The sequence below is a fragment of the Aulonocara stuartgranti genome, assembly GCF_965226115.1.
Source record: "Aulonocara stuartgranti genome assembly, chromosome: 3".
NCBI lineage: Eukaryota > Metazoa > Chordata > Actinopteri > Cichliformes > Cichlidae > Aulonocara > Aulonocara stuartgranti.
In genome coordinates, this window is record NC_138941.1 from 43,589,919 (window position 1) to 43,711,024 (window position 121,106).

The following is a 121,106-nucleotide window of genomic DNA, read 5'->3' on the forward strand; positions in this document are numbered from 1 at the left end:
AAAATATTTTTTTGAGATGTTATGTTCTAAGTTGAAGGCAGTGTATACGTTTTTGTTGTTCAAATTTAGATGATGAGGATGTAAACCTGAGGGGGTAGGGCTAAATAAGTATATACTTCTGCGTACTCCTTTTCAAACAACTGTATGGAATGATTTTATGAAACGTTGGTGAATGTATATGTTTGAAATAAAAAAGAACTGAACTGAACTGAACTGAAGTTTATACAGTTTAAGCAGGAATTTAGTTCTTTCTATGTTTCCGAGTTTTCTTGATTTCCAGTTTATGGTTTATTGTCTGTGAGGTTCCACTTGTGTGTTTGTCTCATCCCTGTGTCGCTTGTGAGAGTCTGTCGTGTCATCCATGTTTATGCTCACTCGCCCTCCGTGTGTCTTAGTTGTGTCAGTGTGTTTTGTCATCTCTTTTGTCTCTCTGTTTGTTTATCCCCGTTTCTGCATCAAGCTCATGTGTTCATGTACTTCCTGTTTTATTTTGACAGTATTTCATCCCGTGTTCAGTGTGTTTGGTTTGGCTTCCCTGTCTCGTTATATTTAATTCATCAGAGCTGTTTTCCAATGTGTTTCCACTTCACTGATCACCCTCTTGTGTATATATTGTGTCTGTTGTCAGTGCATCTGCTAATCCTTATGTCTCCATGTTCTCTCAATCCTTCAAAGGTGCTTCAAGGTATTCCCAGTGTTCCAGGTTTCCTGTTACTTTAAGTTTCAGCTTTCCCAGTTTGTTTGTTTTTTCTCAGTCAGTTCTTTGTTTATTTTTGGTTAACCTGATTTGGTTCATGTTTGTTTCCAGCCATGAAAATTGATTTTGCCTCTCGTTGTCTGCATTTGGATCCTTACAAAGAGCCACAGAGTCTGCAGCCACAGATTGTGACAAAATCCAAATTCAGCCACAGCTCTAAAATCTTAACAGCAGCTCTTTAGCTGTTTTTTCTCTTTAAAGTCTCTTAAATACTTGAAGTCACTTTGAGTGACAAGGAGAAGGTTTTGAATTCAAACCAATGATCCTGATGCCTGAGTTTATATTTCCCCACTCCACTCAGTGTGTTTCACTTGTTTCTCTCCCATTAGATAGTAATTTTAATGGACTTTAATGTACTGCAGATCTGTTTTTCTTTTTAATTGTTTCTTGTATTTGTAATATATTATAAATGTCTTTCTGTGAAGCACTTTGTAACTTTGTTAATAAAAGTGTGACATAAATAAACTGTGTTGTTGTGTGTCAGACTGAGAGTACATGTTACAGCTGTTCAGTGTTGTGCATGAATCCACTGAAAGAGAGCTTTTATTTAAAGGCACTCATTGTAATGTAAAACAGGGTACAACCCTCCAAAATGAACTAAAGCTATCAACATAATGGGAAGTAACAACTGCTGTGACGTTATGCTCAGCAGCCTTTTTACTGTAAAGCAGTTTTTCCAGTTTTCTCAGGGAGGTCTGGCCTGTACTTTCATGTAATACCAATTTATTTTGACAGTGTCAGTCTCATGTTCACCAAAGCCATGAAAACTCTGTGTATGACATATAAATCTTGATTTTCTATTTCTATTTTATGTATGTTATTACACTGTAGATTCTTTATTATCTGTTCAATAAAGTGAGCTGGTAAAAATCAAATCGCTACTACTTAAAATATAGTTTCTAACTTTGTCTCCTCCTTCATGATTTTTTTATGCACTGAAATTAAAGGAGCTCCTTGTCACGATCCTGGGTCTTATGATCCAGTGTTTTGAGTTTTAGTTCATTTTGATGTTTATAGTACGTTTAAGCTCATTGGGTCTCCTATGTCCATTTGCTTATTAGTTCCCCCTTGTGTTTCCAACCCATGTTAAGTCTCCCCTGCTCTTCATGTGTTTCATGTCTGTGTCTTACGTTGTCAAGTTCTGGTTGTCATGTTTCCTATTTTATTTTGAAGAGATCTTGTGTTTTTATATTATGGTTTATGTTTTGAGTCCTTTGTTGTACTGTTTCTTGTTTCCCTAGGTCTCAGTTATGGTTATCATAGGTTTAGTTCTTTGGCTTTGTAATATGGCTTCCCTGTGTTCCATGTTGTGTCTACTGTGACGTTTTTGTACCATGTGTCAGGTTCCTATGTTCTGTCTCCCCAGTTGCTGTTAAGTTTACATGAAGTTCAGTCAGTGTGTTTCCTGTTTTACTTTGAAGGTCTGTGTCTCATGTCAGTGTTTCTAGTTTTGCTTCCCGTGTCTCTAGTTTTGCTTCCCGTGTCTCGTCCAGCCTGATTACTCCCAGCTGTGCTCTCCTTCTGTGTCTTGTTCCCTCGTTATCCCTCTGTGTATTTGAGCCCTGTGTTTCTCTTTGTCAGTGTCGTAGTCTCCGTCATGGCTGTGTTTCCCTGTGTGTTAGTCATCCATGTCCCAGTTTAGTCTTCCATGCCATTTTGCAATAAAGCAGCTTTTGAGTTTAATTTCGTTGTCGTGAGTTTTGCGTTTGGGTCCTTCTCCTGCCTGTACACAGCCGAAACATGACACTCCTGATTTCTGACTGAGCCACATAGAGAAGAGGAAACACAGCCTGTGGTTTGAGCCACAAGTCTTCCTTTCAGCAGATTTATGATTGATTCATGTTCTCATCAAACTTCACACAGCAGAGAGGAAACAAGGAGTTCAGACAAAGAGCACAGCGGGAATTTCATGAGCAGCTGTTTTCGTGATTGTTGATTTATGATCTGCTCATTTAGTGCTTCTGTGTTCACTTTATTGCTACATGTGTTACTAGAACATTTTATGTTATTTATTATGAAAGAACCATCAAATTTATTGTTTAATTTAAGTTCTCATATTTTACTTTTTAGAGGCAAATTCATTTTCATATTAATGATATCATTTTCTGTGTGTGTGCTCCATATGTGCTGTACTGTTCTTGAATCACAGGTGGAGGTGATTCTGTGTGGAGTTTGCATCTGTGTGGGTTTCCTCCATGAACTCCAGCTTCCTAACAGCTGTTCTTATCATTATTTATGATATGTTCATTTAGTTATTCTGTTTCCACTTCACTGCTACCCGAAATCTTGCGAACAGAACATTTGAAGTCATCTATTCTCCACATCAGAGAGACATCAGTACTCAAGGTCGGTCCTGTGACAGGCTTTAAGTGTCAGTGTGGATATAAAGTTATAGCTCCTTGTCCCATATTTCCCATGTCAAACTCTGAACACAGCTTCCAAGTCCAATCACTGGACTGTGCTTACAGCTGGTGGCCAATAGAGGGAGACATTAATCCATTTATAATTTATTGTAAGGAATGAGAAGATGTTGATATGACTGAAGAACAGACAGAACAGAGGAATGATATTGACTTTGGACCCTATCATGAAAATAATCAGGCCTTGGATGGATGTCATAGTGATCAAAGCATTTACATTAACAAAGTTTAAAAATACAGTTTCATTAATAAAGTTTTATTGGACTCCAATAAATAGTAATCATGGGCACATCGATCCAAATATTGATCATTTTGATACCAACATTTGTATCGATGTTGATCAATACGAGTGTAATGAGCTTGATGCTTCAGTTTCTGTTCTCCTGTGTGCACCGCTGCAGTTTCATCAAAGAGGCAACCTGGCTGTCTGTGTAAATGCTGCTGCTTTCAGGTGTCACAGAGCAGCCTCAGTTTGCTTCTCCTCTCTTGTGTTTTATGTTTTACTGTCACTGACTCAGCAGTGCCAGTAAAACAAGTAAGCAAAGGTGCTCAGCTAACCAGGACCGTCCAGCAACCCAGTAAGTAAAGAATATCTATGTAGATAACTGTGGTAATAGTGATAATTCAGTTATATTACTTTAATTTATAGTGGAAATGGCTCATTCTTACTTTAGCCAACTCCTAAAGTCGCAATTATGCTAAACCCTTGATATATACATTTATCTAACTGAAACATTTAAATGAAAACAATTACAGGAATTGAAACAAATATACCAAACATAGTATGGCTCAGATTTGATTCAATATAATTACCCTGTTGTGCTAAATGTGAAAAAGATACTGTCTGATTACTGTAGTTAAAATACTATTAGATGTGCTAGATTATTGTCTTTATTTCTGTCCCAGGTTTGAACTAATTAATAATCCAAAGGAAAAAAGAAAACACTTAAAGGTCATGAAAATTCAGTCAGAATTAGCAATCTGATGATGGAGCTTAATTATTAAAAAGTATTGGTACTGGTATCAGTCTTGTATTTTACTTGAAATCAGATTAATATCAAATCTTGCATTATTACACACGTCTAGAAATAGTGAAATATTAAATTTATTTACCTTAAAATTTCAGCACCATGGACAGCGCACAAGGTTCTCACTGCTGTGCTTTCTAACATGTGACTGTTTGTCGTGGTGGACCTGCACAAATTTAGCTGCATGCATATATAGATCTCTCTTTTACATTTATGGGCATAAGTTAATAATTTCTGTTAAAAAGAAAAATGAAATAATTTACTGTTGTACTGTTTCTAGGGTCCCTGTCCCTGGTTATATGTGTATTCTCTGAGTGTATTCTCTTTGCAGCATTTCACTGCAAAAGTGTATGTATATTTGAATTAAGAAATCTCAAGAGAATCTGTCACTCTCTCTACCCACAAAACCAGATCTGAATATATTTTTCTTTGTGTAACTTCAGACAGTCAGATCCTTGTCATTCTCCACCTTTCTCATACAAAAACACCTCTCCAATATAAACACTGGGTTGTGTTTAGAGCTGGTATTCAACAGAGGGCGCAATTCAGTTATTTTTTATTGCAATGCATTAGTCTGCTTGTCTGAGTGTTAAATATTTCCCAGAGTTGTGATGATAAAGGAAAAAGACTTTGACTTCAGAGTCTATTATTTACATCACAACATGTTGCAGAAGAAAAATAAATCTCTGTGTGTTGTAAATGTAGGTGTAACTGTGTCCAAAGAACCAAGATCAGCATCTGAAGAGGCATATGCCTGCTGAATGGCCTCCACAACCCTGTGGAACAATTGTGACTTAGACAGGGGTCTGCCCAGAATTCCACAGTGGAAGCTCACAAAAATCTCGTCTGTCTTCCTGAACGACCAGATTTGCAAGACATGCTGTGACAAAGCACAGAGATGGCACAGGGCAACCAGGCCTGCAACCTTGTCCAGGTCCCCAGTGGGAGATGTTCGTAACTGTTGGGCCGGAGGATCACCACTTTCCCGTCCAGCAACCAGCAGCAGCATTGCCTGTGTACCGACAGAGCTCATTAATCCACCTGGCAGATTTTATATGATGGACCACAGGTTCTCAATGGGGTTCAGATCAGGTGAACAAGGAGGCCATGTCATTAGTTTTTCTTCTTTTATACCCTTTCTTGCCAGCCACGCTGTGGAGTACTTGGACGCGTGTGATGGAGCATTGTCCTGCATGAAAATCATGTTTTTCTTGAAGGATGCAGACTTCTTCCTGTACCACTGCTTGAAGAAGGTGTCTTCCAGAAACTGGCAGTAGGACTGGGAGTTGAGCTTGACTCCATCCTCAACCCGAAAAGGCCCCACAAGCTCATCTTTGATGATACCAGCCCAAACCAGTACTCCACCTCCACCTTGCTGGCGTCTGAGTCGGACTGGAGCTCTCTGCCCTTTACCAATCCAGCCACGGGCCCATCCATCTGGCCCATCAAGACTCACTCTCATTTCATCAGTCCATAAAACCTTAGAAAAACCAGTCTGAGATATTTCTTGGCCCAGTCTTGACGTTTCAGCTTGTGTGTCTTGTTCAGTGGTGGTCGTCTTTCAGCCTTTCTTACCTCGGCCATGTCTCTGAGTATTGCACACCTTGTGCTTTTGGGCACTCCAGTGATGTTGCAGCTCTGAAATATGGCCAAACTGGTGGCAAGTGGCATCTTGGCAGCTGCACGCTTGACTTTTCTCAGTTTATGGGCAGTTATTTTGCGCCTTGGTTTTTCCACACGCTTCTTGCGACCCTGTTGACTATTTTAAATGTTCGATGATCACGCTTCAGAAGCTTTGCAATTTTGAGACTGCTGCATCCCTCTGCAAGATATCTCACTATTTTTGACTTTTCTGAGCCTGTCAAGTCCTTCTTTTGACCCATTTTGCCAAAGGAAAGGACATTGCCTAATAATTATGCACACCTGATATAGGGTGTTGATGTCATTAGACCACACCCCTTCTCATTACAGCGATGCACATCACCTAATATGCTTAATTGGTAGTAGGCTTTTGTTCCTATACAGCTTGGAGTAAGACAACATGCATGAAGAGGATGATGTGGACAAAATACTCATTTGCCTAATAATTCTGCACTCCCTGTATTCTTCCTCAGTCGAACAGCAGCACTCATGCGATTGTTTTGCCCCCTTAGCTCCAGGTGTTGTGCCAAAAAGTGGTCATCTTCCAGAAAGTGATTGCCGTCCACAGGAGCACGCGCAGTTACTTAAAGCCGTAGCACCCAGATGACTTACGTAGATAGCTACTTCTGTGCAACTGATATAGGATGTGGTAAGCTGAACACAGCTTCAACCGTCTGTTGACAAAAAGTAACGCAACCCCACCACATGCCGTTGCGTAACGGTTTGTAACGATGTTGTAACGATAGAAATAGCAATTAGTTAGATTACTCATTAATCTGAAAAAAGTAACCTTGTTAGTAACACCGTTACTTGTAACACCGTTATTCCCATCACTGCAGGTAGGCGGGGCACCAATTCACTGAGCCTCTGGCACACTCGTCAGACGCTTTCATCAGAAGCGTTCTTAAGGAGCTGCACAACGGTTGTCTAGTGTCGGAGTATTGTCCTTTTCAGGGGTGTCTGTGTAACTGCTCACCCACCTACCGGAGCTTGTGGAGATCATCTTCTCCGAGTCTATACAGAGATTCAATTCACGTCCCAGCACCTCACCTCTCAGTCTCCCTCTGTGCCTTTTAAGTCTGGCCTCTAATAACTTCCCCAGTGTCTATATGTCAGACTGTATCAAGTAAGCTCTCCAGTTCTCGTTTATTTTCCCGTTTGTGTTCTTTTCGGTTTATGGTAAAACACCACTAACACTATTATCCCTCCCCCTGAGATCAAGTGCGCCACCAGTGTATGTTCACCCTGCACGTCCTGGCTCCGTGTTTCCATACATGTCCTGTCTTGTAAATACGTTCCTTCCCTGTGTCTGTTATGACAATGACATGGTGCCCTGGAATCTGTACGTCAGACTGTATCAAGTAAGCTGGCCAGTTGTCATTTATTTTCCCATTTATGTTCTTTTTGGTTTCCGGCAAAACACCCCTAGCGCTACTGGGTCCTACTGGGAAAAGATGGAACGGTGACCCCCTTCACCTGGGACAGGAGGACCTTCAGAAAAGGGAGTCCTGGACAGGTGTAGTGGGACAGCTGGAAACCAGGCCATGTGGGGCCAAAGTGGGGCCACCAGGATCAACCCCACCTCCTCGGTCTGGACCTTGCAAAGGAATGACTGGAGGAGGAAATATAGAGGGAAGGGAAAAGCATTTGCCAGGTTGTCACATGCAAGGGGAGGGACATCGTTCTGCAGGGAGATGAACAGATAGAAAAATGTTGACTCTCTATATAAAAAGAAAAAGGTTGTCTTCTGCCCTGTCTGTTCTGACGATGACATGGTGCCCCTGCAGACACAACAGAACTTGCTTGAGTGCCAGGATAACAACTTGAAGCTCCAGCATTTATGTCTGAGACACCCAATGACTGATCTAACAGCTGTTGAGCCGAGAGCCTTCATGGACTGTACACCAACCTGTTGGGGAGTCATCTGTGAGGACTAACTGGCAGTCACGGGACCCATCCCTTGGCCCTCCTCCAGGATGGAGTACCCTCCACAGATGGAGAGCTCGATGAAGCCCCTGTGAGACCACCACTGTTGGGACTGTGTTAAAATATGCTTTAGTTTCTCACATTTGCTGAAAGCTGAAAGTCTGAGTTTCATTTAAAATGAATTCAGGGGTTTGGGTTGGGGTGGAACTAAGGAAGTTTCAGAGTACTATTAATTGGCAGATGACTCAACCTGTAGATGATAGTACATATGAGTCTAGTGGTTCAGGTCACCCCCTCCTCGTTTGTTCTTTGTTTCTCTGAGCAGACTGTGATGACTGCATGTGTGGAAAAGACTGTTGTTGGTTTGTTTTTATCTGCTGAAAATCAGACACCACAAAATTTCTGTCTGGGCCTCCAAGAAAAGAGGAAATGCAGCCTGTGGTTTCAGCCTGAAGTCTAATGTTTGTCTTCTTTAAAGTCAACACAGCACAGTGGAAATGTGCAGGTATGACAATGTGTGAAAAGAGGTTAAAAGTAGCTTTATTGTGGTGATGACACATGCTGGACTAAAGAATAAATAAAGCATGTGGGCATCAAGAGAAACGGTGAAAAGCTTGTTTCTCACGCTCATGTCTTTAAGAGTCTCTGCATGGACGTGCTGTAAATGTTCATTTATCTCTGAAATAAATAAAATCATCCATCACTCTCTCTGTCCACAACATCATATACAGACATGTTTTTCTTCTTACTGCAACTTCCAAACAGGCCAGTTCCTCACAGTATAACACAAAACTCCAAAGTATAATCACTGCTTTGTAACCAGCAGAGGAGACAGTAATTCATCTAAACCTACTGATACTAATGTGTCTGTTTGGCTGCTGTTACAGAAATGGTTCCTACACCTGTGATGATGACGTCAGTGTTTGACTCCAAACTGTCTGCTGGACTCTGCAGTATCACAGAGACTTGCTGTCTTCAAGCCTCATAACATATTGATATGTACTGAAACTTTTGCACTTATGTTAATATATAAACTGCAAATAACATAAAAACATGAAGTAACATCTTAATGTATTTTACCTTTCCCACAGAAAAGTGGAGGGAAGGAGAAACACACCTGCTGTTAAACAATCTAAAACACTTCGATATCAACATGTTTGTGAGCGTGTGTAGATGATACTGCAACAAACCTTAATCAAAGGTTATCTTTGTAAGAAAGTGTTTGACAGAATAAGGATAGATGCTGTGTTTGCAGGCTTTAACTATTACTAATATTATAGACTGTATATTGAGAATGAGAAGTGAGAAACTGAGGTACACCTTATGCTCATATGGAGGGGATTAGCCAATCACAAAGTTACCACACCTTAAAGCATTTACTGCTCTGCTGTCCTTTTGGACTCTAATGTGGGCGGAGCCTATAGTAGCTTTCATAGTGTGACAGATGAGGTCCAACTAGACAGGTTATGGAGAGACAGACAACCATTCATGTTCACATTCACACCTGCAGGCAATCACCTGAATCACCAGTTAACATAATAATATATGACTTTGGAGAGAACCCAGACAGGTGGAGGGAGAACATGCAAACTTCACACAAAAAGTCCAGCTGGTGGATTCTAACAGGAAACTTTCTTGCTGTGAGGCAACAGTATGAACTACTGTATCTATGTGCCACCTTTCTATTTCTGGTTTAATGTCTTTGTAGGTTCTCAGTCATCCAGCTCATGGTGGTCTAAGAAGTTTGGAAGGAAAGTGACTAAACTTCTTTACATTTCTGGAAGACGTGTCACCTCTCATCTAAGAGGCTCTTTGACTTCTAAAAATAAAACAGTAAAGAGTCTCAGGTATTTTAACCTTAGTGAGGGTTTTACTTTAAGTGGGTCAAAGACCCACAATTAATCACGACATCACATGAGCCAAGCTGTGAAAAAAGGTGTGGGTCATTATAGACCTATAAGTTTTTGGAGTTAAAAAACACATTCATGAATCAAAGCTAATCAGTGCTCTGTGTTTGGCTTATTTAGAGATTCAAAAATACAAAAGAGTGGCAGCACAAATAAAAGTTTACAGTTTGACTGTTGTTTTAGGTTCAGTGCTGCCATCTTGGATTGCTAACTCACAGTCTGTGTGTCTGCTCAGACTTTCCAAGCAGTAAATGTGAGTTTAGTTCCACAAAAAAACTTTTCGACTGGTAACTCAGAATTTCCAACTTCTGTCTTATTCAAAAATTATCACCAGAGATTTGGGGTAAGAACACTGTGAGACCTTTCCTCCCCCCATCATATAACCTACTGAGGTCACCTGAGGAAAGTACCATGGAGGGGTTGTGGCACAAGGAAGGGATCTCAAAACTACATTGTAGGTGACTGACAGCTGATGCCATAAGGCTCCACCTCTGGTCATTCACAGTGGACATAGACGTACTTTTTCACTCCTCTTTCAAACCGTCAGTATTTTCTGTTCAAAATGTGAACACTGTCACCTTCGTATGAGTGATATTTGATATGATATTGGAAGCAGATGAAACCAAATAAATATTTGGAGATCATTGTCTGTGCATAATCCTGGAGAGTGAGTGAGTGTGGTGGCCAGAAACTGAAAACAACACATTTTGGGAAGACAGCATTCATGTATCGCACAATAAATGTCTGTGGATGTTCAGAAACATTTGCTGATAAGATGACTCAAGATAAAATATTCCAACATTATGATGATCCACAGCACACTGCACAAATCACATAAAAGTCTCTGAGAATAAAACATAATTATGAGCTGGTAAAATATGTCACCTGACCTGAAACAACAGAAGGTAAGAACAAAACACAAGAAGCAAGCCTGCATGTTTGCAGTGGACAGGAAATGTGAACACGTCACACAACTGCTGTGGTCAAAGCTACAGGAGCTGTTTGAGGTTTGTATAAAAGGAAAGGAAGCACAGAGAGGCCACAGTCAGAAGAAACACTCTGCTCTTATCTGTATTAAATGCAGCTTCTCTTTTTATTATTGATGTAAAGTCAAAGTGTTTGAGATCAGCTGAGGATCAGAGTGCAGCAGGGCTGGATGTGAGGATGGGGCACTCTTTGCTCTGCATGACGGGGTTATTGTGTAAGTACATTTGTGACATTGTTTGAATGGCACTGATTAATGAAAGTGTTTCTCATGTGTGAGAATTAGAGTGTATCACTGGTTTGAAGTGTTTATGTGAGAGTTTGAACAAAGCATATTTGTGATGTTTATGAAAGTTACAGACAAATGTTGGCTGGTTCCTTGGTTCAGTTTAGTCTGAGTATCGTGTTGGATACATCGCTGCTTGTTGCACTTGACTCATTGCTGTGTACAAGTTCATATATTAATAGTGTTTTATGCACGGAAATATTTTGATGAGCAGTAACTGTGTCATGTGAAAACTTATCTTTAAAAAACACTTTTGTCCATTTTGAGTTTGATTTTCTGTCAGTTTGATCCTGATGATGTTTAATCTTTACTTTAGTGCTCGGTTCTCTCTTCTACGTTAATGCTGAAGGTGAGAAATGGTTCTTTGTTTTCTTCACATTCATATAATATGTATAATTTTAATCTGATATTTTGTATTTCATGCACCATTTTAAATCACACCCTGTTTCTCTGTTTGTGCATCGTTTTATTTAAGATACTAAATGGGTTTATAAACAGTGAGTGAGTTAAATCCTGCAGGTCTGTGCAGTCACTCTGTGGTTTTACTCAGAATATTAATTAACTGCTTTAATTTGTTTCATGAAAACACATCTTATTATTTTCAAGTCCAAATGTCACCAGGATGCAGTAAATCTTTTGACTCTTAACAGCAGCAATAAAAATCAGTTCAGCTTCAAAATGACTTTATGCTTCCATCAATCTCTAACTTGATGTGTTTATGTGAACAGTTCCCAATAAGCCCACCGTGATCCTCCAACCATCCTGGCCTCAGATACACAGCAGTGAGACAGTCACTGTCAGATGTGAAGGAAGTCAGACGCTGTTTGTATGGAGAGAAGACAAGTTAATCAGACCTCGAACATCTGAATACAGAATCAGCAGAGCTACTGAGTCTGACAGTGGAGGATACAGCTGCTGCACCATGAGTCTTTCAGTCTGCAGTGACATCTTCACACTGACTGTATCATGTAAGTTGGACACATTTCATTGAGTCATATTGTTCTTTGTTTTAGTTTAGTAACAAAATCAGAGAAAATCGTAACAAACATTAAACACAGATGTGATGATCTCAGTTTCTTCAGTACCTGCACATGTGTAGTTTCCACCACTGCAGCTCAGAATTATGACACAATTATTTTGTTTTTATAATTTATTTGAAGTTGTGGAACAAACATGATCAATAAATACAGAATGAGCAGAGCTGCTGTCTGACGATGGAAAATACAGATGCTGAAAAAAGAAAAGGCTGATCATCAACAGAGAAGAGTTCTGTTATCACATCACAGCCCTGGTTGGGGTCGGGGATAGCATACAGTATGAAAAACATCTGTGTGAATTATGACTGATAAATGCTGCTGACTGTGCACTGGTTATGCATCTTTATGCATATATATTTATGTGATCATGATCCTTAAAACAAACATTTAAATAAAAAACAGATTAACAAAAAATCTGATAATAAGAGCGACCACAATCAACTGGCCTCAGATCAGCTAACAGTGTATAGTTCACCTGTCTCTGCATTTAGGAGTACAGTTTGGTGACAGAGCATAAAAACAGTCTCACCTGATTCTTGATTCACTCTGATAAAGTTTTCATCATGTTATATACATCCAGCGTTAGCTCCTGGCTCTCTGGCTGGCTAACAGTTAGCTGAGATACCTGTGCTGTCCTCATGTGTGCTGCTGCCAGTTGTTGATTCTCATCAAATTTGCTTTGAAGTCACTTTTTTTTCTTGTGCTGTTTGTGCCTGTTTGCATCAAGTGTGATGATCACACTGAGATCAGGGACCGACCTACCTGAGAAACCTGAGATCTATTATTGAACTCCATCCATCTTCTTAACCCATCATCCAGGGTCGTGACCTATTAAGCACTTACTGAATTAAAAAAATACATAAATTGTAAATTAATAAAAATAAATTGGATTTTTTTAAAATTACTATTGAGTTTTTATGTTGAAATCTTTATTTGTTATATAACAAAGTTTTTCCTGAAGCAACTGACAGTCTGATGTTTGTCTTTCCTGTAACATCAACAGCAAGTAAACCCAGAGTCACACTGACAGCACAAAGTTCAGTCATACCAGCAGGGGGCAGTGTGACACTGAGCTGCTCTGTGGAGGGCTCTGCTGGCTGGAAGTTTGACTGGTTCAGACGTGATTCACAGTTTTCTGGAGGTCAGAAAATAGGAGCTGGAACATCAGAGCACACGATCAGTATTTCAGAAGGAGGCATCTATTACTGCAGAGGAGGGAGAGGACATCCAGTTTTCTCCACAGAGGACAGTGCTGCAGTTACAATTCAGAAACAAGGTGAGGGTGAAATTTTGTTGTGAAATAAAACGAAACATCATGATTAAACTGAAGTAACAATTGATTTATGATTTTTTGCAGTTTAATATTTGTATTTATTTGTTTGTTAGGGAAAGTTTGGGCTGCTGTGAAACTGCAGCACAGCTGGTCTCAGATATTCACTGGTGAGACAATCACTCTCAGATGTGAGATTCAGGGAGGTGAAGGAAAGGTGTGGAAATATGAATGGACAGCACCCAACACAAACAGCCCTCCAACATCCAGTGAATACAGGATCAGCAGAGTTTCAGTGTCCCACAGTGGAGACTACAGATGTCGGGGTAGCAGTGACTATCTCTTAACAGGATGGAGTGATGCCTTCAGACTGACAGTTTCATGTGAGTTGGACCATGATTCATGCTGACATTTCATGTTTTCATGTTTACATCTGTCTTAACAGGAAAACTCCAACAATGATCCAGCTGTCTGCAGGCAGCTCAGGACAACAGTTTTTCTCACTGTGCAAACAGAAAGGAGAGACACCATGGAGGCTCTTAAAATATCAGCAGTTTAAAGAGGAATGTACAGAGATGACAGTTTGATAAGAGAATGATAAATCAGTGAAATCTTTAGTTTGTTAGACAGTCTAATGTGTCACATGCAGGGAAACTAATTTTTTTTAATTACTCTGTGAATGTTTAAAGTGTAATTAGTGCTGTAAGAAATGTATTCTTTATGATGATTTAATTTTTTTAATGGTTTTGTTTCTTCAACAGCAAGTAAACCCAGAGCCACACTGACAGCACAAAGTTCAGTCATACCAGCAGGGGGCAGTGTGACACTGAGCTGCTCTGTGGAGGGCTCTGCTGGCTGGAAGTTTGACTGGTTCAGACATGATTCAGTCTCTTCTAAAGCTCAACTCATGAGAGGAAGTGAAGCAAACAGAGTTATTAGTGTCTCACAAGGAGGTCTGTACCACTGCAGAGGAGGGAGAGGAGATCCAGTTTACTACACAGAGGACAGCAGTGACGTCACAGTTGTGGAGATTTGTGAGTTTTAAACTTTCTGTTATTTAAGTTTCTCATGTGTTTCATACAAATGTAAAAATAAACATTGTGGCATCAACTCCAAAAAAAAACTGCACATTTATCGCTCATTAGCTGCTGTTAGTCTTTAAATTGTATTGTATTAAATATTTTTGGCCTCTCTCTTTAAATGCTTCTTCACCTTAAACTGACTTTAAGTGGACATGAAAGACTACATGTATTAAGCCACAGAGCCATTAAACAAACAAACAAACAAACAAAAATAAAGGTTAATCCTGAACATGTTGTCATCCGAGGTCATCAACAGCTCAGCTAACATCAGATCAGATCAGGGTCGGTAACCCGCGGCTCTTCCGCCCCTCAGCTGTGGCTCCCGCAAGCTTTGGGTGAAAAAATGAAAAATAAAAGTCCCACACAACATCCCCAACATCTGCAGGAGGAAGTTTACAGAGTGAGAAAAAGAAAAGTGTGTTTATAGCAGCAGCTACTGCAGCCAGAGAGAGTCTGACAGGCCCAGCTGTGAGCCACATGTTAGTATCCAGCTGTTCACTGTGTTCACCGCCTCCAGAGGAAGAAAGTGTGCTGCTGTAACCTTCCCTCGCCTCTCTCCATCTCTGCACTTTGCCATAAGTTGACCCAGAGCAGAAAGCTAGTTAGCAGCTACGAGCCAAACTCAGAACACGGAGCATCAGCCAGAGGTCTCCGTGGGTCAGAGCCGTGGATCTGGAGATAAACCTGCCGTTCTGACACTCATGTCAACACGACAAAGTCTGCTTTCCATAAGGAGACAAATTTGTGTTGAAAGTATTACAAACACACACGACATGATCAACAAGCAATGATTTGTGACTTGAAAGCAGCTCACATTTGTGGATCTGTGTGAAGCTGGCAGTTAAATTAGACTCAAAACCCCATGTGGGCACGAGACGTGATCTGTGCGTGTCAGGTGATTCGTCCACATGTATTTAAGCTGTTGTGAGCTGTGTATTATCACCAGATATGCTGTTATTGTGCAATAAATATCTTTATGTTTTCGACCCTGAGCTGATGTATTTTATACTCAGGGCTGCCCGTGGCTGCATGAAAACAACAGAAGATGATCGCTCATTGAAATGGACTGAAGACATAATTATATACAAAGAGTTTTCATGATTATTCTTCTTATTTTACAATTATTGGACCACAGCTACATTTTATTTACTTATTCTGAACTCAAACAGACCTGCAGAATGATGCTTTATTTAAAGTAGGCCTGCACAGGCCTGTGCTGTTTTTCTCCTCTTTAAAGTTTTTGTTAAAAAGTTCTTAAAAGGTAAAAAAGCTCTTCTTCTTATTAAGACATCTTGTGTTGTATTAAGTATATTTATTATCATCCTGAATTATGGACGATGAATTTTAAAGAAAGAAATCTGAAAAACAATCCGGACGTTAAAATTTGTGCCTCAATGATCAGCAGTTACTCAGGTTTGTGTCGACACATTTGTACAATAGTTTGTGTGAACTGGAGACCTGAAAAGTTGCACACAAATCACTGCACACAACTGTAAATCTTACTTTCTGCTTGTGAATCATATTATACACAGTTGTACCACTTTCAAGGTAAATTTGTTGCCATAAAAACAAGGATATACTGTCCACCTTCACTCCCTGTCTCTGTAGCTGTAAGTGGTTCTTCAAAGGGAAAATGCAGCTGTTAGCTGTAATGTTAGGATTTGTAGATCACTTTATAAATGTGGAGTGTGTGGAGAACAGGCTGTGTGAGTCAGATACACCAGTGGGCCACCACACACGTGTACCACACGGTAAATAAATGTAAACACTGATTTTTAAATCCAGCTTCATTTACAGTCAAAGTGTCACCAGGATGCAGTAAATCTTTCTCCTCTGAACAACAGAAAAAAGAAAATCAGGCTTCAAAATGACTTCATGTTTCTATTTGTCTCTAACTGGATATTTTTCTGTGAACAGTTCCCAGTAAGCCCACTGTGACCCTGCAGCCATCCTGGACTCAGATATACAGCGGTGAGACAGTCACTGTCAGATGTGAGATTCAGGGAGGTGAAGGAGCTCAGTGGACGTATGAATGGAGAGCAGCCAAGTTAAACACACCTCCAACATCCAATGAATACAGAATCATCAGAGCTACTGAGTCTGACAGTGGAGGATACAGCTGCCGGGGCAGAAGGGACTATTTCTTCTCAGAGTGGAGTGATATCATCACACTGACTGTATCATGTAAGATCTTTCATCCAGATTATTTCAAATTACTTATTGTGTTAATCTAACCTTTAACTGGGAAAATGAGTCATCTGCCTATTAAATAAAATCACAAATCAGATGTTAATTTATTTATTTTTTATTCCAGTAACTTTCAAACATGATAACAGACAGTTTGTGTTTATATTACAAAACTGATCATTTAACCATTTGTGGACAGGCTGCAGTCTTCAGTGTCCATGAACAGCATCAACATGCTGGTTCAGACGTTTCTTCTCAGGGTAGAAATTATTTCTTTTCTTCTTGTATAAAAATATTTTAATGTTAGTTTTAATTCAAAATTAACATGTAACACATATAAACATCAAAGAAAAAGCAAGTGAATGTTTCAGTTCAACAAGCGCTCCAGTCAGACATTAAACTTCAGTAACACTGTGCAGTTATGAAACTTTAATCTGAGTCAAACTGATTTAATCAGCATTAAATAAATCAATGAAATAAACATCACCCCACAGATACAACCCCAGTGAATTATGTCCAGTGTTCACTCAGTGTGGGTGTTAAACTGTGTGACTGGAGTCGTGCTTTGTGGCATCGAGAGCTAACAGCTAACAGTTAGCCAAGCTAACATTGAAGCACTTTTGCAAATAGGATCGAACAAAATGAGTATGGATTAAAAAAGTACACTTGGTGTAGCATCCCCGGTTGAAAAGATGGTCTCTCAAACTGATGGTTCGCAATCCTTTTATTAAACAGCCGTGTATGTGAACACACCGTAAGAGCTACAACATACAGAATAAAAGACTATTAGTAAATCAAACAGTGTGTTACCTTTAACCTTTTGACTTATTCATTAATCACAAATTAATTCTCCTTACCTTACATAACAAATAACACTAAAACTTGTAAATTATTGCATATAACAGGGAAATCGTTGCATCGCTGCCTAAACATGACGAGGTACGTTTGCGCCCTCTAGTGGGTGAAAACTTAGCCTTCATGCTTAGTAGCGGTCAGCAGCTATATGCTCCGTAAAACAACAAAATACATATCTACAGGACAAACTTTGGTACAAACCTTGTTCCCTCATCAACCAGGTGCTAAGAAACTGCTTTCCACTCAGTGTTGCACCTTAATAGCCGTTCTTTTTCCCATTCCCGTCCATTAACCATAGAGCACACCTTCTCTCTGTGCATTAAAACTCGCGCTTCTGCCATATGGTTTACGCTACTTGATTTACGGCACCTTGTCGCTCTGTGACTTTCAAAATAAAAGCATTCACTCCAACAATATAATAGCCACTCATAAGTTTACAAAACACTTTACCAAATATTAATGAGGTCATTTACACTTGGTGACAGACAAACAGGGTATTTTAAAACTTTACTTATACTCTATACCACTATAATTACTGCTTGTGAATTGAAATGCATTCTGGGATACCTGGCTGCCCCACGTCCACAGTACCACCAGTTCATCGCATTCGATTGTCTAGTATTGATCTGTGCTGACTTACTCTACATGGTAACCAATCAGATGTTAGACGAGCTGCAGTGGCAGCGTTAAACAAGACCCTCCACAGGTTTTTCACATTTTGCCAAGTTTGGTCTCATGAGGAACACAAACTCCATCTTTAGCTGAATTAAACTCAAAGGACTCCTGTGTGGTTTTATTTTATTGGAGACTTCATTGGAGTCTGTCAGCCTCTCTGATTGTTCAGTTTTCCTCTGTAAATAAGGTGTTTACATTATTCAAAATTACATTTAAGATCATAGAAAACTACATGAACTTGATGTTGGAACCATGTCAGCGATGGTCACGGTGCTCAAACAATAACAGACACCATTCAGTGTAGTGTGATTTTAGACTATTATTAAAGGGAAAAGTAGAGAGGACACAAACAAACTGACCATGGATTAAACATGGATAAAGTACTTTGTATTTGTGACATTTGTCTTTGAATAGATGAAGAATAAGTCAGAGGGAATCTGTAGTGTAGTTGTGCATGAAGACCGTCTAATGTGTCACATGCAGGTAAATGTTTTCTGTTTGGTGCTAGAAGCTAAATGACTGAGTGAATGTGTGAAGTTTGATCATTACTATTAAGCACTTACTGAAAAAAACAACAAATTGCATATTTCTAAAATGATTCTTGAATGTTTTACTTTCTCTTTAAAATCTTTATTTATTGTAACAAAGATTTTCCTAAAGCAACTGACAGTCTGATGTTTGTCTTTCCTGTAACATCAACAGCAAGTAAACCCAGAGCCACACTGACAGCACACAGTTCAGTCATACCAGCAGGGGGCAGTGTGACACTGAGCTGCTCTGTGGAGGGCTCTGCTGGCTGGAAGTTTGACTGGTTCAGACGTGATTCACAGTTTTCTGGAGGTCAGAAAATAGGAGCTGGAACATCAGAGCACACGATCAGTATTTCAGAAGGAGGCATCTATTACTGCAGAGGAGGGAGAGGAGATCCAGTTTTCTCCACAGAGGACAGTGCTGCAGTTACAATTCAGAAACAAGGTGAGGGTGAAATCTTGTTGTGAAATAAAACGAAACATCATGATTAAACTGAAGTAACAATTAATTTATGATTTTTTCAGTTTAATATTTGTGTTTATTTGTTTGTTAGGAAAAGTTTGGGCTGCTGTGAATCTGCAGCACAGCTGGTCTCAGATATTCACTGGTGAGACAATCACTCTCAGATGTGAGATTCAGGGAGGTGAAGGAAAGGTGTGGAAATATGAATGGACAGCACCCAACACAAACAGCCCTCCAACATCCAGTGAATACAGGATCAGCAGAGTTTCAGTGTCCCACAGTGGAGACTACAGATGTCGGGGTAGCAGTGACTATCTCTTAACAGGATGGAGTGATGCCTTCAGACTGACAGTTTCATGTGAGTTGGACCATGATTCATGCTGACATTTCATGTTTTCATGTTTACATCTGTCTTAACAGGAAAACTCCAACAATGATCCAGCTGTCTGCAGGCAGCTCAGGACAACAGTTTTTCTCACTGTGCAAACAGAAAGGAGAGACACCATGGAGGCTCTTAAAATATCAGCAGTTTAAAGAGGAATGTACAGAGATGACAGTTTGATAAGAGGATGATAAATCAGTGAAATCTTTAGTTTGTTAGACAGTCTAATGTGTCACATGCAGGTAGGGATGGGAATTGATAAGAATTTATTGATTCTCATTGGCTCCACTTTGAGAGTCGCCACCATCTCTAAGCAGAATATCAAAGACATTCATGCAGATTAGAGGCTGTGAGGTCAAATGTTTGTGCATGTTGGAGGTATTTCCCCTCTTTGTTGGGATCATTACTAGAAAAAAGTAAAGCAAAAAAATTCTTACACAAAATCAGCACAAAGAGACCTTACATCGGTTGTCATGGTGATTCTACAGTAGAAACATGAACAGCTAGAAATGGAGCTGCAGCCTGACTGCTCATCAGTTTGTTAGGATGAAGTTCATCACTCTTGGTTATTGGCTAGCTTAGCATTAGCATGCTATCCTTGCAGGTGCTTTAAAGAGCTCCAACAAAAACTACTTTGTTTCTGTTTGTAGATAAATTAATCAGTGAATGTTTAAAGTTTGATCAGTGCTGTAACAAGTTTATTCTTGAGGGTGATTTAATGTTTTACTTATTTTGTTTCTTCAACAGCAAGTAAACCCAGAGCCACACTGACAGCACACAGTTCAGTCATACCAGCAGGGGGCAGTGTGACACTGAGCTGCTCTGTGGAGGGCTCTGCTGGCTGGAAGTTTGACTGGTTCAGACGTGATTCAGTCTCTTCTAAAGATCAGCTCATGAGAGGAAATGAAGCAAACAGAGTTATTAGTGTCTCACAAGGAGGTCTGTACCACTGCAGAGGAGGGAGAGGAGATCCAGTTTTCTACACAGAGGACAGCAGTGACGTCACAGTTACAGAAACTCGTGGGTTCAATTATTTTATTTCTACCAGACTAAGAGGTCATTATGTAATGTGTGCTAACAACTTTATCTAATAGCTGTGAGTTTATTAACCCTCAGATAAGTTTTCTGTTCATTAAGATTACTTGGAAATGTGGGAAAATAGAAACATTTATTCAACTTTGTTTTTGATTTAAGTCCAAAATTGTGAGATTAAGGACTCACCCTCACAGAAAATGTGCTCTCCAAAAAACATCAACAAAACGATTCAGACCTTTAAAAAATGTGTTTTAGCTACAAAACCTCAAATTGAGGAGAAAAGTGAGATCTTGCAGTGAAAAGTTTCAGATTTTGTTTTAATAACAAACAACAAAACAAATGTTTCTGTGTTACAGTGTTGATGTAAACACCAGCCGTACCTGCAGGTGTAAACATGAGACTGTGCTGTAACAATGTAAACACTGTATATGAGAGTTGTGTTGGATCTGATTGTTCAGTGTTCAGCATGGTGATGGCTGAGGGATCAAAGCTGTTCCTTAGTTTGTTAGTTTTTGTCTTTATGGCTCTGAAATGTCTGCCTGAAGGTAGACGTTCAAACAGTGCATGACCTGGGTGAGATGGATCCTGAAGGATTTTCTTCGTGTTCCTGAGACTGCGGGAGCTGTGCAGGTCTTCAAGTGAGGGCAAAGGATGGCCGACTATCCTCTGGGTGACCTGTATAACCCTGTGGAGCTAATTCCTCTGTGCTACTGTGCAGCTGTGCTATACAGTTCTTCATGTAGCACAGTATGCTATCAAAAACCAGCTACAGGTCAGGGTGTTTGAAAATATCTCAGTGCATCCTGATGAAACAGTCCTGCCTCTGGCCTGGTTTTGACTGTCTTTGTGCTGATTGTAGCAATTTTACAAAGTGGGATGTGGCCGTGATGAAAACAGTTACCTGTGGTCAGACTGGCCCGAGGTGTGGTTTAACCCTGTAGCCTGTTTGAGGTTGATTTTTTTTCCACTCATGTTACTCTCATGTTTTAAACATCTGAATTTTTATGTTTCTATTTGTCTCTAACTGGATATTTTTCTGTGAACAGTTCCCAGTAAGCCCACTGTGACCCTGCAGCCATCCTGGACTCAGATATACAGCGGTGAGACAGTCACTGTCAGATGTGAGATTCAGGGAGGTGAAGGAGCTCAGTGGACGTATGAATGGAGAGCAGCCAAGTTAAACACACCTCCAACATCCAATGAATACAGAATCATCAGAGCTACTGAGTCTGACAGTGGAGGATACAGCTGCCGGGGCAGAAGGGACTATTTCTTCTCAGAGTGGAGTGATATCATCACACTGACTGTATCATGTAAGATCTTTCATCCAGAGTATCTAAATAAGAAAAAGCACTTCTTCTTTCTTACAGCTTTATAACTGTCTTTCATGTTGGTCAGTAAAATGTTTAGTTTTTATTCCAACAACAAAAACCTGAACAGCAGCTTTTTATTCACAGTGAAGAGAACAAAACATATGAGAGTAACTTCTCTGCTGTGCAGCTCTAATACATGAAAGATGAAATGCAGAACAAATGCTGGATCTGTCTCAGCTGCTCCACCACATCCACTAAGAAACATTAAATCCACTGATTGTTCCTCATGTGTGTTTTTAACTTAGAAATGCAGCAAATTAAATATGAAAGATTGGTGTTGTGTTTGTGTGATAGTTGTACAGTTTGTTGCAGCTTCACCATTAAAGTTATGTGATATTTATTATTTCCATATTTCCACCAAGTTATTTCAACTGGTTTGATTCAGTCATTGACTTTTGTTCTTTTTCTAAACTGAACTGCAGATAAACCAAAGGCCAAACTGAGAGCTGATAACACAGCTGTTCCAGTAGGGGGCAGTGTGACCCTGACCTGCTCTGTGAGCCCATCATCATCATCTGGATGGAAATACTACTGGTACAGAGATGAAAAATCCTCTGAAGCCCTGACCACACAAGATGCAGTTTTCCACTCAAATGGACAAATCAGTGTCTCACAGGAAGGACTCTACAGGTGCAGAGGAGGAAGAGGAAACCCAGCTTACTACACAGAGGACAGCCAGTCAGTCAGGATTGGGAAAACTGGTCAGTTTAACATGAGGTCAGATAAATTCCTGATTAAGGAGGAAGATGAAGAAAAAAAAAAACTTCAACATTTTTGACATTCACGTGTTTTTATTGTACTTTCTTGAACAGTAACAGCCTCAAACAGGCCTGTTGTGACTCTGTATCCAAACTGGTCTGAGATATACAGAGGAGAGACGATCACTGTCCGATGTGAGATCCACGGAGGAGACACTGAGTGGGATTATGAGTGGGAAACAAACAGCATGATAAAAGCTCCAAATCAAAATGAATACAGGATTAGATCTGCTTCATCATCCAACAGTGGAAACTATCGCTGTAAGGGCAGAATGAAAAGTTCACAGCATGAAACAACAGAGTGGAGTGATTCAGTCACACTGACAGTTTCTGACAGTAAGTAGAGTCATAGTTCATTTAACCTGGAAATAGAAACAGTTTGTAAAAATATGTTTTTATTAGTACATGTTGAGATGTTTGACATGTTTAGATAGTCTCACTCTTAAAGTTCATCGTAAATATTTGTGAGTCAACATTTTAGTGACATTGAATCCAGAGTTAAGAGACGAAAGATTGAGAGAAAATCTTTGTTGAACAGATGAACCCCGTCCTGTCCTCACTGTGTCTCCATCATGGCTGAGTCCTGGAGCCTCAGTAACTCTGAACTGTGAGGTTGAACATCCGTCTGCAGGATGGAGCTTCTACTGGTATAAAGCTGTTCCTGATCTATCAGAGAAATCCTCCAGTTATGAGCTGCTACCTGATGGCAGTGGGACTGCACAGGACTCCTACATCATTCATGGACAGACACACACAGCAGGATATGTGTGCAGAGCTGGAAGAGGAGACCCAGAGTATCACACTGATCACAGTCGACCAAAGTTTGTTTGGTCTGCAGGTCAGTTTGAGGATTTTTAATCTTGATGTTGATGATTTGAAAGTCTGTAAATCTGGCTGCATAACTATCAGGACTCTTGTGAACCAAACAAAAGTCAAACGTATATTTCCACTGTGATATGTTGATCCTAACATCTGTGAGCTTTGTGTCTTCACTGCATGTTGTTTCCAGATGTTCATTCAGCAGCGTCTCTCACAGTGAGTCCTGACAGAGTGCAACACTTCACCTCTGACTCTGTCTCACTGACCTGTGAGGGAAACTTCACTGAGTGGAGAGTGAGGAAGTTCTCTGAGGACGGCCGACTCTCTGACTGTAGGAGAATGACTGGATCCACATGTGACATCAACACATCAAAGTCAGATACTGCAGTGTACTGGTGTGAGTCTGGATCAGGAGAGTTCAGCAGTGCAGTCAACATCACTGTACAGAGTATGTTATTATACATTTACTACTTGGATTTGGATGATTTAAACATCACATGAACTTTTGTCCCAGCTTTGCTGTATGTGAAGTCATTTTATCTGGAGAAAAATAGCAGTTTTTAAATACACAAGATCAGATCTTCATGATGAAAAACATTTGTACAATCTGTTCTTATTATTGTCTGTCAGCTCTTTCTAAAAGTGTGCAGCAGCTGATGTGACTGAACCAATTGTGTGTGATTGTGTCACAGATGATGGTAATGGTCCTATCCTGGTGAGTCCTGTTCATCCTGTGACTGAGGGAGCTTCTGTTAGTCTGAGCTGCAGTTTGAGAACACATAAAATACTTTCCAATGTGTTTTTCTATCACAATGACAAACTTATTCAAAATGATCCCCGAGGGGAGCTGAAGATCTCTGCAGTGTCAAAGTCTGATGAAGGTTTCTACAAGTGTCAGTACTCAGGAAGAGAGTCAGCACAGAGCTGGATGTCAGTTAAAGGTGAGCAGGATCAAAACATCTGATGGATTTTTATAAACCAATGACTGAGAAGGAACGTTATATTGTCTGATTTAAGTCTCAAAGTCACTCGGCTCCATTTTATAAAAGTATTTTTTTTTTATAAAATTCTAATTAATTAATAATTAATTGCTATTTGTTGTTACAGTAACTGTGTCAGGAGCTGACAGCTCTTCGTCTCCTGTGTGGTTGATTGTTGGACTGGTTTGTGGAGTCTCTCTCATTATTATTCTCCTGCTCTTGTTGTATCGCTGCAGACAGTCCAAGTGTAAGAGCCTCTTTTCTGTTATTATTATTGTTATTATTAGTATTAGTATTGATATTGACATTTCATTGAGTATCTGTCACGGTTAGTAAACTAAAACACAACTTTATCACAGAACTTAGAAAATTATCCAAATAAAAAAAACTAGGAAAACAAATTTCTACAAATCTTATTAAAACAAACTTTGATGAAGGATGTGACAGTAAAGGAAGATTGAGACAGTCTATAAAACACAATATAATGAGATGATGGGAAACAGGTGGGAACACAGTGATAACTAATGCCCCTTTTCCATTAGTACATTGGTGGACAACTCCAGGCTTCGAGGACCGGTGTCCCTGCAGGTTTTAGATGTGTCCTTGAACCAACACAGCTGATTTAAAAATTAGGTCCTCAACATGTCCTGAAGTTCTCCAGAGGTAACAAACTAATAATGTGATTCAGGTGTGTTGACCCAAGGTGAGATCTAAAACCTGCAGGACACCGGCCCTCGGGGCCTGGAATTGCCACCCCTGCATTAGTACCTACTTGGATCAACTCACAACTATTCGAATCGTATTGACTGGTTTTCTATTACAGTCAAGTACCACCTAATGTGTGTGGTCGTCCTAATAGCAACGTGGCTGAGCATCCTGTGACGTAATTAGGATGCGTCAAACACACTACAATGAAGGTGGACGTTGAGGCGATGATATACCTGCTGCTCAGTCTGTGAATTTTCGTCACACTCTGGGACCACGGTGTTGCTTTTGTAGCTGTTTTCCTCATTGCTGGGTTTCAAAAATGGCTGTTTTGATTTTCATCAATGTAATACTCTCATAAGTCATTGAGTGACGCCACTGAGCAGTCAATCAGTGGGATGCAGGCTGTTGACGTCACATTTTGGGACCGCCTCGGGTCGCCTGGAACTCCGGCTGAGTAAATACTGAAAAAGTACCTGGTAACAGGAACTATGACCTGATGGAAAACCCTGAAAACCATGGTGACCTGACCTGAGTAGTTACTAATGGAAAAGAGGTTAACAGAATGACTATGGAGGATGTAAAACTAGACCCACGATACAGACGAGAACAGAGTCCAAAATAAAACAGGAAATGAGTGACACTGAGACCTGGAGTAAGACACACGAGCTTGACGCAGACAGTAAACAAAACATGGAGACCAGAGAGAAAGAACAGAGTGAGAACACAAGGGGATAAACAACCTCTCATTAACCAAATAGACAGATAACTGTAATGTAAACATAACATCATACGAGAAAACGAGAATGTCAACAATACAAAATACAGAACTATGAAACTAAGAATGATCAAAAATAGAAAACCAGAGAAACCAAAACATCAAACCCCGGGTCAACCATTCAGGGACCTTGAAGGAAGCACAGGCAGGAAGTTACCTGCTACACATTGTTACCTGTTGCACCTCCAGTGTTGGGAAGGTTACTTTTAAAATGTATTCCATTACAGAATACAGAATACATGCCCCAAAATGTATTCTGTAACGTATTCCGTTACGTTACTGTCATGGTCCTGCGACCATGACTCAGTGACTTTATGTTTATGTACTTATTGTTATTACTTTCATTATTATTCATGGCTGTTTTGGGATGGTTTGTGTTTGGGATTTTAGACACTGGGTTCTGGGTTTGTGCTCCCTCTGTTGGTCCCTGGTGTTAGTGTTCCCCTGTCTCGTCAGGTTAATCAGGTCCAGCTGTTTCCCCCATCTGTGTGTGATTTCCCAGTGTCTCTTTGTATATTTATAGCGTGTGATTTCCTCTGCTCCTGGTCGCGTCGTCTGTGTTCCTACCTGTGTTCATCCTCTGTGTTACCCTGCGTACTCTGCATCTACCCTGTGAAATCCTCTGCGTGCTCTCCCTGCTGTTCTCCCTTCGTGTTCAGGTTTGCCACTCCTTTGTGTAGTTTCACCCAGTTTAGTTCATCCGTAGTTCTGTTTTGCCATCTCCTCTTTATGTTTGTTATTATCAATAAATCACCCTCACACCTGAATGAGTGCTGCGCTTTGAGTCCTCCTTCCACTCTCCACACGGCCGCTGCCCCGGACCGTGACAGTTACTCAATGACAGTAACGTATTCTGAATACTTTGGATTACTTAATATATTATCATGCTTTTTACAACAACGTGAATGTACTATTGCTGTGTGATTTATTACTATTACTGAAGGTGCGTGACTCCGAACTGTAGTAAAGGGACCTCTGACTAATACGGCGGGGTCCCTGTCGGCTCGTAGCCAAAAAATAGCTTTACTTTGTTGTCTGGGTCAACTTTTCTTGCGAGAGACAGAAAGAGGCGTTGAAAGGCTGCTCCAACGGAACTTATTGTTTTCGGAGGAAAACACGAACACGGTGTACAGTCGAGTCTTAATAGCTTACTTACAACTGGGCTCGTCAGGCACTCTTCTTGGCTGAAGTGGTTATTATTATATTTACATGCTTCCAGCTCCCGTTTTTCCTCGATGACAACTCGTACCTTTCCACTCCCCTTTTTCTCCCTCCTCGCGCTCACAGACACATAACGTGTATGGCAGTCCATTCTCCCTGCAACACGGACTACACTGCCCATGATGCTACATTCTTTAGAGCTATGCTTGTAGCATTCTGCCTGTTAGCTTAGCACAACAACAACAACAACGAAAAGGCGCTCTCTCTCTCTTTTTTTTTTTTTTCTTTTCTTTTTTTGTCCCGTTTGGATCTATAGCCATCAGAATTGTTGTCTTGAGGCCAAGAAAGATGCCAAGCGGATTTATTTTACCAAGTGGATCATCATGGCCTTGCCATATTGGTCCATTTGATTGACCTTTATTATAATTATGAATTTATTTTATTTTTAGTTGCAAACGGGACAGACATGACTGGGGGATAGGACAGGGGGAAAGAATGAAAGAAAGAGGGGGAGAGAAAGAAAGAAAACCAAAGGGGAGAAGAGACGGTGAGAAGGGGGGGAAGAGAGAAAAAAACAAACAAACAAAAAAAAAACAAAACAAAAAAAAAAACTCCTGGGTCACCTGTATGGAGAAAAAAAACAGAGGAGACAGCAAACAACAAAGAGCAACATAATAATAGAAAAAAAAACAGCACCATCACAATAAACTAGCCAGCCATTGATATCAATAGTTACTAAATAATAAACGATATTGTGCAACACGCAAGATAGACAGCACACAGTGTGCTTTGAGGCAGCAGCCAAGAAAGCTGTAGTCCGCGTCTGTGAATACCCATGTGTACACCTGTGTGCATACCTGTGTGGATCAGCATGCTTGCATTCCAAAGGTTTCTCCATGTAATGATCTGCTAGGGAGTGTGGGGAGCCACAGCCCTGTCCTTTATGGTATCAAGCAGGTATCAAGGAGATCAAAACTCCAGACATCCAGAGGCCCCCAGAACACAAGAGACCAAGGAAGACCCACAGAGGGGCAGCTGCGCCACTGTCCCAGTAAGAGCTAAGGAGAGTCCCAGATGAGGGCTCATTCAGCAGCCGCGGAGCAGAAGCCAGGGGGAGTTGCAGTGACGCGCCCATGAGCTCCGCCGGCAGCCAGCTGTGCCTGAGTGACCGAGCCCCAGGCCGAGAGGCCGGGGGCACCCCACCTCCGAAATGGCCCGAGCGAGCCCCAATAAGCGGCCGCCAAGGAGTGAGCCGGTGTGTACCCGGACGCCCACCCCCAGATACAAAGAACAACCAACGCACGACACCTGAGGGAGTCCGCCACCGGTAGGGGAAGTGGTGGTGGGTGGAGATAGGCCTCCAAACCTTGGAGGGCCCGAGATGTCCCCAGAGAGGTGGCGTCTGATACCCAACCTGACATATAGACACAAACATACAGGCACACACATCCATTCCCACCCTCATGCTCTCATATGCACTTCACACTCAACCGACGTGGAGACAGACATAAAGAGACGCTGTATACACGATCACACTCCCCAAGCGTACTCTACAAACCGGGTCTAGGTACCCTTGCCCCTGGAGGGGGGAACCGCACCCAGACCCAGGTGGTGTTACCCTTTTCCCTGCGGTGGGGAGAGGCAGACCGCCCCGACTCCGCAGCAGCAGGGAGGCCCCACACCCCAGACCGCAGCCGGACGGCCAACTCCTCCTAGCCCCCCCGCTCCAGCAGGCCGCAGAGAATGGGGGTGAGAGAAGACTCCAAACCTCCCTCCACCCGCTCATAGTAGTGTTGATGCATGTGTGTTCTAAGGTGCAATTAAAACCCAGGAGGGCATGGAGCTACCTGCCAAGGAGCAGCAGGTAAGCGCATAGTTCCTCCTGCTAGCCCTCAATGTCTACGTGCATAGCTGGACTGGCCATCGGGCATACCGGGCATTTGCCCGGTGGGCCGCTGGTGATTTTTTGTTTTTATGGGCCGATCGATTTTTTTTTTTTTGGAAGGGTATAAATAATGAAAGGTGTTGGATTGGCCAATTGGTCATGATCGACTCTGGGCTGGACCAATTACAGCTGAGGAGGTCGGATGCACCCGCCCCCTTGTTTAGCAATCTTATAGACGAACTAAAGAAAATGGAGAACAAAAAAGGAAAGGAGGTGCGGAAAAAATTAGGGGCAAAAAGAAACAAGCCCTTCAGGCAGACGCTGCCAAATGTGTAAAAATAACTGAATTGTTTGGCGGTGGCTATGACAGAGCTTCCACAGATTTAGCAACATCAGCAAGTGGCGGAGGCCAGCAGGTGGATAAGGGAAAGGGGAGGCAGGAGGAAGAGAGACCGAGGTGGCCGCCGGTCATAGTGGCAAGTGAACTGAACTTTAGGTAAGAGGTTATGACCTGCTGTCTATCTGTGTCAGATATAAACCAAGTTTAGTTGGAGTTTGTTTTCGTTGTGCTGACTTTTTACAGTCGCTTAGAATAACTGGTACTGCGTACTAGCTAGCATGACGGCGTTTATATACTGCTGGGCGGGTGCTATGAAGTTACTGATAGTAAATTGTATTTTATGCTTAAGGTTAGTTTCTCAAACTCCTCACAATCTTAACAAATTGTGCCAATCCTTACATGTTGCATCAGGCTGATTTATCATCAAAAGTGGAGAAGTCCGTGACAGGAGACAGAAGAGCAGCAGAGAGAGATGGAGAGATGACTTTATGTCATCCATGAGGGATGCATTTGACATATGTTTCACATATTATAGCCCAACAAGTTACTCATAGCAATTTAAATACGAGCAATCAATTTTTGGCAAATACCGGAAATCACTTTTTGGCACAACACCGGCTATTTCAGTTAATAATACAACAGCTTCTTGCCATTTTTTGTGTTTCTTTTTATAGCTGTGTAACTGAGTTCAATTGAAAGCCTGCATGCGCTAGTACCTGTTTGCCACAAGTTCCCAGAATCCTTTGCGGTTTCTGAATGACGTCACATTTTTGGTGGGCCGGTCTCTAGTCAAAATGCCCGGGCCGATTTTTTGTCCCAGTCCAGCCCTGTCTACGTGTATTTAAAATTGAGAGGTGGGCAATGATTCTTGGGGTGAGGTGTACACCCTGATGGTAACTTGGACTCCGTGTATTGTGCCCACCCCCAAGATCCTATATGTATGTGTAATGAGGGTGTGAGTAATGTGAATGTCTAAGTTGTGGGATCGCCCAGGAAACACACAGTCGCAGAGAGAGAGAGAGAGAGCGTCGCCCTGTAACCATGGCAACCGTAACGCTGCCGCCTGGAACAACAGAACGTAGCTGTCAAACAAAACCCAATCAGTCCTGACCCGCGACAAAATGAAACAGGAAAGTACCGCAGTGTAATCCATTTATTTCAACAAAGTAACTGTATTCTAAATACCACCTTTTTAAACGGTAACTGTAACGGAATACAGTTACTCATATTTTGTATTTTAAATACGTAACGGCGGTACATGTATTCCATTACTCCCCAACACTGTGTACCTCCAACAGTTACATCATGGTAGCTGAAGGGTCATCAGCTGGGAGCCACCCTTCATTGATGTTTTGCTCCATTAATCATGGAACATCTTGTGGTGGTGGAGCAATGGGTGGAGGTCTCCCTACTGTCCCTGCAGCTGACCCTAGGACGCTTGTCTTCCCCACAGCTGGTCTTTCCAGATCTCCATTAACTTTCACATGTCTTAGATTCAGTTTGTGCTCAGTTTTTATTAAAATCTAGTTGCACAAACATCTAAATAACTGACTGACTACATGCACAAAAGATCAGAAACAAACAGGATTTTACAACCTGATTGTATCTTTAACTCGACTGAAAGAATCCACAAATGTTATTGTTTCATATCAGAACAACACAAACAGTAACACCATGATGGGTTCATGCTCTGAAAATATCTGATAGTCCTGTTGTTGATTTAAACACAACTAATGAAACTCTGTAAAAGGTTTTTCTGTTTTTTCATTTATCTTTGAAAAATGTGTCATGTTGGTTTTCATGTGTGAGGCACTGAAACACTGGTGCAGTACATCATGTGAAAAGCACAGAGCAGCTAGAGATGAAACAGTCTTTTAATTTAAGGAAACTGGCACCATGTCATTGGTTTACAATTGTGTAACTAAAATATGAACATTTCAGGTGCAGATAAACCCCCAGATGTCATTTACTCTAATATTGAACTGGAAAACTTTGGAAATAAGTGTGAGTATACAAAACATATAGAATGTAGAAGAAAAGCCTGGAAAGTTTTTGAAAAGTTTAAAAATATATTAAATGTTTTTCTTTTGTGGATTCGATCATCTTCACAGGGAAGCATCATAAACCAGAGCAGAGTGCTGTTTACTCTGAGGTGAAGACGGGAGCTGCAGGTACAGTCACAACAGTCTCATTCAGTGTTTGTACTTGAACATGTCATCACATCATTATATTGCAGGTAATTATCGGTCAACATGGAGTTTAGTTATTCACTTACTAATCAGTGTTTCAGCTTTACTGAATCACAGCATCCACAGATTCTGACCCAGACCTCAATCACAAAACACACACATGCAAAGCTGAAGTGTCACAGGCAACAAATGATTTTTACTTAGATTTCTTTCACTGTAGTTGTAAAAAGTTTAAAGTCCATATGTATTCAACATGTTTGTATCATATCTGTGCTGAACAAATGTGTCCTGAGCTCTGACGTCTCTTTTAGAGGACAGTCTGATGTATGCTGAGGTCAAACAGCCCAAAAAAGAAAAAGCCAAGAAAAACAAAGGTGAGCAAAGTCTGCCATCATCTCCACTGAATATTGTTCATCATGTTTATCTGCTCTTACAATGTAAATCTGTTTATTTTAATATTTATATTTATGTATTCACACTTTGTCAGCTATTTAAAATCTTCTCTTTTATCTTTGCATCAGTGGAGACGTCAAGTTTCCTCCTGGTTAATGATATTATTGTTTTCAATGATCTTCTCGTCATTCACAGGAAAATCAAGTCCTGCAGCTGATGCAGCAGTTTATTCTGAAGTCACATCAGGAAGCTCTCTCAGTAATTCTGCTGCCATGCAGGCTGATTTATTCTTCACATTATTAAATGTCTTCAGCTCATAATATCTTTACATGTTGGAAATCACTTTGTCTTTTTGTGCTTGTCTTACAGGTCAGTGAGGAGAGCTGTAGCAGCAAAGCCAAGAAGAAGCTTTTTATGAAGCCACTCTTGCTCCTCTGCTGCCCAAATATCAGACATGCTCAGCTTTATGTGCAGTTACAATATTACATCATAATATCATATAGAGTTAGTACTCTCTTATAGCATAAAGCATACTGTGTTCTATATAGTCAGCTGTTTTTATATTCTTAAAGCTTTCTGTATATAAAACTTAACTGAATGTTTCCTGTTTCAACATCAGTGAGAACAAAGTGTGAAATATGTGATCTTTAGTAGCTGATAGCACGACTTTAAGTCAGCAGTGTTACATTAAAAAGTACTGTTATGGGCAGCAACACATACTTTTACTGTATTTGTTTAAAAATCTACATTATTTAAATAAATGATCTGATCAGTACTGTGTGAATTTGAATGTAATGAATGTATTTCTTGATTTCTTTTCTTTTTTGTTTTGGGGGTTTTTGCTTTATCTTAAACATTTTTATTCATTTTCATGCATTTATAGTTAGATTGAATCTGAATTGCTCAACTTGAATAAAAGCTTCTAAAACTGAACTATATTTTTAACATTTAAAACAGATTTGAAGGATGGGTCGGGTGTATCCTTCGTGGCCCAACCTATCCCAAAATTCATAGCGCGGCCCAGCCAATTCCAGTTTCCAAGAATGGCGGCAGCTACTTAGTTTTAATATTACTCTTATTACTCTTTCTGGGTTACAAAATAAACTTTTAAGATATTTTCAGCTGAGAATGTAGCTGTGTGCACTTCAAATATCTGCTCTGTTTATCAAGACATCACATATTGGCAAAAGTGCTCCTTTTTGTTACCCACCAGCTCGATAGCTAGCCGGGGTTTCAAGGCTCACAAGAGCCGGCGAGAACACTGAACTCCCCGGCACATCATTTTCAGATCCCTGCGGTCTTTGGCTACTCAGGTTAAACATGATCTAAGTCACTTAGATGACTTAAAAAAATATATTTTTTTGGCTTTTCTCAGTGTTTTATTTGTTCCTGAGTAAATCGGTTTGGCTGAGATTAAAGTTATAGTTTTTACACAGCTGAATAAACATCACACAAAACTGATTAAAAAGAGTGAGATGGTAGAATTTACTCCAGTGTCCTGTTATATTTTAGATAGCAAGGAGCAGACGGCTGAGTTTATTATTAAACTTTACTGAGACAATCTGCAAATTTCATTAAAGTTTAATAAACTATCATCTAGTCTTTATTTTTAGTTAGCACATATCTTAAACACGTAATGCTGTAAGCTAATGATAGTTATATAAGAGCAGATGCTGCTGGTGCAATAAGCTGCACGTTTTACGATCCAATGGATGCATGATCTGATTAGTCAACTATCAAAATAAGCATTTGTGGCAGCCTTAGTCTGAAGTCATAAAACAAGAATTGTGTATATTTTTTGATGGGTGTATTTTAAAACTGGAAACATGACGATAGAGAACAACCTCTTTGTTCTTCTGAGTGGTCTGTCGTCCTTACACGTGTGTAACAAACTGTTTATTCTGCTGTTTGTCTTTTTATCAGAGGAAACTGAAACATCTCATGATTTCTGGCTGTGCCTGTGGGTTGAGCCACAAATCTTCTGTTCAGCAGATTTGATGTTTTCAGCAAACTTCACACAGCAGAGGAAACAAGGAATTCAAAGAGCACCGTGGGAATTTCATAAGCAGCTGTTTTCCTGATTGTTGATTTGTGATTTGCTCATTTAGTGCTTCTGTGTTCAGTTTGTTTGCTACCTGATGTGTTACTACAATATTTTAAGTTATTTATTGCAAGTATTCATTATCAAAAATACATTAAGTCATCGTTTAAGGACGTTTTGTGTAGTACTTTAGTACAAAATATAATCACTGGGTTGTGTTTGGAGTTGGTTGCCAACAGAGGGAGTCATTTTATTATGACTTCATCTGCTTGGCTGGATGTTAAATATTAGAAGATAAAAGTTGAAGACTTTGACTTCAGAGTCTATTATTTGCCATGTCATGTTGCAATAAATAAATACAATACACACAGTTTTCTGTGTCTATAAAAAACAAAGTGTGATGAGCCTTAAAAGTGAAAGAGGATGAATTATTTCTTCTGAGCAGCCTTCAGTGCTTTTGTCACTTGGTGGAAATGATTTTAGTATCACACTCTGTGTTAGTTAGTACACTTTTGCAACATATGTATTTTGTTTGTATGCTTTTATTTTGAAAAGTAGTTTTGTTACTTCCTAACCTCATCCTCTGAACGCAATGAGGTAAACTTAAACTTAGAGCAAAGAGGACATAAAGGAAGTCGCGGCAGGAGGCCGTGGAGCTGTTTCTTTGGAACCAGTGTCAGACCTGGAGGAGGAGCCAGACCCAGTAACAACTGATAGACGACAGAGTATATCTTTACCATATTATTCTGATTTATTTTACGGCTGTTGTCACTTCATGCATAGTATTCTCTTTCATTGCTAGTTTGCTCTGTGTGATTTTATTTTTCATTGCATGGCTTGTTTTTATTGTTTTATTTAGGAAGAGTTCATCTTTTAGTTGGCTTTAAAATACAGGAATTAACTGTAAATAAATAGAATTTTATTAACTACTGCTCTGTATGCCTTTACTGCTACCCCTTTAAGCTGCTCTAGTCTTCTGTATCTCTTTTTACACCTACATGTGTGTAAATGACTGTTGGTGGTTACTTTCTATCCTCTCAGAGGCTTTTTTTTATCCACTGAAAGGCCTCGTGGTTTGTGACCACCTAGAAAAGAGGAAATGCAGCCTGTGGTTTCAGCCTGAAGTCTTCTGTGTTACAGATATGCTGTTTTATGTTATCAGCTCATAGCAGAGAATTAACAGGGAATTCACACAAAGGTCACAGTGGGAATTTCACTTTGTTCTCTGTGTGCATGACACATGTTTATATTTGCTCCCTGTACCCGAATAACAGTAATAATTTTCTCTGGTACATTTAAGTATGGATGACAGTGTGTGACAGCAGATTAAAAATGGTGTCACTGCAGTGATGACACATACTAAACTAAAGGGAAAAAATGACGTGCTGTGAAACCATGAAAATAAATTTCTCACACTGCCTTCATACAGCTGCCTTCAACTGTCACCACAAAACAGGCGTTTCAAAACTTTTGCTCCAGGTTTTTGGTATTTTTAGGTTCATCTCAAAGTATCACGTCTACCCTGTGAATGTTAATAACTGTTAATAAGTTCACTACATCACCACCATCACTCCTATTAATGGAGCCCACTCATCCCCAGACTCTGAATCCTCTATGGAAGGCTTTTCAATCAGATCTTTGAAGTATTCCTTCTACTGCTTACAATATCCTTGGTTGACATCAGTGCTCCAGGTGTACTATAAACTTTTTACTCTCCTACCACAACTGAGTTTTAGTTTCAGCTGCAGCCAGGGTTGCAGTATGCTTGGCCTGCCTGTACCTGTTAGCCTCCTCCAAGGTGCCACAAGCTAATAAAGCCTGAGAGTTTGACGTCTTCAACTTGATGGCTGTCTTTACCTCTCAAGTCTACCATCTGGAATACCACCACGACAGGCACCAACAACCTTGCAGCAGCAGCTCTGTGCAGCTGCCTCAGTAATAGAGCAGAAGAACACGATGCAGTCAGATCCCCAGCCTCCTTCAGAATCCTGATCCAACTCACCACCAGGTGGCGATCATCTCAGCTTCTTGCTTCATCTGAGAGTCCAGAACATAGGGCTGCAGATCTGATCATATGATTACAAAAGTGATCATCCTTCGATCTAGGGTGTCCTGGTGACATGTGCTCCTCAGGATCAAAGTTGGTGTTCATTATGGTCAAACTGTGATTAGCACATTAGTCTAATAACAAAACATCGGACAGGTTCAGCTGATGCAGAAGGTGAGATGATTCTCACATTATGGACATGTGGCAAAAAGCAAAAAGCTGGTCCGGTGCTGATTTTTGCTGTCAGCTGTTACCCGTTTAGCTCTGGGGCAATGATGCATCAGCTTCATGTATCCTTGAAGTCAACCCACCATGTGTCATTACACAAGGGAGGCACTTAAAGTCGAGCAAGGTGGACCAGAGAATAGGGCTGTACCTGACTTACTTCTACTTAAAAAAAAACAATATTTATTTATTTATTTTTGTTTTGCTTTATTTTCTTTCTGATACAGCTTACCGTGGTTGTGCCAAGTAGATTTCATCACAAAGTTTTGAAGACATCCCACAATCAGAGCATTTGGGTGTTCATAAGGCTTACAGTTATATTCAGAACTATTTCCTTTGGCCTTGACTGAAGAAAGATGTATCTGATAACATTACAACATGTCACATGTGTCAACCAGGCTAAAAAGCTGTCTCCTATTCCAGGGATTTAAACGTTGTTGTCACGATGCAGACTCAGGCGCAGACCAGGGAAGGGAAAGGTCTGGGAAAGAGCTGCACAAAAAATCTTCAGTAAGAGATGAACTGACGGAAACAACTCACAGATTCCGATTTTCAGGCTACTGAGCAACTGACGCTGATAGCTCAACGATCCAGCGACGAGTAGCACAGTGCTGCCTATTTAAGTAGGGCTCGGGATTACGAAGATAGGCAGCAGGTGTGGAAATGGCAGGTGCGTGGACCAGGGGCAGGAGCCTGTAATGTGCACCCCCTCTGGTAGGAGAGAGAGAGAGAGAGAGAGCAAAACAACAAAAACACATGTTGCCTAATACGTATCAGCTGGTGAGGCACAGGGACCATGACAGTTCTGCTGTCCATGCTGTCCATGTGCCCATTTCCACAGTGTGGAAAGAATGATGGTTTTTTGAAAAAGGGAAATGTGTAAAAAAAACCCTTTCATGTTCCACCTGTGCTGCTCCATCTGCTGCTCTGTGAGTTCCACCTGTTGACATCCTTTTGGGAACTCTGCCATTGATCAGTATCCATTGCTGCCAACTACGTAGAGGCTTATGTAGTTCCTGGGGTTGGTTGGGTTCTGTCATCATGAAGTTCATTAAAAAATGTTTCATGAATATTTGCTCTGACTGAACTTTTGAAGGCTGGACCAGTGTGAAGTTTGTCTCATTTTAAGCTTTAGATGATAAAACTTTCCTGTTCTATTCTGTTTTCTCTTCTGGTCCTAGAAGCACAATATTTGAAAGTGGAATCAGCTCTGTTTCACCAAACTTGTGATACTTGTATTTTCAAACTGAACTTCAGCCCACCTGTGTTACCTTCATGGCCCACGAGGGGGCCCTGACCCACACTTTGGGAATTACTGGAGCTGACAAGGTGGTAACTCAGAATACAGTAGTTTATTTGTAAAACATGTATGAAAATAACATGTTTGTCAGAATCAGTGGTGTGAAGCATGTGTGGCAGAGCTGAGAGAGATTCTCTGTTTGTTTCGATACAATGTGATGGTAAAATAATGTTTGCCTGCTGGCTTTCACAGAGGTGTTATATCTGTCACTGTGAGTCAGCACTGAGCTGCCGAGCTCGCTTCAGTAACACAATGATGACTTAACTATCTTTTTCTTCTGCTGCAGAATTAAAATGAGGAAGAACAATTTAAGCTAAATATGTGTGTTGCCTTCCAGAAAACATGTTTTATCTCTGACAGCTGGCAGCAGAGAGAGCAAAATGCAAAGGTTTAAAAACTCAGTTTTTTGTCTTTGCTGGTTGTCATCTCTTGTAGGAATGAATTGTTATTGATTATCCACTTCCTCTTTCCTCTCTCAGTTATGTTAAAAGCATCTTGCTAACTATGTAATATGTTATGTATGTCTATGTATGTCATATATGTGGGCATATGGCAGCACGGTGGTTAGCACTGTTGCCTCACAGTAAGAAGATCCTGACTTCAATTCCACCATCAGGCCGGGGTCTTTCTGTGTGGAGTTTGCATGTTTTCCCCATGTTTGTGTGGGCTCTCCCCAGGTTCTCCGGCTCCCTCCCACAGTCTAAAGACATGCATTCTGTGGTTGATTGAAAAATCTAAATTGCCCATTTAGATTGTGAATGTGCGACTGGCTGTCTGTCTGTGTGTGTTACCCCTGCAACAGACTGGTGACCTGTTCAGGGTGTTCCCCACCTGGGATAGGCTCCATCACCCCCTGCGACCCTGAAAAGGATAAGCGGAAGCGAATGGATGGACACATGTATTTAGTTACCAAGTATATTTTAGATTGTACAAGATGTGCATTCAGATTATTTTTTTAAAGTTTCACAGTGTGATATTATATATATGGCCAAAAGTATTCACTCACATCCAGATCACTGAATTCAGCTGTTCCAGCTTCTTAAATTCTAAAACCAAATGGTGGAGTCCTGGGTATTTACACCCTAATGCAGGTTGTTGCTTAACAGGGTCGTTGGCCCACTATTAATCATGTGACTCAAGTTGTGAAAAAAGGCGTGGATCACTATCGCCAGAGGTTTTGGGTAAACCATAAAATTGTGTGACCTTGCCTCAGAATTTCATGTGAGCTATCGTCACCTAATGCAAGATGTGCCTGGGCATATGGGAAAGGGATCTCAAAACTAGATTGTAGGTGGCAGATGGTTGGTGTCATAAGCCATCCTCTCTGTTCAAAGATGGTCGTTCACGGTGACATAGATGTCCTGTTTCAAAGGATCTGTCTCGTCTGTCCAAAATGTGAAGACTGGCATCCTCATTGGCATCGTTCATCTGACCTTGAAGTGCAGACGACGATCTGAGGCCGACATCTTATTAAACCCTATGGTTTAAGAATGGGATATCACTCATGTTTATATGTTTGTAAAAGCAGACAAGTGACTACTTTTGGTATCAGAGGCTATGTCTACACTTTGACCTGTTGTTATTTCTGTCTGCTGTTTATTTACTTTCCGGCTCTTTGAAAGGTCGCGTCAAAATGGACTAACAATGAGGTGGAGTTGTTGCTGCGAATAACACAAAAGTACAAAATTGCAAAAGCAAGTGAGAATTAAAGAATTTGAAGAAAAGGGAAGACACAAAGGACAACTGTCTGCCTTTCCTGGACTGCGCTGTGCACATTGAAGAGAACGGCAACCTCAACATCGAAGTTTACCGGAAGCCCACACACACGGACCAGTACCTCCTCTTTGACTCCCATCACCCTCTGGAACACAAACTTAGAGTAATCAGGACCCTACACCACCGGGCAGAACGTGTTCCCTCTAAGCCTGAAGGGAAAAAGAAGGAACACACACATGTAAAGGAAGCACTCAAAATGTGCGGCTATCCTAAATGGGCGTTCTTAAAGTCAGCAAAGAGGCACAGAAAAGAAGACCAGACACCAGCGAGGGAGGACAGACGCAACAACATCGTCATCCCCTATGTAGCCGGTGTATCAGAGAAACTCAGGAGAGTTTTCTCCAAGCATGACATCCCAGTGTATTTCAGACCCAGCAACACGCTCAGACAGAAACTGGTTCACCCGAAAGACAAAACGCCAAAACACAAACTTAACAATGTGGTGTATGCTGTACAATGCAGCGAGGAATGCTCAGACCTCTACATTGGAGAGACCAAACAGCCACTTCACAAGCGCATGGCACAACACAGAAGAGCCACCTCCACAGGACAAGACTCAGCAGTCCATCTGCATCTTAAGGATAAAGGACACTCTTTCGAGGATGCCAATGTTCACATTTTGGACAGAGAGGACAGATGGTTTGAAAGAGGAGTGAAAGAAGCCATCTATGTCCACTGTGAGCGACCATCTTTGAACAGAGGCGGTGGTTTACGACACCAACTCTCTGCCATCTATAATCCAGTTTTGAGATCCCTTCCCAGACGCCTTAACGCCCACTCACATCCTGGGCCATCTGACCTCAGGAATTCGCATGATAAGGTGGGGCCAGGTTTCACAATGAACACACCCGAAACTCTGGCTGATTGGGACCCACGCCCAGTTTCCCACCTTGGCTCAGGCGATTAGAGGATCATCAGGGGGTCCTTTTGTCCCTCTGTGGGGGGTCACTCCCACTAGGTTTATATCTGGGACTCTCCACCATTTGACGTTAGAACTGAAGAAGCTTCTCGGATGAGAGGTGAAACGTCTTCAAGCAACTTAAAGAAGTCCAGACGCTTTTCTTTGCAAGCTCCTTTGACTACGATGACCTGGATGACTGAGAACCTTCACAGACAATTTGAAGAAAAGCTATCTGGAGCATGTACAAACAGATATTAATCTTTAATAGGGCTGTCAAAACTGAGAGCAAACAAAATGCCCTCCGCTAGCTTAGTTTAATTGATCACATGACAGCATCACTGTCATGGTCCTGGGTCGTTGACCCAGCGTTTTGTTTTGTGATTATTTCCCTCTGTCTAGTTATTCTGTGTCCTCCCCCCTTGTGTCCGGTTCGGGTTCTAGATTTCCTGTTTTGTTCTGAAAGTCTGTGTCTGTTGTCATTGTGTTCAGCTTGTGTCCTCCAGTCATCATGTGTATTCAGATCAGCTGTTCTTCCCTCCTGTGTGCGATTACCTGATTACCTTGTGTGTGTATATTTAGTGGGTGTCGGTCTGTGTTTGTGGTCGGCTCGTCTGCGTTCATCCATGTATCACTGCGTTAATCTACATTCATCTGCGTTCTATGGTGTTCCTGTCTCTGCGTCTCTCTGCCCCGCACCCCTTTGTATGGTCCCAGGTTTGTCACTTAGTTTCTCCCAGTTTAGGTTTCCGTTTGTAATTACTCGTGCTTCATTGCCTGTTTTTGCCACTACCACCCTGTAAATAAAACGTCACTCGTGTCATCAGTTTGCTGCATTTTGGGTCCTCCTTTTCCTCCACACCACACGGCTCCCTCCGCCAGCCGTGACAATCACATGACTAAAACGCGTCATCGTTTTAAAAAGTCTCAGTTTAGGTCGACCGCACTGTGCCGCGAAAACCGCGTTTTTCAAATTTATCCATTTTGGAGAGTGTTTTCAATTTTTCTTGACCAAAAAGGCCGTCTCAGTGTGGACGGAAGGCCAAAAGTGAGAGAAAAAGTTGGTTTTGTGTTCCATCCCCATCCAGGAGAGCATCCTTGACGGCGTTTTCAGCCAAGGTCAGCTGAGCTTTTTGAAAACGCTCTCCAAAGCGGATACATTTAAAAATATAGTTTTCGCGTCGCAGTGTGATAGCTTTTGTTCAAATTCTTTAATTCTCACTTGCTCTTGCAACTTTGTACTTTTGTGTTACTCGCAGCAGCAACAGCTCCACCTCATTATTAGTCCATTTAAAAAACTCTGTGCTTTTCCTCTGTGCTGGGCCTCAGTTTGCCGCGACGTTTCAAAGAGCTGGAAAGTAAATAAGTGGGAGACAGAAATGTCTTGCTTTTCACGCATGCGCAGTACTGGAACGTAAGTGTTTTTGGCCGTTTCAATGTAGATGAACAACTCAGTGAAAACGCATGAAAACAATAGTGTGGACGCGGAGCGTTTTCAGACGAAAACACAGTTTTAAAATTTATCCAGGCTAGTGTGGACGTAGCCTTAGTGTGGGCATGGCCAAAGTGAATTTACTGTCTGCTCACTGCTCTAGTGAGTATGTGGCAGCTATTACACCTCTTTATGTGTAAACGGGGAACAGGAAGTTCAGTCAAATAAAACTGTTTAACACAATAAAGCAATGCATGGTTGTTGCTGTGCTTTGTATAACTGCTCAGTCTGCATCATTCACTCAAGTTACTGTTGCTACAGGACTTAAAACCAAAGTTAAACATCAACTTTAAAAATAAATTATCTTTAATTAATGTAACAGTGCTGGAGTCATTGGGATGGCTGTAGCTGAGGAGGAAGAGCAGCTAGAATCTTCTAATTATCAGAAAGGTTGAGTTTCAGTTCCTTCAAGTCAGAACAACTTTGGGTTTAGTAACAGAACAGGTTTGAATAGAAAACAAAAATGGAACCACACAAGAAACAAGCTAATCTGTTCTGAATATACAGGAACTGCTGCAGTCAAAGATACAACTGCTGTTTGAGCTCAGTGTGAAAAGGAAGGAAGCAGAAAGAGTCAGAAGAAGAAGTTACACTCGTATCTACATAAATAACAACATCTCTTTCTTCTGCTTAATTTTTAGTACAAAGTAAAACAGTTAAAGCAGCAGAGCTAGATGTGAGGATGAGGCGCTCTTTGCTCTGCGTGCTGGAGTTATTCTGTAAGTACATCACTGACTTTCTCTGTTTGCATGTTACTGATTAAAGAAACTATTTAAATATCATGAGGAGGTGAAACAGTTTGTCTAAGAATGTGATTGGTGCTGACTTGGCTCATTTTAACATTGTGTGGGATACACTGCTGTTTTACATTTAAAGTTTATAGTTTATGAGCTCAGAAACTGATTTGAGGATGAACATCAACTGAAAATGCACATTTTTCAAAGAGTTGGATGATGTTTCAATCTTGATTTTAGGGCTCAGCACACTCTTCTATGGAAATTCTGAAGGTAAGATTTTTTTTTCTTTTCTTCCTGTTTATAAAATCTGAACAGTATCGATCTGTATCTGTCATGATCCTGGATTTTGGACCAAGCATTTCAGTTTTGGACTCTCAGCATCTGTTTGATATTCTCTGTTTCACTTGGTTTGTTGTAGTTTTTCAGTTTTTAGTTTTTCTAATATTAAACTTTTTCTTAGATTATGTTTTCATTCATATTCTGTGTGTATAGTTATCTTTTCAGTTATTCTTCAAGCTTGTTTCCCATCCTCCTGTGTTCCCTGAGTCTAGTCTGTGTTTCTGTTAGATCTCCTGTGCTTAGTCAGACTTGTCTTCATGTTTGTTTACCTTTTGTCTGGGTCAAGTTTGTGTCTTAGTCTCTGCTTCAGTGTTTATGCTTCCTGTTTTATTTTGACAGTCCCTTGTCCCGTGTCTTGTTTTCAGGTGTTTCTTCCCTCTGTCTTGTCGCCCTGATTTAGTTCCCTGATTACTACATGTTAGAGCCAATCTAAAGAAAATATTAGTTTAGTTTAGTTTAGTTCCACTGAACTAACTGTGGTTAGAAATGGCTGTTATTCTAAAACAATTCATGATTTATTTATTTTTTGTAAAACTCATTGAGTAAAAGCTTAAAGTCTGCACTTCAGTCACATTAATTATTTGATTTACAATTGACTGTGGTGGTGAACAGATGCAGAACTACAAATCTAGTAAAACATAATGGCCTTTTTAAAATTCTCACTAAACCTGCAGTGACAATAGTTCTCTTGTTTTGGGGGGATTTTTTTTTTTTTTTTTTTTTTGTATTTCTAACTTACAGTACATGACAAGCCCGTACTAACAGCAGACAGTACAACTATACCAGCAGGGGGCAGTGTGACACTGACCTGTGATGTGAAGGAATCTGCTGACTTAAAATATGAGTGGTTCAGACAAACGTCATCTGAAGAAAAGTCCATAATAACTGGTGAATCGGGCAGAACGATCTCTGTGTCTGAAGGAGGCACGTACACCTGCAGGGCTGAAGGGGAAATTATCATCATTACAGAAAGTGACTCAGTCACAATTCAGAAAACTGGTGAGTTTAAACATTTCACTTGAACTAAAAAAAAATTCTGTTATTATTATTATTATTGTTTTTGTTGTATTTGAGGCATTTTTAAAGACAAATCAGCAGTTATTCACATAATTATGATAAAACCTGCTGCTGGAAACAACTTTTTGTATTATCTTTTTTTTGTTCCCTGTTTTGTTGTTGTTTCTTTTTTTAACAATATTTGTTGAACAGTCTTGGCTGCTGTGAAACTGCAGCCCATGTGAGTTTATCTACAATTCAAACTGAAGTTTCCTGTTTTCATTTATACGTCTGTTTAAACAGGACATCAAGAAAACAATTATCTTCCCACCAACAGTTAAAACCCTCTAAAACCTCTAACAATGATCCAGCTGTTTCCAGGCAGCTTACTATTTTATATTTGGTGTTTTTGGCCAATTGTTTGTTGTTGTTGTTTATTAAAATATTTGTAAAATCAGTAACCTGAAAGTTGCAAGACCCTTTACCCTTTGTTTTATTAAAGCTATCAAACCACATTTCACAGTGAGCAGGTGGCGCAAAGAAAAAAGATCATTCAGGTTCATATTTTTATGAAAGAAATTGTTTTGTTTTTCAGTTTGGTTTTGACTGTGGAAAATACATTTGTTGACATCTTTTACAACACTGAGACTTTGTATTTTGAGAGTTTAACAGAGTTGTTATGAAACGGCAGATAAATGAGCACGCAATGAAAAAGATCATTCATGTAAACTAAGGTTGGGCGAGTATTTATCGACCATCGACGACAGGCTGAGGCTGACACTGGTCGTTTTTACAAGAGCGATTTATTTATCTGCCCATGAGTAAGTTTGCTAATAATGTTGGTTAAAGCTAAGAGAAGCAGTCAACAGGAGAAAAAACTAACAGGGCTGTTTTAACAGCATCTTCTTCCAGCTGTAAGCAAATACACTCACGTCAGTGTGCCCAAATGCAGCAGCCACTTTGTATTTTTTTGCCAACTAGTTCCTCCATGTTTAGACTTCTTCTGTGTCCTAAATGCACAAATCAGTCCGTGCATGATTAGTTGCTCGGCCCATCAAAAAGTCACCTGTGTGTATTTATCGCCTATTGTTACTTACTGGACTGATGAATGTTGGTTGGAAAAATATATGGCTGAAAAAGCCATTAAATAAATTTCCCATTTTTTCTTCATTCTCATCAAACATGCATTGACATTAATTTTCTTGGTTTATCGTATGTCCGACTTACAGTACATGACAAGCCCGTACTAACAGCAGACAGCACAACCATACCAGCAGGGGGCAGTGTGACACTGACCTGTGATGTGAAGGAATCTGCTGACTTAAAATATGAGTGGTTCAGACAAACGTCATCTGAAGAAAAGTCCATAATAACTGGTGAATCGGGCAGAACGATCTCTGTGTCTGAAGGAGGCACGTACACCTGCAGGGCTGAAGGGAAAATTATCATCATTACAGAAAGTGACTCAGTCACAGTTCAGAAAACTGGTGAGTTTAAACATTTCACTTGAACTCAAAAAAAATTCTGTTATTATTATTATTGTTTTTGTTGTATTTGAGGTATTTTTAAAGACAAATCAGCATTTATTCACATAATTATGATAAAACCTGCTGCTGAAAACAACTTTTTGTATTTTTTTTTTTTAACAATATTTGTTTGTTGAACAGTTCTGGCTGCTGTGAAACTGCATCCCAGCTGGTCTCAGATATTCACTGGTGAGACAATCACTCTCAGATGTGAGATTCAGGGAGGTGAAGGAAAGGTGTGGAAATATGAATGGACAGCACCCAACACAAACAGCCCTCCAACATCCAGTGAATACAGGACCAGCAGAGTTTCAGTGTCCCACAGTGGAGACTACAGATGTCGGGGTAGCAGTGACTATCTCTTAACAGGATGGAGTGATGCCTTCAGACTGACAGTTTCATGTGAGTTGGACCATGATTCATGCTGACATTTAATGTTTTCATCTGTCTACTACTCATTGGTGTTCATTCAAAACCGAACTGGTATTTGAAGTTTAAATATTTATTCTGTTGTTAATTAATTAATTTTCTTATTGTTATTTTCCCTGAACTAAATGATAACATGATGTATGTTTTCCTGTTTCTTCAACAGCAAGTAAACCCAGAGCCACACTGAGAGCACAAAGTTCAGTCATACCAGCAGGGGGCAGTGTGACACTGAGCTGCTCTGTGGAGGGCTCTGCTGGCTGGAAGTTTGACTGGTTCAGACGTGATTCAGTCTCTTCTAAAGCTCAGCTCATGAGAGGAAATGAAGGAAAAACAGTTATTCATGTCTCACAAGGAGGTCTGTACCACTGCAGAGGAGGGAGAGGAGATCCAGTTTACTACACAGAGGACAGCAGTGACGTCACAGTTAGAAAAACTCGTGAGTTTAAGCACCCCATTTAGAGTAAAAAATGAAGTCTAAAGTTTAAAACCCAGACTCATTATGAGATAGTTCCGTCTTATTATCATGATTGCAGATTTTTAATGCAAAATAATTATTTTTAAAATAAAATACTTAAAAATCTCTGTTACTGAAAACAAATCAAGAGTAATCAGCGATGATAATAATGTTATTGATCTGAACAGGAAATTTTATATAACTCTCAAGGCTGCAACAGCAGTCGTGTGGAAGGTGAGAGAAAGGACCGAAGAGCAGGCACTGACTAATGACTAATTGGGAGAGAGCTGTATTTACAGTCGTGAGATACAAACAGAAGCAGTGCAGGGACAAAAGAAATGCCTAAACTGGGAAAACTAAAAATCATACAAAATGGCCTGCATGTACTCAGTCCCTAAGGACCCCAAAGCGCTTTACACGACATTCAGTCATGCACCCATTCACACACAGGTGACGGCAAGCTACATTGTAGCCACAGCTGCCCTGGGGCGCACTGACAGAGGCGAGGCTGCCGGACACTGGCGCCACCGGGCCCTCTGACCACCACCAGTAGGCAAACATGGGGTTAGTATCTTGATATTTGGCATGCAGCCAGCCTGGGATCGAACCACCGACCTTCTGGTTAGTGACTGCCATCTGAGCTACAGCCACCCCATACAAAGAAACAAAAAACCTGGGACATAAACCCAGTACATGACACATAAAGACCTGAGATATGGAACAGGGAGCCTGGAATGCAGAAAGACAGGTGGGATAACAGGCACACAAACCAGCAAGAAACAGAGGAAAACACTGATCTTAAATACACAGGCAGTAATGAGGGAGTGAGAAACAGGAAGGAAGCACAGCTGGGAATAATTAGAGATAATGAGGCAAGAGGAAAGCAAAACTAGACACACTGCACACAGGACGGGCTATCAAAAAAACCCAAAAACATGTAGCATGACATTCATAAAGATGCAGAATAGACACTGAGACATGAAACACAGGGAAGACGTAGAGACAGAGAAACAAGACAAGCATTTAACACATGGAGACAAAAGGAAAACAAGGATACAGAACAAAACCTTCACTAGAGACATGACAGCAAGAACACAGCGAACGGCAAAGAACAGAACAGGAAACCAGAAACTATAAATACGAAAAATCCCAGAAAACAATAATTCAAAGAATATATCCATCCATCTCCATCCGCTTTATCCGAGGCCGGGTCACGGGGGCAGCAGCCTAAGCAAAGAGGCCCAGACCTCCCTCTCCCCAGCCACCTCCTCCAGCTTATCCGGGGGAATACCAAGGCGTTCCCAGGCCAGCCGAGAGATATAATCTCTCCAGCGTGTCCTGGGTCTGCCCCGGGGCCTCCTCCCGGTGGGACATGCCTGGAACACCTCACCCAGGAGGTGCCCAGGGGGCATCCTTGTCAGATGCCCGAACCACCCCAGCTGGCTCCTTTCGATGTGGAGCAGCAGCGGCTCTACTCTGAGCCCCTCCCGGATGGCCGAACTTCTCACCCTATCTCTAAGGGAGAGGCCAGCCACCCTTCGGAGGAAGCTCATTTCCGCCGCTTGTATCCGCGATCTCGTTCTTTCGGTCACTACCCACAGCTCGTGGCCATAGGTGAGGGTAGGGACGTAGATCGACCGGTAAATTGAGAGCTTCGCTTTTACACTCAGCTCCCTCTTCACCACGATGGACCGGTGCAGCGTCCGCATTACTGCAGCTGCAGCCCCAATCCGTCTGTCGATCTCCGGCTCCCTTCTCCCATCACTCGCGAACAAGACCCCGAGATACTTGAACTCCTCCACTTGGGGCAGGAACTCATCCCCGACCCGGAGTGGGGACTCCACCCTTTTCCGGCTGAGAACCATGGCCTCAGATTTGGAGGTGCTGATCCTCATTCCCGCTGCTTCACACTCGGCTGCGAACCGTTCCAGTGCGAGCTGGAGGCCCTCACCCGATGAAGCCAACAGAACCACATCATCCGCAAAAAGCAGAGATGAGATTCTGAGGCCACCAAAGCGAAAGCCCTCCGCCACTTGGCTGCGCCTAGAAATCCTGTCCATAAAAATTATGAACAGAACCGGAGACAAAGGGCAGCCCTGGCGGAGCCCATCACCCACCGGGAACGAGTCCGACTTATTGCCGGCAATGTGAACCAAGCTCTTGCAACGGTTGTATAGGGATCGAATGGCCCGTAGCAATGGGCCAGACACCCCATACTCCCGCAACACCTCCCACAGGACACCCCGAGGGACACGGTCGAATGCCTTCTCCAAGTCCACAAAACACATGTAGACTGGTTGGGCAAACTCCCATGCACCCTCAAGTATCCTGGAGAGGATAAAGAGCTGGTCCAGTGTTCCGCGACCAGGACGAAAACCGCATTGTTCCTCCTGTATCCGAGGTTCGACTAACGGACGAACTCTCCTTTCCAGCACCCTGGCATAGACTTTCCCAGGGAGGCTGAGGCTGAATATAACGTAAACCAAAAAACAAACAGTGGGTCACCAGAGCCAGGGCTGTGACAACAGCACATTTATTTCAGGTTGCCAAATCTGCTTTCTTTAAGATTTAAAATTTAATATAGTTTAAACTTTGACGTTGACATGTTTTCATAGAAGTCATTTTGCTTTGACATTTCCAATCAGCTCACAGAGAAACCGACACACACACAGTCAACTACAGCTTATCAAAATGTCAAAGTACTCGAGCACTACGGCTGCAACTATTCATCGAGTAATTCTCATAAAACGATTATAAAAAAGCTTTCAGTTTTTTGCTTTGATGCTTCATTTAACAAACAGCTCTGTAGAGTTCAGTCGTCACCATGTGAACTCGAGTGTTTCACCCACATTTGCATCTATAAATAGACCTGCAATAGAAACATATTAAGAAGCACGCCTGTTGATAAAAAGTATGACAACACTGAACGCATGCAGACCCAGTTTTCCAACAAAAACACTCATAAAAAACAGCAGCAGTGATGATGATGCTGACACAGTTTAACATGCAGTCAGTCTGCACACATGTAGCAAAGAGGTGGAGCTGTTCCAGAGACGGTGAGCTCAAGCTGAGTGAAAGAAAATGTGTTTCTAGTGTGTAAAACAGGAGCGCTGTTCCTGTCTTCACCATTAAAACCTTTCCTGGGAAAAAGCTCAGAAGTCCTTCATCACCTGATCAATGAACTCTGACTTGAGGAAAAGTGAACTTTTTAGCTGCTCCATCCACGGCTGTTTATTTTGCACAGTGTTACGAGTTCAAAAATTGGGGATGGATACAAGAGGAAAAACCACAATAACAACACTGGTCCGGCCGGGTTAAGTCAAACGATGATTTTAATGATCACACACGTGGGAGATGGACACTGTATGCAGACAGCCTCAGATCTCATCACAAAAAACATAGTTTTGTGAAATCTGGGTATTAGAACGCCCCTTCATGCGTAATGACAGGTGTAATACAATCAATGTTGACAGTTTTATTTAACACAGAAAATAACATTGTCTCCTTCCCGAGGGCAGATGAACTGTTAACTTGCCTGGTGTCATGTTTAAATCAGGCAGCTCACAGAAGGCTCACAGCAGCTCTCCAACATTTTATACCAGTGATAACTGCAACAAGAAGGGAGGAGTCTAAAGGGGGGCGTGGGCTGTACCATGACCATATTTATACCAAGGCTTTCATTACATTATTTTTCCAATTTAAAATAAAGTAATACAAAATATTAATACAAATGCTTTAATATTTACAATTATAAATATAAAGGTTTTTTGCAGTAAAACTCAGACACTGACCTGGGGCTGTTAGGTTGGACACTGCATTATTATTAACATCTGCATCATCAGAACCTCGTTTACATCAATGCAAGAATTTGCCTGAAAGAACAGAGTAAACCTCATTACACTGACTTTTTATCATTGCAGCCAACACGTAGTCTGCACACTGAAATTAATTCTAACACTAATCATTCAAATAATTATGATAATAAGCTGCTGCTGGAAACAGTGATGTCTTTGTTTTTCTCAGTTCGTAACAGGATCACAGTGAAACTGCAGCACAGCTGGTCTCAGATATTCACTGGTGAGACAATCACTCTCAGATGTGAGATTCAGGGAGGTGAAGGAAAGGTGTGGAAATATGAATGGACAGCACCCAACAAAAAAAGGCCTCCAACATCCAGTGAATACAGGATCAGCAGAGTTTCAGTGTCCCACAGTGGAGACTACAGATGTTGGGGTAGCAGTGACTATCTCTTAACAGGATGGAGTGATGCCTTCAGACTGACAGTTTCATGTGAGTTGGACCATGATTCATGCTGACATTTCATGTTTTCATCTGTCTACTACTCATTGGTGTTCATTCAAAACCGAACTGGTATTTGAAGTTTAAATATTTATTCTGTTGTTAATTAATTAATTTTCTTATTGTTATTTTCCCTGAACTAAATGATAACATGATGTATGTTTTCCTGTTTCTTCAACAGCAAGTAAACCCAGAGCCACACTGACAGCACAAAGTTCAGTCATACCAGCAGGGGGCAGTGTGACACTGAGCTGCTCTGTGGAGGGCTCTGCTGGCTGGAAGTTTGACTGGTTCAGACGTGATTCAGTCTCTTCTAAAGCTCAGCTCATGAGAGAAAATGAAGAAAACAGAGTTATTAGTGTCTCACAAGGAGGTCTGTACCACTGCAGAGGAGGGAGAGGAGATCCAGTTTACTACACAGAGGACAGCAGTGACGTCACAGTTACAGAAACTCGTGAGATAAATAATTTTATTTCTGCCAAACTGAGAGATGTCATTTTGTGTTCTGTGCTAACAATTTCATTCAACAACTGTGAGTTTAATAACCCTGAAATGAGAGACACCTCCTGACAAATATAAGAATTTATTCCATCTAATTTTTTTATCTTCATGTTTCTATTTGTGTCTAACTGGATATTTTCCTGTGAACAGTTCCCAGTAAGCCCACTGTGACCCTGCAGCCATCCTGGACTCAGATATACAGCGGTGAGACAGTCACTGTCAGATGTGAGATTCAGGGAGGTGAAGGAGCTCAGTGGACGTATGAATGGAGAGCAGCCAAGTTAAACACACCTCCAACATTTGTGAGTCAACATTTTAGTGACATTGAATTCAGAGTTAAGAGACGAAAGATTGAGAGAAAATCTTTGTTGAACAGATGAACCCCATCCTGTCCTCACTGTGTCTCCATCATGGCTGAGTCCTGGAGCCTCAGTAACTCTGAACTGTGAGGTTGAACATCCGTCTGCAGGATGGAGCTTCTACTGGTATAAAGCTGTTCCTGATCTATCAGAGAAATCCTCCAGTTATGAGCTGCTACCTGATGGCAGTGGGACTGCACAGGACTCCTACATCATTCATGGACAGACACACACAGCAGGATATGTGTGCAGAGCTGGAAGAGGAGACCCAGAGTATCACACTGATCACAGTCAACCAAAGTTTGTCTGGTCTGCAGGTCAGCTTGATTCTGTCTAATAAGTTGTGTCATCACTGTAATCGACCAAGGTTCAGCTCATTATTATTTTCTAATACTAATTTGACATTTTGATCCTAACATCTGTGAGCTTTGTCTCTTCACTGCATGTTGTTTCCAGATGTTCATGCAGCAGCGTCTCTCACAGTGAGTCCTGACAGAGTGCAACACTTCACCTCTGACTCTGTCTCACTGACCTGTGAGGGAAACTTCCCTGAGTGGAGAGTGAGGAAGTTCTCTGAGGACGGCCGACTCTCTGACTGTAGGAGAATGACTGGATCCACATGTGACATCAACACATCAAAGTCAGATACTGCAGTGTACTGGTGTGAGTCTGGATCAGGAGAGTTCAGCAGTGCAGTCAACATCACTGTACAGAGTATGTTATCATACATTTACTACTTGGATTTGGATGATTTAGAAATCACATGAACATTTGTCCCAGCTTTGCTTTATGTGGAGTCATTTTATGTGGGAATAAAATACACATACAGCAGTTTGTTAAATATACAAGATCAGATCTTGATGATGAAAAGCATTTGTACAGTCTGTTCTTATTATTGTTTGTCAGCTCTTTCTCAAAGTGTGCACCAGCTGATGTGACTGAAACAATTGTGTGTGATTGTGTCACAGATGATGGTGATGGTCCTATCCTGGTGAGTCCTGTTCATCCTGTGACTGAGGGAGCTTCTGTTAGTCTGAGCTGCAGTTTGAGAACACAAAAAATACTTTCCAATGTGTTTTTCTATCACAATGACAAACTTATTCAAAATGATCCCCGAGGGGAGCTGAAGATCTCTGCAGTGTCAAAGTCTGATGAAGGTTTCTACAAGTGTCAGTACTCAGGAAGAGAGTCAGCACAGAGCTGGATGTCAGTTAAAGGTGAGCAAGATCAAAAGATTTTTAATTTTTCTGTGATTTATTATATTTATTATATTCGTGTACTGCAAAAGGATTTAGCTTGTTTCATCACAAATGTTGGAGCCTGCATGTTTTAATTTTTTTCTTGAAGTACTTTGTCAATTTATTTCATCTTATTTTACTGGGCTAAATAATTTATTAAAAATTCGACTTTCTTCTTTACAGTAGCTGTGTCCACACCTGAGAGCTCTAAATTTTCTCTTCTGATGATCTTTAGATTAATTCTTGGATTCATATTTATTTTCCTTCCATTCCTGTTGTTTTGCTGCAGACGGTCCAAAGGTGAGAGCTTTTGTTCTTTTTATATATTTTGAACACAGAGATTACAAATAAAGTGGAAATGGGTTACACTAATCTAAAAGACATAACCATGTGAAAACAAACATCAAACATTTTTAATACAGGTGCTGCTAATGAGCAGACGCTCGATGAGGATGAAAATCAGCAGGAAGTGTACTCCTCTCTTCTTCATGGTTAGTTTTTAATGTGATTGAAATATTCTGATGCTATTTGCAACAAGACTGTACTTATTACATTTGCTGCAGCTTTTCATATAAATGTCATCTGCAAGAATATTTGTGTTTAAATTAGTATCACAGACATGAGGTGACTGATTTTCTCTGACCTGCAGGTGATCGTTGTGTCTATGAGGCAGTCAGAAGATGTGAAAACACTGAAAATGGTAAAGTTTACACTTTCATTAATATAGAGCTTGTGGAAGCTGGATGATGATACAGTAACTGTGTTTAACATGAAAGTCAATCAGATTCTTATTTCAGGTCCAGCAGAAGGTGATTACACCAATGTCACATCTGTGATTCAGCTCGAAGTCATTAACAAGACAAGTGAGTGCACAAAATGTGAGATTTGAAATGCAAAATATACATTGGTAATTATTCTCTCTGATAATAAATGCATTTGTGGACAAAGCAGAGAGTGTTTGAAATGCTTTCATTTGATCACCTCAACAGGGCAAAGTGGTGACCCAGAGGAGAGCTCTGACTACAATGATGTCAATCCAAATTCAGCCACAGCTCTAAAATCTTAACAGCAGCTCTTTAGCTGTTTTTCTCCGTTTTGCTTTTGTTTTCTCTCCCATTAGATAATAATTTTAATGGACTTTAATGTACTGTAGATCAGTTTTTAAAAAAAATCTTTTTAACAATTCTCTTAAAGTCTCTTAAAAAAAAAAGGAAAAGATTTTGAGTTCAAAGCAATGATCCTGATAGTCTGAGTTTATATTTCCTTCAGAAAGAATCACTGTGTGTTTCGCTTGATTCTCTCTCATTAGATAAAAAAAAATTTAATAGACTTTAAATTACTGTAGAGCTGTTAGTTTTTAACTTCTCTTTTATTTTTATTATATTATAAATGTTTTTCTGTGAAGCACTTTGTAACTTTGTTAATAAAAGTGTGATATAAATAAAGTGTGTTGTTGTTGTGTGTCAGACTGAGAGTACATGTTACAGCTGTTCAGTGTTGTGCAATAATCCACTGAAAGAGAGCTTTTATTTAAAGGCACTGATTGTCATTTAAAACACTTTACAACCCTCCAACATGAACTAAAGTTATCAACATAATGGGAAGTAACAACTGCTCTGAGGTTATGCTCAGCAGCCTTTTTACTAACTTACGAGACTTGAATGCAGGTGGAGGTGATTCTGTGTGGAGTTTCCTCCATGAACTCCTCCTGATGTTGTGTACAGTTTGACGTGTGTCAAATAATTGTGGTGCTTTTAAAAATGCAACATTTTCTTCAAAATAATATCACACAACACTTCTTTTTTCCTCTGAGTGACCTGTGATGCTTATATGTGTATACAAATGTTGTTTCTAGCTGTCTGCAATATGCTGTTTATTAATCAGTTGAAAATGACTCATGATTTCTGGCTGAGCTCCAGTAAAGAGGAAATGCAGCCTGTGGTTGAAGAGAAAAATGTTGTGTTCAGTAAATGACTTGTTTTAGCAAAGAGGCAACAAGAAATACAGACAATAACAGCACAGTGGTGTTGTCTTGACAACTACATGCTGACATTGTCAAATATGAATATAAAGTATTTCCTTAGTTGAAGGGATAAAAAGTGTCAGGTGTGCCCCTGTAGCACTGCACTTGTTCTCTGTGTGGACTGCACATTTTTATATGATCTACTGGGAAAAATACCACACTGTGAGAACTGATGAAAACTCTCCTTTAGAAAAATATTCAGCATTTAGTTGTCAAGAGAAGCTGTGAAGAGTTTGTTTCTCACACTGTAACCAGCTGTTTTATCATTATTTATATGTTCATTAAGTTATTCTGTTTTCACTTCATTGCTATCTGACATCTTGCTAACAGAACATTTGAAGTCATCTCTTCTCTACATCACAGTGTGATGAGTCTATTAAGTGAAGGAGGACAGAGTGTCACATCTTGACAGTTATTATTATTATTATTAATAATAATATCCCAAAATTCATAGCGCGGCCCAGCCAATTCCAGTTTCCAAGAATGTCGGTACCTACTTAGTTTTAATATTACTCTTATTACGCTTTCTGGGTCACAAAATAAACTTTTAAGATATTTTCAGGCGAGAATGTAGCTGTGTGCACTTCAAATATCTACTCTGTTTATCAAGACATCACATATTGGCAAAAGTGCTCCTTTTTGTTACCCACCAGCTCGATAGCTAGCCGGGGTTTCAAGGCTCACAAGAGCCGGCAAGAACATTGAACTACCCGGCACATCGTTTTCAGATCCCCGCGGTCTTTGGCTACTCAGGTTAAACATGATATAAGTCACTTAGATGATTTTAAAAATTTATTTTTTTGGCTTTTCTCAGTGTTTTATTTGTTCCTGAGTAAATCATTTTGGCTGAGATTAAAGTTATAGTTATTACACAGCTGAATAAACGTCACACAAAACTGATTAAAAAGTGTGAGATGGTAGAATTTACTCCAGTGTCCTGTTATATTTTAGATAACAAGCAGACGGCTGAGTTTATTATTAAACTTTACTGAGACAATCTGCAAATTTCATTAAAGTTTAATAAACTATCATCTAGTCTTTATTTTTAGTTAGCACATATCTTAAACACTTAAAGCTGTAAGCTAATGATAGTTATATATAAGAGCAGATGCTGCTGGTGCAATAAGCTGCACGTTTTACATCCAATGGATGCATGATCTGATTAGTCAACTATCAAAATTGGCATTTGTGGCAGCCTTAGTCTGAAGTCATAAAACAAGAATTGTGTATATTTTTTGATGGGTGCATTTTAAAACTGGAAACATGACGATAGAGAACAACCTCTTTGTTCTTCTGAGCGGTCTGTCGTCCTTACACGTGTGTAGCAAACTGTCTATTCTGCTGTTCGCCTTTTTATCAGAGGAAACTGAAAACTCTCATGATTTCTGGCTGTGCCTGTGGGTTGAGCCACAAATCTTTTGTTCAGCAGGTGTTATGTTTAATGTTTTCAGCAAACTTCACACAGCAGAGGAAACAAGGAATTCAAAGAGCACCGTGGGAAATTCATAAGCAGCTGTTTTCCTGATTGTTGATTTGTGATTTGCTCATTTAGTCCTTCTGTGTTCAGTTTGTTTGCTACCTGATGTGTTACTACAATATTTTAAGTTATTTATTGCAAGTATTCATTATCAAAAATACATTAAGTCATCATTTAAGGACGTTTTGTGTAGTACTTTAGTACAAAATATAATCACTGGGTTGTGTTTGGAGTTGGTTGCCAACAGAGGGAGTCATTTTATTATGACTTCATCTGCTTGGCTGGATGTTAAATATTAGAAAATAAAAGTTGAAGACTTTGACTTCAGAGTCTATTATTTGCCATGTCATGTTGCAATAAATAAATACAATACACACAGTTTTCTGTGTCTATAAAAAAAAGTGTGATGAGCCTTAAAAGTGAAAGAGGATGAATTATTTCTTCTGAGCAGCCTTCAGTGCTTTTGTCACTTGGTGGAAATGATTTTAGTATCACACTCTGTGTTAGTTAGTACACATCTGTAGCATATGCTGCTTTTTGTATGCTTTTATTTTGAAAAGTAGTTTTGTTACTTCCTAACCTCATCCTCCGAATGCAATGAGGTGAACTTAAACTTAGAGCAAAGAGGACATAAAGGAAGTCGTGGCAGGAGGCCGTGGAGCTGTTTCTTTGGAACCAGTGTCAGACCTGGAGGAGGAGCCAGACCCAGTAACAGGTGATATACAACTGATAGACGACAGAGTATATCTTTACCATATTATTGCGATTTATTTAAGGCCGTTGTCACCATATGCAGAGTATTCTCTTGCACTGCTAGTTTGCTCTGTGTGATTTTATTTTTCATTGTCTGGCTTGTTTTTATTGTTTTATTTAGGAAGAGTTTATCTTTAAGTTGGCTTTAAAATACAGGAATTTACTGTAAATAAATAGAATTTTATTACTACTGCTCTGTATGCCTTTACTGCCACCCCTTTAAGCTGCTCTAGTCTTCTGTATCTCTTTTTACACCTACATGTGTGTAAATGACTGTTGGTGGTTACTTTCTATCCTCTCAGAGGCTTTTTTTTATCCACTGAAAGGCCTCGTGGTTTGTGACCACCTAGAAAAGAGGAAATGCAGCCTGTGGTTTCAGCCTGAAGTCTTCTGTGTTACAGATGTGCTGTTTTATGTTATCAGCTCATAGCAGAGAATTAACAGGGAATTCACACAAAGGTCACAGTGGGAATTTCACTTTGTTCTCTGTGTGCATGACACATGTTTATATTTGCTCCCTGTACCCGAATAACAGTAATAATTTTCTCTGGTACATTTAAGTATGGATGACAGTGTGTGACAGCAGATTAAAAATGGTGTCACTGCAGTGATGACACATACTAAACTAAAGGGAAAAAATGACGTGCTGTGAAACCATGAAAATAAATTTCTCACACTGCCTTCATACAGCTGCCTTCAACTGTCACCACAAAACAGGCGTTTCAAAACTTTTGCTCCAGGTTTTTGGTATTTTTAGGTTCATCTCAAAGTATCACGTCTACCCTGTGAATGTTAATAACTGTTAATAAGTTCACTACATCACCACCATCACTCCTATTAATGGAGCCCACTCATCCCCAGACTCTGAATCCTCTATGGAAGGCTTTTCAATCAGATCTTTGAAGTATTCCTTCTACTGCTTACAATATCCTTGGTTGACATCAACAGTGCTCCAGGTGTACTATAAACTTTTTACTCTCCTACCACAACTGAGTTTTAGTTTCAGCTGCAGCCAGGGTTGCAGTGTGCTTGGCCTGCCTGTACCTGTTAGCCTCCTCCAAGGTGCCACAAGCTAATAAAGCCTGAGAGTTTGACGTCTTCAACTTGATGGCTGTCTTTACCTCTCAAGTCTACCATCTGGAATACCACCACGACAGGCACCAACAACCTTGCAGCAGCAGCTCTGTGCAGCTGCCTCAGTAATAGAGAAGAAGAACACGATGCAGTCGGATCCCCAGCCTCCTTCAGAATCCTGATCCAACACACCACCAGGTGGCGATCATCTCAGCTTCTTGCTTCATCTGAGAGTCCAGAACATAGGGCTGCAGATCTGATCATATGATTACAAAAGTGATCATCCTTCAATCTAGGGTGTCCTGGTGACATGCGCTCCTCAGGTTCAAAGTTGGTGTTCATTATGGTCAAACTGTGATTAGCACATTAGTCTAATAACAAAACATCACACAGGTTCAGCTGATGCAGAAGGTGAGATGATTCTCACATTATGGACATGTGGCAAAAAGCAAAAACTAGTCTGGTGCTGATTTTTTGCTGTCAGCTGTTACCTGTTTAGCTCTGGGGTAATGATGCATCAGCTTCATGTATTCTTGAAGTCAACCCACCATGTGTCATTACACAAGGGAGGCACTTAAAGCTCAAGTCGAGTGAGGTGGACCAGAGAATAGGGCTGTATCTACACCTGACTTGCTTCTAGACATTTCTCACAGTGAATTAGCAACCAAAAAAACTGGCTTCCTCATCTAAGTACTTAAAAAAAACCAATATTTATTTATTTATTTTTGTTTTGCTTTATTTTCTTTCTGATACAGCTTACCGTGGTTGTGCCAAGTAGATTTCATCACAAAGTTTTGAAGACATCCCACAATCAGAGCATTTGGGTGTTCATAAGGCTTACAATTATATTCAGAACTATTTCCTCTGGCCTTGACTGAAGAAAGATGTATCTGGTAACATTACAACACGTCACATGTGTCAACCAGGCTAAAAAGCTGTCTCGTATTCCAGGGATTTAAACGTTGTTGTCACGATTAGTTAACGGACTCAGGCGCAGACCAGGGAAGGGAAAGGTACGGGAAAGAGCTGCACAAAAAATCTTCAGTAAGAGATGAACTGATGGAAACAACTCACAGATTCAGATTTTCAGCCTACTGAGCAACTGACGCTGATAGCACAACGATCCAGCGACGAGTAGCACAGTGCTGCCTATTTAAGTAGGACTCGGGATTACGAAGATAGGCAGCAGGTGTGGAAATGGCAGGTGCGTGGGCCAGGGGCGGGAGCCTGTAATGTGCACTCCCTCCAGTAGGAGAGACAGAAAGAGCAAAACAACAAAAACACATGTTGCGTAATACGTATCAGCTGGTGAGGCACAGGGACCATGACAGTTCTGCTGTCCATGTGCCCATTTCCACAGTGTGGAAATAATGATGGTTTTTTGAAACAGGGAAATGTGTAAAAAAAACCCTTTCATGTTCCACCTGTGCTGATGGCAGAGACTGCAGAGATTCAATCATCTGCTGCTCTGTGAGTTCCACCTGTTGACATTCTTTTGGGAACTCTGCCATTGATCAGTATCCATTGCTGCCAACTACGTAGAGGCGTATGTGGTTCCTGGGCTTGGTTGGGTTCTATCATCATGAAGTTCATTAAAAAAAATGTTTCATGAATATTTGCTCTGACTGAACTTTTGAAGGCTGGACCAGTGTGAAGTTTGTCTCATTTTAAACTTTAGATGATAAAACTTTCCTGTTCTATTCTGTTTTCTCTTCTGGTCCTAGAAGCACAATATTTCAAAGTGGAATCAGCTCTGTTTCACCAAACTTGTGATACTTGTATTTTCAAACTGAACTTCAGCCCACCTGTGTTACCTTCATGGTCCACGAGGGGGCCCTGGCCCACACGTTGGGAATTACTAGAGCCGACAAGGTGGTAACTCAGAATACAGTAGTTTATTTGTAAAACATGTATGAAAATAACATGTTTGTCAGCATCAGTGGTGTGAAGCATGTGTGGCAGAGCTGAGAGAGATTCTCTGTTTGTTCTGATACAATGTGGTGGTAAAATAATGTTTGCCTGCTGGCTTTCACAGAGGTGTTATATCTGTCACTGTGAGTCAGCACTGAGCTGCCGAGCTCGCTTCAGTAACACAATGATGACTTAACTATCTTTTTCTTCTGCTGCAGAATTAAAATGAGGAAGAACAATTTAAGCTAAATATGTGTGTTGCCTTCCAGAAAACATGTTTTATCTCTGACAGCTGGCAGCAGAGAGAGCAAGATGCAAAGTTTTAAAAACTCAGTTTTTTGTCTTTGCTGGTTGTCATCTCTTGTAGGAATGAATTTTTATTGATTATCCACTTCCTCTTTCCTCTCTCAGTTACGGTATGTTAAAAGCATCTTGCTAAATATGTAATATGTTATGTATGTCTATGTATGTCATGTATGTGGGCATATGGCAGCACGGTGGTTAGCACTGTTGCCTCACAGTAAGAAGATCCTGACTTCAATTCCACCATCAGGCCGGGGTCTTTCTGTGTGGAGTTTGCATGTTTTCCCCATGTTTGCGTGGGCTCTCCTCGGGTTCTCCGGCTTCCTCCCACAGTCTAAAGACATGCGTTCTGTGGGGATAGGTTGATTGAAAAATCTAAATTGCCCATTTAGATTGTGAATGTGCGACTGGTTGTCTGTCCCTGTGTGTTACCCCTGCAACAGACTGGTGACCTGTTCAGGGTGTTCCCCACCTGGGATAGGCTCCAGTACCCCCAGCGACCCTGAAAAGGATAAGTGGAAGCGAATGGATGGACACATGTATTTAGTTACCAAGTATATTTTAGTTTGTACAAGATGTGCATTCAGATTATTTTTTTTAAGTTTCACAGTGTGATATTATATATGGCCAAAAGTATTCACTCACATCCAGATCACTGAATTCAGCTGTTCCAGCTTCTTAAATTCTAAAACCAAATGGTGGAGTCCCGGGTATTTACACCCTAATGCAGGTTGTTGCTTAACAGGGTCGTTGGCCCACTATTAATCATGTGACTCAAGTTGTGAAAAAAGGCGTGGATCACTATCGCCAGAGGTTTTGGGTAAACCATAAAATTGTGTGACCTTGCCTCACAATTTCATGTGAGCTATCGTCACCTAATGCAAGATGTGCCTGGGCATATGGGAAGGGATCTCAAAACTAGATTGTAGGTGGCAGATGGTTGGTGTCATAAGCCATCCTCTCTGTTCAAAGATGGTCGTTCACAGTGACATAGATGTCCTGTTTCAAACGATCTGTCTCTTCTGTCCAAAATGTGAAGATTGGCGTCCTCATTGGCATCGTTCATCTGACCTTGAAGTGAACTACTTTTGGTATCAGAGGCTATGTCTACACTTCGACCTGTTGTTATTTCTGTCTGCTATTTATTTACTTTCTGGCTCTTTGAAAGGTCGCGCCAAAATGGACTAACATTCATCGTTTTAAAAAGTCTCAGTTTACGCCGACCACACTGTGCCGCGAAAACTGCGTGTTTCAAATTTATCCACTTTGGAGAGCGTTTTCAATTTTCCTTGATTGAAAAGGCCGTCTCAGTGTGGACGGAAGGCCAAAAGTGAGAGAAAAAGTTGTTTTTGTGTTCCATCCCCATCCAGGAGAGCATCCTTGACGGCGTTTTCAGTCAAGGTCAGCTGAGCTTTTTGAAAACGCTCTCCAAAGCGGATACATTTAAAAATGTCGTTTTCACGACGCAGTGTGGTAGCTTTTATTCAAATTCTTTAATTCTCACTTGCTCTTGCAACTTTGTACTTTTGTGTTACTCGCAGCAACAACTCCACCTCATTGTTAGTCCATTTAAAAAACTCTGTGCTTTTCCTCTGTGCTGGGCCTCAGTTTGCCGCGGCGTTTCAAAGAGCTGGAAAGTAAATAAGTGGGAGACAGAAATGTCTTGCTTTTCACGCATGCGCAGTACTGGAACGTAAGTGTTTTTGGCCGTTTCAATGTAGATGAACAACTCAGTGAAAACGCATGAAAACAATAGTGTGGACGTGGAGCGTTTTCAGACAAAAACGCCGTTTTTAAATTTATCCAGGCTAGTGTGGACATGGTCAAAGTGAATTTACTGTCTGCTCACTGCTCTAGTGAGTATGTGGCAGCTATTACACCTCTTTATGTGTAAACGGGGAACAGGAAGTTCAGTCAAATAAAACTGTTTAACACAATAAAGCAATGCATGCTTGTTGCTGTGCTTTGTATAATTGCTCAGTATGCATCATTCACTCAAGTTACTGCTGCTACAGGACTTAAAACCAAAGTTAAACATCAACTTTAAAAATAAATAAACTTTAATTAATGTAACAGTGCTGGAGCCATTAGGATGGCTGTAGCTGAGGAGGCAGAGCAGCTAGAATCTTCTAATAATCAGAAGGGTTGAGGTTCACTTCCTTCAAGTCAGAACAACTTTGAGTTTAGTAACAGAACAGGTTTGAATAGAAAACAAAAATGGAACCACACAAGAAGCAAGCTGATCTGTTCTGAATATACAGGAACTGCTGCAGTCGAAGCTACAACTGCTGTTTGAGCTCAGTGTGAAAAGGAAGGAAGCAGAAAGAGTCAGAAGAAGAAGTTACACTCGTATCTATATAAATAACAACATCTCTTTCTTCTGCTTAATTTTTAGTACAAAGTAAAACAGTTAAAGCAGCAGAGCTGGATGTGAGGATGAGGCGCTCTTTGCTCTGCGTGCTGGAGTTATTCTGTAAGTACATCACTGACTTTCTCTGTTTGCATGTTACTGATTAAAGAAACTATTTAAATATCATGAGGAGGTGAAACAGTTTGTCTAAGAATGTGATTGGTGCTGACTTGGCTTGTTTTAACACTGTGTGGGATACACTGCTGTTTTACATTTAAAGTCTATACTTTATGAGCTCAGAAACTGATTTGAGGATGAACATCAACTGAAAATGCACATTTTTCAAAGAGTTGGATGATGTTTCAATCTTGATTTCAGGGCTCAGCACACTCTTCTATGGAAATGCTGAAGGTAAGATTTTGCTCTTTTTTCTTTTCTTCCTGTTTATAAAATCTGAACAGTATCGATCTGTATCTGTCATGATCCTGGATTTTGGACCAAGCATTTCAGTTTTGGACTCTCAGCGATTGTTTGATGTTCTCTGTTTCACTTGGTTTGTTGTAGTTTTTCAGTTTTTAGTTGTTCTAATATTAAAATTTTTCTTAGTTTATGTTTTCATTCATATTCTGTGTGTATAGTTATCTTTTCAGTTATTCTTCAAGCTTGTTTCCCATCCTGCTGTGTTCCCTGAGTCTAGTCTGTGTTTCTCTTAGATCTCCTGTGCTTAGTCAGACTTGTCTTCATGTTTGTTTACTCTTTGTCTGGGTCAAGTTTGTGTCTTAGTCTCTGCTTCAGTGTTTATGCTTCCTGTTTTATTTTGACAGTCCCTTGTCCCATGTCTTGTTTTCAGGTGTTTCTTCACTTTGTCTTGTCTCCCTGATTTAGTTCCCTGATTACTACATGTTAGAGCCAATCTGTAGAGAAATATTAGTTTAGTTTAGTTTAATGTGATGGGTAAGAAAACATTAGATCACATGTGTGGTAGCAGGTTAGAATGAGCCAGGACGGCAATGGAAATGTGGACTGAAGCAGCAAATCGTTTTTTGACCGTGACATCGTTTGTTTGTATGTACGAGTCAGAAATAAATCTGGACATCTCACATTAAGAAGTGGAAAAATTATGTTTTCAAAGCTTGGGAGAGAAATTCGCCACTACACTACATGTGTGTACTTCAGCCTTTGTCGTGATTTGTCTCATAGGTATTTTCCCTGTTTGTTCTGTATTTCTTGGTTAGTATCCGAGTTTTTTGCACTCAGCCCTCTCTGGGTTTTCGGTTTTCATGTGAAGTTTCATCAGTAAAGCTGTTTTGAGTTTAGTTCTGCTTCCACTGAACTAACTGTGGTTAGAAATGGCTGTTATTCTAAAACAATTCATGATTTATTTATTTTTTTTTTGGTAAAACTCATTGAGTAAAAGCTTAAAGTCTGCACTTCAGTCACATTAATTATTTGATTTACTGTGGTGGTGAACAGATGCAGAACTACAAATCTAGTAAAACATAATGGCCTTTTTAAAATTCTCACTAAACCTGCAGTGACAATAGTTCTCTTGTTTTGGGGGGATTTTTATTTTTTTTTTGTATTTCTAACTTACAGTACAGGACAAGCCCGTACTAACAGAAGACAGTACAACCGTACCAGCAGGGGACAGTGTGACACTGACCTGTGATGTGAAGGACTCTGCTGACTTAAAATATGAGTGGTTCAGACAAACGTCATCTGAAGAAAAGTCCATAATAACTGGTGAATCGGGCAGAACGATCTCTGTGTCTGAAGGAGGCACGTACACCTGCAGGGCTGAAGGGAAAAATATCATCATTACAGAAAGTGACTCAGTCACAATTCAGAAAACTGGTGAGTTTAAACATTTCACTTGAACTAAAACATTTTTTCTGTTATTATTATTATTGTTTTTGTTGTTGTATTTGAGGTATTTTTAAAGACAAATCAGCATTTATTCACATAATTATGATAAAACCTGCTGCTGGAAACAACTTTTTGCATTATCTTTTTTTTGTTCCCTGTTTTGTTGTTGTTGTTTCTTTTTTTAACAATATTTGTTGAACAGTCTTGGCTGCTGTGAAACTGCAGCCCATGTGAGTTTATCTACAATTCAAACTGAAGTTTCCTGTTTTCATTTATACGTCTGTTTAAACAGGACATCAAGAAACAATTATCTTCCCACCAACAGTTAAAACCCTCTAAAACCTCTAACAATGATCCAGCTGTTTCCAGGCAGCTTACTATTTTATATTTGGTGTTTTTGGCCAATTGTTTGTTGTTGTTTATTAAAATTTTTGTAAAATCAGTAACCTGAAAGTTGCAAGACCCTTTACCCTTTGTTTTATTAAAGCTATCAAACCACATTTCACAGTGAGCAGGTGGAGCAAAGAAAAAAGATCATTCAGGTTCATATTTTTATGAAAGAAATTGTTTTGTTTTTCAGTTTGGTTTTGACTGTTGGAAAATACATTTGTTGACATCTTTTACAACACTGAGACTTTGTATTTTGAGAGTTTAACAGAGTTGTTATGAAACGACAGATAAATGAGCACGCAATAAAAAAGATCATTCATGTAAACTAAGGTTGGGCGAGTATTTATCGACCATCGACGACAGGCTGAGGCTGACACTGGTCGTTTTTACAAGAGCGATTTATTTATCTGCCCATGAGTAAGTTTGCTAATAATGTTGGTTAAAGCTAAGAGAAGCAGTCAACAGGAGAAAAAAAACTAACAGGGCTGTTTTAACAGCATCTTCTTCCAGCTGCAAGCAAATGCACTCTCGTCAGTGTGCCCAAATGCAGCAGCCACTTTGTATTTTTTTGGCAACTAGTTCCTCCATGTTTAGATTTCTTCTGTGTTCTAAATGCACAAATCAGTCCGTGCATGATTAATTGCTCAGCCCATCAAAAAGTCACCTGTGTGTATTTATCGTTTATTGTTACTTACTGGACTGATGAATGTTGGTTGAAAAAATATATGGCTGAAAAAGCAGTTAAATAAATTTCCCCTTTTTTTCTTCATTCTCATCAAACATGCATTGACATTAATTTTATTGGTTTGTCGTATGTCCGACTTACAGTACATGACAAGCCCGTACTAACAGCAGACAGTACAACTATACCAGCAGGGGGCAGTGTGACACTGACCTGTGATGTGAAGGAATCTGCTGACTTAAAATATGAGTGGTTCAGACAAACGTCATCTGAAGAAAAGTCCATAATAACTGATGAATCAGGCAGAACGATCTCTGTGTCTGAAGGAGGCACGTACACCTGCAGGGCTGAAGGGAAAATTATCATCATTACAGAAAGTGACTCAGTCACAGTTCAGAAAACTGGTGAGTTTAAACATTTCACTTGAACTAAAAAAAAATTCTGTTATTATTATTATTGTTTTTGTTGTATTTGAGGTATTTTTAAAGACAAATCAGCATTTATTCACATAATTATGATAAAACCTGCTGCTGGAAACAACTTTTTGTATTATCTTTTTTTTGTTCCCTGTTTTGTTTTTGTTGTTTCTTTTTTTAACAATATTTGTTGAACAGTCTTAGCTGCTGTGAAACTGCAGCCCATGTGAGTTTATCTACAATTCAAACTGAAGTTTCCTGTTTTCATTTATACGTCTGTTTAAACAGAACATCAGGAAACAATTATCTTAATTAATTTCAATTAAGACCCTCTAAAACCTCTAACAATGATCCAGCTGTTTCCAGGCAGCTTACTATTTTATATTTGGTGTTTTTGGCCAATTGTTTGTTGTTGTTGTTTATTAAAATTTTTGTAAAATCAGTAACCTGAAAGTTGCAAGACCCTTTACCCTTTGTTTTATTAAAGCTATCAAACCACATTTCACAGTGAGCAGGTGGAGCAAAGAAAAAAGATCATTCATGTAAACTAAGTGTCAACAAATGCTTTAAATATGTTTTATGCTCGTTTTAGTTCTTCTGATTTTAGCGAGGATATTTTGGAACTGAAACGGAAACTGAGAGATACTCAGCACTTTATTATTGAACTCAGCGATGTTAAAAAGGCCTTTCATACAGTCAATGTGAACAAGAGCCAGGGTCCTGATAATATTAGTGGCCGCCTAATTAAATCTTGTGCTGATGAACTCAGTCCTATATTTCAGGTTATTTTTAACAAATCCTTGCAAACACAACATGTGCCCTCTCTTTGGAAAGAAGCAGTCGTGGTTCCTGTCCCTAAATCTAGTCGTCCAAAAATTCTAAACGACTTCAGGCCTGTTGCCCTCACTTCAGTTGTAATGAAAGTCTTTGAAAAAATCATCAGAAATGTGATTATGAAAGAGACTGAAGGTCAGCTGGATCCAATGCAGTTTGCATATAGGCCCAACAGAGGAGTGGAGGACGCACTTTTGACTTTACTAAATCTAATTCTTAAACATGTAGAGAGTAAAGGGACTTTTGCAAGACTTCTTTTCATTGATTTTTCTTCGGCTTTTAATACAATACAGCCCCATATTTTAATTAAAAGACTTTTAGAACAGTTTGAAATCAGGAAAAACCTGGTGGGCTGGATTTTAGATTTTCTAACTGACAGGTCACAAAGAGTGAGAATAAATGGGGTTCTGTCTGACCCAGTGTTCTCCTCAAGGGTGCGTTCTATCGCCCTTATTATTCACTCTCTATACAAATATGTGTCAGGGAAGACATGAAAACAGGGTCATTATTAAATATGCAGATGACTCTGTTATTGTCAGCTTACTGAAAGAGGGTGAAATTAACCACGGTCCAGTCATTGATGACTTTGTTCAGTGTGTGAGGAGTCTTATCTCCAGCTGAACATATCTAAAACAAAAGATATGGTGATTGATTTTAGGAAACAACAAAATGGGCACGGAGTCACTTTAATTAAAGGTCAGAAAATAGAGCAAGTACAATCATATAAATATCTTGGGACCATAATAAATGAAAAACTGAACTTTGATCAAAATTGCAAATCAGTTTGTAAAAAGGGTCACCAGCACCTTTATTGCCTTAGGAAACTTGTTCATTTCCACATTGACCAAAAAATTTTAACTTTGTTTTATCGTTCTTTTATTGAGTCAGTTTTATCCTTTTGTTTGGTGGCATGGTTTGGTCAGACCTCTGTCACAGAGAAAAACTCTAAATCAGATAGTGAGATGGTCCAGTCGTCTGATAGGTGAGCCACAGTCTTGTTTAGCCTCCCTGTACTCTAAGTGTAGCCGCTATGACTGGTGGACCTACATCTTCACCACCACGTCTGTATGTACAAGCAGAAAGGGGAGTGAGCGGGTCAGCGCTCAGAAACTAAGCTGGCTTCAAACACCATTTATTTCCATAAAAAAAAAAAAAAAAAAAAAAAAGCCAGAGTCACAAATACAAGATAAAATTCCCCGTATACAATAAAAATAGTGTTGCAACCTGCTAAAAACCCTGCCGGCAGAAATAACTATACACTATTAAAACAAGGCTAAAACATGTTTTCAATATACTAAAATTACCCTCCCATAGTCCCATAATTCCACAGTCCAGCCACACATGGGCGAGTGGTCCTTATATAAAAGGAGACAGGAGAGGAACTTCTCTTCCAGTATGATAAAACTCGTCAGCAGTAGACCAGGGAGGAGGCTCCTATCACAGACCTGTCTCCTCCTGACAGCGCGTCGCCGCACAGTCCCGCCCCACTCCACACCTGAACACGGCATCCCTCGTCTCACCGTCAGATGCAGGCAGAAGGGCATCCCTGCCCTGTTGTGAATTGCGGCCATCGCCACCCACTTTTGCTGTTCCTGCCGTTGGGACTGGATCGCCGAACGACTCGCGGCACCCCACAGTCAGGCAGCAGTTCCTTCCACACACGTGCAGGCTTGCACCAGTGGCGGAGCGTGGGGGTGGCTTACTGGGCTTAAGCCCGGGTTGTTTTGTCAGAAGCCCGGGGTATTTTGGGGTGTAATTTTTTCATAGTTAGATGTCTGGCTGACAACTGTATAAAACAAAAAGTACACACAATAGTCGAAGCACATAGTGCACACTGTGGGAATTTACGACTGTGCGTGAATCCCCCCTGATATTGGTATGATCCGAGCTCAGGCACTAAGCGACTGAGCGAGGGGGCGGGGCAGCTGCTGCCTGTGAGTGCGCTGTTGGAGGTTGGAGAGACGGAGCCAGCCATACTAAGGAGAGCTTAAGTTTGACCAGGTACCAAAGCGAATCATTCATACCGTACAAATAATGTAAATATGACGGTGCATCACGAAAGATATCAAACTGATCACTTGACCAATATTACCTTACTTGCTCTTCGAGTGAATCAACAAATGGCGAAATGAAAAGCCGAACAACAGCAATGCTGTTTCTTTGGAGAGTCTCAGCTTACATGTGTGTATTCACAGCTGAAACCAGATATTTACACTTTATGGAAAACACAAGAACATTTTTTTACTGTACAACGTCATTTAGAGTAAACTTGTTTTGTTTTGGATAAATATTGAAATATCTTTTGAATTAGTTAAATGTCAGAATAAAGAGAGACAGAGCTTCTATTTATCATCACTTTGATCAAATGTAGGAGTACATGTACACTAAGTTTATTGTTAATTAATAAGAAACTCCAGACGATTCCATTCTGAGCTGAAGAAGCTTCTGATAGGTTAGTAGAGTCCATGTGAGTAAACTGGTGGCACAGGTGTGGATGCATATAAGGCAAAACACAGAGGCTGTTTCTGTGACATGGGAACATCAAGAGATGTCAACCAAAACACCAGGAACAGAACTGTGGAGCTCCATAAGTGTGGCTCAGTTTGAATACAATTTGGTGCCATTTGCAATTAAGAAACACAGACAGTTTCTCTCTTTACTCTTAAAGTTAACAAATATAAATTAAACATTTAGTCTAATTTGAGGTTTTACCTTAAATAAGTGTTTGTGTTTTTATCTGAAGAGTAAATATGTGGTTTCAACTGTATATTTGATGATTGTCAGCACAAAGAGAGAGAGAGAGGAACAGAGAGGGAGATGGAGAATGAGGACAGAACAGATGAACAAGAGCAGGTGAGACTCATATGTTAGTCAAATGGTTGTTTACCAAAAGTATCACCGTATCACAGGTCGTCATGTATCTCGTGTTTCTTTTTAGGTTTGTTACTTTTCAAATTCTACATTTATTAAGTTATGCAGCTTGTTTGCACAACAAGGCTGAATAATTATATAAACTTTTCTCAATCTAAATATTGGACTTTGGTAGAATTAAAAAATAAGTGTAGTGCAGGTCTATGATGATTTTTAGTGCTGCTATCATCTAGTTCTGATTCTGGTTCTGTCTTGGTTAAGTCCTCAGTAGTCCTGATTTTGAACTGTTGTAGTCCTGTTTTAATTCTGGATCAGTTCTGGGTCTGGTTGAATTGGGGTTCAGTCCCTGTGTCTTGATACAGCCCTGACTGTGTTCTGCCTCGCTGCTTAATTAAAAAACTAGTTTAAGGTGTCCTGCACATGTGATATTTATTTTTCCCTAACTCAAAACAGAGCCAATTAATTTTTCAGTCATTTCTAAACACCCCCCCAAAAAATAAAAAATAAAATAAAAAATCCCACATGCATACTACCCTTTAGGGCTAAGCCCCGGGTGTTTTAAATGTCTGGCTCCGCCTCTGGCTTGCACGCGTTCCTTTTTCTCCTGCTCACCTTTCGTGCGTCACTCCTCTTTTTGTCTCTGCGCTCGCTATCCCCTTTAACAGGTCAACCTGGTGGCTGATAGGCCACCTTGGGGAACGCCTCCACCTCACAGGTGCCTACAATTGTCTGTTTAGTCCACAGTGGATTAAAGGAACATGGTACAACATTAACACACATAATATAAATATGAGGATAAAACCATGCCGTATAAATATAAATAAACAAACATGCAATATAAATATCACAATAAAATCATGCAAATAAAATCAACACTATGTACCAATACACAGATTGATAAAACATAAAAACACAAATTTCCACTGTGTGACATAAGCAGGTACAGAGGATGGCTTTATCAATCCTTAAAAATGGTTCCCATCCTCTAAGGGGTGAATTTCAGCTTCCTCCCTCAGGACGGAGGTTTCTATTTCCGAGATGCAGGACAAAGCATTATAAAAATAGCTTTGTCCCCGTTGCTGTCACTGAATTAAATAAGAACTGTTTTTGATTCGAAATATTAAAGTATGTGTCACAGTGAGTTTTATATATTTACTAGGTATGTGTGTTTTTAAAGGGATGTCAAATGCTGTCATTTTTCTGTAAAGCAAATTTACCTTGCCTTTGGGTATAAATAAAGTTACCTTACCTTACGGTTCTGGGTCCGTTGGACCCAGTATTTTGAGTTTATCATGCTTGGTTTATTTTTGCATTATGGATTGTTTTCTGATGTTCTGGTGCTTTGTTTATTATTATCATTATGGATCTGTTTCTGTTATTCTTGGTGAGGGATCAGTTCTTAGGTTTTGGGTTCTCATGTGTATTGCAGTTTCTGTTCAGTGTCTAGTCTGTCTCTCAGTGTCATGTCTGCATCTGGTTTAGTACTTCTTGTTTCCTGTCTTATTGTGAAAGTCTTTGTCTTATGTTAGTGTGTGCAGCTTAGCTCCCCCGTCTTGTTAGCCCTGATCTCCCCCAGCTGTGTCTCCCTTCTGTGGCCCATTCCCTCATACCCTGTGTATTTAAGCCCTGTGTTTTCCCTTGCTCGGTGTTGCGTCGTACCCTCAGATTATGCCTGTGTGTTCCTGTTCTCCGGTTTCAGTGGTCACTTCATGTTTTGTTTTCGTACCAGCAATAAAGCTGAGGTTTTTGGGTTTCACGTTAGTGTCTGAGTTCTGCGTTTGGATCCTCCTCTCCGCCTGCGCGCACACAGAACCCTGACACTAAGATTGGGCGAGTATTTATCGACCATCGACGACAGGCTGAGGCTGACACTGGTCGTTTTTACAAGAGCGATTTATTTATCTGCCCATGAGTAAGTTTGCTAATAATGTTGGTTAAAGCTAAGAGAAGCAGTCAACAGGAGAAAAAACTAACAGGGCTGTTTTAACAGCATCTTCTTCCAGCTGCAAGCAAATGCACTCTCGTCAGAGTGCCCAAATGCAGCAGCCACTTTGTATTTTTTTGCCAACTAGTTCCTCCATGTTTAGACTTCTTCTGTGTTCTAAATGCACAAATCAGTCCGTGCATGATTAATTGCTCAGCCCATCAAAAAGTCACCTGTGTGTATTTATCGCCTATTGTTACTTACTGGACTGATGAATGTTGGTTGAAAAAATATATGGCCGAAAAAGCCATTAAATAAATTTCCCCTTTTTTTTTTTTTTTTTCCCGTCATTCTCCTCAAACATGCATTGACATTAATTTTCTTGGTTTGTCGTATGTCCGACTTGCAGTACATGACAAGCCCGTACTAACAGCAGACAGTACAACTATACCAGCAGGGGGCAGTGTGACACTGACCTGTGATGTGAAGGAATCTGCTGACTTAAAATATGAGTGGTTCAGACAAACGTCATCTGAAGTAAAGTCCATAATAACTGATGAATCAGGCAGAACGATCTCTGTGTCTGAAGGAGGCACGTACACCTGCAGGGCTGAAGGGAAAATTATCATCATTACAGAAAGTGACTCAGTCACAGTTCAGAAAACTGGTGAGTTTGAACATTTCACTTGAACTAAAAAAAAAAAATTCTGTTATTATTATTATTATTATTGTTTTTGTTGTATTTGAGGTATTTTTAAAGACAAATCAGCATTTATTCACATAATTATGATAAAACCTGCTGCTGGAAACAACTTTTTGTATTATCTTTTTTTTGTTCCCTGTTTTGTTGTTGTTGTTTCTTTTTTTTAACAATATTTGTTTGTTGAACAGTTTTGGCTGCTGTGAAGCTGCAGCACAGCTGGTCTCAGATATTCACTGGTGAGACAATCACTCTCAGATGTGAGATTCAGGGAGGTGAAGGAAAGGTGTGGAAATATGAATGGACAGCACCCAACACAAACAGCCCTCCAACATCCAGTGAATACAGGATCAGCAGAGTTTCAGTGTCCCACAGTGGAGACTACAGATGTCGGGGTAGCAGTGACTATCTCTTAACAGGATGGAGTGATGCCTTCAGACTGACAGTTTCATGTGAGTTGGACCATGATTCATGCTGACATTTCATGTTTACATCTGTCTACTACTCTTTGGTGTTCATTCAAAACTGAACTGGTATTTGAAGTTTGAATATTTATTCTGTTGTTAATTAATTCATTTTGTTATTGTTATTTTCCCCGAAGTAAATGATAACATGATGTATGTTTTCCTGTAACTTCAACAGCAAGTAAACCCAGAGCCACACTGACAGCACAAAGTTCAGTCATACCAGCAGGGGGCAGTGTGACACTGAGCTGCTCTGTGGAGGGCTCTGCTGGCTGGAAGTTTGACTGGTTCAGACGTGATTCAGTCTCTTCTAAAGCTCAGCTCATGAGAGGAAATGAAGCAAACAGAGTTATTAGTGTCTCACAAGGAGGTCTGTACCACTGCAGAGGAGGGAGAGGAGATCCAGTTTACTACACAGAGGACAGCAGTGACGTCACAGTTACAGAAACTCGTGAGATTAATAATTTTATTGCTGCCAAACTGAGAGATGTTATGTTGTGTTCTGTGCTAACAATTTCATTCAACAACTGTGAGTTTATTAACCCTGACATGAGAGACAACTCCTGACAAATAGAAGAATTTATTCCGTCTTATTTTTTTATCTTTATGTTTCTATTTGTCTCTAACTGGATATTTTTCTGTGAACAGTTCCCAGTAAGCCCACTGTGACCCTGCATCCATCCTGGACTCAGATATACAGCGGTGAGACAGTCACTGTCAGATGTGAGATTCAGGGAGGTGAAGGAGCTCAGTGGACGTATGAATGGAGAGCAGCCAAGTTAAACACACCTCCAACATCCAATGAATACAGAATCATCAGAGCTACTGAGTCTGACAGTGGAAGATACAGCTGCCGGGGCAGAAGGGACTATTTCTTCTCAGAGTGGAGTGATATCATCACACTGACTGTGTCATGTAAGATCTTTCATCCAGAGTATCTAAATAAGGAAAAAGCACTTCTTCTTTCTTACAGCTTTATAACTGTCTTTCATGTTGGTCAGTAAAATGTTTAGTTTTTATTCCAACAACAAAAACCTGAACAGCAGCTTTTTATTCACAGTGAAGAGAACAAAACATATGAGAGTAACTTCTCTGCTGTGCAGCTCTAATACATGAAAGATGAAATGCAGAACAAATGCTGAATCTGTCTCAGCTGCTCCACCACATCCACTAAGAAACATTAAATCCACTGATTGTTCCTCATGTGTGTTTTTAACTTAGAAATGCAGCAAATTAAATATGAAAGATTAGTGTTGTGTTTGTGTGATAGTTGTACAGTTTGTTGCAGCTTCACCATTAAAGTTATGTGATATTTATTATTTACATATTTCCACCAAGTTATTTCAACTGGTTTGATTCAGTCATTGACTTTTGTTCTTTTTCTAAACTGAACTGCAGATAAACCAAAGGCCAAACTGAGAGCTGATAACACAGCTGTTCCAGTAGGGGGCAGTGTGACCCTGACCTGCTCTGTGAACCCATCATCATCATCATCTGGATGGAAATACTACTGGTACAGAGATGAGAAATCCTCTGAAGCCCTGACCACACAAGATGCAGTTTTCCACTCAAATGGACAAATCAGTGTCTCGCAGGAAGGACTCTACAGGTGCAGAGGAGGAAGAGGAAACCCAGTTTACTACACAAAGGACAGCCAGTCAGTCAGGATTGGGAAAACTGGTGAGTTCAAAGTTAATGAACCCCAAATCACTACCTGATGAAAAGTATCTGATGGAAATTGACCCTTTTTCTCATTCACTTGTTCATTTCCTGAATACAGTCCCAATCAGACCTGTTGTGACTCTGTATCCAAACTGGTCTGAGATATACAGAGGAGAGACGATCACTGTCAGATGTGAGATCCATGGAGGAGACACTGAGTGGGATTATGAGTGGGAAACAAACAGCAGGATAAAAGCTCCAAATCAAAATGAATACAGGATTAGATCTGCTTCATCATCCAACAGTGGAAACTATCGCTGTAAGGGCAGAATGAAAAGTTCACAGCATAAAACAACAGAGTGGAGTGATTCAGTCACACTGACAGTTTCTGACAGTAAGTAGAGTCATAGTTCATTTAACCTGGAAATAGAAACGGTTTGTAAAAATGTGTTTTTATTAGTACATGTTGAGATATTTGACATGTTTAGATAGTCTCACTCTTAAAGTTCATCATAAATATTTGTGAGTCAACATTTTAGTGACATTGAATTCAGAGTTAAGAGACGAAACATTTAGAGAAAATCTTTGTTGAACAGATAAACCCCGTCCTGTCCTCACTGTGTCTCCATCATGGCTGAGTCCTGGAGCCTCAGTAACTCTGAACTGTGAGGTTAAACATCCGTCTGCAGGATGGAGCTTCTACTGGTATAAAGCTGTTCGAAATCTATCAGAGAAATCCTCCAGTTATGAGCTGCTACCTGATGGCAGTGGGACTGCACAGGACTCCTACATCATTCATGGACAGACACATACAGCAGGATATGTGTGCAGAGCTGGAAGAGGAGACCCAGAGTATCACACTGATCACAGTCGACCAAAGTTTGTCTGGTCTGCAGGTCAGCTTGATTCTATTGTAACCAGTGCAGCTGTTGTTTACCTCCAAAGGAGAATTGAATCTTTTCATTTCTGATTGTGATTAAAGTCTTTATTTAAAACTTGTTTAATGTTTAGCTCAGTGAAATAAGTAGGCGACCCTATATGCCGTATGGCTAGGCAGCAGTCCGACCTGTGTCCCTTTGCTGCTTGTCTTCCCCCTTCACTCTCCCTGCTTTCCTGTCTCTCTACACTGTCACTATCAAAAAAAAGTAAGAAGCTTTGTGTTTATTAATTGAAATTATTTTCACTTAGATAAAAGTGCATGTACAGATAAAACAGCCAAAAATACAAAATTTTAAAAAGAAAAGATCAAGAGAGAATGCTAACTAGTTAACGGCTCTGACAAAGATGAGGAAAACCCTGACAGATAAGGAGATAGGTAATCGTTGCCATTAAAAAAAAAAAAAAAAAATCCTAACATCTGTGAGCTTTGTGTCTTCACTGCATGTTGTTTCCAGATGTTCATTCAGCAGCGTCTCTCACAGTGAGTCCTGACAGAGTGCAACACTTTACCTCTGACTCTGTCTCACTGACCTGTGAGGGAAACTTCACTGAGTGGAGAGTGAGGAAGTTCTCTGAGGACGGCCGACTCTCTGACTGTAGGAGAATGACTGGATCCACATGTAACATCCACACATCAAAGTCAGATACTGCAGTGTACTGGTGTGAGTCTGGATCAGGAGAGTTCAGCAGTGCAGTCAACATCACTGTACAGAGTATGTTATTATACATTTACTTCTTGGTTGTTAATGATTTAGACGTCACATGAACTTTTGTCCCACCTTTGCTGTATGTGAAGTCATTTCATGTGGGAAAAATAAAACACATACAGCAGTTTTTAAATACACAAGATCAGATCTTTATGATGAAAAACATCTGTACAATCTGTTCTTATTATTGTTTGTCAGCTTTTTTCTAAAAGTGTGCAGCAGCTGATGTGACTGAAACAATTGTGTGTGATTGTGTCACAGATGATGGTAATGGTCCTATCCTGGTGAGTCCTGTTCATCCTGTGACTGAGGGAGCTTCAGTTAGTCTGAGCTGCAGTTTGAGAACACAAAAAATACTTTCCAATGTGTTTTTCTATCACAATGACAAACGTATTCAAAATGATCCCCGAGGGGAGCTGAAGATCTCTGCAGTGTCAAAGTCTGATGAAGGTTTCTACAAGTGTCAGTACTCAGGAAGAGAGTCAGCACAGAGCTGGATGTCAGTTAAAGGTGAGCAGGATCAAAACATTTGATTGAGTTTTATAAACCAATGACTGAGAAGGAACATTAGATTGTCTGATTTAATTCTTAAAGTCACTTGGCTCTATTTTATAAATGTATTTATTCATAAGATTATAATTTATTAATTAATTTCTGTTTTTTGTTACGTGACTATGTCAGGAGCTGACAGCTCTTCATCTCCTGTGTGGTTGATGGTTGGACTGGTTTGTGGAGTCTCTCTCATTATTATTCTCCTGCTCTTGTTGTATCGCTGCAGGCAGTCCAAGTGTAAGAGCCTCTTTTCTGTTTTTATTATTATAATTATTATTATTATTAGTAGTAGTAGTCATAGTATTAGTAGTAGTAGTATTGATATTGACATTTCATTGAGTATTTGTCACAGTTACTAAACTAAAACACAACTTTATCACAGAACTTAGATAGTTATCCAAATAAAACAAAAACAAAAACTAAGAAACCAAATTTCTACAAATCTTATTAAAACAAACTATGATGAAGGATGTGACAGTAAAGGAAGATTGAGGCAGTCTATAAAACACAGGATAATGAGATGATGGGAAACAGGTGGGAACACAGTGATAACTAATGCCCCTTTTCCATTAGTACCTACTCGGATCAACTCACAACTATTCAAATCGTATTGATTGGTTTTCTATTACAATCAAGTATAGGGATGGGTATCGTTTAGGTTTTATCCGATACCGGTGCCAAACCGGTACTTTTGAAACGGTGCCGGTGCTCAAACGGTGCTCAAACCGGTGCTTAAAGAATGGAGAACACAAAATTGGTCCAAAAACCTCTCATGTTCAGCTGTTTTTTTGTAAAAAGATAACAATGTTAGCCTTTTCTGCAGCTATGGGGCATATATGGTATCACTCTTGGCTGGAAGCAGTGCTTAAACGATGGAAAAAACACAAACTTTGTCCTAAACCTCGCGTGTTTAACTGTTTTCCACTTTTTCTTTGGTCATTTTAGCCTTTTTGGCCAGGGTGAAGGGAGTATCTGCCATCAAACAAGAAGACAGCCGCATGTAGCTATGATGATGTTTGCTAGTTCACCTTACATGCATTAATGTAATAACGTGGTTAGCCTACTCAACGTAAATTACACACGAACAACATTAAGCTACTCACGCAGAGAAGAACGGCTGCTGCTGCATCATCATCCTCATCATTTCTGCTACACTGGCAGGGCTAGGGGCCAGGACTCTCCTCTTCGTGTTTTTGGGGGATGTTGCATAACAGGCAACCCACCCCCAGTAGGTGTGCCCGGTGTGAGGTCTCGCAGCAAGCTATCAAATACGGCGCATTTCTAGGCTTTTAAAAAAAACGCTATGCGTCGCCAGGTGTTTCATCGGATTTGAGGTGTTACCTCCTTTGACAGTATCACCTTAAAGCACTTGTTGCAGGCTGCTGAGTTTGCATATTTTGCTGTGAAGTACAGCCAGACTTTTGACCGCTTCGCCTTGGACATTTTTAATCTGTAGCTCTGCTCTAAAAGAACGTACGTACCTGGGCCCGCCTACTATCCTCGGAAAGGTAAAATGATTGGCTAGAAGTGTATCACAGCTCAGGAAAAAAAAAGCACCGAAATAAAGCACCGAAATGTGAGCTGCTTTTCGGTCTGGTTACTACCGTTTATGTCAGAACCGGTGCCATCATGGCACCGGACACCGGTACCCATCCCTAATCAAGTACCACCTAATGTGTGTGGTCGTCCTAATAGCAACGTGGCTGAGCATCCTATGACGTAATTAGTATGCGTCACACACACTACAATGAAGGTGGACGTTGAGGCGATGATAAACCTGCTGCTCAGTCTGCGAATTTTCATCAGACTCTGGGACCATGATGTTGCTTTTGCAGCTGTTTTCCTCATTGTTGGGTTTCAAAAATGGCTCTTTTTATTTTCATCAACATAATACTCTCATAAGTCATCAAGTGATGCCACTGACCAGCCAATCAGTGGGATGCAGGCTGATGACGTCATATTTTGGGATCGCCTCGGATTGCTTGGAACTCCGGCTGAGTAAATACTGAAAAAGTATCTGGTAACAGGAACTATGACCTGATGGAAAACCCTGAAAACCATGGTGACCTGACCTGAGTAGTTACTAATGGAAAAGAGGTTAACAGAATGACTATGGGGGGTGTAAAACTAGACACACGATACAGACGAGAACAGAGACCAAAATAAAACAGGAAATGACTGACACTGAGACCTGGAGTAAGACACACGAGCTTGACGCAGACAGTAGACAAAACATGAAAACCAAAGAGAAAGAATAGAGTGAGAACACAAGGGGATAAACAACCTCTCATTAACCAAATAGACATAACTATAATGTAAACATAACATCATACGAGAAAACGAGAATGTCAACAATACAAAATACAGAACTATGAAACTAAGAATGATCAAAAACTAGAAAACCAGAGAAACCAAAACATCAAAACCCGGGTCAACCAGAGAAACCAAAACATCAAAACCCGGGTCAACCAGAGAAACCAAAACATCAAAACCCGGGTCAACCATTCAGGGACCTTGAAGGAAGCACGGGCAGGAAGTTACCTGCTACACATTGTTACCTGTTGCACCTCCAACGGTTACATCATGGTAGCTGAAGGGTCATCAGCTGGGAGCCACCCTTCATTGATGTTTTGCTCCATTAATCATGGAACATCTTGTGGTGGTGGAGCAACGGGTGGAGGTCTCCCTACTGTCCCCACAGCTGACCCTAGGACACTTGTCTTCCCCACATCTGGTCTTTCCCGATCTCCATTAACCTTTACATGACGTAGGTTCAGTTTGTCCTCAGCAGTTTTTTGAAGAACATTTATCAAAATTCAGTTGGACAAACATCTAAATAACCAACTGACTACATGCACAAAAGAATTTAAGGTAACTGGTACGTTGTCATTGGTTTACAATTGTGTAACAAAAATATGACATTTTAGGTGCAGATAAACCCCGAGATGTCATTTACTCTAATATTGAACTGGAAAACTTTGGAAATAAGTGTGAGTACACAAAACATATAGAATGTAGAAAAAATGTTTTTGAAATGTTTAAAAACGTATTAATTATTTTTCTTTTGTGGATTCGATCATCTTAATAGGGAAGCATCATAAACCAGAGCAGAGTGCTGTTTATGCTAATGTGAAGACGGGAGCTGCAGGTACAGTCACAACAGTCTCATTCAGTGTTTGTACTTGAATGTGTATATACAGGGTGGGCCATTTATATGGATACACCGTAATAAAACGGGAATGGTTGGTGATATTAAAGTCCTGTTTGTGGCACATTAGTATATGTGAGGGGGCAAACTCCTCAAGATGGGTGGTGACCATGGTGGCCATTTAGAAGTCGGCCATCTTGGATACAACTTTTGTTTTTTCAATAGGAAGAGGGCCATGTGACACATCAGACTTATTGGTAATGTCACAAGAAAAACAATGGTGTGCTTGGTTTCAACGTAACTTTATTCTGTCATGAGTTATTTACAAGTTTCTGACCACTTTTAAAATGTGTTCAATGTGCTGCCCATTGTGTTGGATTGTCAATGCAACCCTCTTCTCCCACTCTTCACACACTAATAGCAACACCGCAGGAGAAATGCCCAGTATCTGTAGTTTCAGGTGCTGCACATCTTATATCTTCACACCATAGTCAATTGCCTTCAGATGACCCCAAAGATAAAAGTCTAAGGGGGTCAGATCGGGAGACCTTGGGGGCCATTCAACTGGCCCACGACGACCAATCCACTTTCCAGGAAACTGTTAATCTAGGAATGCTCGGACCTGGCACCCATAATTTGGTGGTGCACGATCTTGCTGGAGAAACTCAGGGAACGTGCCAGCTTCAGTGCATAAAGAGGGACACACATCATCATGTAGCAATTTCAAATATCCAGTGGCCTTGAGGTTTCCACTGATGAAGAATGGACCCACTATCGTTGTACCCCATATACCACACCAAACCATCACTTTTGTTGTTCCAACAGTCTTGGAGGGATCCATCCAATGTGGGTTAGTGTCAGACCAATAGCGGTTGTTTTGTTTGTTAACTTCACCATTCACATAAAAGTTTGCCTCATCACTGAACAAAATCTTCTGCGTGAACTGAGGTTAGCTGGAGTTTGTAAGGGTGGCATTTGTGAGTAGCTAATATCCGCCGAAGGGATGTTCGACTAATGCCACTCTCCAGTGACATGCGGCGAGTGCTACGCTGTGGGCTCTTGCTGAATGAAGCTAGGACAGCCACTGATGTTCCTTCATTAGTGACAGTTTTCTTGCGTCCACATTTTGGCAAATCCAAAACTGAACCAGTTTCACAAAACTGAGCAAGCAGTTTGCTAACTGTAGCATGGGAGATGGGTGGTCTCGTAGGGTGTCGCATTGAAATCTGCTGCAATGACCCGGTTACTGCGTTCACCAGATATCAACACAATTTCGATCCGCTCCTCACGTGTTAACCTCCTCGACATGTCAATGGCTGTGAACAAAGAGAAACTTGTAAATAACTCATGAAAGAATAAAGTTACGTTGAAACCACGCACACCATTGTTTTTCTTGTTACATTACCAATAAGTTTGATGTGTCACATGGCCCTCTTCCTATTGAAAAAACAAAAGTTGCATCCAAGATGGCCGACTTCTAAATGGCCACCATGGTCACCACCCATCTTGCCCCCTCACATATAATAATGTGCCACAAACAGGACTTTAATATCACCAACCATTCCCGTTTTATTACAGTGTATCCATATAAATGGCCCACCCTGTGTGTGTATATATATATGTGTGTATATACACTCAACAAAAATATAAACGCAACACCTTTGTTACCGCTCCCATTCCCCATGGGATGGACGTAGAGACCTAAAATTCATTCCAGATACACAATATAACCATCCCTCCCAAACAGTGGTCACAAATCAGTCCAAATGTGTGGTAGTGGGCACATCTGCCATATTGAGATAATCCATCCCACCTCACAGGTGTGCCACATCAGGATGCTGATCTGACATCATGAGTAGTGCACAGGTGTACCTCAGACTGCCCACAACAAAAGGCCACCCTGGAATGTGCAGTTTTGTCTCACAGCAAAATGCCACAGATGCCACAAGCAATGAGGGAGCGTGCAACTGGCATGCTGACAGCAGGAATGTCAACCAGATCTGTCGCCCGTGCATTGAATGTTCATTTCTCAACCATAAGCCGTCTCCACAGGCGTTTCAGAGAATATGGCAGCACATCCAACCGGCCTCACAACCGCAGACCTCGTGTAACCACACCAGCCCAGGACCTCCACATCCAGCAGGTTCACCTCCAAGATCGTCTGAGACCAGCCACCCAGACAGCTGCTGGAACAATTGGTTTGCACAACCAAACAATTTCTGCAAAAACTGTCAGAAACCGTCTCAGGGACGCTCAACTGCATGCCCGTCGTCCTCATCGGGTCTTGACCTGACTCCAGCTCGTCGCCGTAACAGACTTGTGTGGGCAAATGCTCACATTCGATGGCGTCTGGCACGTTGGAGAGGTGTGCGCTTCACGGATGAATCAGGGTTCACATTGTTCAGGGCAGATGGCAGATGAGAATGTCCCAGTTCTTGCATGGCCAGCATACTCACCGGACATGTCACCCATTGAGCATGTTCGGGATGTGCTTGACCGGCGTATACGACAGCGTGTACCAGTTCCCATGAATATCCAACAACCTCGCACAGCCATTGAAGTGGAGTGGACCAACATTCCACAGGCCACAATTGACAATCTGATAGACTCCATGCGACGATGTGTTGCACTGCATGAGGCAAATGGTGGTCACACCAGATACTGACCGGTTCTGGGTCCCCAGACCCCCAATAGCGCAAAAAACTGCACATTCCAGGGTGGCCTTTTGTTGTGGGCAGTCTGAGGTACACCTGTGCACTACTCATGATGTCAGATCAGCATCCTGATGTGGCACACCTGTGAGGTGGGATGGATTATCTCAATATGGCAGATGTGCCCACTACCACACATTTGGACTGATTTGTGACCACTGTTTGGGAGGGATGGTTATATTGTGTATCTGGAATGAATTTAGGTCTCTACGTCCATCCCATGGGGAATGGGAGCAGTAACAAAGGTGTTGCGTTTATATTTTTGTTGAGTATATATATATATATATATAACACCCAGCACGCCCCTGCGGGCGGTTTATCCTTCAAGCTCGGGTCCTCTACCAGAGGCCTGGGAGCTTGAGGGTCCTGCGCAGTATCTTAGCTGTTCCCAGGACTGCGCTCTTCTGGACAGAGATCTCCGATGTTGTTCCCGGGATCTGCTGGAGCCACTCGCCTATCTTGGGAGTCACCGCACCTAGTGCTCCGATTACCACGGGGACCACCGTTACCTTCACCCTCCACATCCTCTCGAGCTCTTCTCTGAGCCCTTGGTATATATATATATATGTATATATATATATGTATATATATATATATATATGTATATATATAAGATACTGTCCAAGATTACGTGAAGTACCCTCAGAAGGTCTGCTAGATGATGTTAATGCAGCACTACGGACAATACCTACAACCACGATTACCGACACTAACAAGCTGATCTACAATACGGCAGCAGTGATCAGTGAGACGCTTGGCTACAAGTTGAACAGCCACAAGGGGCAGTACCCTCCATGGAGAAGGAGGCTAGAGGGCAAGATCAAAGTAGCACGGAGGGAGGTTAGCCAACTAACGGAGTTGCAGAAAGGTGCGACAAAGAAGGTGCATAAGAAATACAGCAAGCTGTCCATACCTGAGGCCTTGGAAACTGCCAAGCAAAGACTCACAGCCTTGGCCAGCCGCTTGAGGAGGTACACCAGAGAGATAGAAGGCAGGAGAATAAACCAGCTGTTCTCCACAGAACCAGCAAAGGTGTACTCTCAGTGGCAAGGGAACAATAAGAGAACAGCACCACCAAGGCTGGAGACGGAGCAATACTGGAAGAGCATATGGGAGAAGGATGCAACCCATAACGGCAATGCTCAGTGGCTAGTGGATCTGAGGGCAGACCACAGCGACCTCCCTGAACAGGGTCCAGTAACCATCACAGTGGCAGATATCCAAGAAAGGGTCTCCAGTATGAAGAGTTGGACAGCACCAGGGCCCGACATGGTTCACGCCTACTGGCTAAAGAAGCTGACTGCACTCCACGAGCGTCTGGCAGCACAAATGAACCAGCTGCTAGTTAACGAGAGACACCCGGAATGGCTAACCGAAGGTCGGACGGTCCTGATCCCCAAGGACCCCAAGAAGGGACCGGTCCCCTCCAACTACCGACCAATAACCTGCCTCAGTACTACATGGAAGCTCCTGTCAGGCATCATATCGGCTAAGATGAACAGGCACATGGGTCAATACATGAGCGGGACACAGAAAGGAATTGGCAAAAATACCAGAGGCGCAAAACACCAGCTACTGGTAGACAGAACAGTCAGCCGAGACTGCAAGACCAGACTGACCAACCTGTGCACTGCCTGGATTGATTACAAGAAGGCCTATGACTCAATGCCCCACAGCTGGATACTGGAATGCCTAGAATTGTACAAGATCAATGGGACCCTAAGAGCCTTCATCAAGAACTCAATGGGGATGTGGCGCACAACACTAGAGGCCAACTCCAAGCCCATAGCACAAGTCACCATCAAGTGCGGGATCTACCAAGGGGATGCTCTGTCCCCACTGCTGTTCTGCATAGGCCTGAACCCCCTCAGTGAGATCATTAACAAGACTGGCTACGGATACCGACTACGGAACGGAGCAGTTGTCAGCCACCTCCTGTACATGGATGACATCAAGCTGTATGCCAAGAGTGAACGAGACATCGATTCACTGATCCACACTACCAGGCTATACAGCAATGACATTGGAATGTTGTTCGGACTGGAGAAGTGTAGTCGGATGGTAACAAAGAGAGGGAAGGTAGTCAGAACTGAGGGGATTGAACTACCAGAAGGCAACATTGCAGACATAGAGGACAGTTACAAGTACCTGGGGATCCCGCAGGCGAATGGGAACCATGAAGAGGCCGCTAGAAAGGCTGCAACCACCAAGTACCTGCAGAGGGTCAGGCAAGTCCTGAGGAGTCAGCTGAATGGTAAGAACAAGATCCGGGCCATCAACACGTACGCCCTGCCCGTGATCAGGTACCCTGCTGGGGTAATAGGCTGGCCAAAGGAGGAGATAGAAGCCACTGACATAAAGACAAGAAAGCTCCTTACCATGCATGGAGGGTTTCACCCCAAGTCCAGCACCCTGAGGCTGTACGCTAAGCGGAAGGAAGGGGGCCGGGGACTGGTGAGTGTCAGCACCACAGTCCAGGATGAGACAACGAACATCCAAGAATACATTGGGAAGATGGCCCCAACTGACCGAGTGCTCAGTGAATACCTCAGGCAGCAGAAACCCAAGAAAGAGGAGGGAGACGAGGAACCATCATGGAAGGACAGGCCCCTGCACGGTATGTACCACCGGCAGATAGAGGAGGTGGCTGATATCCAGAAATCCTACCAGTGGCTGGACAAAGCTGGACTGAAAGACAGCACAGAGGCACTAATCATGGCAGCACAAGAACAAGCTCTGAGTACAAGATCCATAGAGGCTGGGGTCTATCACACCAGGCAAGACCCCAGGTGCAGGCTGTGTAAAGATGCCCCAGAGACAATCCAGCACATAACAGCAGGGTGCAAGATGCTAGCAGGCAAGGCATACGTGGAACGCCATAACCAGGTGGCCGGCATAGTGTACAGGAACATCTGTGCCAAGTATAACCTGGAAGTCCCGAGGTCAAAATGGGAGATGCCCCCAAGGGTGGTGGAGAATGACCGAGCTAAGATCCTGTGGGACTTCCAGATACAGACGGACAAAATGGTGGTGGCTAACCAACCGGACATAGTGGTGGTAGACAAACAGAAGAAGAAGGCCATAGTGATCGATGTAGCGGTTCCGAATGACAGCAATATCAGGAAGAAGGAACACAAGAAGCTGGAGAAATACCAAGGGCTCAGAGAAGAGCTCGAGAGGATGTGGAGGGTGAAGGTAACGGTGGTCCCTGTGGTAATCGGAGCACTAGGTGCGGTGACTCCCAAGCTAGGCGAGTGGCTCCAGCAGATCCCGGGAATAACATCGGAGATCTCTGTCCAGAAGAGCGCAGTCCTGGGAACAGCTAAGATACTGCGCAGGACCCTCAAGCTCCCAGGCCTCTGGTAGAGGACCCGAGCTTGAAGGATAAACCGCCCGCAGGGGCGTGCTGGGTGTTTTTATATGTATATATATATATATATATATATATATATATATATATACATACTAGGGGTGCAACGATACTCGTATCGATATTGAACCGTTCGATACAGTGCTTTCGGTTCGGTACGCATATGTATCGAACAATACAAAATTTTTTATTTATTTTATCAACTTTCCTTCTGACGATGCTGTCTGTGTTGAGTGCTCAGTGGATCTGCGCTCGACAGTGCAGCCTAGGCGGAGTAGTCGAACGCAGATTCACTGAGCGCAGGGCAAGCTAGCGAGACAGAAGTTAAGCTCTCCTTGCAACATGGCAAATTGAACCTCCCCCACCCTCATTCAGATGTGGCGTTTGGAACTATTTTGGTCTTCATGTGACGTATGACCCTGAAGGTAAGCGCGTCATGGACTAAAGTAAAACAGTATGTTGGATGTGCCACGCAATGCTCAATTACATGGGTGGGAAGTAGTGTGTTAGCGCAGTTAGCTCGTTAACGTGTTGGCCGTCCAGCCCCAGGCAAAAGACAAGTGGAAGCAGACAAAAACAACAAGCAGGCATACTACAAACTTTACCCGAGTCATTTAGACAGCCGTTAGCACATAATTCTCCTTATGGGGACCTAATATGTTGAATATAGCCCAGAAGAAGCATATAGTATAGCTTTTATTTTGGAAAGAGCCATTTCTCTGTAATAAACTCTCTTTTCCAAAGATGAGTGATTCCTCAATCAGATACAGGACTCGCAATATCGCTAGCCCGACGTCCCGGGGCTAGCGATTTTTCCAGTCGGGCTACCAAAATCTACCTCTGCCCTGCCCGTCGGGCTATCGTAGGAAGGAAAAATATATATCAATGCTTTTGCATTCTTTCAGAAATGTAGCTGGGTAATTATGTCATTGGCATCAGTGAGCCACCGTCAATATGTGACATATTGAAATCGCGTTTGAATTTGCGCTTGTTTTTTGCTTTCACTTTGCAATCGGGCGAACTGTGTATAGAGAGCGTCAGCACTGATTGGTGAGTGACGATAATTTGCGCACCAATTCCTCTGACATCGTCTTATCAATCTCCCGCAGCAAGCTTAAACATGTGAGAGGTTGATCGCACAGAGAATCGCTGAGCGTTATGTGAGTGCGTGTGTAAAAGCAGCAGGATATATATTTTAGTTCTGCTGAGCCAAATAAGACAGGTCAGGGTGAAGAAGTGACACCCAAAGAAAAGCTTACCACAAAACGGAAAAGTTATGACAAATCAGACTATAAGGCAAAAAGAAAGTGCATCTTTATGGCTTAATGGACAAAAGAATTTCTGTGGCTGCAATATGACAAGCTATATAACCAGGGGTGCACATAAGTGGTCCGCAGGTGCGCATTCGCTGTCAAAATAAAAAACGCGCACAAGATAAGAAGTTAATATTATATAATTATACAATATTATACTTTAATGTATAATATTGTAAAGGAAACAAAGCAGGAAACCTAACACCAATTAAAAAATTGCTCTCTTTTTTATTCGGGCTACTTAAATTTATTTTGGGCTACCAAAAACTGAAGAGTCCCTGCCCGAAGGGCTACCAGGGATTTTGAAATTTTGCGAGCCCTGAGATATATTTATTTGTTTTATTACTTTTTTGTTTCAGCAACATAAAATTTAAAAACTGTACTTTTGAGTTAAAATATATATTTATAATTTTAATAAATGACAAATTAAAAAGGCATGAACATTTTTTTTGTATCGAAAAGATATCAAACCGTGACACCAAAGTATCGAACCGAACCGTGAATTTTGTGTATCGTTGCACCCCTAATACATACATATATACATATATATATATACACATATATACATACACACACACACACACATACATACATACATACATACACACACACACACACACACACACACACACACACACACACACACACACACATATATATATATATATATATATATATTAGGGGTGCAACGATACACAAAATTCACGGTTCGGTTCGGTTCGATACTTTGGTGTCACGGTTCGATATTTTTTCGATACAAAAAAAATGTTCATGCCTTTTTAATTTGTCATTTATTAAAATTATAAATATATATTTTAACTCAAAAGTACAGTTTTTAAATTTAACCCTAACCCTTGTGCGTGTTTTTTATTTTGACAGCGAATGCGCACCTGCGGACCACTTATGTGCACCCCTGGTTATTTAGCTCATCATATCGCAGCCACAGAAATTATTTTGTCCATGAAACCATAAAGATGCACTTTCTTTTTGCCTTATAGTCTGATTTGTCATAACTTTTCCGTTTTGTGGTAAGCTTTTCTTTGGCTGTCACTTCTTCACCCTGACCTGTCTTATTTGGCTCAGCAGAACTAAAATATATATCCTGCTGCTTTTACACACGCACTCACATAACGCTCAGCGATTCTCTGTGCGATCAACCTCTCACATGTTTAAGCTTGCTGCGGGAGATTGATAAGACGATGTCAGAGGAATTGGTGCGCAAATTATCATCACTCACCAATCAGTGCTGTCGCTCTCTATACACAGTTCGCGCGATTGCAAAGTGAAAGCAAAAAACAAGTGCAAATTCAAACGCGATTTCAATATGCCACATATTGACAGTGGCTCACCGATGCCAATGACATAATTACCCAGCTACATTTCCGAAAGAATGCAAAAGCATTGATATATATTTTTCCTTCCTACGATAGCCCGACGGGCAGGGCAGAGATAGATTTTGGTAGCCCGACTGGAAAAATCGCTAGCCCCGGGACGTCGGGCTAGCGATATTGCGAGCCCTGTATCTGATTGAGGAATCACTCATCTTTGGAAAAGAGAGTTTATTACAGAGAAATGGCTCTTTCCAAAATAAAAGCTATACTATACACTTCTTCTGGGCTATATTCTCAGCAGCATATTAAACATATCAGGTCCCCATAAGGAGAATCATGTGCTAACGGCTGTCTAAATGACTCGGGTAAAGTTTGTAGCATGCATGCTTGTCGTTTTTGTCTGCTTCCACTTGTCTTTGCACTAGGATGATGTAAATGTTCAGTCATATTCGTTGTGTTCCCACTAGTGCTTTCAGGTTAATGTCGTTGAAATGACCTTAACGCCACAACACGGCAAATCTCCGTTAACGAGCTACCCCTGATCGCCCCGTGCATGGGGCTAGACGGCCAACACGTTAACGAGCTAACTGCGCTAACACACTAGTTCCCACCCATGTAATTAAGCATTGCGTGGCACATCCAACATACTGTTTTACTTTTGTCCATGACGCGCTTACCTTCAGGGTCATACGTCACATGAAAACCAAAATAATTCCAAAACGCCAGATCTGAATGAGGGTGGGGGAGGTTCAATTTGCCATGTTGCAAGGAGAGCTTAACTTCTGTCTCGCTAGCTTGCCCTGCGCTCTTCCTTCTGATGATGCTGTCTGTGTTGAGCGCTCAGTGGATCTGCGCTCGACAGTGCAGCCTAGGCGGAGTAGTCGAACGCAGATTCACTGAGCGCTCAACACAGACAGCATCGTCAGAAGGAAAGTTGATAAAATAAATTACAAATTTTGTATTGTTTGATACATATGCGTACAGAACCGAAAGCACTGTATCGAACAGTTCAATATCGATACAAATATCGTTGCACCCCTAATATATATATATATATATATATATATATATATATATATATATATAACACCCAGCACGCCCCTGCGGGCGGTTTATCCTTCAAGCTCGGGTCCTCTACCAGAGGCCTGGGAGCTTGAGGGTCCTGCGCAGTATCTTAGCTGTTCCCAGGACTGCGCTCTTCTGGACAGAGATCTCCGATGTTATTCCCGGGATCTGCTGGAGCCACTCGCCTAGCTTGGGAGTCACCGCACCTAGTGCTCCGATTACCACAGGGACCACCGTTACCTTCACCCTCCACATCCTCTCGAGCTCTTCTCTGAGCCCTTGGTATTTCTCCAGCTTCTCGTGTTCCTTCTTCCTGATATTGCTGTCATTCGGAACCGCTACATCGATCACTATGGCCTTCTTCTTCTGTTTGTCTACCACCACTATGTCCGGTTGGTTAGCCACCACCATTTTGTCCGTCTGTATCTGGAAGTCCCACAGGATCTTAGCTCGGTCATTCTCCACCACCCTTGGGGGCATCTCCCATTTTGACCTCGGGACTTCCAGGTTATACTCGGCACAGATGTTCCTGTACACTATGCCGGCCACCTGGTTATGGCGTTCCATGTATGCCTTGCCTGCTAGCATCTTGCACCCTGCTGTTATGTGCTGGATTGTCTCTGGGGCATCTTTACACAGCCTGCACCTGGGGTCTTGCCCGGTGTGATAGACCCCAGCCTCTGTGGATCTTGTACTCAGAGCTTGTTCTTGTGCTGCCATGATTAGTGCCTCTGTGCTGTCTTTCAGTCCAGCTTTGTCCAGCCACTGGTAGGATTTCTGGATATCAGCCACCTCCTCTATCTGCCGGTGGTACATACCGTGCAGGGGCCTGTCCTTCCATGATGGTTCCTCGTCTCCCTCCTCTTTCTTGGGTTTCTGCTGCCTGAGGTATTCACTGAGCACTCGGTCAGTTGGGGCCATCTTCCCAATGTATTCTTGGATGTTCGTTGTCTCATCCTGGACTGTGGTGCTGACACTCACCAGTCCCCGGCCCCCTTCCTTCCGCTTAGCGTACAGCCTCAGGGTGCTGGACTTGGGGTGAAACCCTCCATGCATGGTAAGGAGCTTTCTTGTCTTTATGTCAGTGGCTTCTATCTCCTCCTTTGGCCAGCCTATTACCCCAGCAGGGTACCTGATCACGGGCAGGGCGTACGTGTTGATGGCCCGGATCTTGTTCTTACCATTCAGCTGACTCCTCAGGACTTGCCTGACCCTCTGCAGGTACTTGGTGGTTGCAGCCTTTCTAGCGGCCTCTTCATGGTTCCCATTCGCCTGCGGGATCCCCAGGTACTTGTAACTGTCCTCTATGTCTGCAATGTTGCCTTCTGGTAGTTCAATCCCCTCAGTTCTGACTACCTTCCCTCTCTTTGTTACCATCCGACTACACTTCTCCAGTCCGAACGACATTCCAATGTCATTGCTGTATAGCCTGGTAGTGTGGATCAGTGAATCGATGTCTCGTTCACTCTTGGCATACAGCTTGATGTCATCCATGTACAGGAGGTGGCTGACAACTGCTCCGTTCCGTAGTCGGTATCCGTAGCCAGTCTTGTTAATGATCTCACTGAGGGGGTTCAGGCCTATGCAGAACAGCAGTGGGGACAGAGCATCTCCTTGGTAGATCCCGCACTTGATGGTGACTTGTGCTATGGGCTTGGAGTTGGCCTCTAGTGTTGTGCGCCACATCCCCATTGAGTTCCTGATGAAGGCTCTTAGGGTCCCATTGATCTTGTACAATTCTAGGCATTCCAGTATCCAGCTGTGGGGCATTGAGTCATAGGCCTTCTTGTAATCAATCCAGGCAGTGCACAGGTTGGTCAGTCTGGTCTTGCAGTCTCGGCTGACTGTTCTGTCTACCAGTAGCTGGTGTTTTGCGCCTCTGGTATTTTTGCCAATTCCTTTCTGTGTCTCGCTCATGTATTGACCCATGTGCCTGTTCATCTTAGCCGATATGATGCCTGACAGGAGCTTCCATGTAGTACTGAGGCAGGTTATTGGTCGGTAGTTGGAGGGGACCGGTCCCTTCTTGGGGTCCTTGGGGATCAGGACCGTCCGACCTTCGGTTAGCCATTCCGGGTGTCTCTCGTTAACTAGCAGCTGGTTCATTTGTGCTGCCAGACGCTCGTGGAGTGCAGTCAGCTTCTTTAGCCAGTAGGCGTGAACCATGTCGGGCCCTGGTGCTGTCCAACTCTTCATACTGGAGACCCTTTCTTGGATATCTGCCACTGTGATGGTTACTGGACCCTGTTCAGGGAGGTCGCTGTGGTCTGCCCTCAGATCCACTAGCCACTGAGCATTGCCGTTATGGGTTGCGTCCTTCTCCCATATGCTCTTCCAGTATTGCTCCGTCTCCAGCATTGGTGGTGCTGTTCTCTTATTATTATTGTTCCCTTGCCACTGAGAGTACACCTTTGCTGGTTCTGTGGAGAACAGCTGGTTTATTCTCCTGCCTTCTATCTCTCTGGTGTACCTCCTCAAGCGGCTGGCCAAGGCTGTGAGTCTTTGCTTGGCAGTTTCCAAGGCCTCAGGTATGGACAGCTTGCTGTATTTCTTATGCATATATATATATATATATATATATATATATATATATATACACATACTGGGGTGGGTTTTTATAATCGATTCATCGATTAAAATCGATTCTGGCTTGGATAACGTAAAATCGATTCATTAAAATCCCGAATCGATTTTTTTAATATAAATTTATTTTGCCCGAAATGCCAGAATCTCTGGTGACATCTCACAAAATTTCAAGAACCACCAAACAGTTAAGACAGTAAATGAGAGCAGGTACACGGATTCTGCACATAGACTTAAACACACAGCGTGACCCGCGGATCAGAATCAGTTAGATGTCGCTTTTCTCAGGTCGGGGCTGAAAGCCGACAGCTCGCTGATTCTGATCTGTCGGCGGGTCCGCGCTTTGTGTTTACGCCCTTTATGAGCCGATTCTAAAGCTGTTAGTTTGATCTCTCTCCAAACAATACTGACCGAACCAGCAGCAAAAGAAGATCCAAACGCTTCACATAAACATCGTCATGAATTCACTCTGACTTTTACTGTTTTGCTTCCACCGCGATGCACATCTCTCTGTCTCTCTCTCGAACAGTTTCCCTTTCTTCATTATTCGCTTGCTTGTTACGCACAAGTCTACTGTTGTTTACAGCGCTGTCAGCCGCTGGTTTTTTCCCTTTTACATTCTTCCGAAAAGAAAACCTAATTTCTGCTGTTCAATACTGAACAAATTTAAACTGTTTTTTTTTTTTTTTTGCCTGTCCCGTTTGGCTCTTTTGCCATCAGAATTATTGTCTAAAGGCAAAGAAAGATGCCCAACGGATTTACTTTACCAAATTGACCATCCCAGCCTTGCCATAATGGTCCATTTGATTCACCTTTTATTGTTTATTTTATTTTCACTTGCTGAATACGGGACAGACTTGACTGGAGGAAAGAAGGGGAGAAAGAAAGAGGGAAAGAGAAACAGCTGAGAAGAGGGACAGGGGAGAAGGGCAAAAAACAAAAACCAACAGAATGGGCAGGAAAAAAAAAAAGAAAGAAAAAAAAATGCATATATCGATCACCTGGATCACCTGTTGAGAAAGAAAAAAAGAAAACAAGCAGAAGAGAACAAGAGTAATAGAATAAACAACATCACAATGATATATGGGAATATGACAGTAACAAATTTAAACTTTTTAAAATTATTCAAAATGCAAAACGCTTAACCGTGTCTCTAATAAAACCGCTGTAACGTCAGAGGTAATGTTCATATGTTGATTAATGGTTTTCTTTCGTTTGTGATGTACTGCAGAATATTTTTTATAAAATCCCAGGCCAGGAAAATCACCTTCATGTTTTTCTGTGTTTTATCTTCAGCTGCTTTGACACAAAGGCATCTGCTTACACCTTTGATAAAGTCTTGCGTGTGTCAGCTTCCTTTTTATTGATACAAAAATATGTAAATGTACTGATCTGAATTATAATATTTCTGACTGTCAAAATTTCCCAGATTTAAATCGAATCGAATTAAATCGAATTAAATCGAATCGTGGATCGAATCGATTCGGGACCTTGTGAATCGGAATTGAATCGATTCTAGAAATCAGTGACGATACCCAGCCCTAATACATATATATATATATATATATATATATATATATATATATATATATATATATATATATATATTTTTTTTTTCCTTTGTGGATTTCATTATCGTGACAGGGAGGCTTTGTAGAGCGGAGGAGAGTGCCATTTACTCCGATGTAAAGATGGGAGCTGCAGGTAAGGTCACAACAGTCTCATCCAGTGATCTGGTCGTTGCATGTAGTAGTACTGATCACTAGAGTTGAATCTTGCGCACATGTGGAAATTCATATCCAAAAAACAAGAAGTCTACTTTGTTTAAAATATGTTATTTTTATTGCATCTAAAGTATGATTTTAGAAATGGTTTCCAGCTGTTTCTTAGAGATATTCCCCCATATTTTTTGGGGTTTTTTTTTTGTTTTGTTAGTTTGCGTGTTTTAGGGGAGACCAGGTATGGTTGTAACACATTTTGCTCCAGCACCCATAACACAATTAATTTTTGTGCTAGAGGTCACAAACCTTTACACAAATTACCCATTTTTTCCCTATAAATGTCAACCATTCAAAGCCCTGCAAGAATACCACAGACCTTGTGTGTTAATGTTAAATACATGGTGTTCCTTTGTTATCACCTACTCCACAATCAGGGTGGGTTGTAACACATGCTGGGGAGAAGTGTAAGTCGACACCAGAGAATGTGCTTCAAAAAAGTGATGTATTGGAATAAAAGAACAGTTTTTGTCTCTATTTCTCTGTGACTGACCATATCTCAAACACACCCTGGCATGTGCAGCTGTGTACATTAGTTTAGTAGAGCAAACTTTCATAATACAACAGACACTTAGTAAAAAGTTAGTACAATGCAAGTCTGTGTGGTGGAGTGTGGTCTGAGCATGAGAGAAGAAGAGGCAACTGCACAGCAAAGACACATAATAACTCCAGCTTTGTGTCTTTTTAATTTCAGCTAAGGTATGGAACAAATCGCTTCCTTTTCAGCTCAATACAAAACGCGTAATATTTTCTTTGAATACGGGACGAAACTCCGTCATGCTAGCTAGTACACAGTACGAGTTATTGTAACTGACTGTAAAAAGTAAGCATAACGAAAATAAACTACACCTGAACTTGGTTTACATCTGACCCAGATAGACTGCAGGTCATAACTTCTTACCTGAAGTTCAGTTCACCTGACACTGGGACCGGTGGCCGCCTCCAGTCTCTCCTCCTCCTGCCTCCCATTTCCCTCATCCACCTGCTGGCCTCTGTGGAAGCTCCACCATAGCCACCACCAAACAACTGACTTATTTTTACACATCTGCCAGCATCTGATTATACCATTTAAAAAAAAACCCAACAACAAAAAACCCATAAAGACGGAAAATGACCATCGGCCCGCCGGGCAAATGCCCGGTATGCCCGATGGCCAGTCTAGCTATGGTGCTATCATCATACTCATGTATCCAGTATTTTTACAGTAGCTGCCAGGGCCAGAAAAGGAGACTGGTAGCTGTGCATGGGTCAAATTTGCTACAAAAAACAAAACAAAAAAACTTTTGTATGTCACAAGCAGTTTGTTCTCAATAAAATCTGCATACACTTGCAACCATGACAAGCACCATGTGAAATCAGGGATGGAAGTGGGTAAAAACTGAAATCATCATATGACTCCTATCTCATCCCTGAGATAGATAGGATGAGATTAGTGGCGTTACAACTCTCCCCATGTTACAACCATACCCAGTCTCCTCTACATGAACTTATCTATATCTTTAAATATAAAGCACATTGTATGTCTTTTGTCTAAGACAGCTAAGCATACATAAAGACAACAGTTGATTTTCATTTCAGTTTCAGTCAACCTCTTGTCCCTTCAGTGAATAGCTACATATCATATTTCTGCTGAATAAATATCACTTCTCTTTTAGAGGACAGTCTGATGTATGCTGAGATCAACCACCACAAAAAACAAAAAGCCAAGAAAAACAAAGGTGAGCAAAGTCTGCCATCATCTCCACTGAGTAATGTTCAGTCTGTTTCTTATCTTAAAGATGTAAATCTTCCTATGTTACAATTTCTATTCACAGTTTACATAATTTAATAAAAGCTTATTTTTTATCTTTTTTAATTGATATAATCTTTTTTATATGAATTGTTCATCTAAGTACAAGTACATTGATTTTTTTTTTATATAAAATATATCTTATAGATTACTGTTGTAGCAGTGTAGCAGTAGCAGTGCATAAATAATCACATTAGGAAGCACTTTTATTAGTAGTAATAGTAATAATAATAAGAAGACGAAGAATCAATTCCATTCTCTGTTTCAGCACAAGTAAAATCAGGTGCATTCATATCTAATGACTAATCAGTTTTTAAAATTTAATTTGTTTTAATTATTAATTTATTTTATATTTCAAGGCGTCTATATAAAACTTTGATTTGATTTCTCTTCCATGCAGCAAAAAAAGCCCATGTTTTTTTTTGTTTGTTTTTTTCTATTTATTTATTTTTTTGTGCTGTTTTATTTTCTAATTTTTGGACAACTACGATATAAAAAACAGTTATTGATTTTAATTATGAGAATATGAAGAAGTTTAAATAATTGTCTTTCTACTTACAGGAAAATCAAGTCCTGAATCAACCAATGTTTACTCCGAAGTCAAATTAAAAAGAGCTCTAGGTAATATGAAAATATAATTATTAAATCTAACTATATCCTCACTTAACATTTTTTGCATAAAACTTTGAAGGCAAAAGTTAGATATGTCATCTTTAGTATTTGAGCTTTAAAGTTAAGATTTTGAACATTTTTGCAAAGATATATGTAAAAAATGTGTAATATTTAGGTACCGCTGTGTCCAAGCTACTTGCACTTTCTTTCTTCACTTGTGAGATTATCTTCAGACCGTTGTAAATTTCTTATATTTTACCTCCATCCACCTTTTTCCGTTGATCCATCAGCTGTATGTGATATTTGTGTTGCACAAATGTATGCTGAAATCTCATATCTCTCTTAGAGGACAGTCCAATGTATGCTCAGGTCAACTACCGGGATAAAGGAAATACTAAGACAAACAACGGTGAGTAAAGCCTGCAATCATTTACAGTGATGACATGGATAATTTATTATAATGATTTATGATTAAATTTAAAAATGTAAATCTGTTTGTTTGTGTGTGTGTGCATTTTTGTTTATATCACTAATAAAAACAGTGATAAAGAAAACTTTGTTAACCTGTGGTTTAAGAAAATTATTGTTGTTTTTGTTGTTGTTGTTGTTGTTATGAGACTACACAAGTCTTTTAAGTAAACTTCTCTCCATTACAGGAAAATCAAGTCTTGTGTCAGCTGATGAAGCAATTTACTCTGAAGTCAAATGAGGGAGCACTCTAGGTATTTATGCTGACATGATGGAGTATGATGTGATGATTTATTCTTGTTCTTTAGCTCATAATATTGTTTCAAATTGGAAATCTTGTTGTCTTTTTTGCTTTACAGATCAGTGAGGAGAGCTGTAACAGCAACCCCAAAATGAAGCTTTTTATGAAGCCACTGTTGCTCCTCTGCTACCCAAGTGTCATACACACCCAATAAGTATAAGAGTTATAGGTCATCATCATTATGAAATACAATATCTGTATTAATAACTGTAGACATATTACTGTATTTTAGCACAAAAAAGTACAAACTGGTGTGCTTCTGTTTAGTTTCATGCTCTCTCTATTCACTCAGTGATAATAACAGCATGACTTACAGTCAGCTTTTTCAGTGTTACATATGGTTTATTAATGTTTGGGCAATAAACACGGTATACTTTTGTATGCAATAATCTTCTACATTATTAAAAGAAGACTGATATAATATGATATATATCTGACTGTATTTGTGCAAAATACTAATGAACCTGTTGATGTCAATTATGGAATAATTTGCTTTTTCTCCATGAAAATATGCGTTCATATTATAATATGTGTGTCTGTGGTTGTGTGTGTGTGTCTGAGAGAGAGAGATACATACATATAAACATGCAGAATGTGAGATGCTGTGTTTGCTCCAGTTCAGTGTGGTGGCAAGGCCCAAAAATAATATCTGCCCGGGACTTTTCACAGAGTCATGAAAGACCTTATCTTCATCTCTTTGACTACAGAACTAAAATGACAAAGAACAATCTAAGCTGAATGTGTGCAAGTGTACTTAGGTACTTACAAGCTTATGGAAAATATATTTTAGCTCTGACAGCTGGTAGACAGAGAGCATAGACACAGAACAACTGTCTGTGACTCACCGGCTGAAGAAGTGGAAGAGTGAGAAACTGAAATGTCCAATCTGTGTTCTTTTTGGAGTCCGGAGAATTGCTGGGAGCAGAAAGGCAGAAACAGAGTTGTCCCCAGGAGGGACAAACCAGGATTCAGGGACAGGAACAGAAAAACAGCACAACATGACACTCAGTCTGGGCCTGTATAGGACCTCATATGGGTATTCTGTAATTAGTGTTGCCAACTGTCCCATTTCAGCTGGCACATCCCATATAATGAGCAAAATTGGTTTGTCCCTTATTCTACCAAATATCATGAAAATTGATGGTTACCCGCAATGTCACACACAGTGCATTTTTACACTATGCCCAGCTTGTTGTGCACTGTGCTTCTGGCACGCCACGGTGTCCCTTATTTGATATTTAAAAGTTGGCAACCCTATCTGTAATTGACATATCATTTACATATCCACGTAGGCTGCCCTACATCAAATGACCAGCATATCTCTGTACTTCCAAATGAGCTGTTAAAGGGGTCTTTGTGTGATCTGTCCTTGGTGAAGCAAATGGACGAAAAGATTTGACACATTGACAGAGCTTCTCTCCACCACTGCAGCACCAATGTAGAAAGATGTCCTGGTCCACCACTTCTCCTCTGCTTAGGCTTAGCCTTTCACCAGCCCCTCACTCTTCATCCTCCATGCTCACCATTTCTTCTTTTCTGCCAGTACTTGCATCTCGCACGATGAAGAAGCTCTTGATGGTGAAGTAGTAGTTACCAGCCCAAGACCTGCAGCATGTCTGGGGAGCTCACCTTTGCCCATTTTTCTGGAAATTCCTGACTCAATGTTGGCCAGCTCTTCTGGCTTGATGATACCAAGCAGTTCATTGGTGGTTCTGCACCTAGTTAGTCTGAGGCATCTGCAACCTTAACTCCTCGAGCTCCCTCTTCCAGGTAGAAGCTCCCACCTATGTTGCCCAGGATAATTGCTAATCTGTGAGCCCTGTGCAGCTCAAGCTTTAGAAACCCAGGCTACCAAAGCCTCCTGAGCAGCTCCAGGTTCCCGAGTCATCTCTGAAGCCTTCAGTGCTGCTCTAGTCACCAGTCATCCCATACAAACAGAATCAGAGCCCATGGGCCCTGAGCAACCAGGACCAGACGCCATGGATTTTTCGCCACCGAGTTCAGAGGGCCTCTGTGTTCCTGCGCTGCTACAGTTGACCTCCAACCAAGGCACCTAAGGTTCATTGTTCTGGTCCCAGTCCCTTCCAACATCTTCATCAAGATGATAGAGAATTATGTGTGGGATCACATTTTTTTTATATTTAAAATTAAATGTCTATCTATGATTAGCACACTTGGCTCGCAGTACTAACCACAGCCTGCTCATATATTTCTCTGTGGAGTTTCCCACAGAGTAAGCCAGAATAAACTTTACTCTGACTTCCTCTGACAGACCAAAGATGTGCTTGAGAATGGCTGATTCTCTCTCTCTATGTTGACCCTCTGATAATGTGGCGACCTTTCCAAGATGTACACCACTTTTTGTCCCTGTGTCACTTTGAATTAGATAAGAGGTTAAACAATTGATTGGATGTTACTGTTTTGACAGTGTTGCACTCTCTGACTTTTGATGGGAGCACTGTATCCCTATACACCAGATCATGTCAGCAACAACAACTTCACCTGTAGAGTTCAAGACTTTGCAGATGATAAATGCTGTATTCTTTTTAATAAAAGTAACATAATCAGTACAGTAAATTGTACTACTTTCTTTTTGTGTCAGCTTTGCATATGTGCATATGTAGTTTCTGTCCATTCTGCTATACTTATTTTTATGTACTGAAAGTGACCTGATGAATTACGTCATCTAGAGAAAAGGAAATGCAGTCTGTAGCTTAGAGCTGCTTTTATGTTCACCAAATTTTTAAGCAGACGATCAAAAAAGGAATCTAGTCAAGAAGAGCACAGTGGGAATTTAATGGTGCTCCTTTTGCACTGCGCTACCCATAGTGTTAATGCAAGGCTATGAAAAATTTGAGAGAACTGGAGTGACTATGGCCATGACACATATCTTTGTGTGTGTGCGTGTGTGTGTGTGCATGTGTGTGCATGTGTGTGCATGTGTGTGTGTGTGTAGATGTGTAGAGAAGCTGCAAAGAGTGCGTTTGTCAGTCAAACAAATGGCAATTTTTCCTCATTGTTTACTGATGTTTAATATTGTAACGAGGAAACAAATGTAATCACACTAGTCCACGTAGTAGTTTAGATGATGCATGTATTTCATAGTGAATTACCAATGATGGGAACCACTGCAACCAGAAAGTAGTGCTATGATCACTGTAAATGATAATTACATAAATAAATGCAGAACATAATGTGACTGTTTTGACCTTTCTTGGCACAAGAAGCAAGCTGATGTGGACAACAAATGTCAGCAGTGGAACGGTGCTGCTGTGGTTTGTGTAGCTGTTTATAGTTCTATGAGCTCATTATAAAGGGGAAGGAAGCACAAAGACACTTTACAAGGAAACAGCTTCACCGTTAGAACACGTTGACTTTAGCACTGCAGCAGGGTTGGGTGTGACAATGAGGCACTCTTTGTTCTGCATGCTTGATTTATTATGTGAGTACATTAATAACTGTGTCTTATGAGTATCACAAATTATTGAACATGTTTCTGTATTATTGTAGGGTCTTTATCTTACAATGTAAAGTACCTCGATGTGGCTGTTGTTGTGATTTGAAGCTAAATAAATAAAACTGAACTGAACTGAATTATGAGAATTACAGTAAATTTCCAGACAATACAGTTTGTCTTGAATGTAGCACATTTAAAGTTTATTTCAATATAATTATATTGAGTGATTCCTTAACTTCATCAAAAACAGGTTTAACAAAATCTGATCAGGTTTCAATCTTCATTTCAGTGCTCAGTACGGTCTTCTATGGAAATGCTACAGGTGAGATTTTTTCTTTCTTTCTTGTTTTCCTCAAATGTAATTCAGTCTTTATTTATTTATTTTCGTATTTATTGCCATTACCTCTTGAATGAAATTAATCTCTTGAATTTGCCAAATATCCTAATAATGAGATACTACACATATAAAGTACTTTCAATATTAAGAAGAAGAATCGAGACTTTTTAAAATCAAGAAGAAGAGGAAGTGACTGAAGGCAAAGGGAAGAATTAAATGGTGAAAGTTGAAGGAGGAAGAATGCTGCACAGGGAGGAGTTGAGATAGATCTGGGTGGTAGGCAAGAATTACCAGACGACTGGGAAAGTACAATTGTAGAGGTGAGGGAAACCATGAGGAACATATTCGATGTATTCTCTTGACAGAAGAAAAAGGACAAGGAGACTTAGCAGTGGAATCATGAAGTATAGGAAAGTCAAGTCAGCTTTATTTGTATAGCACATTTAAAAGACATCAAGTATCGGCCAAAGTGCTGAACAGGGATGATGTAATCAAATAAAAGAAATAATTAAAATAAATGAGTAAAAAACATTACAAAACATCCAAATATATCCACACACCCAAGCAGACTCTTATATACATTTGTTTATACAAGTATATATGTACCAGTACATATGCACATACGTATACATGCATATATGCACACACACACACACACACACACACACACACACACACACACACACACACACACACACACACACACACACAAGTACGCACGTGGACATAAATACATATATACATATACATGTGCATAAATGATCCAATGAGATAAAACACCAGAATAGCTAAAATGTAACAAAAGCGGCATCAGATCCGAAAGTCTTTGAAAATAGGTCTTCAAATTTGATTTGAAGATTTCCAAAGAGGAAGACAATTTTATAAAAGAGGAAGACTGTTCCAGAGTCTCGGAGCAGCGATGGAGGAAGCCCTGTCACCTCTGGATTTTATCTGGGTGCGTAGAACCAGTAAAAACATCTGACTGGAGGAATGCAGAGTTCGAGTGGGTAGGTAAAGGCTAAGGAGATCTGAAATGTAAGCTGGAGCCAAGCCATGGAGGGCTTTAAAAACAAATAATAAAACCTTGAAATCAATTTGGTATTTAACTGGCAGCCAATGTAAAGATGTGAGTATCGGAGTAATACTGTCTCTCTTTCTCGCATCCGTCAGGAGCCTTGCGGCTGTATTTTGAACAAGTTGCAGGCGGGACAGGCTTCATTGACAGACGCGTAAATAGAGAGAGTTACAGAAATCAAGATATGATGAAATGAAGGCATGGATAACAGTTTCCAGATCTTTAGATGACAAGATAGTTTTGAGGATAGAAATGCTCCTGAGCTGGAAGAAACTGCCAACAACAACTCAATTTATTTGTTTGTACAGCTTGAGGGTAGAATCCTCAATATTTTTAACATGGGGATGTAGATTAGCTGATCGTGGGCCCAAGTCATTTCTTGTGAGACTAACAGAGTCTTGTTGGCCAAAAATTGTAATGTCACTTTTGTCATGGTTTAGTTTGAGAAAGTTCAAAGACATCCAGCAATTTATGTCACTAAGACAATCTGAAACTTTCTGCAATGTGCTATCAACACCTGGTTTTAGGGAGAGGTAGGACTGTGTATCATCTGCATAACAAAGAAAATCAAAAATGAGAGACGAGGACAGGTGGAGGAAGTGAAGAAAGGTATGAAGAGGTGGAAAAGATCCTTAAAATGCACAGAAGGATTTAGCTGTTATTCTGCACCTCCATTGCTGGAGTGGATATATAGAGCTGGGGAAAACAAGATGGTTGTTGCAGTAATTCCAGAACCAGACTCTTGTATGTGAAAATAATAGCAGTCCTATTGTGCTTGGTTAGCCTGTACCTGACAGGTTCCAATAAATGAAGGGGAGTGCAACTCTGGCAATCGCTTAATTACAAACTCAGGTGTGGTAGAAGTTTGGTTCCATGTCACAAAACCTTTGGTTGACTTAAAAGTGATCCTGGCAAACGACCATGTGACTCAGGAAGCAAAGCAGTGCAACCATGGAAATATGGCAACCTTAGTTCAGGATACAGTTGGATATAGAAGTAATACTTTAAAGAAATCCTCAATCACACTGGCATTAACCACAAGGTGGTTCAGATGTCCTGGGAGCCTCCTCAGTGAGGTGTTCCAGGCATGTCCTACCGAAGGTAGCCCCAGAGCAATCCCAGGACATATTGAGAATAGATAGGATATCCATACCAGGGAGATTTGTGACATTCAGGTCTCTCTTGAAAAAAGGAATCTCTAATCTCAATGATGCTTTTACCTGCATAAATAAAAAAAACAATGAATAACTGGGGACTCTGCCAGATGCTCCCAGCACAAATTACCTATATGGCTGACTGATATCACATAAAACTCTACTGCCTTAATAAGTTATTAAGGAAAACTTAATAGCTTCAGTCCATAATAGCTAACAAACCAGATAATGATTTTTTAAAAATTTCTATAACAAATGTATTGCAAGTCATATCTTTGTGTTTTACTTGTTTTATATTTTGCTTTAAACAGCCAGTAAACCTCGGGCCTTAATAACAGCACATGAGGGAGTCATACCAGCAGGGGGCAGCGTGACACTGAGCTGCTCTGTGGAGGGCTCTGCTGGCTGGAAGTTTGACTGGTTCAGACGTGATTCACAGTTTTCTGGAGCTCAGAAAATAGGAGCTGGAACATCAGACCACACTATCAATATTTCAGAAGGAGGCATCTATTACTGCAGAGGAGGGAGAGGAGATCCAGTTTTCTTCACAGAGGACAGCGTTCCAGTTAAAATTAAGAAACGGGGTGAGTGTTACATTTTGAAATAACAAATATTAATCACTGACATCAAAGTAACACTTCATAAACCTTTTACCTGTTAACTTCTTTTCTCTTTTTATTTTTTTTGTTTTTCTTCACATTGTGTTTGTTTTTTGGGAACAGTCCTGTATGTTGTAAAGTCGCAACACCGTTGGCCTCAGATGTTCATTGGTGAGACAATCATCCTTCAATGTGAGATCCAAGGAGGGGAAGACAAGGAGATGACATATGAATGGAAATCACCAAACCCAAACATCCCTGAAACATCCAGTGAATACAGGATCAGCAGATTATCAGTGTCCCACAGTGGAGACTACAGATGTCAGGGTAGCAGTGACTATCTCTTAGCAAAATGGAGTGACCCCTTCACACTGATTGTCTTGTGTGAGTTGAACTGTCTAGCATACATAAAAAATAGATTTAATGTACACATGTGAAAGACAGGAAAGGGAGACCTATAATATTATTTCTCAAAAGGGAATGTACAGTGTTAAGAAATCAGTAAAATCTTTTGATAATTTTAGTCAGTCTATGTGTGCCTCTACATCATGTAGCTAAAATACTGAGGGGATGTTTAGATTGCACCGAGTCTGAGGCAGTGGTGGTGACGGTGATGGTAAAGGGACCTAATGACTTTCACCCCACCCCACTTTCCAAAATTATGACTTTCCAGAAAAAAGTATTCTTAACAACAGCACTAACAAAACAAAACAAAAATCAGCTTTATAATGATTCCACGTGTCTATCATGTTCTAAATTTGATTTTTTTTTTATATGAGCACAGGTCATTTTTTACTTTGCAAAGATACATGACCCTATAAAGTGGTGAGATGTAATATATATAATAAACTCCAAAAACAGTTTGAAAAATCAGGTTCAGTAAAAGGACTAGATGTTACAGTCCCAGATAATGCATTGCTTTGAATGGACAAAATCTTGAGGAATGGCTGTTATGAGAAAAGGCAGCCCAGAAACTTTACCAGCGGCACTCATCGTAATGCCTCAACTTTCGGTCTTTTACCCGGCCGTTTAGCCTGCCGTTGCACCTGTCCTTTGATCCCAATCTCTCTAAGCAGTTTTGCTGTTGTACTGGCAACAAAGCCCCTGCACCCCACTTCCACTGGGCACACCTTGATCTTCCAGCCTCTGTACTTTGAGCTTCTTAAGCTCAAAAGCTTCCTCAATTGCTTCCTCCCATGGTACCATTTTTGGGGAGTTAGACCAAAGGACGAGTAGTTGTTACGATCTCGGTGGAAAAATTAGCCTCTGATCCAAGTCCACGTGCATCTGCCAATCCCTGGCAACCTTCAGTGGGCCCAGGTCCGGGTTTGAGGGGCTTGGCTTCAGCTTGTCTCCCTCCCGGATAAATGCTGATGAAAACTGATGCTCCTCTTGGTTTGTGAAAGGTTGAGCTTTGATGGATTTTCTTTTATACTCAACTTTCTCGGCTAGAGAACTGAGGACCTGGTTGTGTCTCCATGTGTATCTGCCCTGAGTAAGGCTAGTCCTACAACCAACCAAGATGTGCTTGAGTGTGGCTGGGATTGTACACAGGGGGCTGGATGGGTCCTTTCCAAACCACAGCTGCAGATTTATTGGGGAAGGTAGCACATCGTGTGTTGCTCGGATGATGAAACTCCCCAGAAGAGTTTCCTCTTTTTGACACTCTCCCACTTGTTAGGGTGGGAGCAGTGCCTCTCACCATGGGGTCCCGGGAGTCTGTGAGTGACATCTCAAGCCTCACTTTGGCACATTTAAACTCCTCTACCAGGCTAGCGATAGGCAATGACAGTATCCTGTTGCTATAGAGTCCAAAGCTGATGAGGCATTTGGGAAGTCCGAGCCACTTCTTAACATTGGAGCTCACTACAATTTAAATGACTGACTGAATGTATAAAGTGTGATTGTTTTCATAACAAAATTCTTGTTAAAGAAAATTGACATCAATCTACTGTTTTTTCTCTTTCTGTATCTTCAACAGCAAATAAACCCATAGCCACACTGAGAGCACAAAGTTCAACCATACCAGCAGGGGGCAGTGTGACACTGAGCTGCTCTGTGGAGGGCTCTGCTGGCTGGAAGTTTGACTGGTTCAGACGTGATTCAGTCTCTTCTAAAGCTCAGCTCATGAGAGGAAATGAAGCAAACAGAGTTATTAGTGTCTCACAAGGAGGTCTGTACCACTGCAGAGGAGGGAGAGGAGATCCAGTTTACTACACAGAGGACAGCAGTGAATTCATTGTGGAGGAAACCTGTGAGTTTAACTGTTACAGTATTTCTGACAAGGCACAGTGACTCATTGTATTTGTGATCTGCACTGTTTGTCTGTCTTTCTATACTTTAATACTTTCAAAGCCAATTGAACATATTTCCATTATATTTTGATTCTATCTTGTTGTTCAGTCTTCCAGTTTGTTTATTAACTAGCTAGTTGTTTTCCAACCAGTACACTCATATGTTTGAAATAACAGAATCTATCAGTTATATGTTTTATTTTTGATAAAGATAAGGTGATGATAAATGGCTAATAGTAAACTCAAAAAGTTAAACACATAACAGATGGCTGTGATGAGAATAATGGTCAGGGTATGTTCGAGGGAGGAACCCTGAGGAAGGAATACATTTAAAACTCAGAATACTGGGACACCTGACCAGATACCATGACACAAAGTCACAAAGTGCTAAGGTGGAGTGTATAAAAGGAAACCAGTAACTGCAGATCTCCAAACCTCCTCCTCTCCTCACCTGTGAAATAGACCCCAAGATACTTAATCTCCTCTACTTGGGGCAGCAACTTATCCCTGACCTGGAGTGGGCATGCCACCCTTTTCCAGCTGAGGACCTCAAGCCTCAGACTTTGAGGTGCTGATTCTTATTTCTGCCACTTTAAACTCAGCTGAACAGCCCAACATGACTCCTTCCTCTGCCTGATGGCTCCCTTCACCTCTGGTGCCCACCAGTTGTTTTGTGGGTTACCACCACTACAGGCACCAACCACCTTGCAGCCGGAGCTCAGTGCAGCAGTCTCAGCAATGGAGGTGCTTAAAATGGTCCATTCAGACTTAATGTCCGCAGTCTCCCTCAGAATGCTGTCAAAGTAAGTAACAGTACACCACTCAGGTTCAGGTCAGGCAGGCCATTGTTCCCAATCAAACCCCTCCAGGTCTCAGTGTAGTTTCCCACATGAGTGTTGAAGTCTCCCAGTAGACGACAGAGTCCCCAGGTGGAGCACTCTTAAGCAAGCCACCCATGGATTTCAACAAGGGCAGGTACTGTTGTTCAGTGCATAACTGCAGATCACAGTCAGGACCCTTTCCCCAACCTGAAGGTGCAGAGAACAAACCATCGGTTTGCCAGGGATCTGTCTGCCACGGTTTATGCCATTGACTGCCACCAAGCACACACTGCAGTCGCCCTTTTGCCTGCCTCCTGTGGATGGCAGGTCTACAGGCGGGTGGTCCCATGTCCTTTTTTTGGGCTGCGCCCAGCTGGGCCCCATGGGCTAAGGCCCAGCAAGTAGGTGCTCAACTTGTGCACCCTCCCCAGGTCTGTCTCCAGGGCATCAGCCTGGCGACATCTCCATGGTGTACCTTGCATCTTGCCTTGTGGTAGCTGGGATAGAAATTCAGCCCCCCTATGACCTTGATAAGGATAAGTAATTAGCAAATATTTTTATTTAAATTGTACATGTTATCACTTTAAACATTTTGATAGGTTTTCTATCTTATACTGTGAATAAAATTTGCATTTATGAGATTTGCATGTCCTGCATCGATGTTATGGATTACATGTATAATAATTAACAATATTGGCATTCTTTTCTATTAAGATGTAATAAAGTAACCATCTTTTTTCTACCTTAATGCTTTACTTGTGTTTTCCAAACTGACCAGCACAAACTGAAAAACCTCGGGCCTCACTGGGGGGCAGCGTGACCCTGAACTGCTCTGTGAACGACTCTGCAAGATGGAGATATTACTGGTTCAGACGTACCTCAGAGTCTTCTGCAGCCCAGAGAATAACAAACGGAACATCATCCCACACTTTCAGTGTCGCAGAAGGAGGCATCTATTACTGCAGAGGAGGAAGAGGAGACCCAGTTTTCTTCACAGAGGACAGTGTTTCAGTCACAATTGAGACAAATGGTAAGTGTTGTATTTTGTTCAGATATAAAACAAATGAAATCCATAATTAACATCAAATTAACAGCTGACAAAATTTTCTTTGCTATTGATTCATTCATTATTTTTGTCCCATGTCTTAAACTACTTGGTTAAGGCAGAGTCAAAAGAAGGGGGATATAGATCTATCTATAGATCTATCTATAGATCGATCTATAGATCTATCGATAGATCGATAGATATATATAGATATATATATATATATATAGCGAGCGAAAGCCACCGAGTAACCGCTAAGGGCCTCTATACTACTTGTGCAAACTTTCAGGCCCAAAGCTCTCACAGGAACGAGCCCAGAATAAACAGGACAAGAGGGTCAATATCAGTCAGATATGTTAAAATTTATTATTTTAAAAGAACACAAAGAGTTTGCAAAAGGCCTAAAACATCAAAATGGTAAAAAGGTCACTAACGACCACAAGATAGTGTTATTGGTGCAACCTGCCAGCAATGCAACTATCACCTGAGGGCTTGCTCTCCCTTGGCGGTCCCAGATGCTCGTTGCTTTAAAAGAAACAAATCCACCCCAAATAAATACGAGCCCAACAGAACACTTATCGCATGCACTAAGTGCTAGTTCAGGCAATAATCAGTGGCACTAAAAATCACTCTTAATAAAAACTTATTCACTGCAAATCCACACAGAGCACCTCTAAAGATCCTAATTCCCCTAAGGTAAGAGTCCCACTCAGGGATTGCACATTGCCCGACTAATATTGCACCAGCCCAGTAGAAATAAAAACAAACCCGGCATAAAAAAAACAGTTTTAAAAGGTGACCCTACCAAAACCAAAAACACAACAACAAGGAGAAGGAGGGAAAAAAAAACAGCAACAAATTCACATGTGCAGCCTGCCCTGCAGGAGGCAATACAATATAAATTAGATTATAGTGCATCAATATACTTTTTTTAATGACAAATATATTAAGTTAACATACCTCCAGCAGACAACTGTGTTTGCTGCACACCTGGCTTATCTTGGCTTATCTTGTGAAAATCACTACTAAAACATAAAATACAATAAACATCAAATACATTTCAACAAATTTTTTAAAAAAAAAAAACACTAAAAGAAAAACAGCCTGTACCTCGAACCTCTGCTGTAGAGGTTTACAACAACTGTTTGTGTAGCAGACAATTAAAACTTCTCAGGCTCTTCACCTACTCACACAACCATTGTTCACAGCCGCTCGTCAGTGGAAATGAAGAGCACCTGCTGCTACTTCCTCTTTTATACCCTCCATTGGGTCCCCTGGGTCCTAAAGACTTCCCCATTACATATATATATATATATATATATATATATATATATATATAATTGATTGATTGTGAAACTGCTAAAATTCTCAAAACCTAGGGAGCCAAAATGAGAATCTGTTATATTTTGTTGTACAATAGATCTGAATTACTTTTGTTTCAATTTATAGCAAAATCCTGACAGGAATAGAACACCAGATACAACTTTTCTGTTTATCGCTCTCAAAAGATGAATATAGGTACTACCAACAAAAGAAATAAGTAATAAATAAAAGTAATCTGTTAACAAAACAATATTTAGATGCCAGCAGCTCATACTGCTGATGAAGGGGCTGATTCTTCTTTATTTATCTATTACTATCGCTCAACATTTTAATACATCAACGATAGCCAGGTCCTGCTACCTGTGGGTTTGGAGTCAATTTGGCATCTCACAGCTTTTATTTATTTATTTTTTTTTGGTATGGTGTACGCACACAAAACCATGCTATGACCGTCTGGTGTGGTGAAACACATTAACCAACTCAGGGTTCATACCTCAAAGCCAATGACGGCTGTCTCTGCAGCATTTTTCATATGTGTGGCTCCAGGTCCTTGCATGCTACTGCATTTCCTCAACCTCCTGGTTGTGAATATTTTTGCCCAGCCATGAAAAATATCAAGCAACAAAAGCTAACTCAGGCATCTAATATAAATTCCTAATTGAATAAATCATTTTATATATTTTCAAAAAAATTGTAAAAATTAAAATTCAGTTTTATTTATACAGCATCAAATCACAACAACAGTTGCCACAAGGTGCTTCATATTGTAAGGTAAAGACGATACAATAATACAAAGAAAACAGAGGAAAACCCAATAATCATATGACCCTTTATGAGCAAGTGCTTCAGCAAATGTGAGAAGGAAAAACTCCTTTTTAACAGTAAGAAACAGCTAGCATCTAGCCCCGTGCGTGGGGGTGCACGGCATCAACGTGTTAGCGCAGTTAGCTCGTTGACACGTTAGCGCCATCCAGCCCCACGCATGGGGCGATCCGCTCTAATGGAATGATATGGTACTATAAGGTCCTTAAGATAAGATGGGGCCTGATTATTTAAGACCTTGTATGTGAGGAGCAAGATTTTGAATTCAATTCAGAATTTAACAGGAAGCCAATGAAGGGAAGCCAATAATATAGGAGAAATATGTTCTCTCTTTCTAGTCCCTGTCAGTAATCTAGTCCCTAGATTGCTGCTCTTGCTGCAGCAATTTGGATTAACTGAAGACTTTTCAGGGAGTTTTAAGGACATCCTGCTTGGATTTATGTTCATATTTCTTTAATTTACTAACTTACTCTTACTCAGTAGTATTTATCACATTTCTTGTCTTTAAGAGATACATGTAGTTTGACTTCTTCATTTTAGTCTGACTTTAGCTGTAATCTATGCTTTTCTGTCACTGACCACTCAGAGTTTGTGCTCTCTACATCCAAAATGTTATTCCATCGTTTATGTTGTTTTATATTTTATAATTTAAGGTTTCAGATGTGAAAGCCACTCGTTTCTTGTGCCTTTCATCATTGGACTTGTTTTTGGAAGTTTACTCACTGTTCCTGTGTTGTTGTGCTGTATATGCTGCCACACAAGGATAAGAGGTGAGACTACCACATATTTATATTAGACTGAAGGGTTTATACATTCTGGTAATTTAAAGGGATTACAGTATGCATTTCTTTCCCTTTTTTGACAGATCGCTGTAGAAACAGGTTTGTACAGTACTGTTTCTGTTCTTTTTAAGCATGACAATGTTACACATGAGTTTTACATTTACACGACATGTTTTAGGTTCATCCAGTCTCCAAACATCAATCAATCCTCTGCTGCACCCCAAACTCCTAACCAAAGTGACACTCAGATTTACTCCTCTCTTCTCCACGGTCAGCCCTAAAAATGATAACTTTTGTAACTATTAAAAGTCATTTAGCACTAAAGATACAGACATACAAAAACAAACAAAATAAAACTAATTTTACTTTATTTCTTGTATTTTACTCTCCTGTAGGTGATCTTTCTGTCTATGAATCGATCAGAAACTCTGGAATCACTCGAAGTGGTACAGTATAAACTTTAATAGACTTCTTAGGATACATGTGTCCTAAATCTGACGAAGCCTTTATTCTGAAATTGAAATAGGAACTGATGACAAGTAAAATTTGTGTGCATGCTTTGGATGTCAGTGCTCTTATATCGTTCTCCCTTGCAGACTTTCATTCGCGTCACCCACATCCTCCCAATCTCCACCTCACTAACACCTCAGTCAGAGCTCCATCCAAGCCTCAGTCTTCATCTTCACCACCACCAGAGTTTAGACTCCAGGGGAAACTCTCCTAAGTCCTATCACTGTTTGGATTCTGTTCTGCCATGATGGGTCATTGAAGTTGAATTGCCAAAGGCATTAATTCATTTCTCATATATAGCCATATAATATATATATATATATATATATATATATATATATATATATATATATATATATATATATATATGGCAAAATGGGTCAAAAGAAGGACTTGACAGGCTCAGAAAAAATAGTGAGATATCTTGCAGAGGGATGCAGCAGTCTCAAAATTGCAAAGCTTCTGAAGCGTGATCATCGAACAATCAGGCGTTTCATTCAAAATAGTCAACAGGGTCGCAAGAAGCGTGTGGAAAAACCAAGGCGCAAAATAACTGCCCATGAACTGAGAAAAGTCAAGCGTGCAGCTGCCAAGATGCCACTTGCCACCAGTTTGGCCATATTTCAGAGCTGCAACATCACTGGAGTGCCCAAAAGCACAAGGTGTGCAATACTCAGAGACATGGCCAAGGTAAGAAAGGCTGAAAGACGACCACCACTGAACAAGACACACAAGCTGAAACGTCAAGACTGGGCCAAGAAATATCTCAAGACTGATTTTTCTAAGGTTTTATGGACTGATGAAATGAGAGTGAGTCTTGATGGGCCAGATGGGCCCGTGGCTGGATTGGTAAAGGGCAGAGAGCTCCAGTCCAACTCAGACGCCAGCAAGGTGGAGGTGGAGTACTGGTTTGGGCTGGTATCATCAAAGATGAGCTTGTGGGGCCTTTTCGGGTTGAGGATGGAGTCAAGCTCAACTCCCAGTCCTACTGCCAGTTTCTGGAAGACACCTTCTTCAAGCAGTGGTACAGGAAGAAGTCTGCATCCTTCAAGAAAAACATGATTTTCATGCAGGACAATGCTCCATCACACGCGTCCAAGTACTCCACAGCGTGGCTGGCAAGAAAGGGTATAAAAGAAGAAAAACTAATGACATGGCCTCCTTGTTCACCTGATCTGAACCCCATTGAGAACCTGTGGTCCATCATCAAATGTGAGATTTTCAAGGAGGGAAAACAGTACACCTCTCTGAACAGTGTCTGGGAGGCTGTGGTTGCTGCTGCACGCAATGTTGATGGTGAACAGATCAAAACACTGACAGAATCCATGGATGGCAGGCTTTTGAGTGTCCTTGCAAAGAAAGGTGGCTATATTGGTCGCTGATTTGTTTTTGTTTTGTTTTTGAATGTCAGAAATGTATATTTGTGAATGTGGAGATGTTATATTGGTTTCACTGGTAAAAATAAATAATTGAAATGGGTATATATATGTTTTTTGTTAAGTTGCCTAATAATTATGCACAGTAATAGTCACCTGCACACACAGATATCCCCCTAAAATAGCTAAAACTAAAAACTAACTAAAAACTGCTTCCAAAAACATTCAGTTTTGATATTAATGAGTTTTTTGGTTTCATTGAAAACATGGTTGTTGTTCAATAATAAAATTATTCCTCAAAAATACAACTTGCCTAATAATTCTGCACTCCCTGTTTGTGTGTGTGTGTGTATATATATATATATATATATATATATATATATATATATATATATATATATATATATATATATATATATATATATATATATGCATGTATAGAAATGAGTGTTGTGATGTTTACTTCATTAGATGCTGTAAATTTTAAGTATGATGCTGATTTCACATCAGACCACTTTGAGTAGCACAAGGTCTCCTTTTTGCCTTTATCTGATGGTCTGTTTTACTTCTTTGATTACTTGTTACTTACTGGTTACTTCAATAAATCTAACAAAGACAACCTGGTTGTATGTACATAAGTGTGTTTCAGATTTCCATAAGACATGATCTCCTTTCAAGCTTCTGATTGGTCAACATGGTTTTAGGGCAATGTCAGACAATATTTTCACGGACCTGGAATTAAGGTGTCGCCGATAAATACAACAAAATAAAATGATACAACCAAGACAAAAACTGTGGCATTTTGTAAATATAATAATAAACATGAATTCACTGTGTAATTGTGTAACTTTATCAGCAGCATCCTCCTGAAACGTGCCAAATACATTTAGAGTAACATCCTTCTCTCTGCCCTTAATGCTCTCTGGTCGCTATGGTAACACTTAAACAGTTCTTTCAAAATAAGACGCACAACTACAACATGGGAAAAGACCCAGGGAAGCCGAGTTAATGATAAAAGCACTGAAAACCATACATTTCACACCTGAACCTCAACTCTCAAGGCCCGGTACCAAACGACTCACAGACCGGTACCGGTCCGAGGCCCAGGGGTTGAGGACCACTGTTTTAGGGAACTCTTGAAATACATCAGATGCATCTGCGTCTCTCATTTCTCTTCTTCTCTCAAGCTTTGTCAAGATGCACAGAGCAGGTAAAAGGGGCAGAGGTCATGCATGCAAATGTTTAATAGAAATTAGTGCGAAAAAAAGTTTCCCAGTAACACTTTTGGTGTGATCTGAAGCCATGGAAATAAAGTGAAGGTGTACCGTCACAGAGAGAGACTGTATAATTGAGGCATTAGTTGCATTTTGGTTTGACATGTTCTTGACAGCTCAGCTAATTTTTTTTTCAGGCTATACTAGATTTTATTTTTTTTGTTAAGATGAAAAGACACCAGTAGACACCAGACCTTGTAAACTGAATTTAATATGTGATAGAACCTTTCAAAACTTATTGTAAGCAGCAATATACTGCTTGTGTTTCCTGTAGGTATTGGGGGAGAAAAGCAATGTGCAGAGAATTCATTTACTTATCATGATAGACTAAGATTATATTATCCATCTCCCTCCGGAAGTACCCGGAGGGAACCCACGCAAACACGGGGAGAACATGCAAACTCCACACAGAAAGACCCCGGCCTGATGTTGGAATTGAACTCAGGACCTTCTTGCTGTGCGGCAACAGTGCTAACCACCGTGCCACCGTGCTGCCATATTAACCCATCCCCACAAGCTGCATGTCTTTGGATATTATATTATATTATATTATATCCTACAACCTCTTTTACAGTGCTAGTCACATATTCATGGATAATGACCAAATATGAACAGTTCTGTAGGAGTAAACATGCAATTAATTAGATATTATATGAGTGTGTGTTTGTTATTTGTCACAGCTAATAGGCTAATAAATGAACTGAATCATCAGTGCACTTTATGGAGGAGTTTTGTGGTGGTAGACAAGGAACAGTAGACTGCAGTTGTGGTATATGTGGCTACCCAGCAGACAGCAACAGTAGGAAGAAGGAGCACGAGAAAACAGAGAAATACCAGGGCATGAAGGAGCAACTGGAGTAGATGTGGAATATAAAGTCGAAAGTAGTCTCAGCAGCAATAGTAGCAACAGGAGCTATAACTTCGAAACATACAATACAAAATATATGTATGTTTATATGTGTATAGATATATATATATTATTATTATTTACTTTTATGTTAATTATATGCAACAAAATTCTAATCTCCAGGCACAGACATCTGCTGGTCTGTTATTGCAGGGGGGAGGAGGCACAGGCACAACTCGAATCTCATGTCTGTGCAAAATCCTCTTGTCAAACTGAGCTCACTTAGAGTTACTGGTGAAAATAAATAAATAAACACATGTTTTTAGAGTTAATTTTTTCATTTAAAGGATTTTGCTTTGCTTAAGATCAACCATCTAAAGGGTCATTTCCTGTGTTTAGTGTCACAGCAAACCTTAAAAAACCACCACAAAGTGAACGGCGCATCACCCACACCCACACACTGTGAGGGGGTTGGGGACACAGATGGCTATTTGATGACCATAACCATATCAAGTAAATTGCTGCATGAGCTGACATCAGTACAAAGCAAAAGAAGAAAAAATGTACAGTTTAGAGAGCTTTTTAAATTAAGTAAGAGTAAGATCATATGTGTGTGTGTGTGTTTTTTTTTTTTTGTTTTTGTTTTTTTTAACATAAACTCTCTGTGCTTTGTAGCTTTTAACATATTGTTAAGTTCAAATTTGACCGATTTTTGACCTGTTAAAATTTAGATATATTGAGGTTGTTCCAGGTCACATTTGACCCATATTAATAAAGAATTTAGATCGACCAAATCGGGGAAAATGATAGTTTAGACAATCTTAGACAGTGAGGGGATGTATGAAGAATGGAGAAGAAAAGGGTGATGTGCATAGCTCTGACACCTCCACAAAGATACGGTTGATGAGCCACCATAAAGAAATGGAAAAGAGTTGTTGAAGCTAGGCTAGGATTGCAGCAAGAGTGAAAAGGAAAATTTGCCAGATGGTAGAGGGACCTATATTGCATTGTTGATAGATGTAAAACATTCTTGACAATTATATTCTATTCAAATCTGCAAAGAAATACAGTGATACATTTTCACCATGAAGCAACTTTAAGCAAGAATAACACAACATCAAACTGCAATGATGGCATTACAGAATTAAGTATTTGTTCTTTTAAGCAGCCTACATGTGTGTAAAATACTGTTGGTGGTTACTGACTATTCTCCCACGGGCTTATTTTTATCACTGTAAGGCCTCACGATGTCTGTTTGGGCCACCTAGTAAAGAGGAAATGCAGCCTGTGGTTTCAGCCTGAAGTCTTCTGTGTAGCAGATGTCTTGTTTTCTGTTATCAGCTCACAGAAGAGAGTTAACAAGGAATGATGACAAGAGTACAGTGAGAAGAATTTGACTTTGTTCTGTTTGTGTTTGACAAATGCTCATATGATCTGCCTATATTGAAATAATAGTAATCATTTTCACCGGTACATTTAAGTATGCATGACACAGTGTGAAAACAGATAGAAAGTCAATGTCCTGCTGTCTGGGCTTCCTCTGATTATAGGGGAAGCAGACACTCCCTCTGCCGGCCACTTATAGGCCAGCTTTGGTCCAGTTCACTCTTAAAGTGTTTTATACAATGAAGCAGTATCTGATTTATTGCTTTCATTCGAATATTATCCAATTACTGCAACAGTAGTAAAAGGTGACACCAAGATTTTAACCAAGGAATTTACAAAAAGCTGGTATATATATATATATATATATATATATATATATATATATATATATATATATATATGCTTTTTTGTAGTTTCTAAAATAGATTTAAAATCTATAAAGAATATATCAAAAAATGTTAGCAGTCTTGTCTAAGCTCGAGGTGGTAGCCAGGGGAGAGGAATGTTATTTTCATCTGGATCTAATGTTTTCAGTGGGAGACACATTTGGTCATTCATCCAAGTGGCGTCTTCAGTCTCAGCTGACACCAGGTTTCCCTAACATTATAAACAGTACATGTGCAGAATGCCTGAAACCAGCCCACTGAATGAACAATCGGCTGTAAGGTCAGTTCCTTGATCGTTAATATGCAAATTGACATGACCATTGATCAACAATCACTGATCAAAGACCATTGATCAATGGCTATCAGTACCATTCACCGAGAGTCGGAGAATGGCTGCAATCACAGCATTGTAAGATGGTGAGAGGAAGGTCTTTGCATCCTTGCTTGTGCTGTTGCACCTGCAACCCAGCACTGGATAAGTGGAAGAGGCTGGATGGATGGATGGATTAAGGAATAATAAATTCATCTACTTGGCTGGGTGTTAAATATTTCCCACACCTCTGATGGTAAGTGATAAAGACTTTGACTTCAGAATGTATTATTTGCATCATGGCATGTTGCCATGTGATAAGTCTATTAAGTGAAGTATTATTTTGACAGAGTATCACTGAATCCTTACAGAATGGTTATGATTGGACTGTGTGAGCACCAACATCACTGTACGGAGTTTGTTTGTACCTCTTCACTGCAGTTTGATTCATCAAGAGAAAGTATCGACCCATCTGTGACATTAAAAGGTGGCCATGAGTATAGAATGAAGGCATGTGTGTTAGAGGAGGTAAAACATATTTTCAATGTCTGTGAGAAACTGAGGGCTCATGATTGAATCTAAGTGTATAAACAAGCTTTTGCACAACAATTTTTGTTGAGAGGGGGCTGAACACATACATACAGGCAATATGGAGATTTTTTTTGTCACTGGTGTAATGCAAAGAATGGTTAGTAGGAGGCAGTGTGGTTCATAACTGAAGCTCTTCTTCAGAGTTTGTCTTCTTTTTACTACACCCTTTCTGGGCTTCCTTCCTTTTAAACTTAAGTCAGCAGCTACAAGCTACACTCAGCTGTACACTGCAAACACCATATCCTATTATGCTTCTGTGACTATTTTCAGATTATGCCCAGTGTTCTTAAAACCACTGTGCCTGTCATGTGTGCTGTGGATTCAATAGTATGTGGATAAATATACTGTAAAGGCTTGCACAGTACAGTTCATCCTCTAAGTCTGCATGTAACCGGCTATGTTTTGGCTGTATGGCTATATCTTCTGATCAGATATATTTAATTACACAGTCTAAAGGCAGCATTTTAATAACTGCATACAAAATAAATTGATTTGAGGATGGAGGCCCTAGATTAGACACTCTCAAGCTATTGACATTCAGTGGTGTGTTGCTGTTTTGACAACACAAAACGACATGCATTAATGGGAAACCTGCAGCAGCAACACAACAGACAGCAGCGACAAACACTATGACATCATCTGAGACAAAATTAGCGTAAAGATACAAATAGGTGCTGGCAGGCCAAACAAGGTTAAACAGCACATAAGATTTCACGTTCGGATATGTACAGCAGGAGAGTTTCAGGTCCGCCATCTGCAGGTGCGGGATGACATCGAGATCCGCAACACAAAGACTGAGGTTAGCTTTGTGGCCTGCCTGATCAACACTGTGCTTAAAACTGAAAGCAGTTTATTTCTTGTATCATCTATCAGTCGTTTGGAGAATTGTATTATTTACTCTTTTTCTCCTGCTGTGTTGATACACAGAGTGAGAGGATAAGACTTGATCTTGTTTCATAACATGTTTAATAAACAGAGCACAAAACAATGGAATAAAATTAACCTTTTTATCTTTACTGATCCATTATTTAGCACATTGGTACAGCAGCACTCATCCCTCCTTTTGAACATTAAACCTCACTTTACATGTTCTTTATTAAACCGACAGTATTTCCTTCATGTTTTGGTCTCACTCAGTCTCTGCACATTAATCAAAGCTCGGCTATACACAAAAGAGAGATCCAAAGCCACTCTCAGATTTACTCCTCTCTCCTTCATGATCAGCCACCAGATAATGATGATTATAATTCTAATTTTTATTCTTATTTGTTATGCTTTCACCAACTAATCAAGATGTAAATCCAGTAAACAGTAAACACAATAAATGTCGTAATGCTCTTTTAAGCAATAAATTGCAAAAAAAGTTAAAATAAAAAAAAAATAAAATAAAATAAAACTTAAATAAAAAATTAATGTTTAAGTTTTAAAAAAATATATCAGAAGGTTCAATAAATGTTCCATTTAAAATAAAAAATAATTTTGTGGCAATTAATTTCATGATTCAAACTTGAAAGAGTTAAAGACAAATCTGGAACAAAATCAGGGTTTTTAAAATGTGAGGTCATATTTTGAATGATGGAGAAATTTGCTGTTGATATCAACTCGCACACTCAACAAAAACCTCAGTAGAAGATTTGGTAACTTTAAAGCTCTTGAATGAAGCCCAGCAGATTGTTTTTGACATATGTTGATGTCTTTGAATAAACTTCTTTGAAAATTGAGAATGTTGTACAATTTCTGACAGATGTAAGACTTTGAAAACATTTTTCAAACAAAAAAAAATCTGATAAATTTCAAGAAGGAATAAAAAAAATTCTATATTGGCCCGAGTAGCCTTTAAGACTTACATGTAGAACTTACGTGTTTTGTTTTGTGTTTTGTTTTGTTTTGTTTTGTTTTTTTGTCACAGGTTTGTTTTTATCTACTGAAAGATTTCTGGGCGGGCCACCAAGGAAAGAGGAAATGCAGCTTGTGGTTCAAGTCAAAAGTCTTCCGTTCAGCAGATGTCATGCTTTATGTTATCAGCACACAGCAGAGAGTTAACAAGGAACGCAAGCCAAGAGCAGAGTGGAAATTTGACTTTGCTTTTTGTGCACATTTGTATATGATTTGCCGGTACTTGAATAATATTAATGATTTTTCTGAATTTATATTTAAAAAGGACAAAAACAACTGACTGTGAAATGTAAACTGAGCCTGGCTGACATGAAATGTCTCTACTTTTAAACTACTTTTAAACAGGACAATGATGCTGCAGCTCTGAAACCACAAAGACTAGTTTTTTATTTGAGTTTGGACAAAGGTCCCAAAAAAGAGATTGAGTAGTGTGATTAGGAAATAAAACTGTAAATAACATAAATAATTCAATCGAAACTAATATCTAAACTCAATCATGATTTGTTTTATTTTTAAAAAATAAAGGTATAGGTATAGTATTCTAGCAATAGTAAAAAAAAAAATATTTCTTTATGCTTTGTTCTCATTGTTTACATTATTATTAAAAAATTATTAACTGAACTAATGAAATCAAAACAAGAAGTATTGCTGAATAATTTATGAACATGAAAATAGACCCTTGTACATTATTGTCCTTTCAGATTCACAAGTTTTGAAACCATGATAAGATGGTGAGAATTACACTCAGTATCACCCAAATAAACTAATGTGCTAATATTTTTGTGTGGTATAACTGTAAGTTACCACATACCTACAAGCTTATCTGTACCATCTCTTCACTAGGCAAAAAAAATCAGATAACTTGCTTCAGAGTGATAACTGTTATCAGAGAGAGCTCGACTGCTGTACACATGAAACTCTAACCAACCATTCCCGCATGCAAGTAGTTTTATTAAAAACACGTTATATGAATTGTCTTCTCATTTATTAGGGTTGCATGATTATGGTCAAAATTATTTTCACAATATTGATGATTGATTGAACTGCTTTTATGTAAACATAAAACTGCTTTCACATTCATGTTGTGTCACATTCCTGTTAGTGTACAACTCTTAGCTTCAAAATACAAACACAGTTCTTAAAATGTCAGCACACTGTTTAAAATAGAAATGAAAAAACAAACAAACATAATGCTGTAATTTGCAAATCTCATAAATCCATATGTTCAAAATAAAATGTAGAAAGCATCTTAAATGTACCATTTTTAAGAAAAAAAATATTGACCTGTTTCGAATTTCTCACAAAGCTGGGACAGAGCCATGTTTACCATTGTGATGCAAATATTTGAATCTTGGATTGTCTCTAATCAAGAAGTCATACATGTGCACCAAGTTCCTGTTTTTTAGTCATGAAAGATATATGCTGTACAATTTCACCCTGGAATAAGAACAGTTCACATAAACCATTAAAAGGACAAAATTACCATCACAGTCATGCTAATGTATATAAAAGTGTGTAAACATCTGCCAATTGTAACGTTTTTTGGACTTTTTTCATGTCATTTTCAGGTTGTCTTTAGATTTTATGTCTTAATGCCAATAAGTTAAACTAGAAATTAGAAATTGAATGAATTTAAATGTTGCCTTTAGTTTGTGAAATATGAAAGTCTGCTGTTTCAGTTCAACCACACAAATTGTTATTTCCTGCGATTGGGGTGACAAACAAATTTAAAACAGGAACTCAACCACAACATGATAAGATTTACAGATCTATGCTGAGGTTAAGGGAGCTTTGCTCACTATAGTACTGCATGATAATACCTGAGCTCACAGTGAAACACAATATAAGCATACATATTTGCATATTTCACTGAAAATACAGGCTCCAAAGTAGAAACTCAGTCTAGCAAATGTGCTATTGTTATTGTTATTCCAAATAACTGAAATATTTG

The 121,106-nt window shown here is 40.5% G+C and overlaps 4 protein-coding genes and 1 long non-coding RNA gene across 6 annotated transcripts; all 5 read left to right on the forward strand.

Moving 5' to 3' along the window:
• Positions 1–10,749: 10,749 nt before the first annotated feature.
• Positions 10,750–11,700, forward strand: LOC309702830. Its single transcript, XR_014275760.1, has 3 exons — positions 10,750–10,880; positions 11,266–11,298; positions 11,678–11,700. It is a non-coding gene; the product is annotated as an uncharacterized lncRNA (long non-coding RNA).
• An 8,623-nt stretch (positions 11,701–20,323) lies between these two features.
• LOC309702788 (low affinity immunoglobulin gamma Fc region receptor II-b-like) lies at positions 20,324–32,673 on the forward strand (the record flags this gene model as incomplete). Its single annotated transcript, XM_082527416.1, has 9 exons — positions 20,324–20,450; positions 21,512–21,778; positions 22,261–22,539; positions 24,523–24,642; positions 31,206–31,268; positions 31,376–31,435; positions 31,765–31,827; positions 32,042–32,104; positions 32,216–32,673. The coding sequence occupies 9 exons, from the start codon at positions 20,324–20,326 to the stop codon at positions 32,221–32,223; spliced, it is 1,050 nt and encodes a 349-aa protein (XP_082383542.1). The 3' UTR covers positions 32,224–32,673.
• Positions 32,674–40,506: 7,833 nt separating this feature from the next.
• Positions 40,507–97,226, forward strand: LOC309702779 (Fc receptor-like protein 5). Its single transcript, XM_082527404.1, has 20 exons — positions 40,507–40,850; positions 42,267–42,344; positions 42,600–42,632; positions 43,443–43,700; positions 44,927–45,184; positions 65,479–65,736; positions 71,787–72,044; positions 72,269–72,529; positions 72,720–72,992; positions 73,190–73,456; positions 73,940–74,221; positions 76,519–76,638; positions 79,329–79,391; positions 79,490–79,549; positions 93,567–93,626; positions 95,356–95,418; positions 96,051–96,110; positions 96,448–96,510; positions 96,758–96,823; positions 96,929–97,226. Exons 1-19 carry the CDS (start codon positions 40,760–40,762, stop codon positions 96,808–96,810), a joined length of 2,859 nt encoding a protein of 952 aa, XP_082383530.1. The 5' UTR covers positions 40,507–40,759; the 3' UTR covers positions 96,811–96,823; positions 96,929–97,226.
• On the forward strand, positions 52,255–53,898 carry LOC309702806 (uncharacterized protein). Of its 2 annotated transcripts, none has more exons than XM_082527439.1 (6): positions 52,255–52,482; positions 52,687–52,803; positions 52,926–52,994; positions 53,153–53,203; positions 53,301–53,366; positions 53,493–53,898. In XM_082527439.1, the coding sequence occupies exons 1-6, from the start codon at positions 52,470–52,472 to the stop codon at positions 53,567–53,569; spliced, it is 393 nt and encodes a 130-aa protein (XP_082383565.1). In that variant the 5' UTR covers positions 52,255–52,469; the 3' UTR covers positions 53,570–53,898. The 2 variants fall into 2 exon arrangements, with proteins under 2 accessions (XP_082383565.1, XP_082383566.1); XM_082527440.1 differs by having other exon boundaries at positions 52,690–52,803.
• An 8,352-nt stretch (positions 97,227–105,578) lies between the features above and the next one.
• On the forward strand, positions 105,579–111,376 carry LOC309702800 (uncharacterized protein). Its single transcript, XM_082527428.1, has 7 exons — positions 105,579–105,746; positions 107,386–107,637; positions 110,451–110,567; positions 110,663–110,678; positions 110,758–110,849; positions 110,975–111,025; positions 111,176–111,376. The coding sequence occupies exons 1-7, from the start codon at positions 105,620–105,622 to the stop codon at positions 111,301–111,303; spliced, it is 783 nt and encodes a 260-aa protein (XP_082383554.1). The 5' UTR covers positions 105,579–105,619; the 3' UTR covers positions 111,304–111,376.
• The last annotated feature ends 9,730 nt before the right edge of the window (positions 111,377–121,106 follow it).

Excerpts from the sequence above, each read along its gene's own strand:
- LOC309702779 (XM_082527404.1), top strand. The coding sequence starts at position 40,760 with ATGTATCACTGCGTTAATCTACATTCATCTGCGTTCTATGGTGTTCCT. Across the intron at positions 43,701-44,926 it reads AGTCACAATTCAGAAAACTG|TACATGACAAGCCCGTACTA; the intron begins GTGAGTTTAAAC and ends TCCGACTTACAG. Across the intron at positions 65,737-71,786 it reads AGTCACAGTTCAGAAAACTG|TACATGACAAGCCCGTACTA; the intron begins GTGAGTTTAAAC and ends TCCGACTTGCAG.
- LOC309702806 (XM_082527439.1), top strand. Across the intron at positions 53,204-53,300 it reads ATGTGAAAACACTGAAAATG|GTCCAGCAGAAGGTGATTAC; the intron begins GTAAAGTTTACA and ends TTCTTATTTCAG. Across the intron at positions 53,367-53,492 it reads CGAAGTCATTAACAAGACAA|GGCAAAGTGGTGACCCAGAG; the intron begins GTGAGTGCACAA and ends TCACCTCAACAG.
- LOC309702800 (XM_082527428.1), top strand. The coding sequence starts at position 105,620 with ATGAGAGGAAATGAAGCAAACAGAGTTATTAGTGTCTCACAAGGAGGT. Across the intron at positions 110,850-110,974 it reads TTACTCCTCTCTTCTCCACG|GTGATCTTTCTGTCTATGAA; the intron begins GTCAGCCCTAAA and ends ACTCTCCTGTAG. Across the intron at positions 111,026-111,175 it reads CTCTGGAATCACTCGAAGTG|ACTTTCATTCGCGTCACCCA; the intron begins GTACAGTATAAA and ends TCTCCCTTGCAG.